General features: G+C 36.2%; 2 protein-coding genes, 1 long non-coding RNA gene and 1 pseudogene across 5 annotated transcripts in view; 2 read left to right on the top strand and 2 right to left on the bottom strand.

The window, feature by feature from the left end:
• Nucleotides 1-25072: 25072 nt before the first annotated feature.
• LOC112871441 (transcription initiation factor TFIID subunit 10 pseudogene) lies at nt 25073-48544 on the bottom strand (annotated as a pseudogene).
• Nucleotides 48545-49742: 1198 nt separating this feature from the next.
• LOC147578093 (uncharacterized) lies at nt 49743-109027 on the bottom strand. Its single transcript, XR_015254783.1, has 4 exons — nt 108362-109027; nt 106303-106411; nt 95189-95310; nt 49743-51201 (listed from the first exon to the last, which is right to left on the bottom strand). It is a non-coding gene; the product is annotated as an uncharacterized LOC147578093 (long non-coding RNA).
• Nucleotides 94815-116667, top strand: DEPDC1 (DEP domain containing 1). Of its 2 annotated transcripts, XM_025931925.2 has the most exons (12): nt 94815-94983; nt 97281-97546; nt 101031-101187; nt 101639-101757; nt 102185-102315; nt 103688-103735; nt 107594-107731; nt 109022-109873; nt 110329-110501; nt 112451-112627; nt 114039-114224; nt 114911-116667. In XM_025931925.2, exons 1-12 carry the CDS (start codon nt 94936-94938, stop codon nt 115049-115051), a joined length of 2436 nt encoding a protein of 811 aa, XP_025787710.1. In that variant the 5' UTR covers nt 94815-94935; the 3' UTR covers nt 115052-116667. The 2 variants fall into 2 exon arrangements, with proteins under 2 accessions (XP_025787710.1, XP_086573385.1); XM_086717259.1 differs by lacking the exon at nt 109022-109873.
• Nucleotides 116668-142841: 26174 nt separating this feature from the next.
• The window catches only part of RPE65 (retinoid isomerohydrolase RPE65), a 21347-nt gene continuing 20009 nt past the window's right edge, over nt 142842-144179 (top strand). Inside the window, exons 1-2 of one of the 2 annotated variants that reach the window (XM_025931938.2) lie at nt 142842-142960; nt 144037-144119. In XM_025931938.2, the coding sequence (XP_025787723.1) occupies nt 142950-142960; nt 144037-144119 (94 nt within the window). In that variant the 5' untranslated portion in view covers nt 142842-142949. The remainder of the gene's footprint in view (nt 142961-144036; nt 144120-144179) is intronic. The other variant, XM_086717260.1, reaches the window with a different exon arrangement.

Here is a 144179-nt window from a genome sequence, read left to right as displayed (position 1 = left end):
TATTTACTGACATATAAAACTAATCAAGATATATTGCTAAATCATTAAAACCAACAGTATAATCCATGTTCGTTACTTGTTTTTAAATTCTGAACAACCTGTTTTGAGATATCCAAAAGTCTTAAGAGATTATCCTATTTTTGTAAACTTTATATACATATAGGTACACATTGAAAAAGACATATCAAAATGTAAATAGTTGTTACCTCTGGATAGAACAATTATAGTTTTTGTTTATTTTTCATAATTTTCTGTATTTTATAAATTTCCTTAATGCTTATGAACTATTCTAGTAATGAAAAAAAGTCATGTTTAAAACAAATAATTACAAATAATAGTTAAAACAGTTTGAAGGAAATAATTAAACAAATCTACATTTTTTTTTTAATTTTTTTTTTTTTAACGTTTACTTATTTTTTTGGGACAGAGAGAGACAGAGCATGAATGGGGGAGGGGCAGAGAAAGAGGGAGACACAGAATCAGAAACAGGCTCCAGGCTCTGAGCCATCAGCCCAGAGCCCGACGCGGGGCTCGAACTCCCAGACCGCGAGATCGTGACCTGGCTGAAGTCGGACGCTTAACCGACTGCGCCACCCAGGCGCCCCGGTTGGGTGCCTTTAATCTTTTTGAAAAGATTTAATGGGAACTGTGACTTTAAGAATGTGTTAGTGAAAAATTCCGGAAGTTCTCAACTGCAGGTTGAGAAAAAGCCCACATAAAAGCAGAGTTCTACAAATAAAATCTTTAAATAATCTGCATCTTATCCCTGAAGGAGCAACAGCATGAAGCCACCCTTTAGTTGTACAGCTTTAGCCCACCTGAGCTTAATGCTAAGCTTAATGCTGATTTTATCCATAATGACTCTTCTACCCTCTGGGGAAAAGCTTAGGATAAACAAAGAAATATAAAACCTCCCAAGAGGGCTTTCCAACTCCCTGATGAATCCTTTTTTGAGAACAGGCCCAAATATTCGTATTTATACATCAGTGCAAGTAAAGGCTAATGACCCAAAATTGCACTATATGTAGCTCCAAATGTACTATATGTAGCTTCAACTTTCATGTAATTGTTTCAGAGAGCAAATAATGTGGGTCTGGCCTATGTGAAAATATGTGTACACTAGGCTATAAGAATAATCATCTAAATTTAATGTGATCATTTTTAAAAGTCAGTTAAACTATAAATGTATTGACTTCATCTATTGATGTGTTATATAGGCACAGACCATAGAAGCTAAATATGCATCATCTCAAAGAGAGCTAGAAAGCTGAAAATACATAGTCCTGTATGATGTGAGAGGATTCAACGCATATATGCTATCTACACATTGCTGATCCTAACTCCATTGCTATAGAACGTACACTATGCTTCAGTCAACATACTACTACAAAAATAGACCAAAAACAAATCAGCAAGTAAAGGAGAGAAAAGAGCACAAGGTATCAAGGGAAAGTTTCCTTTTCTGATTTCTGATTTAAGAAAGCAAAGTTCAAGGCATTCATTCATTCAACATCCAATTAATGTTTGTACAGGATACAGAAGTGAATTAAGTGAACAAAAATCCCTGCTTCATGGAACATTCTACTTGATATATATTCTACATATGCTTCTTTTCCCTCTTGCCTTAATATTCAGAGAATGAAAATGAAATTGGGTATCCAAGAGAGGCTGGCAAGGATTGAAGGACAGGTACCTTTGGCTAAGAAGAAAGCTTGGAGAGCCCATCCTATCTGAATTCTGGAAAGAGGAAGATGGAAAAACAAGTCTGTTGTCAAAATCAGAACCAGAAATTTGTCTTTGGTGCCCCCTTCCACCTTTCTATCATAACCCTCCCCTATTTACTGGGTCTTCTCTTTCCTATTCCTCAATACCAACCATTTTTTTCAGATGCCCCAGTCAATAGTGGATGAGAAAAGAATGAGTAATGCTATATAGATTTTCTCCCTATGGATGCTTTTGTACCTATCAGTGTCTGATCCACATGGAGACTACTAAGGGAGGAAGGGATGGATGGATGCTTTCATGGATGCATAGATTAGTAAGTAAAAACATAAGTGATGAAAAAGTGAAAAAATAAGTGAAGGCATAAACAAAAGAATGATTAGATTCTATAGAGGAAAAGACTTAAAGGTGCTCATAGGAACCTCATGAAGTCAGAAATGGTAAAGATGCGAAAAAAATAAAAAGAGATCATACCCCAAAGATGTGACTGAGGTGACAGAATCCAGGAGGGGGGAAAAAAAACAAACAAAACAATAAATACAATTATAAAACTAAGCCCCAGTGAAAAAGAAAAAAATCAAAGCACCTCTTAACGATAAGCAAGGGAGCCAGAGGGGAGGTCAGAGGATCAGTTCTGACTGCAATCTTGAATCCTGATGCAGTAAGAATATCTCTGCTTCTGAAAACAGCAGGCTCTGAAAGCCTTCATTTAAAGTGGTATTAGGGATTTATGCATAGAAGTATGCACAGAACTCTTGAGAAGGGCTCAAACATTGTATACTCCAAACTGAGATTCTAACCATTTATAAAAGATCTCTATTATTTTTTATTTAAATTTAAAAACACAAATAAAAAGAAATTAAAAGCATCCATAATATTCTGATAATCAGAAGTATCTTTGAGAGTTTTATACCATTTTAGTGTGTATGCACATATACACATGTGCTTATATGTGTTTAGTATAATACATATTTAAGTTAAATATATTTAATACAATTTGATGTGTATTATTTAAGAGATTCATATTTTGTTTTGAAATACATACATACTAACACATGCATACATATGTATATGCTTTTAACCTGCTTTTTTTCATTTAAACATATTATAAATATTCCCATGAGAAGAAACTGCCTTTGGTATTATAATATTTTATCAGCATGCTTTTTTTTAATTGTTTTTCATGTTTATTTATATTTGAGAGAGAGAAACAGAGCACAAGCCAGGGAGGGGCAGAGAGAGAGGGAGATACAGAAATCAAAGCAGGCTCCAGGCTCTACACTGTCAGCGCAGAGCCCGACACAACAAGGCTCAAACCCATGAATCCTGAGATCATGACCTGAGCTGAAGTCTGGTGCTTAACAACTGAGCCACCCAGGCATCCCTTTTTTTTTTTTTTTTTTTTTTTAAGAGAGTGCACACAAGCGGGGTGGGGGGAGGGGGGTGGAGAGGGAGAGAGAGGGAGAAAGAGGGAAGGAGAGAGGGAGAGAAAATTTTAAGCAGGCTCCACACTCAGCACAAAGCCCTATTTGGGGCTCCATGCCACAATCCTGGGATCATGATCTGAGCCAAATTTAAGAGTTGGATGCTCACAGAACTGAGGCACCCAGGCGCCCCACCATGCTATTTTATTTTATAGATATACTATAATTTAATCAACCAATCCCCCGTGTTAGACATTTAGTTTTGTTTTCTCCCATGTTTTGTTATTTCAAAGTAATTTACGTTTTTAAAATACTGTTTTCTTTTTTAAAACAAAGTGCTATCTATATTCTCTGATTATATCATTATTATAAAATCCTTGTGTCAGAATTGCTTGGTTAAAACAAATTCAAAATGTCAAGGCTCTTAATAAGCATATTAATTATGACGACTTCAGTTGCTATTAACAATAAAAAAACAATCAAAATTAAAATTATTACTTACATAACTTTAACAAAGACTTATTTTTTTTTAACGTTTATTTATTTTTGAGACAGAGACAGAGCATAAACAGGGGAGGGGCAGAGAGAGAGGGAGACACAGAATCTGAAACAGGCTCCAGGCTCTGAGCTGTCAGCACAGAGCCTGATGCGGGGCTCGAACTCACGGACCGTGAGATCATGACCTGAGCCAAAGTCGGACGCTTAACCGATCAAGCCACCCAGGAGCCCCAAGACTTATTTTTTTTAATGCTTATTTATTTTTGAGAGAGAGAGACTGAGATGAGCAGGGGAGGGGCAGAGAGAGAGAGGGAGACACAGAATCTGAAATAGGCTCCAGGCTCCAAGCTGTCAGCACAGACCCTGACACAAAGCTTTACCTCAGGAATGGTGAGATCATGACCTGAGCCAAAGTGGGATTTTTTAACCTACTGAGACACCTAGGCACCCCTTAACAAAGACTTTTTAACTGGTCTTATAAATAGAGTCTAGAGATAATTCAGGTCACAGTATTGGTTTGCTCCAATAGGTCAACAGTGCCATAAGGACCATGCTTCCTTTTGTCTCTTGCTCTGACTACTGTTGATACCCTCAGAGATAACAAATGGCTACCAACAACACCTGTCAATACATTAAGCACATCTTCCCCAACTGTCAAACAAAAATTCTAAACTTCTAGTTAAGTTTGGATTCTTGAGCCAGCAGCTTTGGCAAGGAGGTTAGATATTGTCAATTTATAGTCCTACAAATAGTGTGAGTTCAGGTTTCCTCCAGCCTCCACTCATATTGAGAATTAACCTTTAAAATATCAAAAGCTACCAGCCCTTGGCTAGCTCAGTCGGTAGACCATGAGACTCTTAAAAAATCAAAAGCTACCAACTTGACCAAAGAAAAGAATATGCCATTTTTCTTTTTTTCTTTATTTTCTTATTAGTTTGGCCTTTTTAATAGTGAAAGCTTGGGGCGCCTGGGTGGCGCAGTCGGTTAAGCGTCCGACTTCAGCCAGGTCACGATCTCGCGGTCCAATCTCGCGGTCCGTGAGTTCGAGCCCCGCGTCGGGCTCTGGGCTGATGGCTCAGAGCCTGGAGCCTGTTTCCGATTCTGTCTCTCCCTCTCTCTCTGCCCCTCCCCCGTTCATGCTCTGTCTCTCTCTGTCCCAAAAATAAATAAACGTTGAAAAAAAAAAAAAATAGTGAAAGCTTGAGCTCTAAATTCAGATGGTCTATATTTACATTTTGTCTCCTTGACCATGTAGAGTTGTTTCCTCTTATGCAAATTAGAAAAATTCTCTGAAAAACAAGAGTAAAACAGAATCCCCTTAAGTTCCTATGAATATAAAATAAATTTTAGGGGCGCCTGGGTGGCGCAGTCGGTTAAGCGTCCGACTTCAGCCAGGTCACGATCTCGCGGTCTGGGAGTTCGAGCCCCGCGTCGGGCTCTGGGCTGATGGCTCAGAGCCTGGAGCCTGTTTCCGATTCTGTGTCTCCCTCTCTCTCTGCCCCTCCCCCGTTCATGCTCTGTCTCTCTCTGTCCGAAAGGTGAATAAACGTTGAAAAAAAAAAAAATTTAAAAAAAAAAATAAATAAAATAAATTTTAAAAACCTGGTAAAAGTTAGGTTTTGTTTATAATTATCATATTATTTGTATTACTAAGTTGTTGTGATTACCTATTTATTTCATGAGCTCATTTTTAATAGCCATTTTTAAAACTTTTTAATTCCAGCACAGTTAACATGCAATGTCATAATAGTTTCAAGTGTATAATTTAGTGATTCAACAATTCTATGCATTCCTCAGTGCTCATGAAGATAAGTGTACTATTAATCCCCTTCACCTGTTTTACCCATCCTTCACCTACTACCTTCTGGTAACCATCGGTTTGTTCTGTACACTTAAGAGTCTGTTTTTTGCTTTGTCTCTTTTTTTCTGTCTTCATTTATTTCTTAGATTCCACATATGAGTGAAATAATATGGTATTTGTCTTTCTCTGACTTATTTCACTTAGCATTATACTCTCTAGCTCCATCCATGTTGTTGCAAATGGCAAGATTTCATTTTTTTTAAGGAATTTTATTCTTTTTAAGCTATTTATTTTGAGCAAGAGAGGGATGGAGAAAGAGAGAGAGGGCAAGTAGGGGAAAGGGGCAGAGGGAGAGAGAGAATCCCAAGCAGGCCCCATGCTCAGCACAGAACCCAATGCAGAGCTCAGTCCCACAACCATGGGATTACAATCTGAGCTGAAATCAAGAGTCAGAGACTTAACTGACTAAGCCACCCAGGCACCCCAAGATTTCATTCTTCTTTATTACTGAGTAGTATTCCACTGTGTAGCACATTTTCTTTATCCATTTATCTATCCATGGATACTTGGGCTGCTTCCATATTTTCACTATTGTAAATGATCCTGCAATAAACATAGAGGTCCATACATGTATCTTTCAAAATGAGTGTTTTCATATTCTTTGATTAAATACCCAGAAACGGAATTACTGGACCATGTAGTAGTTCTACTTCTAATTTTTCTGAGGAACCACCATATGGTTTTCCACATGGGCTGCACCTGTTTGCATTCCCACCAATAGTGCAAGCGGGTTCCCTTTATTCCACATCCTTGCCAACACTTGTTGTTTCTTATGAGGTGATATTTCATTTTGGTTTGGTTTTGCATTTCCCTGATGATTAGTGATGTTGAGGCTTTTTTCAAGTGTCTGTTGGCCATCTACATATCTTCCTTGGAGAAATGTCTCTTCATGTCTTCCACCCATTTTTAATTGAATTAATTGGGTTTGGGTATTGAGTTATTTAAGTACTTTATATATTTTGGATACTAACCCTTTATTGGATATGTCATTTGCAAATATCTTTTCCCATTCAGTAAGTTGTCTTTTTTTTTTTTTTTAAACGTTTATTTATTTTTGGGACAGAGAGAGACAGAGCATGAACGGGGCAGGGGCAGAGAGAGAGGGAGACACAGAATCAGAAACAGGCTCCAGGCTCCGAACCATCAGCCCAGAGCCCGACGCGGGGCTCCAACTCGCGGACCGCGAGATCGTGACCTGGCTGAAGTCGGACGCTTAACCGACTGCGCCACCCAGGCGCCCCAGTAAGTTGTCTTTTAGTTATGTTGATTGTTTCTTTTGCTGTGTCTAAGTTTTTTATTTTGATGTAGTCCCAATTGTTTATTTTTGCTTTTGTTTCCCTTGCCTCAGGAGACTTATCTAGAAAAGTGTTGCTATGGCCAATGTCAAAGAAATTACTACCTGGGCTCTCTTTCGAGAATTTTTATGGTTTCAGGCCTCACATCTAGATACTTAATCCATTTTGGATTTATTTTTGTGTACGGTGTAAGAAAATGGTCCAGTTTCATTCTTTTGCATATAGCTGTCCAGCTTTCCCAACACCATTTGTTAAGAGACTGTCTTTTTCTCATTGCTTATTCTCATCTCCTTTGTTGAAGATTAACTCATTGTATAATTCTGGGTTTATTTCTGGGTTCTCTATTCTGTTCCACTGATTGATGCATCCATTTCTGTGCAGTACCATACTGTTTTGATTACTACAGCTTTGTAGTAAAACGTCAAATCTGGGATTTTGATACTCCAGCTTTGTTTTTCTTTTTCAAGATTGCTTTGGATATTTGGAGTCTTTTGTGGTTCCATACAAATTTAAGGACTGTATGTCCTAATTCTTAAAATATTTTGTTGAATGGGGTGCCTGGATGGTTCATTTGGTTAGGTGTCCAAATCTTGGTTTGGGCTCAGGTCATAATCTCATGGTTTCATGGGTTTGAGCCCCACACTGGGCTCTGTGCTGGTGGCATGGAGGTAGGAATACTCTTGTCCTAATATAGGAATAGCTTAATTTACAAAAACACCTCCATCCCTCTGCCACTCACACTGTCTCTGTCTCTCTCAAAAATAAATAAACTTAAAATTTTTTTTAAATGCTGTTGGTATTTTGATAGGGATTACATTAAGATTGCTTTGAGTAGTATGGACATTTTAATAATATTTGTTCTTCAAATCCATGAGCACAGAATGTCTTTCCATTTGTTTGTGTCATCTTCAATTTCTTTCATCAGTATTTTACAGTTTTCAGAGTAAGTTCTTTCATTTGCTGTTAAGTTTGTTCCTATGTATTTTATTATTTTTTGGAATAATAATAATAAATGGAATTGTTTCCTTTTTAAAAAAATGTTTTTAAGTTTATTCATTTATTTTGAGAGAGAGAGAGAACATGAGCAGGGGAGGAACAAAGAGAGGGAGAGAGAGAGGATCCCAAGCAGGCTCCACACTGTCAGCACAGAGCCCGATGTGGGGCTTGAACTCACAAACTGTGAGATCATGAACTGAGCCAAAACCAAGAGTCAGAATGCTCAACCGACTGAGCCACCCAGGCTCCCCATAAATGGAATTGTTTTCCTAATTTCTCTTTCTACTGCTTTTTTAGTGTATAGAAATACAATGGATTGCTGTATATTGATTTTGTATCCTGTGACCTTACTGAATCAATTTATCAGTTCTAGTAGGCTTTTTTGGTGGAGTCTTTAGGGTTTTCTATTTATAGTATCATGTCAACTGTAAATAATGAAAATTTTACTTCTTCCTTACCAATATGAATGCCTTTTATTCCTTTTTTTAAAAACAATCTGATTGTTGTGGCTAGGACTTCCAGGACTCTGTTGAATAAAAGTGGTGAGAGTAGACATCCTTGTCTACTTAGACCTTAGGGGAAAAGCTCTGTTTTTTACCATTAAGTATGATATTAGCTGTGGGTTTTGGGAATAGCCATTTTTAATCTTAAAAGGGAGGTTTATTTTACTGTCTGAAATGTGTATTTCCTCATTTAAGGTATATGTTTAGGTAACAATATTGTCTTCCCTAGTTAAATGGCAATTCCTACAGACAGTGGCCATGAGTATCTGAAAACTTGAAAAAGTAGTCTTGTTACAGAGAATGAAAAATCAATCACTGATGAGACGGTGAGAATATTTGGGCTTACCCTCCTCCACCACCAAGATACTGCATATAAGGTACTTGTGTTATAGCTCCCTGGAATCTACAGAACACTAGACTTCCTTCACTATAGCATTTCATACAAAAATGCTAGCAATATTATTTAATGACATGACTGATATCAAAATGAGTCACCCCAAAGACACAACCAGAATCATATATGATAAACATTATGTTAGACTTTTTATAAAGTCCACAAATAACTGTAAAACTCAGCCTCTTCTTATGATAATATCTCTAAAAACAAAGAGAAGTCTCTCATTCACAAGTTATGAATACTCTTGTCCTAATATAGGAATAGCTTAATTTACAAAAAAAAAAAAAAAAAAAAAAAAAAAAAAAACCTTATATGAAGCCATTCCTCTAACTGGGAATAGAAATGACATTTTTAGTTTGTTCAATGTGCAGTGTGATTCCTATCTGAGTAGTGTTATTTCTGGCTCCCCGATGAGCCACTGTTAGGATTGGTCAAAAAGGATCCGGGCTCCCTTCTTCCCTTTTGGATATTTTCTTCCTCTGAAATTGGTTAGAACAGAGACAGCTTTTTGCTTCCACCTCAGAATTCAGCAGTTCTGATTCCTCAACATATGAGTTCTAAGGAAATTAAACGTATTTCGGTTATGCCCCCAAAGCTCTCTCCCTGCCCTATACATGCAGTATGCCAAAGCTACATTACTAATGAGTGTTGCTCAATCTCATGGTTATTTATCTTTCTTTATATATAAATGGTGCTTGTGGAGCGCTCTCTATCATGCAAATGGTCCTTATTATCTCAAGCTAAAAAAAACACCCTTTAAGAAAGTTATGCCCTGTTCTGCAATATTTGGCAGTGTTCATTTTAACTGAATCACTTGTTAAGGCAAAAGTACTGTAACCTGTAATAAACGCTAAGATTGTCAGATGCATACTTGTACTGAATTAATATTTTATAGCTTCTTGGCCTTGTGTGGGCTGACTGTTCTACTGGAATGCTCTAGTACCATGGAAACGCTTGGAGATATTTTCTCTTAATTGTAAGAATGTTTGACAGATAACAGTACAGTACCATGAAATTAAATTCCATTGCTGATGAATTCTGATCAGCTTATAACTTGCTTTATCCTATTATTTGAGGGTTTCTTTTTTATTTTGAAGCATTACAACATCTGTCCTTGTCCATAATCACTTCTTAAAAGCCTTATTGTCAGCATTATATATACATAATTATCAGATAAAGATACCCAGTTTTTTAATTAAAAATTTTCTCTATTTTTAAAAAAAATCCAACCTGTGAACTATGATTAAATTTTTTTAAAGAATTACTTCTTTAAAGAAGAAATAATTCTGCTAACATCTTTCTATTACTAAACTGTGACTTTTTTAGGCACAGTTATATTGACCTTAAATTCTAATGTGAAAAAATATTGGCATTTAGCTAGGAAAAAAATATTTGTAACCTTAAAAACAAAATATAAAGAATGTGCATTATATATTCTTATGTCTAAGGAATGTGCTATTCTTCCACCTTTCCAGTCCAATGAGATGCAACAGAAAATATTTATTATTTTTCTACTTAAGACTTCTGATCCAGTTGACTCAAGTTTTACTCTAAAACTCCCATGACCCTCATGAATCAGATTCATAATGGAAGCCAAGCATCTAAATCTCTAGACAGAGTTTCCCAGAGAAACAGATAGCTACTAATGACATTCTTTCTTGCTTGTCCCTTTTCTCAAACACATTTAAGAGGGTTCAAGTCGTTGTCTGTGGCCAACTCATTAAAATGCTTTTTTTTCTCCTATGATAGCACGGCCATGAACACTAGCAGGCTCTGACTCTTAACTCTAAAAGAAAGAAGTCTTTCACTCCAGTATTTGGGTTCTACCAGGTTGGCCCTCACTCAGATTCGTCATTAGCACTGGTCCTCAGGAATGTTCTGACACAGCATTTCCAGTCCTAAATATAAGCAGAACCCTGGGAAGTATAGCTCATCATTTAATTCAACTGTCTTTTCTTACAAACATGCCCATGTAGACTTTACCTTTTCTTTCTTCACAGAGTTGAAAACTGAGGAGTAGCTAAGAAAGCAGTACTCAAAATAATGAGTTAAACATTGGTGGATAAAAGCTGGGAATACATTAAATGTTTCTCCTATCACAGGAAGTTTACTGAGGGAAGAGATTGCTTCTGGTTAGGAGTATCTGGGAAAGGTTTTATGGCAGAAAGGACACTTAAACATATTATGTGTATGTGTTAGAAAGAATAGCAATCCAAGGTGGAAAGAGGGACTAATAAGCAAATTGTAGGCAGAAAATGGTCCCCCAAAGCTGCCCACATTTTAATCCCTAGAATCTGTGACTATATTGCCTTAACATGGCAAAAGGGACTCTGTAGGTGTGATTAAATTAAGAAGGTTTTTTTTTTTAACTATTTATTTATTTATTTGTCTGTGTGTGAGAGAGAGAGAGCAGCACAAGTAGGGGAGGAGCAGAGAGAGGGAGAGAGAATCTGAAGCAGGGCTCTATGCAAAGCCCCAATACAAGTCTTGTCTCACAAACCATAAGATCATGACCTGAGCCAAAATCAAGAGTTGGATACCTAACTGACTGAGCCACCCAGGTGCCCCAAGTTAAGAAGTTTTGACATGGGAGGTTAACCTGAATTATTCATATAGACCATAAATATCCAAAGTGTTCTTATAAGAAGAGGGAGGCAGAAATGTGAGTTCGAGAAGAAGATTTGAGGACAGAAGCACAGGTCAGAATGATATAGCCTCCAAAAGGCTACATATCAAAAGGAAAAGGAAAAAGAAAAGGAAAAGGAAAAGGAAAAGGAAAAGGAAATGGAAAAGGAAAAGGAAAAGGAAAAGGAAAAGGAAAAGGAAAAGGAAAAGGAAATAGATTCCCCATAGTATCTCCAGAAGGAATGCAGCTCTGCAACACCTAGATTTTAGCCTACTGAGACCCATTTCAGACTTCTGACCTCTAGAATTATAAAACAGTAAATTTGTGTTAAGGCACCCGTTTGTGATTCTTTGTTATAGTAGCAATAGGAAATGTACACAAAGGCAAATGGAAAAATGTGTAGTATTTGCAAGGAATATTAAAGACCTCATAGTGGGTGGTGCATAGGAATAATCAATAAAGGAAAAGATGGAAAGAATAGTAACAATAATGAGAAGATTTTAGTTTCTGCTTTAACGTGCTTTCATATTCGTTTTAAAAACCAGATTCCCATAGCAACACTCAATCTAGGCATTATGATACTCTCCAGCGTAAAAATGAAGTTGCTATGGCCCATGGAAGCTAATTGCTTTGCCCAAATTCACAGTTCTGTAAGTGTTAGAACTGACTAGGAGCCAAGGTCCACCAACTCTTCACCTCTTTCCACTGTACCACATCTCTTGTTCATACCAGGCCACCTAATTTCCGAGGGGTTTGAATGTCAAGCCAAAGGGTATAAAATTTATTCTCCAGCTATAACTTAAAGGCTTTTAAGCAAGGAGTGGAATAATCAATTAATATAACAGCATAACATAAAGTAGATAGAGAGGGAAGAAAAAAAATATCTAGAAACTGATTAGGTTAACAGAATAGTGGAGGAGACAGGAAACAAAGGCCTGAACCAAGGCCAATCGTGGGAATAGAGACAGGCATATTGGTTATACAGGGAAGGGGGTAAGGACAGGTAAAAAAAAGAAGCAGGAAATTAATCTTTCTCATTTATTACCAAAAGAAAACTTAAAGTTTTCATATATATATACATACATATATATATATCCCTTAGAAAATAAGTTAATGTACATTTAAGTATGATATATAGATATAAACCATAAATTTCAAATAAAAATTACATTTTTAAGCCACATCAGACTAACCTTAACTCTTTAAATTCCCATTTCAAAAGTTTTTAAAAATTTCTTAAAAAATAAATGAATCTCACTACTATATTTTTTACAATAATACCGGAGTTCTTCTTATCTCATTGAGGTCAACTATCTGGCAACCAGTGGAAATTGAGAATAGAAAAGTACCGCTCTGTTCTTCTCACAGTAACAGCAACATACTCTCTAAATCGTCACCTTTCTGACAGGTGTTTCTTGACCCCATCCATCTCTCACTCTATTATCTGTTTTCTATTCCCTTCATACGATGTTGGTAAACTACAAAAATATCTTTGGGTGATCATCTTTGTTATACATCTGAAACATTTGCTCCTGCATTATGACATGTTATTTATTGTTCCTATTCAACTGTCAATTTTCATCATGCCCATTTTTCAATCTTGATTGCCTTTCCTTTTGTGACCTTGATTCTTGGAAGTTTTCACCAACTTTACCACAGTTCATAATTCTGATAATGACCTTGATAGGCTGAATAATAGTCCACCCAAGATGTCTATGCCCTAACCCCCAGAACCTGTGAATATGTTATCTTACATTGTAAACTGGACTTGGCAAATTTGACTGAGAATTTTGAGATGGGGAGACCATCCTAGATTGTCCAGGTGGGCCTAATATAATCACAAGGATCCTTATGAGGGAATGAGAGGCAGAAGAGAAAGTGAAGACAAACTGAAAATCAAGATACGGATTTTGAAAATCAAAATACAGATAAGTAGGTGAAGAGAGATGAGTAGAGGCATTAATGATCACACTTTGGTTCTGAGAAATAACCTAATCTAAAAATAACATCAACTTTTACTTACTCCTAAACTCAACCAATGAGACAGAGAGGGTGGAATAAATGTCCTCACACAGACCAGGGGGAAAGATGAGGCAGATCTACATAATACTCAGCCCTACAGACATCATGTCTAGCTTGGACATGTGGGGGATGTCGGATGAAGGGTAGGGAGGGTTATTTAACAGTTTCCAGAGGTAAAGAATTTTTTTTAGTGAAACATCCTTACTGTCACTTTTATCCCATATTCTGCCAACCTTAACCCCACGTCTCCTACATCTCCCCACCACCCACAATAAGGGAACAAGGGGAAAGAAATTAACATTTTTGAGTACCTATTAATGTCAGACAAGATGTATGATGTTTTTAATTTATTACATTTCATCTTCTCAAAAGAGCTAAAATTTCTGAGTCTAATGTGGGCCAAGCACTGTGTATCATACATTACATAACTTATTTCATGCTAACAACTATTCTTTGACGTAAATGGTATTGGTATTCCCATTTTGTACATGAGAATCTGAACCCTACAGAGGTTAAATAATTTGCCCAAATCAAGCAGCTGGCAAGCTTGCAAGGCTAGGATTCCAATGCAGGTCTCTCTCTCTCTCATGCCAGAGCCGAAGTTATTAACCATTGCCCTAAGAGGTAGATACTAGTTTTCTTTCTTCATAGATGAAAAAAAAAAAAATTAGTCACAGGGATATCAAGTAACTTATATTACTGTCTCCAAATGAAAAGTAGCTAATATGGACCTTAAGATATTAGTTATACAATGATAATGAGCTTTATATTTGGAAAGCAGATAAAGTTCAGTTTTTTGGTGGCTTTATAAATTGTGATTTTGTAAAAATCATCCCCAAAGTTACATGAGACAACCATTCTCTTACTCAGGCTCACTTGGTATCCACAAATTGGCATTAGGGTAAATCCGGGCACTCAGGAGCTACAAAGTAAAACCTACTGATTCATCAGAGGGCAGAATTAGGGTGTGAAACAATGGTGTGTCAAAATCTGAATTTGGAATAATTAAATCTCTCAAGCACAGCTGCACTTTTAATTTTCAAACATGTTCTTAAGGGAAATTTTGTGTTCCATAATTCCAAGGGCTTATTTCTCTCAGATCCAACTTGTTGATGAGATTTGTGTAGAGAGAAGCCACTTGACAAAATCTCACACAAACCTTCTCTAACCAGAGTCTCAACATGAGTTCCATGTTTCGTGGAGTGCCCCTCCATCCACCACGGCCACATATGCAAGCCATATGACTCCCAAGCAAAACATGACACATACTTCTACCTCCTAGATCAATTCACTTCAGATAACCAAGCCCAAATAACAAAATTGAGGTTTCTTTTGTACTTCTTTCTTTTGGTTCAGACATACGTTCATGTACAAAATACACAAAAGACTATTTTGTTTTTGATTAAAGCTTCTATTTTGAGCAAGGCAAGAGCTAAACTTGGATACTGCAGTACTCATCCATTTCATTCCTACCACTCTGAAAATGTGTGTTAATTTATCCAGAGCCTGTGCCACAGTAAAAATAACTTCACATGTACCTGCAATACCTCACAGCTCAAGGAATATGAAAACAAAAAGTTCATGAGAGTCTCATGTGTTCTGGTGAGAATACAAAAGAAGCTACTAATTAGGAAAAACAAAACAACCATCGATGGAGCAGCTGCAGTAATTTGCTGTGCCTTTCTGGCATTATGGGAAACTGCATGCATTATCACAGTCACTTTTCACAGCATAAAGAGACTTCATTAGCTTATTTTTCCCCAAAAACTCCATCCATTTTAGTCTACAGAAAAGAGTTCACAAACCTAAGGTTGAAATGCTGAATCTCAGAAAATGTTCAAAAAATGTCCTTCAACAGATTTTGAAAACGATGTTTTTGAATAATTTTCAATTATAGTCACAAAGTGTTTAGTTGCAACATTCCCTTTCCCTTGATGAGAATTCAGGAAAACTACTATTTTACTTGCTGAACCATGGTAGGAATATAGTCTTCGTTGGCAATAAATAAAACAATAAGATGGGGAGTTGGGTGGGGCAAAAAGAAAAAAGTAAAGTTGCCAGTAAACAGAACGAATGTGTTTAAAATACATTCTGAGGAATAAACAAACCCAATCAAAATTCAGCAGAACTTAAAAGCACATTTCCTTGAGATGAGGGCTCCAGATCCAGCAGTGCTGCTGAGTTCTGCCATGCTCTCAAAATAAAGGATTGCATGACCTGAGCCAAAGGTGGACAACTCTGCATTCAGAGGACAAATTTTGACAAGCCTCACCCAAATCTGGACATATAGAGCTTCTCTAAGCACACCAAACTGAGAGTGCCTATAAACATGAAGTCATTCTGGTTTTAAAAGTCAATAGATACATTCAAAGGAAAAACAAGAGTTCATCATTTCCATCATACAGAACTGTGCTCCCTATGTGCCTGCTAGTTTCCCATGTAAAATGAAGGTTTTTATTAAATTATAGGGTGTCGCATGCATAATTTTAAATACTAATATTATTTAACACTAAACTGTGATCTCAGGATTGAGTTTAGCCATGTTCCCTCCTCCCATAACAGGGAGGCCATGTGGGAAGCAGGCCTGGCCAGTCCATCTCGCACAGTTGGCATGGAGAAGAAGCAGCACACCTTTCAATAATTGTTTTCAACAAATAGTAACTGAGCATCTGCTGTGGCCCCACCCATAGATAATGAGCCTGGAGGCTGTCTATGGAAAATGGTGTGGGAAGCTGATTTCCAAGGCTGAACCAAATAAGCTTATCCAAAATAGAGTCAAACAAGGGCAGCCTGAGGACAATATTGGGAATAGAGATGCTAGGGAAGCAGCAGATAGAGGAGTCCATGAACAAAAGCTGTTCTCAAAACATTTGGCAGATAGTTGTTAATGTCCATTGAAGGGTTTTTACCTGCTCTTGGAACATTCATGTAAGTGTATCAGTATCATTTGAAGGAGCTGGAATGTGAAAATAAATTACACTCTTTTTAAAAATAACAGGTTCAAATAAGCAGCTTACGGTATAGGGTAATCATTTGAGACTGTATTTAACACCTGCATTCCTGCATACTCTATGAAAGAATCAAAGAAACATAAAAACTAGGGAAATATCATCTGTACCAATATAGGATTGAGCAGCAGTGCCAAGAAATAAACCTTTTTTGTTGTAAGCCAATGAAATTTTAGGGATTTGTTTGTTCCAGTGCATATTTATATGCTATTTTTTCTAATTATAAAATAAATACAATAAAACAATTTATACAAAATTGTAGAAATTAATTGGCAGCTTATATATACATCAAATTAATCACTGTGATTAGTTCCAGAAAAGTGGAGGAAATGGTGCTGAGAATGGTGGATAAAAGGGATTATTTCTTCTATTAAAGAAAAAGACTTGAAGCAAATATAACAGTGTAATAATTACTAATTTAGGTTTTGGGTACATAAGTATTTTTCATACTATTCTTTGTAGTGTACTATATTTTTACTATTTCAAAATTAAAATTAAAAACAACCCCAATTATATACATTCACTGAAGAAAACTGGGGTTTGTATAAAAGCATAAAGAAAATTAAAACCACCTATAATCCTATCATCAGGAGACAAAATTGTACTAACACTGTGAATATATATATATATATATATATATATACACACACACACACACTAACACTGTGTATATATATATATACACACACATACTATTTTTACAATTTTATAAAAATGGGCAGTCTATGGCCTACTTTCTTTCATATAACAATTAAAGTTTTCCCATTATATTAAGTAATGGTTCATAGCATAATTATTTTCTTGAGAAAAAATACACATAAACAGAAGATCAAAAAGTTCTAGGGAAACAAAAGCAAAAATAAACTACTGGGACCTCATCAAGGTAAAAAGCTTCTGCACAGCAAAAGAGAAAAAAAAACCAACAAAACTAAAAAGCAGTTGGCAGAATGGGAAAAGATATTTGCAAATGACAATATCAGATAAAGGGTTAGTATCAAAAATCTATAAAGAACTTACCAAACTCAACACCCCAAAAACAAATAATCCAGTGAAAAAATGGGCACAAGACATGAACAGACACTTTCCCAAAGAATATATCCAGATGGCTAACAGACACATTAAAGATGCTCAATATCGTCACCAGGGAAATAACAAATCAAAACCGCAATGAGATACCACCTCATACCTGTCAGAACGGCTAAAATTAATAACTCAGAAACAACATATGTTGGTGAGGACGTGAAGAAAGGGGAACCCTCCTGCACTGTTGGGGGGAATGCAAACTGGTGCAGCCACTCTGGAAAACAGTATGGAAGGTCCTCAAAAAATTAAAAATAGAACTACCCTATGACCCAGCAATTGCACTAGTAGGTATTTATTCAAAGGATACAAAAATACTGTTTCAAAGGGCACATGCACCCCAATGTTAACAGCAACAATATTAACAATAGCCCAATTATGGAAAAAGCCCAACTGTCCATCAACTGATGAATGGATAAAGATGTGGTATATATACACAATGGAATATCACTCAGTGATGAAAAGAATGCAATCTTGCCATTTGCAGCAACATGGATGGAACTAGTGTATATTATATTAAGCAAAATAAGTCCATCAAAGAAAAACAAATATCATCTGATTTCACTCATGTGTGGAATTTAAGAAACAAAACAGATGAACATAGGGAAAGGGAAGGAAAAATAAGATAAAAACAGAGAGGGAGGCAAGCCATAAGAGACAAACTGAGAGTTGCTGGAGGCGAGGTGGGTGGGGGAATGGGCTAAATGGATGATGGGCATTAAGAAGAGCACTTGTTGGGATGAGCACTGGGTGTTATATGTAACTGATGAATTACTAGATTCTATTCCTGAAACCAAAACTACACTATATGTTAACTTACTTGGATTTAAATAAATGAGTAAATACATACATACACACATACATAATCAAAATGTCTTATTTCCCTCCATCATCTCGTGTTCTTATTGCTCCATTATTTGTCAACTTGATGAGCAAAAAATATTCCATCTTCTTTTTTTTTTTTTGCATTTGTTTGATTGCCAGTTAGACTGTACATTTTTGCATGTATATATAACATTGTAATGCTGTATACCTATAGTGGCTACCTGTTCTATTTGCCTGGCCTGTCTCTCCATTTCTGAGCAAGAACTGATCCTCTCCTTTCTTACATTGTTCTAAAGGAAATGGCACACAAAATGCCTTTGCCCATACCTAATTGCAGGGATCATCATATAACCCAATCATCCTCCAGGTGAGATTCTATTCCCTGACTACAGTGATTAGAGGGGTGGGTCATTGCCCCAACCAACACCACCCAGAAGATCTCCCTGAGATTTAATTTTTGGATGCTGGAAGGCGGCAGGGGGCAGGAAGCTCTCATATTTTCCTCAGAGTTCATGATACACAATATAAAGAGATGAAATTTGTGACATGAAAAACAAAATGTGGATGGGAAAAAAGGATAGAGAGAGTTTTTATATGCAATCATATATCTGCTTGAAATAGATTATTAGATCTATAAGAGGTTTTTATGCAAGTCTCTGGATAACCACAAAGCAAAAACTTACAGTTTTTACAAGTATAATAGGCGCACACAAGATAAACAGAAGGAATCAAAGCACACAACTATGGCGGATCACCAAATCACAAAGGAAGCCAACACGAAAGGAAAAAAGGAACTAAAAAATCCAGAAAATAATTAATAAGATGGCATTCATTAGTTCTTATCAATAATTAAATGTAAATGGATATATTCTCTAATCAAAAGGCACAGAGTATATGAACAGATTAAAAAAAAAAAGGACCCAACTATATGCTTCCTCTGAGACTTACTTCAACTTTAAGGATGCACATAGGCTCAAAGTGAAGGGATGGAAAGGTAACCTGTACAAATGGAAATGAAAAGAGAGTAGGGGGAACTATATTTATAGGAGATAAAATAAACTTTAATTCAAACACTGTCAAAAGAGACAAAAAAAAAGGTCAGTACATAATGATAAAGGAGTAAATTTATCAAGGGAAATAAGAATTGTGAATATATATGCACCCATCATACCTAAATATATTAAACAAATACAGATCTGAAGGGAGAAATAGACAATACAATAATAGTAGGGAATTTTAATACCCCACTTTCAACAATGGAAAGATCATCCACACGACTATCAATAAGGAGACAATGGACTTGAACCTTACTTTAGAAATGGACCTAACAGTCATATACAGAACACTGTACCTAAAAGCAACAGGACACAAAAATTCTTCTTAAACACAGATGTGATATTCTCCATGATCGATCATATGTTAGAATACACACACACACCCACAAAGTATTAGTAAATTTTAATTTTTTTAATGTTTTGTTCTTTTTTTGAGAGAGAGGGACAGAGTGTGAGTGGGGAAGGGGCAGGCAGAGAGAGGGAGACACAGAATCTGAAGTAGGCTCCAAGCTCTCAGCTGTCAGCACAGAGCCCGATATGGGGCTCAAACTCACTAACCCACAAGATCATGATGAGCCAAAGTTGGATGCTTAACCAACTGAACCACCTAGGTGCCCCAAGTCTTAATGAATTTAAAAAGACTGAAATCATACCAAGTATCTTTTCCAACAATGGTATGAAACTAGAAATAACAAGGGTAAAACTGAAAAATTCACAAATAAGTGGATATTAAACAATAAGCTCTTGAACAACTAATGGGTCAAAGAAGAAATCAAAAACAAAAGTGAAAACACAATATATCAAAACTTCTGAGATGCAGCAAAAATAGTTCTAAGAGGGAAGATTATAGTGATAAATGCCTACCTGAAAGGAAAAGAAAGATCCCAAACAACCTAACTTCACACCTCAAGCAACTAGGAAAAGAACAAACAAAGCTCAAAGTTAGCAGTAGAACAGAGTTTAAAAAAAAATCAGAACAGAAATAAATGAAATTGAGAAAGGAAACAGTAAAAAAAAAAAAAAATCAATAAAACAACTTAGAATTTTGAAAAGATAAAATTGACAAACCTTTAGCTAGACTTATCAAAAAATAATAAAACAAAGGAGGACTCAAACAAAATTATAAATAAAAGAAATATTACAACTGATACCACAGAAATACAAAGGATCATAAGAGACTACTGTCAACATCTGTATGCCAACAAACTGGATAACCTAAAAGAAATGAATAAATCTTGGAAACATACAACCTACCAACAACGAATCATAAAGAAATAGAAAATATGAACCAACAATAATGAATAAGGAGATTGAGTCAGTAATCAAAAGCCTCCCAAAAAATAAAAGCCCAGGACCTGATGCCTTCCCTGGTGTATTCTACCAAACTTCTAAAGAATTCATGCCAATCCATTTCAAACTGTCCCAAAAAAATTGAAGAGAAAATAGTCCAAACCTCATTTTACAAAGCCAGCATTACCCTCATGCCAAAGCCAGATAAGGACACTACAGGAAAATACAACTTCAGGCCAATATCCCTGATGAATACAGATGCAAAATTCTCAAGAAAATACTAGCAAACTAAATTCAACAGCACATTTAAAGGATCACAATCAAGTGAGATTTATCCCTGGGATGCAAGGATGGTTCAACATACACAAATTAACAATGTAATACACTACATTAATAAAATAAATGGTAAAAATCATATGGTTTTCTAAATAAATGAAGAAAAAGATTTGAAAAAAAATCAACACCCATTCATGATAAAAGATTCTCAAAAAATTGGATATAGAAGTAAAGAACCTCAACATAATAAAGCTCATATATGAAAAGCTTATAGCTAACATCATACTCAATTATGAAAAACCAAACACTTTTCCTCCAACATGAGGAACAAGACAAGGGTGCCCACTTCCACCAGTTAGATTCGACATAGTACTGGAAGTCAAGCCAGAGCAATTAGGCAAGAAAAAGAAATAGAGACATCCAAATTATAAAGGAAGACATAAATCTGCCTCTCCTTGCAGGTGTTATGATCTTAAATAGAGAAAATCCTGAAGACTCCACACATAAGGTGTTAGAACTAACATATTCAGTAAAGTTACAGGATACAAAACCAATATGTACATATCAATTGGATTTCTATATACAAACAATACAATGTCTGAAAAGGAAATTAAGAAAACAGGGCAACTGGATGCCACAATCGGTTAAGCACCTGACTCTTGATTTTGGCTCAGGTCATGATCTCACATTTCATGAGTTCAAGCCCTACACTGGGCTCCATGTTGACAGTGCAGAGCCTGCCTAGGATTCTCTTTCTCCTTCTCTCTGTCATTCCCCTCATCTGCTCACATACTTGCTCTCTCACTCTCTCACTCTCAAAATAAATAAACTTAAAAAAAAGGAAAGAAATTAAGAAAGCAATTCCATTTATAATAGCACAAAAAAGTATATCTAAAACTAAATTTAACCAAAGCGGTGAAAAATCTATCTGTACAGTAAGTCCTAAAATTGGTACAGAACCACAAAAGACCTCAAATAGACTGAGCATTCCTAAATGATAATAAAGCTAGAGCCCAAAAATAAACCATATAGGTTTATTTATATATTTATATAAGGTCAACTAATCCTAGACATGATTGCCAAATACACACAACGGAAAAAGGACAATCTCTTCAATAAATGTGTTGGGAAAACTGGATAATCATATACAAAAGAATGAAACTCGACCTCTTACACCACTTACAAAAATTAACTAGAAATGGATTAAGAACTTAAATGTAGGGGACCTGGGTGGCTCAGTCAGTTAAGTGTCTGATTTAGGCTCAAGTCATGATCTCATGGTTTGTGAGTTCGAGCCCCACGTCAGGCTCCGTACTGACAGCTCAGAGCCTGGAGCCTGTTTTGGATTCTGTGCCTCCCTCTCTCTCTGCCCCTACCCAACTCATGCTCTCTTTCTGTCTCTTTCTCTCTCAAAAATAAACAATAATTAATTAAAAAAAAAAAAAACTTAAAAGTAAAACCCCAAACTGCAAAACTCCTAGAAAAAAATATAGGGAAAAAGCTCCTTGATGTTGGTCTTGACAATGATTTTTTTTTTTTAATTTTTTTTTTTTCAACGTTTATTTATTTTTGGGACAGAGAGAGACAGAGCATGAACGGGGGAGGGGCAGAGAGAGAGGGAGACGCAGAATCGGAAACAGGCTCCAGGCTCTGAGCCATCAGCCCAGAGCCCGACGCGGGGCTCGAACTCACAGACCGCGAGATCGTGACCTGGCTGAAGTCGGACGCTTAACCGACTGCGCCACCCGGGCGCCCCGACAATGATTTTTTTTTAATGTGATAGCAAAAGCACAGCAACAAAAACAAAAATAAAAAAGTGAGACTTCATCAAATTAAACTGCTTCTGCATAGCAAAGCAACCAACAAAATGAAAAAGCAACCTAGGGAATGAAAGAAAATATTTGCAAACCATGTATCTGAAAAAATTCAAACCATACAAGTAAATCATATAACCAAATGGCAAAACAAAACAAAACAAGCAAAAATAAAACAAAACAAAACAAGAGGAACAAAGAAACCAGCCCAATTAAAAAAGAGGCAAAAGAATGTGAACAGACCTATTTCCAATGAGAGAAAATATTTGTAAACCATATATCTGATAAGGGGTTAATATCCAAAATATATAAATAAGTCATACAACTCAATAGCAAAATAACAAACAATTTAAAAATGGGCAAAAAACAAGAATAGATAGATTTCCAAAGACATAAAATAGCCAGAAGATACAGAAAGTGCTCAACATCACTAATCAGGGAAATGCAAGTGAAAACCACAATGAGATATCACCTCACACTTGTTAAAATGGCTCTTATCCAAAAGATAAGAGACAAGTGTTAGCGAGGATATGGAGAAAAGGGGATCTTTGTGCACTGTTGATGATAAGGTAAGTTGATACAGCACTACGGAAAATACAGAGGTTCCTCAAGAAATTAAAAGTAGAACTACCATAGCATACATCAATCTCACTTCTTGGCATATACCCAAAGGGAATGATATCATTATCTAGAAGATATATCTGTACCTTCCCCTGTTCGTCACAGCATTATTCATAATAACCAACATATGGTAATAACCTAATTATCCATCAATGGTAAGCGGATAAAGAAGATACAAATGGATGAATGCACACACACACACACACACACACGTACATATATATGCATATACACCTACACATACATATATACCATGGAATATTATTTGGCCATAAAAAGGAAATCCTGCATTTGCAACAACATGGATGAACCTGGAGGATTAAACAAGACAGAGAAAGACAAATAGTGCAATCTCATTTATATGTATAATCTTAAAAAAGCAAACTCAAAAAAAAAAAAAGAGTAGAGCTGTGGTTCCCAAAGACTGGATAGTGAGTTTAGCCAAAGGATACAAACTTCCCATTAGAAGATGGATGAGTTCTGGGGATCCAATGTACAACAAGGTACTAAAATTAACAATACTCTATTGCATACTTAAAAGTTACTAAAAAAGTAGATCTTAAATGTTCTCACTTCAATATACAGGTAACTATGTGAAGTGATGGGTGTAATAATTAACTTTATTGTGATAATAATTTCACAATACGTATGTGTTAACAAATCACCACATTGTACACCTTAAAATTATACAATGTTATATGTCAATTATATCTCAATAAACCTGTACAGGGTTGGGGTGGGGGGAGAAAGTAAATATTCTATGCTCTCTTTCTGACCTTCCTATCTCACTACATTGTCTTCCTCACCTCTACATGCTCTCTGTAAATTAGTGACTTAACACATACTTTTTTCTAATAAAACTTAATACATATAAGAAGTTCTGGCTATCCAAAGTCTTTTATCTGGTTTTCTATTATGATACTACTTTATTCATACTGATTTCTAAACATTCTTTATTCATTGATGACATTTGTCTTCCATATATGTAGTAAATATCTTTTATTTTTTGTTGACTTATATTTTGCTTATTTTTTAACAGAGGATTTTAATTTTACATTGTCAGTGTGCTTTTATTTTATTGCTTCTTTCTGAGTTGCCACACTTAGAGAAAACTTTCTTAACCTGAAATCTCACATATATTTACTAGTGTTCTCTTCTAATCACATCAATCGGTGCTTTTTTTTCTCGTTTTAATACATCTAGAATGTGAAGTTTCTTTTTTAAGTATATGTATGTATCCTATGGACCTAGTAATTGTTGAAGAAGTTAATATGTTGTGAGTAAAGGAAGTTCCAGCTTGATTTTGCATTAACTGGTCCATATCCTGAAGTGTGATCAAGACTGTGATGGTTAATTTTATATATCAACTTGACTGGGCTAAGAGATCCCCAAATAGCTAGTAAAACATTATTTCTGGGTGTGTCTATAAGGGTATTTCTGGAAAAGATAAATGCATTTATATCAGTGGACTAAGTAAAGAAGACTACCTTCACCAGTGGGGGTAGGATTTAGCCAATCTGTTGAGAGCTTGAATAGAACAAAAAAGACAGAAAAGGGCAAATTTGTTTTCTGCTTGAGCTCAGACATCCATTTCTTCTTTCTGCCTTTGGATGCTGGCACTCCTGGTTCCCAGGCTTTCAGGCTGGGACCTGGTTCCATCAAACTGGTATACCGTGAGGCCCATAATGCACAGGCCATCAGACTCAGCCTAATTTATACCATCAACTTTTTTTTTTTTTTTTTTTTTTTTTTTTTTGCCTGTCACAATAAAGTTTATTATGAAAACAGGCTGGTGTGGGGACAAGGGGACAGACAAGTACATTTAGGTTGGGTGGCTCAGGTGAAGTAGTGCGGCTTCTTCACATTGATGCCATACTCGCTGAGGGCAGGGGTCAAGTCCTCCATGGTTAGAGTGTACTTGCGGTCCTTGCTCTTGCTTCGGGAGCTGCCAGAAGCTGTGCCCTTCATTTTGCAGTGCTGTAGGGCATCGTTGGCAATATCTGAGATGAATTTCTGGGCAGCTAGGGAGATGAGCCGAATTATGCGTGGGTCCGAGGCCTCAAAGCCAGCGCGGTTCAGGTAGTAACCAGTCACTGCATCTGGGATCGTAGGCGTGTAATCCTCCAGCTGCATCAGGAAGTCCACCAGAGGCGTGCTGGACACCACCGGCTTCACGTCTCCGTTGGCCGCACTCGGCAGCACGTAAACCCCGTTAGACATGGCCCCCTCCGGGGGCGCCGCGCCGCCCGCCGACACCGGAGCCGCCCCGCGCCGCTCGGCCGGCTCCCCGGCCCGCGCCTCCACGGGTCCCGTGCCCCCTGCCGCAGCTCCAGCCCCAGGTCCCCCTGCCGTCCCCGCAGGGCTGGCCTTGTTCTCCGCAGCGGTGCCGGCGGGCAGCGCTGCGGAGGCTGAGACCGTGGGCGTCGGGCCCGGGGCCGAGGCGGCGGAGCCCGGCGCCGCCTCGGGGTCCGCGCCGGAGCCGCTGCAGCTCCTGTAGGTAGTTCTCCCACCTACAGATGGGAGATTTAGGACTTCTCAGTCTTCACGACAGCATAAGCCAAATGAACATCTATATTTTATTTATATAAAATATATATAAATATATTTAAAATATTTAAAAATTTAAATTATTTAAAATTAAATAATTTAAAAAATACATTAATTAACAAAATTTTGTACTTAGGATTCTCCAGAGAAACAATACAAATATATATCTATATCTATATCTATATCTATATCTATATCTATATCTATATCTATATTGATATATATTTGTATTGTTTCTGGTCCAAAGGATCTGAAGATGTCAGACTTAGGTCAGTCATCCTAATTCAAGAAAAATTAGGTCAGGGGGAGCCTAAGTGGCCTAGTCAGTTAAGCATTTGACTCTTGATTTTGGCTCAGGTAATGATCTCACAGTTTGTGAGATCAAGCCCCACATCAGGCTCAATGCAGGCTCTCTCCCTCTCTCTCTGGCCCTCCCCTGCTCTCTCTCTCAAAATAAATAAATAAACTTTAAAAAAATTAGGTCAGTTTTATATCCATTTCCACTGCTGCATCTAGACATTTTCACTATTCTCACACTAGCAGCCTCAGCCATCAAAGTGAGGAGAGCAACTTTATCCCTGATGTCATTTAGGCAATTATTATTTTTCATAGATTAGGATTATGGTATTATGGCAGAGAATGCTGCTTCTAATTGCAAAATGCCTTATTACTTTTAGTATACCTTAGCTGTAAAGCGGCTTGATTATTTGTTCTCAGAAGTAGAAAAAAAAAATGGACTGTCCAGACATATAAGCCCAGGTATGGTCATATTAATAGTGGTGGTGGAGGCTATGTGCATGTGTGTGTTTATATACATGTATATGTATATGTATATGTATATGTATATGTATATATGTGTATGTATATATATGTTTATATACATATATATATACTTGAAAGTATTTATATAAACATACAATTTAAATACCTACACATTAAGATGCTTATTCATAGTGTCTTATAAACTTTACTCTCACAGCTATGGTTCTGGAAAACCCTACTTTGTCAATCAATCAGCAAATCCTCCTGCCCTGGGCAAGACACTGAGGACAGGTACATAAAGTAAAAGTGACAACTGCTATCCTAGGTGAACTTCTAGTAGAATAGAATAATCAGGACCAAGAAACAAACAGAAAAAGTAACAGATCCAAGTAACAATTTTTTTTTTAAATATACAAATATCAGCTATAAACTAGTAAGACACAGATAGAATAGTTTTAACAGCCCATTTCAACTCTAAGTCTAAGGACAGAGACCCAATGACTTGGCTAGGAGTTGGGGCTTTGTGGCTATGTATAGGGTCATGATCATCAGCTAGTCTAGAGGAACAGACCATCCAATTCACCAAAGACTCTATGTTAATATAAAAGTAGGTGTGGGGTGCCTGGGTGGCTCAGTCGGTTAGGCATCTAACTTCAGTTCAGGTCATGATCTCACAGTCCATGAGTTCGAGCCCCACGTCAGGCTCTGTGCTGACAGCTCAGAGCCTGGAGGCTGCTTCAGATTCTGGGTCTCCCTCTCTCTCTGCCCCTTCCCCACTCATGCCCTGTCTCTCTCTCTCTCTCTCTCTCGTAAATAAAATAAAAACATAAAAATTTCTTTTAAAAAAAGTAGGTGCAAGTTCTCAAAACATGATAAATTGTAAAAGGTCTCTGTCCCTTCTTCCACTTCAGCACTTTTTTCACTGACATTTATTTATTAAAAAATATTTTTATATTCTCACAAAATATAAAATTCATTTATAATATCTACAATGAAATAGGTTCTATGTGAAGCACCAGAAATACAAAAACGAAAAATTCAGCCCCTTCTCTTATAGAATTCACAATTTAATGAGATCCCTGGGTTGGAGACAAACAATTATAGTGTGAAAAATGCCACCAGTCTGGGGAGAAAAGGAGTAAAAAGAAAAGACATGGGAGGCTTCCTGGAGGAGGTGTTACACTGAAACTTGAAAGATAAATAAGAATCTGGAGGGAGGGAGGGAAAGTGTGTGTGTGTGTGTGTGTGTGTGTGTGTGTGTGTGTGTGTGTGTGTGTAGGATGGGTTTATGTGGTTGGAAGGAAAGATCATAAGCATTGTGCATCATCACTGAAAGAAGCGCTATCAAAATAAACCCATTGTGTTCTTGAAGCTCTTTGCACGTTTACAAAGCACTTCTTTGTTGGCCACAACCACAGAAAAATAGAATTGAAGTGATAGGATCTCAATCTACAAATCTACAGCCAGCTACCTGCTGTGGCTTTAGCCACTCCAGCAGGGTTCTTAGAAATATAGATCATGCAGAAATACAGATCTTACATATCATTATAGCTGGCAAGTACATGGTGTTTACTAAAAGCCAGGGCTATGGTCACAGATCAATGAGTACTGGACAAAGCCTCAAAAATGCCTTTGGTATAGAACAGTAGTTTTCATATTGTGTGCATTGGGGCCCCAGTGTTTTCAAAAGGAGACACAGAGTAGCACACCAAGCTAGTAGAAGTCCAGAATCCCACTCCCGATTGCCATTTTATTGGTTTATGTATTAGAATGTTGCCTAAGGGTTTTCTTGAAAAGAGTTCTGCTGTTAACAAAAAAAAAAAGAAAAAGAAAACAAAAAAGGTTAAAACCATTGTCCCACTAACCTATACATTGATTGCTTCTATTTTTTTCATAATTATATCTGGAATACCCTTAACCTCTAATAAAATTTATAAAGATATAATAACAGATTCTCTGGTCCTAAGGTCTTTCCAAAGACATTCTTCTTCCTATATTCAACCTCCCTAGTTCCCCATTTCCATATCTTTTTGATTCCTAATGTTCCAATCCTCCATTCAATATGGTTTCTTCCCAGGAAAAGAGATGCTATTCTTTCTTTAGAATTCCATCAGCCCATAATTCTTGAGGCTAGGAAAGTTACACTTTTTCCTCCTACATTTGCCCTGGTTATAGACTTTCATCAAAATATGTTTTAATTAGAATTGCTATTACTGATACTTTACAAGTCAGTACATTCATAATCCCAGAGAAAAATGATATGTACTCAACCATGGATGGACTCTCCTCCCAAACTCTTTTCTCTACTTTAGAATTACTCAGGACTATATACTTTAAACAGTAGAGAACATCCTTTTCTGTCATTCCTCTTTCTGTTGCTAAATGTACTTCCTCTGTGCTCACCCCATTCCTTTTATTCATGTTCAGCTGGGTTTTAAAAATTCTAATCTGTTTCATAATTTGCTTCTCCATTTTCTCTGAGCCTTTTATCTTTGCAAGCAACAAAAATTGAATTCAAACCCATAAATAAAAACAACCTATGCAATTGGAAAGCCCAAGGGATGCTAACTTCAGGCATAGCTTAGTCTAGGAGTTAAAAAGATGTCATCAAGGGGCACCTGCGTGGCTAAGTCAGTTAAACGTCCTACTCTTGAATTCAGCTTAAGTCATGACCTCACAGTTCGTTAGTTCAAGCCACGCATCAGGCTCTGTGCTGACAGCACAGAGTCTGCTTGAGACTCTCTCTCTCCCCTTCTTTCTTGCCCCTCTCCCACTCATTCTCTCTCTCTCAAAAATAAACATTAAAAAAAATGGAAAAAAAGATGTTATCAATTCATGCTTATCTCTCCCCTCACCCTTCTCTTTCCACCCCTTCTCTCTCTCTCCCTGCCTGCCTCTTTTCCCTATCTCTATCATCATTTTTCAGTTATTGTTTCTCCTATATTGGCCTGTACTAAGGTAAACTCTTTCCATGTGTCAACAAATATGGTCCTTAGCCCCTATGTTTTTAAAAGCAGAGGGACTTTTGCTCAGTATGTCTATCAGAGAAGAATACCAGTTGCCTTTGTCTAAGGCATGTGTCCAACCATGGGCCAATCACAGTAACTGCAGAGGAGAAGATGATCTACTGACAAAACCTAGATCTCCTGCACCCCCCCTCCAACTCTCTCCGCCATCCCCAGCCTCACCACAGAGAAGGTATGGATATGATCTAATGTTGAGGCAGTTCCCAAAAAGAAACAAAACTAAGAAACATATAAGAATTAGCATTATTGATTTCATTTGAGTATCTTCCTTCCTTTTTTAATTCTCTCAAAGTCTCTCATTCTATTGCAAAATTAAAAACTAGTCTAAGTGAATGCACTTCCATTCTGGGTTTTTGATACTCTCCCTCCAAAGCTTAAGCAGTAGCTTTTATTCTCATACCAATGTTGCATCTTTTATTTACTGACTGTGTTTTCATTTTGTCTGGAACCAAACAGCTCTGAGATCCAAAGTGTCCTAGGTAAAACTTTCTAAAATTTCTTGCTTCAACTTTGGGTTTGCAATAAATCTGCTAATTTTTTTCTCCACTCAGCCCAAGAGAATATATGCCTGATATATGAACCCCTATACTTCTCTATTTCTTATTTCTGCTAGATTTTTACCACTCCCTTATTTATGATTAAACTCACATTCTAATTTCCCTGACATATATAATCATAGACATCATTTTCTATTCTGTCCATCCTGGCATAGAAACAAGATTGATTAAATGACAAAGGATGGAAAATGGTAGATGACAGACGGACAGACAGATGGAGAGACAGGTAAACAGATAAAGAAAATCTATTTACTTAGAAATAGAGCTAAAGCCATCCCATGTACCAATAATTGCAATTCCAATTCAAACAAAGAGAACTGTTAGGCTCTGCCTAAAGCAATACATTCCTACTCCCTAGAAACACCCACCAAGATGCCTTCCCTGTGCTAGACACTTTGCCTCTAGCCAATGTTCTTTGAAGCTCTTTGAGCAGGCCTTCCCTGAAAGAAGAAATGGAGAAATGACTCCCCATACCTGCCAAGGTCAGATTGCTCCAAATGGGTTGTGGTTCTCCAGGTGATCTTATAAGGCTCATGAATGAGCTCCAAAAAATAATCTCCTTTCCTACCAGTGTCATATATCCCACTAGTCAAGGCCCTAATCAAGATAATCTCCCAAATCAGGAAATCTTTTTCTGTTCACATAAGATAACACCCATAAGAAAATGTTTTAAATCTTGACATCCCTCAATGAACCTGGATCCCTAAATTTAGTTCCTGATATATATCATAACTCCCATCTGCAAATGATAGTCATGTATCTGAGAGATGAAACCAGACTCAGTCTCATTATATCCTCCCATGGCCATAGGAGGACAAGAGAAAGCCTTCTTTTCATCCTACCATTTCTCCCTTAAACCATCCCTTCAATGTTTCCATTTCTACCCTGATCTACTTGATCTTTCAAAGGTCAAGAGATATAAACCAATAAGAGATATCACATGGGAATCAGAAAAGAAAAATTCAATAGAAATCCAAAAAGAAAGTCATCAAAGTGAACACATCACCCAGAAAACGGAGTCCTGCAGAAAACATACCGAGGGATATCTCAGGAAGAACATTTGTCCTAGTTATGAAAAGGTTTATTTCAGCAAAACCCACTGAGTAATGTAAAGACACTTCTCAGCCACCTTTGTTTTTCTACACACACACACGCACACACACACACACACACACACACACACACACACACACACAAAGCCCAATGTATAGCAGTAATAAATATATTGCATAGAGACCTACAGTAATGAGGTACAACTTTAAATATTTAATTGATAAAAACATATACTTTATGACTTTAGCTAAAAAAATTTTTTTCAGTAACACAGTCATTAGAGTTCTTAAGAGGAGAATTTTGGAAAGACAGATGTCCATGTTCAAAGAACATTATTAATGTTCATAGAATGGACATAAGGTGAGTATATTCAGTTAGATCTTGGTTCAAATCCCAGCTTCACATCCCAGGTAAATTATTTGATCTCTTTGAGCCTCAATTTTATCTCCAGGAAAATGTAAACTCCCCCCCCCATAAGATTCTTGGGAGAATAAATTAGAAATCTGACATAGCATACCCAATAAATGATAATAAATTATAGAATTTTATTGTTAAGTCTATTGTAGCTAAAAATTAGAGAACTAGTAACTCTTCCCTTTCTTCCTAGATTTAGAAGAAAATCTTAACTGTTCACTTGTAGTGATTATTACAGAATCCAATGTCTAAACAAAAAGTCAAATTTAGCCAGGCAAGAGTTTACTTGAACCAACTCTACCATGAAACTTTATATAGTATTATTTCACAATTGTGATATAATATATTTACTCAGGTCTCATCAACCAATAACTCTTCACTTTTTCTAGCCCCAATCTGAAGTATTTCAACAAATGCATCTTCTTATATCTGTATGCATCAGCATTGTCTCTTCACCAGATTACAAAATGATAGCAATAAACAGATCATTGTTTCTGAGTCACTCTAGCATTGTACCCTCTTAGTATAGCACTATAGGAACCAAAAACAGGCTTGATCTTAAAAGTTCTTCTCCAGGAAAATAATAAGAGCATCCAATTACTAAAATATAATCAATGTTCCTATAAAGCAAATTCTCAGATATTTTTCAGCCTTTCATGGTCTGCCTTTCAAATTAAAAAATATAAAAAGATAAAGAAATAATAAGTTTTGTGACGTAGAACTTCTTAAAGATACTGAGAACATGCTTCAGAGTGTGAAGAAAAACTGAATCAGAGTCAAAAGACCTAGGATTCAATCTCACCTTTGCCATTCATAAGCTTTAGCCATTTAAGCTAAGCTTCAGTTTTCTCATCTGTAAAATAAGAATAATAATATCTACTTCACAGAGTAATGTGAAAATTATGTGAAAAATGCCAACTCCAATGCTTTCATGTAGTAGGTCCTCAAAAAAAAAATGTAAAAGAATGCCTAAATACTCTTGTAGTTATCTCTCCTTCCTTAATCTTAGGAAAGAAAATTAATTCAGTTAATCAGGACTTTCCCTAATACAGCACTGGTTTCCCAGTATCAACACTCTTGTTTCAAGAAAAATTTTATGTACAAACATAAAATGTTTTACATTATAATATGGTCAGAGCAGAGCTCCTTCTTTCAACCACCCATCCATCCATCCATCCATTCACCCATTAAATATCACTGGTGTCCAGTGTTGTACTAGACACTGGGAGTACAAAGAATAAGATATGGCTCCTGCTGTCAAGTAAATTGGCATATAGTACTGTCTAATCTGTTCTGGATGAGTCTTAGAAATTGGTTGTTTCAAAGTGGAAGATCCTGGGTGGACATGCAGAAACTCAGGTCAGAAATAGGGGTACATGAAATGGGCTATTTGCTGCAGACCTAGCAGAATATAAGCTGAAGCCAGTCTTAATAAGTGAGGCTGCTAGAAAACAAGAAATAGTCTGAAACATCAAGTACAACATCAAGCTCCAACAGGAAGGCTCAACACTTAAGCAAGACAAAGTAAGGATTCCAAGGGCAGATAGATCTCATATGGTGACCGCTTACTGGAGAGGAGTTTTCATTCAAAGGGCATAGCTACTTAAGAATTGGATAGGAGTAAGTAGTAAATGACTTAGAGCAAGTTTGAAGAAGGAAAAAGTTATGGATATACAGGAAAACATACTCAATAAAGTAATAACATATAAAATTTTAGAAGTATAAAGTTCAGTGAGGCACCACATCCTATGGCAAACATTGATGTTTTATAGTTCATTCAAAGGAAGGAACTGCATGGGGAAAATGGTCCAGATAGGATTTCACACTAGGAATGCTTGAGGCAACTAGGTTTATTTAGCCTGGAGAAGAGAAAGCTGTGCCATAATAACTGATACTAAATATCTAAATGGCTATGAGAGAGGAAGGATATAACATTCTGAGCTCTTGAAAAGCCATTTTCAGAGTTTTTACTATGATTTCTGGTCCCTTCTAAGATATAAACAAATCTAACTGTAGCCTAAATAGTTACTCTAGGCTGTCCACTTAAGACAATTGTGTTTAAAGTTCAATTGTATTATTTCCTTTCCAAACTTTTCATCCTATATACTGTATCCTTTTTTACTGGCATCCCCTCTTAGCCACCAAGAAGGAAACTTGGAAATCATTCAAGGTACTTTCTCTAACACATCCACATCAATTTAGTTACTAAATTATCTTCATTCTATTCCTTTTTAAAAAAATTTTTTTTAATGTTAATTTATTTTTGACAGAGCGAGAGAGACAGAGCATGAGCGTGGGAGGGGCAGAGAGAGATGGAGACACAGAATCGGAAGCAGGCTCCAGGCTCTGAGCTGTCAGCACAGAGCCCGATGAGGTGCTCAAACTCATGGACCGCAAGAGCATGACCTGAGCTGAAGTCAGACACTCAACCAACTGAGCCACCCAGGCACCCCTTCATTCTATTCCTCTAACATGTAAAGGGAGTTTTCCAAAAAACAGCTATGACCATAGTTCAATTTCCTACCTAAAACTCTTAATGGATCTCTGTTGCCTAGAGTAGACTTTCTCAATGCACACAGTACCAAGCATAGTCCTAGGTACAGTGTTTGAGTGCATGGGTAGGTGTGTTCCAGGTACAGAAGTTTGGGAAACAGAGTTTAATTGAAGCCTCTTAGTCATCATAACATTAGCATACTAAAGTGTGAGAAGTCTTTAAAGAAAATTGTTTTGATTTGTGCAATCAGTATTTCTTAGAGGTTTTTTGGTTGATCTTTTAACACCTCTTATTTTTCCATAGTTAGTGTTCCATAGAATACATTTCAGTGAATGTTGGGCTATAAAACAAAATGGCCTATAAACCCATTTAGAAGAGGTTTACAACTTTATCTGCTATTGTATTTATCAATCAATCAATTCAGGAAATACTTATTGAACAGCTGTAATGTTGTGTGTTAGGGATACAATAGTGAGTTACTAGACATAGTTCCTGTTCTCACATATTTACTTACAGTTTCCAAAAATTCTGACATCTTTTATTTCTCTAAGCCATGCCTATTACCTGGAATATCCTTCTCCCATATTCAAATTTTTTTCTTAATGTTTATTTATTTTTGAGAGAGAGAGAGAGAGAGGAAGAGGCAGAGAGGGAAGGAGACACAGAATCGGAAACAGGCTCCAGGTTCTGAGCTGTCAACACAGAGCTCAAAGTGGGGCTTGAACCCATGAACCATGAGATCTTGACCTGAGCCAAAGTTGGATGTTTCATCAACTGAGCCACACAGGCACCCCATCTTCTCCCATCTTTAGCTGACAAATTTCCCATTCTTTAACTGCTTATACCCTAAATTCTAAGCTCCTTGACCAAAGAATATCTTATTTTTATTTTTCAATGCCTAGCATACAGTTCTACTCAATAAATGCATATTACATTAATAAATGGATAAATGACTAATATCGAGTGTCTTTATTCTAATATTGAGAATTCAGTTTAAATTTTCCAATTAAAACATATTTTTGTAATAGTGATTTCAAATGAAAAGACATTAATAACTTCTTACTTTAAGGAGATGCTTACAAATCTCTCTCTCTCTTTTTTAATGATTTTTTTTTTGAGGTGGGAGGGGCAGAAAGAGAAGGAGAGAGAGAATCCCAAGCAATCCGTGCTCAAAGCACGGATCCCAATGCAGGGCTCAATCTCATGAACTGGGAGATCATGATGTGAGCCAAAATCAAGAGTCAGAGATTCAACCAACTGAGCCACCCAGGTGCCTCTCTTTTTAAATTTTATCTTCTGACTCCTTATCTCAGTTGTTTAGCATAAATTACAGGTATACCTGTCATACTCTTAATTGTACATGAAGTACTAATTTGCAATTTTAAAAATTTATGTTACATGTAAATTGAAGTAAAATAGCAATTTAAAATTGAACTTAAGTTTTAAATGATCTGATCTCCGAAAAACACAAATACACAGTAAAATTGCTTTGTCCTATCATTAACATAAACTCAAGTATCACAAATATTAACATTTTAGCATTCCAAATGCTGGGTGAGCCTACCTTAAACCAGCATGGTTTGTCAATGGGTTCAGAAATCAAAGAGCTAAGCTCATTTTTTACACTAACAACAGTGAATATGCTAGGTTTTATAGATCATATATGGTTAGAATTTACCTAAATCTATTACAGTCAAGTGTCCACAAGTAGGTTATTCTGGTGAATGGGGCCAAAAGAAGGGAGATTTAGAGGGAAATATTTATATACTAGTGATAAAGAAAAAGCACATGATACAAATGGGAGGACATAAACTTGAAGGAAAGAGGTTAGAGATTGGCAAAAGACTGGCATGTGGAAGCTACATGGTAAATACAGGGGGAGTCATTATGCCATTCTACCTACTTTTATGTATAAGTTCTCCAGGTAGAATGATTATGATGTCACACTGAATATGGGATTTACACAAAGAAATGAAGACTAGAACACTGGTAATAAAATAGAAGCAAAATATTTTTCTTACTTTTAATTATCCAAAAAAATGTGATTGTCTAAAGCAAAAATAGCTGCAACATATTTTGTGTTTATGGCATATGTAGAAGTAAAATGTATGACAACAAAACACAAAGAATGGAAGGAATACATCAAAGGGTATAATATTTGAAAGTAGGATGTCAAGGGAAAGATGGAACCCAGACTGCAATGAATCTAACTGTATTACAGACAAATCTCATAACCTCAAAGAGAATTGGAAAAAAAAGGTGCTAAACTAAATTATTTTTACAGGATACTGTAAAGCTAAAGGCAAAAGAAACTATTCTCAAACACCATTTGGAATAGTAAATTTGTTTATAAGGTTATGTGTTACCAATTCTCAAAATACTTTATCTGTATACAAGAGTTGAACAAATAAGCAAATATATATAATGAGAGGCATGTTTCTAACTGTTGAACTAAAGACATTTAAAATAAGGAGTGAAAGAAGGCTAAAATTAGCTGTGGGATAGGACTGAAATCAGACCTATCAATATGGAGTTGCAGTTTTACAAAAGCATAAACATTCAGAGAGATGTCCAAATGTAGAAACAAACGTAAATGTGTGTCATGAATTAGCCAGTATAAATGAGGCAACCTGAAAGAGCTCTCAAAAACCAAATTAGGAACAATTTAAACAATAAAATGTATTATTCAGTGTATTGGATTATAACCCAATGATTTTTTAAAAATCCAACAGTTCATACTGATGTAACTAAATAACTGAATAAACAAATGGCAGATAAAGAACAATTCTTCTTACAGAATGATTTCAGTTAAGAAATATACAAAGAACAGGGGCACCTGTGTGGCTCAGTCAGTTGAGCGTCTGAACCTTGGTTTCAGTTCAGGTCATGATCTCGTGGTTCGAGCCCTGTAACAGGCTCTGCACTGACAGTATGGAGCCTGTTTAGGATTCTCTCTCTCTCTCTCTCTCTCTCTCTCTCTCTCTCTCTCTCTCTCTCTCCCCAAATAAATAAATAGACATTTTTTTTAATGTAGAAAGAATGAAGGAAATAGAAAATCACCATTAGAACACCACAATGTTTTGTTTTTAGGCAAGATCCACTGACAGTAATTAGTGAGCAAAATTTAAGAGAAATGGAGTATCTGCATGGCTTCAAAATAACTCTCCCACAATATTTACAAATTACAAAGGGAAATATAGTAATGTTTAGAATATCCCAGCAGATGGCACTTAACCAAGGTTAATACCACTGCTAATACATGTTAACATTGTGAAACCGCCATTAAAATGCACTGAGAGGGGCACATTACCTCTATGGCATCCTTCCCAATAATGCATAACCCAATAACCCAACCTACTCATGAGAAATCATCAGACAAACCCAAATTGAGAGACATTCTGAAAAGTAACTGACCAGTAGTCTTCAAAAGTGCCAAAGTCATGAAAGACAAGGAAAGATTGAAGAACTGTCACAATTGAAACAATAAGGAAACATGATAACTAAATACTGGATTGGATCCTAGAAGACAAAAAAGAACATTGGTGAAACACTAGATGAAATTCAAATTATGTAGTTAATAACATTTTACCAAGATTAATTTCTTAGTTTTAGAATATTTTATGGTTTTGTAAGATGTTAGTATAAAGAAGAACCTGGGTAAAACTGCAACTCTTCTGTAACTCTTAATTATATCTCAAAATTTAAAAGATGAAAAAATGGATTACTGATTAACCCTGATCTCAACGAACTCAATCCCTTAGGGAAAAAACACATAAAATAATACATTATAATGTGATAAGTGCGAACAGAGATATAAAGTGTTATGAAAACCAAGGACTAACTGCTGAGCAAATCAACAACTGTGTCTAGGAGAAAGCGTAAACTTTGAGGTAAGCCTTATAATATGCTGGTTATAGAAGAAAGCTAGAATTTCCAGAAAGAATTTTAAAACATAAATGAAAGACTGTGGAATATTCCAGAAACTACAAGTAGACTGATATTTGAAGCAAAGGTGAAGTGATAAAACTGGAAATACAAGTAAACATTAGACCCTGAAAATGTTATCTTCTATTCTAGGTAATTATGAGTAACAGAAATGCTTTACATCAAGGACATGATAGAGGTAGTTTTATGTTTTAGAAACATCACTTTGATAATATTATGGAAAATAAAATAAAAGAGCACAAAGTGTTCTTTCAATGTTTATTCTTCCAATTTAACTTTTATCTAGAATGATATATTAACACAATGTACACCAATTTCATAAACTCTTAGTAATGGAAATATTGGGAATTTTCAAATGCCAATACATTAATCTTCACTCCTCATATGAAACAACCTAGAAATATCTATCGCTCACCAGAGAAAATATATTTAAAGTTCAAATACTATGTTTAATTAATTCATCAAAAATATTCTTGGGGTGCCTGGGTAGCTCAGTCAGTTGAGCTTCTGACTCTTGATTTTGGCTCAAGTCATGATCTCACGTTTCATGGAATCAAGCCCTGCATCAGGCTCTGCCCTGGTAGTGCAAGGTCTGCTTGGGATTCTCTCTCTCACTTTCTCTATGTCCCTTCCTTCTCTCAGAATAAACAAACAAACCTTAAAAAATAAAAAAATTAAAAAATGTATTATTTGTACTTCTTTGGATAACATAAAAATAATAATACCACTAATGCTATTGTTTGTATACATAATATTTACTGAGCATCTATGGGTGTGAAGCACACCATTATAGGTGTTAAAGATTTAATATTAAAAACACAGACCGAAATAAAACCCCATTCATGAAGTCCATGTTCTAAGGCTCAGTGGTGATATAGAAAAACATGATTAACTAAATTACATATAACTGTATATTGGAAGGTGATAAGATTTTTGGAGAAAAATAAGAGGTAATAGAAAAACCAAGAAAATGTGGTACTGTAATCAAGAAATGAAGAAAGCAATTTAAGGGAAAAAATGATCCAAGTCTATCAAAAGCAGCTGATGGTTTAAGTCAAATAGAGACTGAGGATTGTCAATAATTTGAAGGTTATTTGGACCTTGGCAAGAACAGTTTTGGTAGAGTGACTGGGGGCAAAAGCCAACTGACTTGAATTTAAGAATGAGAATAAACAACAAAAGGAAAATAAACTCTTGCTGGGAGATTTGCTACAGAAGAAAGAAAAGGTGAGGTCAAAGGTTTCTCATTAAAATGGGACAAAAACAACATGTTTATGTTGATAGGAATGATCAGATAAAGAGGAGGAAATTGTTCATATGGGAGAAGGAGGAGAAAATTGTTGGGAACATGTCCTTGTGTACGAAGAAATGATGGAATCTAGCCCACAGATAAAGATGCCATCCTTAGATATAAGTGGGACAGTTAATCTATAATGGCAAGAGTCAGGCAAAGTAAAGGTAAAGAAATGGTGGTTAAGCAGGCAAGTGGTTAAATCTGATTGTGGGAAATTTTTCAAACCATCTTCTGAAAGTCAACAACTGAGAATAAAGATGGTTAAAAGGTTTAGAGATTGGAGGAAAAAGATGATAGAAGATAGTTAACTAAGGAAGTGGGAAAGTGACTGCATCAGAAAGTACAGTGATTGACAGGGAGCATTAGAGGTTTGTATCATAAATTTCAAATGAAAGCTGTCACCCATGCTCTCTTGTTTTTTTCCTGCCCTGTTCATCTACATTGGAGCAAACAACCCTATGTCAGATATAACCAGTATTAAGAGTTTCACAAAAACATATGACAGAGAAAAGAGTAAGACAACTATATATTAGAGGGAAGGCTATTAATGAATGAAAATAGCAATTAACTGGGTAAAAAGATAAGTGACATCATGAAGGAGTAAGGGACAGTGAAAAAATGTTAAGATCAAAGGACTGTCTTCCAAATGGGCTGAAAGATCGTTAAATTCAAATATTTGATAGAATGACCCCAAAAGAGGGCAGAGAGTAGGATGCATGAAACTGAGATTATAGGTGTCTACAAAACTCCAGTAATGACAAGGTCATGCATGTTTACAAAGTCACAGACCTTATTCCCAGTGCTTGACATGTATTCACCCATTTAACTGACATAAAATACTGATGATCTACTTAACATCAAGAAGCATAATAAACCACTGCAATACCAAGTAAAGTAGTAATAATTACAGACTTAATCTTCTCTTTGGCAATCCATAGTTTATGTCAGAAGCAGATCATCACAATCCCTCCTCATTTAACCATGGCTAGGTAAGGACATCTTTCTAGAAGATTCCTATGCATCTCTAAGAAAGATACTAATCACTTCACAGCTTGTATTGAAATATCTGTCTGTTCTTTGAGGCTTCTGTTGTTATCAAGGACGTTATTTATATAAGTTATAAACAAAGGTAAATTCTGTAGCAAGAGAACATTGACTACATGTTAATTTAATAAATCATCTTCCCTAAGGAAGAAGGAAATATATTTTTAAACTTAGAGGAAAATACAAAATTCAACAAATAATCAAAGGGGTTAATTATGTATATGTAAATTATATAATCAATGAGTTAACCCTCTTAGAATGCACTGAAGTTTTTCTCTAAATCTACCAAATTCCAGAATAATGTTTATTTCTCAAGACAGTGTCCCGTATTTAGTTGGAGTTCAGTAAGTATTAGTCGAATGAGTGAATAGAAAGTGAGACTGTCCTTTCTTGAAAACTAGTGACCTCCATCCACACTTAGTTTTTTTCTTTTTTTTTATAATATAAAATCTCTGAGTTAAGCCTGTTTTTTTTTCCTTTTTCCCTGGACTAGACTTACACAAGTTCTTTCCCAATTCACATTAGGTAACAACATTGCTTCATAAATACAACACTGCCAGAAGTGTACTATTTATAGCCCCTTGGCTTCAAAAGACATCCCCCCCCTCATTAATTTGTTTCCTTTTGGTCCCAGTCCTCAGCCTTTATAGGACAATATGGAACAGGAACAAATCTTCTTCTGCTTTGCTCATGCTCAGAGGAAGCTGAGAGCCTGGAAAGCTATACTTCATATACAAAGATGATGCCAGCCAAGCCCTGGCAAGAGAATGACTGAGCATTCTCAGATTAATTTCATGGCTATTTGTTCCATCCCAGAATCACATCAAGCACAGGCCTCCAAGTTGAAATTGCATCACTCTGTCCTTGCTGCTCAGGTAAGGGCAGTGAAAAATGAGCATATTCCCTACCCTCTAATGATAAATAATGACTTTTCCCTTTACAACTGGGATGTATTTTACAGCATCATCAGAATAGTCTAATTACCAAACAAAATGATAAGATATATCAGGACAGAAGGAGCTTAGATTAAACTCACAAGAAATAGGCATTTGCATCTTTACCATCCTTCAGTGTCACTGCAGTAATAGAAAAATGGCAACTGGAAGGTGCATAATAAATATTCCATTAAATATTCATTGGATTATAAATAACTTAAAATTTTAAACTACCCAGTAAAATATTATAAGAGAAGGGTGCAAACATGTATGGCTGCTAAGGGAAAACTGACAAGCAGAGTTGGAGGGAAAAATAATAGAGGAACGATTGAGTATTAACTGGGTAAAGAAATACTGTGGGCACAAAGAGACAAGATGGGGAGCATTAGCTTGTAGGGATTGGACAGGGCAATTCTAGCTTTCACAATTTTGATCTGTAATTGTCCAGGTGGACCAATATTATGCTTCCTACAATAGGGTCATTCTTACAATCATATTTAACACTATTAGTCCCTTAGTCATAAGCATGGCTCTTAACATTTTAGAGGTTTTCCTGGCCGTGAACTTATTCTTTGTTTCAAGTTTATGTGACCCATTGATCTGGGTACTGAATCAAGACTTTGAGTATTCTAGATTCTTATTTATTAAGCTTGACCTGTGATTCCAGTATCAATAAAATAAGAATAGCAATAATAACTTGTTGGGAACACTAGGCAAAAAGAGGATTGAAAAAGAAGGTTGAGGGAATTAACACTGAAGGTTGAAAGGTTAATGGGAATTAACATTCACTGAGTACCTACCAAGAATGAGGTACCATCTAAATACTTAGCAGTTACACATATAATCTTACTTTATCCAACAACAACCCTGCCTGGTTAGTATTAGTGTAACCAGTTTTTTAAATGAAGGAAGTGAAGTTCAGAAAAGGTGAGTGATTTGTCAAAAATCAGAGTAGGAAGGAGGTAGAACCCAAATTTAAATCAAAGTCTATTTTAAACCCATAGGTCTTATTCTTTTATTATCTCATATGGTCTTATTTGTCCCGCATTTTAGATCATAATAAAAAGTAAAAGTTACAGGCAAATTGGGGTTGGATTCTTCATACCCAGTGCTTCTTAAGATTCCTGGCACAGAGTATGCACCCAATAAATTCTTACTAAAGGAAAGAAAGAAGAAACAGAGAGAGGATATGGGAGAAGGAATGAGACAGAGGAAGAGAACCACATTACCACTCAATATTAAACTATTTTTAGGAATATCATAAGTATAACCAGTTAAAGATAATTTTTAAGAAGATAAAATACATACAAATATAAAAAGAACACATGTGGCAAAGATTTTAACTAGTTAAATGAGGGAACCAATAAGATATTACAAATGATACAAAAGGGAAATTGAAAGAACCACATTTAGATATAAACCATAAGGAATGCTGAAATGAATTTGCTTCATAGATGCAAAACTGGTTAATACCTACAGAGCAATAATCAACCACCTTTCCAGGGGACATAATCTGCACTTCTATGGACAAGAATCATTTGCATTACTATTTTAATTGTACAACTTTATAAAGTCATAAAATAGCCCAAAGACCATGAAAGGCAGAAATAACCTAGAAGAAAACACTAGACAAAAGATCCAATAATTTTGGTTTTTGCCCATTTCAGTCTTTCACAGTTTTTTCTGACAAACTATTTTAAAAAACTTACTATAGAAACAAGAGTAACTTCAGTTTTACATAGTATCCTAAAAATTTAACTCAATCAGTGGACAGCATGTGTTTCTGATCATTATCATTAGAGGTTTTCCTGGTTGTGACCTTATTGTTTTGGGTTTACATGGCTTGTTAGAAACCACTGGCAATCTATGAAACACAAATGATTAAAGCTATTGTATATATTTCTTCATGAGGGTAAAAGATTTTCAAAGAATCATAAAAGGGAATATATTTTCCCTAAAAATTTGAACTTGCAGAATTCAAACAGCGGAGAATTATAATGCCAAGAGTTAAAACCAGAACTCTGCCAGCTGCCATTGGACAGCCATTCTCCCACTGCCATTTTGTGCTTTCTTCCACCATTGCCAAATTGAGCAAATAAAGTTTATGTCCACCTTCAGGTTTGCTGGTTGGAGTCTGTCACCCTTAAAATTTTTGTTTGTGTTTTTGTTTTGCTAGATCTCTCTGATCTCTCTTTTTTTCTTATCATCTCTTTCCCTTTCTTCCTGCAGAGCTTATATGCCCTTCAGGTCTATATTTCTAAAACTGGAACACTGTACAAACATATGAATCACATAGAAATGTGTTTTATGAGTGACTTTTCAGATATCTACATTATCCAAAGATTTAATTACACCTGTATCATTACCTTACAGCTTGAAGTTAACGACAAAGATTTATTTAAAGTTCATTTACTACTGGTTTACAGGTTGTTTTCATATAGTTTATTTTGTGGATAGTACACTAATCTCCCTGTTCATAGATATTTCCTTATCCAACAGTAAACATTATATACTGTATATGGTACAGTATATCACTCAAAACTACTTGGCAATTTGTTGCCTAAAAATGATTAACAAACATCAGAAAATATCTCCCTTGGGCTCAGGACATATTTGATAGAGAACCTGATTAAGTATAGCATGGCATTCACCTACTTAACATGAATGTTCATGCTATTGTTGGTCTAATCCTGCCTATTCAAGATGTGGAAATTGTGTAAGTGGTAGAGTATTCCAGAATAATAGAAAGACATTCTGTTCATCTCCAAATTACTACACAGTCTACAAAGAGGCAAACCATAGCCAGCACATGTCAGCACAACATTGAAAGTTATGTATGAGTGGCAATTTAGGGGCTTTTATAGTAGCTCCTGGAGTGCTGCCCATCCAGGCTTTTGCTATACCGGTTTTGAAAAGACACTACCAAACTTTAAGCCAGCAATCACATTAGGCTATTGGCAGCCAAAGGATTATTCTGTCCTGGAAAATAATAGGAGGACAATAGAAAGATGCTCTTCTCCCTATTTTACCATAGTGCTCTCCTCAGCATAATAGAAGACTCCAGCTTTGTTTGTTGAAGTGTGTCCAGATCTTTGAGAGAAAGATACTTTAGGAATATTTTAATTATGCATGGTAAATAAAAACAATGGTACTTTAAATAATTGAAAACCTGGATGATAAGGAGTAACAGTTACTATAATCTTGTTTTTATTACCACACAATTTATACCCAGGATATGTACAGAAAGAATTTAAGATTCAAAAATCATTTAACTAGGACAACTGGGTGGCTCAATCAGTTAAGCATCTGACTTCAGCTCAGGTCATGATCTCGCAGTTTGTGGGTTCAAGACCTGCACTGGGCTTTGTGCCTAGAGCCTGGAACCTGATTCGGATTCTGTGTCTCCCTCTCTTTCTGCCCCTCCCCCATCCTCTCGCTCCTTCTCTCTCTCTCTCTCTCTCTTTCAAAAATAAATAAACTTTTCAAAAGATTCATTTAATTAACATTGTGCTACATGTCAATATGATATGGTCTTCCTTTGAAGAATCTATTTGTCAGAGAGTCATAAACTAACTAGATAAAGTACCAAGGAAAGGCAGAGAAGGGAGATTAATTCTGCTCAGAGAAAATCCTGGAGGGTTTCACACAATTGATATGAACCTTGAAGAATAAGAAAAGGAAAAAATGTTTTTCTGGATGTCTCTAAGTAAAGGTATACCAAAGGAATTACAAGTAATTAGTTGTATCAAAAACCAAAGTTATCGGATGGCAGTATAAGGAGCTGGAAGGGAAAGGGGAATGTAATACTCAAAATCCAAAGGATATCATTATAAAGAACAATGAATGCCATGTTAAATATTTTACCTAACCTATTGGTAATAGGAAGACTCCAAGATTAGAAAAACAGGAGAGGTATGTAAAAGTCAAGTGAAGAAAAAGTGTCAAGAAGGGAGTGGATAATGGTACAAAGGCGACAGAGTGATCATGACGGGTGAAGGGACAGGACATTTTTATTTTTCTGCTCAACATCTAAAGCACTTGGCTTTTTTGTTTGTTTGTTTTTGTTTTGTTTTAGGGGAAATCCTGCTTTATATGAAGGGCAAAGGGTCATGTTTTCACTAAAGAAGAGCAACCAGGGTTTATTGAGATAAGTGGTCCAGTTCAGGCGATTAGATATTCCACCCAGAACCTTCAGTCTCAAGTGAGAATGAAAATGTATAAAGATAGCTCAGAATTCATATTCAGAGCTGTGGAAGTATTCAGCATTCCCCACCACTTAACTGAAGTATGACTTGGCCATGGGACCTATTACTCAGGAGTTTTTTGCTTCTTATGCATTATCTAAAATGAAGAAAGGTAAACGGGAAAAGCCAAAGTTGAAATTCTTTTCCTCTTGTTTGCCAATGAAAAGACTTAAGCATCTTCATAGGCTAAATGGCACTGGTTAGAAAGATAGAGATTTTAGGAGAGACGCAATATTTGATCACATGAAATATCAAAAATGAGTTGGAAAATAAGTGGTTAGAAGGCTCTTTTGGAAAAGTTAGTCTTTGAAAAGTGGGAAGGATAAATGAAGATAAAGAAAACTTAGTAGTTCAAGGAGAGGGATTTTGAGAGTTTCCACATGTGATAGGATCTCTTTTATCTGTGAAAAAGGGAGATTAAAGAGGAAGTACATGTATCTTAATTAAGAAAGATGATAAGGGTTAGAACAGTTTAACACCAACAAAAGATAATTACTTATGGAGAGGGTGAAGAAAATGTTTGCTAAACACTGCTCACATTGAAAAGTCAGTATGTGCTACCAATCAAAAACATCTTACAAGTAGTGCAGCCATATTCTTTATATAGCAATTTCTTGGGGAAATCTGTAACCACCATATTAAACCAATCCAGTGGAGGTATTTCTGCAGAAAGCTAAGGTGGTACAGTCCAAGCATAGAAATTTCTAGTCATCTGAATTTCTAAAAGATAGAACTTAAACAATAGATGAATCATATGTAATTTACCTCATAATATTTTCTCAATGTCTTCACTCTAACCACCTAGAAAATTCTTATTCATTCTTCAAGAAACAATACAAATGTGGCCTCTGATCTGTAGTCTTTCTCCACCTGTAATAGACAATATTTCTCCTGCCTCTCTTAGTCATTGTGTCACTGTGTTCAAGAAATAATTATAATACTTATCACATGATAGATCAGTAGTAAATCTACTTCCCATGATAAAATGAGAACTCCCTGGAGATAAGTATTACATGTTATTCATTCATGAAAACCCAATATCTGCAACAGCACCTAGAACATAATAGAAGCTCAACAAATGCCATTTGGGTAGGTTAATGAATGGATGAAATTTTATTGACTACCATTTATACTAGTTAAGTGATTGATAGGAACAGAGTAGTTCATATAACTATACCCTATGATGCAGATTGAGAGCACAGATTCTCTGCAGCTTAATTAAGAAGGATCCATACTGGCCCAAGGTTTTGTTCTCTGAAGTTCTAGAAAGTGCAATAGAGTATGTTCTGTTAGTTCATATTAAGGATATTAAAATACTGCTGTCTAAATAAGGCATGTAATAATTGTGACTCTAATATCTTGGACAATAACTTTATATATCACATAGACATAGCATATATTCTGCTTTTGCTACAGTGACTCTTACTTTATATCATACAAACACTTCCATACAGTAGTAGATTCTGAATTTCTTAATAGGAAGGGCTTTGAGGCAGCACTCTGGTTGGATGAGTTCCTATGTGCGTGTGGTAAGCAAAAATCAGGTTCTAACAAACTTGCCTGAAGCTGTGCCTGCATTCTAAGCATCCAGTTTTTATATAGGCTGTATGTTTAATGTGGAATGGTTTGGGGGAAATACTGAAAATTTGGGAGAATATTATTACAACACCAATTCCCAATAGTAAAAATATAAAAAAATAGGTGTACACACACACACACACACACACACACACACACACACACACACACACACACCCCACTCTCTGGGGACCATTACTTCCATAATCAAGACCTTAATTATACCAATATGTTAACACACACAATAAGTGCATCTCATCTTTATGGATAATCATCTATCTTATCTTAATCTTATAGAACAAAAGGAAGACTATGGAAAAGTATGAAAACATATTTACTGAAATGTGCTTTCCCTGAATTAATGATGAATGTAATAGCTGGTTAAGAACACTCTCACGAGTACCAGTAGCACTGTGTGTTTCTTTACATCCTACTTAATTAGAATTGCCTGTTTACTTGTTAGTCTTTCCCACTATGTTATAAATATCTTATTTATTTTTGTCTCTTCCATGCCTAACACAGTCCTTGGTATTTGTTAAGCATTAATGAATTTTTCTGAGTGAACAAATATATACAGAGAGATAGATGTATAGATACAGATAGATGCCCTTCATCAAGTAAAAAAAAGGCAACATTGATATTTTAAAGATGGACATTATATGAATATTTGACCTTTCCTCTTAAAGACTAAATTGTTATCTAATTCTGTGTGCTCACATTAGTACTCCATTTTTTTCACTCTTTATATCTTATTTAATCAATGTCTGCCATGTCTAACCAAAATATGAGGAAATTCAATTTTTTTTCCTTACCTTTCTAGTCAAAATGCTATGTAATCACAGAAAATCATTATTAATGGCATGCACTTGAAAAACACGATTCATATTTAATTTTTAGATTTGGACATCATAAAATTTACAATCATAACAATCTATGCAGTTGTCATGCATAAGTAGCTTCAGGAGGTCAGAGTCAGAAATATCACCCTCTGAAATTATAACCAACAAAATGAATACAAAATGGAAGTAATTAGCCATCTGCAGAAGTAGCATGTCGTATAAGGTCTGATTCATCTCTATACCTTGGCATAGTGTCCCTCAGGGAGCTGATACTGTAATATCCACCAAAATGCTATGGCATGGACAATGACCACTGTGAATTATCTTCCAGGTGAACTTCTCATCAGAAATGTAATAAAGAAGCATTCAGGTTTATATCACCTTCTCTTCTGCTATCAGTTAATGTGGTGGGTTCCCCCAGAGCATAATCAGCCCCTTGCTGAACCATTAAGAGGACATTTCTAAATCGACAAAGCTGAGAAATGCATTCTGGACCCATGGTGACCCCATTGCCATTCAGACTCCTGTAAGTTCAGTTTACTCAGTCTTAATCTTTGCACAAACCTCTCTCCTACCATCTTACCTTCAACAGGTTATAGAGCAGTGAACAAGTAGGTGATAGAAAATGCATCCTCTGAGAAAATAACCAAGGCCCTGCTGAGACATGTGTCCCTTCTCAACACACCATGCCCCCCAATTAACAAGGTGACAAATAAATTTATTTTCCTCTACTACACCTCCTTATTGTAAAATTTAATGTTAATGTATACTGCCCTTCTGGGAAAAGGACAACCAAAAGTCCTAGTTGTTTCAATACTTCAGTAAATCCATGATGGTCATGAAGAAAATAAATTTCTGACATATTAAACCCAGATCTCTCAGAGTATGAAATGTAGCTTGTTATATTTCTTCAATATTTTTTGATTTGTGGGACAGATTGTGACTGACGACGGTATGCAGCAAACTGCATTTCATAATTTTATCCGATGACTCATTCTCTCAACAAGATGGTTGCCTCCAGACAAAAGAAATGGTTTTGAATTCAAGCAAACAGAAGCTTCACAGCTTCCAAGCAACACCACATTATGTTGAGCACAACAACAAGCAAGTTCTTTTACTAGGGGTCCTACAAAGAATAGAGGCTGCCTTGAAGGGCATCTTTAGAGGCAGCTGAGAAACTGCATGGCCATCTGTTCTGGATGATACAGAAAAAATTATTGCATGCAAAGAGGGTCACACTAGACAACTTCTAAGTTAGCTTCTAATTCTAAATCTGATATAAAAGATTATGTAAAATACAACCAATATAAGTGCCATTTAAAATTTCTCTTCTTCAAGATAAATATCTACATCAGCTAACAAGGAAATAAATTATCTTGGTCAACCCAATTAAAAGGGGCAGCAATTTGAAAGACAATGCCTAAAACAAAATTCTGGCAAGAAGAGAAAGGATGAGAACGTTCCTGACATGCAAAGATCTGTTTCCTAAAGAAGAAATGGCAATTCTCCTTAGGAAACACTGACATTGATGTTTCCTGCTCTTTAAAAATAACATAAATGTGTAGGAGTCCTTATTTCTTTATGAAACTAATTTTTTATTGTTAGGTCTCCTTGGAGAAATATAATTTTTTATGATTTCAACTGGCATTTGAAATCTATTTTTGTGGCTTAACAAGAAAAGCAATACTACCATCATGTGGCAAAAGAGATTAAATTTATTTTTTAAAAAATAAAAAAAATTCCAGAGATGAAATTTAAATCCAAGAATAGAAGTTCTAACCAAATGTACACCCATTCTTGTATCGTTTAGATAATGTTCCTATCTCTCAATAAATAATTTTCAACTTTTCCAAATTCTTGTAATAAAGGCAAAGTTTATATGACAAAGGAAAACTGTAATTAATTCTTCTCATTTAAGTTAGACTGTGAATAGCGGCTTCCATCCTGTTTCCTTGTGTATTACCAGTAAAACAAAAGAAAAAATCTGAAAGCCTATGAAAGTATCACTTATTTTACTACAACAGTGCAGTCATAAATACTTAAACAAGCAAGCAAAGAATTCTAGAAAGATAATCAAGCAAAGAACAAAAGCTAGAACTTTGAATATTACTTTAAATTATAAGATAATTTCCCATGTGTTATCTTAATTAACCCTAACAACCATCATCTGATATCATTATTAATATCTACATTTTACTAATAGGGAAACTAAAATGCAAAGATAATAAATAATTTACTCACAACCAGAAGGTAATTTCACTTACTTTGTCAAGATTCTCATGATGCACTAAGGAAAAATTAGCCATTTTCTTCTCAAACCCTGCTAACACTTTGCACTAACTTCTTACAGCACTTATCACATTGCACTGTAATCATGTTTTTTCTCCCTCAGTTGTAAGGAGGATTCTTGAACTTGGTGATACTTATTCGGTAAATATTATCAAAACTTTACTTACTCACAATGAACAACCTGAAGTGGATTTCAAATACAGCTTTCTCTACATCAGTGGCTCTTAAAGTGTGGATCCTAAGCCAGCATCATCAGCGTCACTGGAACTTGTTAGATATGAAAATTTGGGGCCCCTCTCCTAATCTACTAAATCAGAAAACCTGAGGATGGGGCCTACCAATCTATGTTTTAAAATGCCCTCCAGGCGGCACTTGGAATGAGCACTGGGTGTCACACATAAGTGATGCACCCCTGGGATCTACTAACTTGAGAATAAACAAACAAACAAACAAACAAACAAACAAACAAACAAACAAATAAATAAATAAATAAATAAATAAATAAAATTTTAAAGAATAAAAATAAAAAGCCCTCCAGATAATTCCAATGTACCCTCCAGCTTAAGAACCTCTGTTCTCACCAAATCACCAAGGTGGATACTGCTGTGTGCAGCCCAAATGCGTGCATAATGAAAGCACTCAATCCACCTGCTACTAGAAGCAAAGCAGCTGACAGTTCTCAGCTGGGTCCTTCTCAGAGAACCGATCCCAAAGAAAGAGAGTCCCCTCACCTAAGGACACACTTGAACATCACCTCCTATGGGAAGCCTTCATTAAACAATATATTCTTCTCCATGTGGGCTGAGGGTCTCTGCTGTGTGCTCCCAGAGCACTTTGTTGATTATTTCATCATAAACAGCACTGCACCTGGAATATAAATGGCACATCCATTAAATAAATCCGTATTTATTTAATGACTATCACTTGTCACGATGTGTCTAAATCATCTATTTAAGTGTCTATTAATAATCTTCCTCTCTGGACAGTAAGCTCCTGGAAAGCAGAGACAATACTTCATTTATATACTAATGTCCAGTGCCTGGCAAACTATCTGACTAATTAGTGCTACATAAATATTTAGTAAATTAGTAAACATTCTACTTTCTGTGGATTCAAAGATGAATAATATGGACCCATCAATGAGAAATTCACACTCCAGTTGAAAAAAGAGGACTGTGAACTATATAAATCATGGTGCCACCTGATACATGTTATCAAAGAGTATGAACAAACTGCCTTACACCATACCAGGAATAATACTATCTCCTTTTACTTCAATCCTGCTTATCTTTCACAGCTCAAGAAGACAGATCTCTCCCTTCCCTGACTTCCTATAATATATACTCTCTTTTTCACACATTTGGCTCACAGTGTATATATATTGTTTAGCAGTGTTTTATATATATGCCCTGCCTACCCATATAAATTGAAAATTTAGATTAGGAAATATGTCTTTGTATCTCAAATGCCTAAACCAATAACTCAACAATTATCATATAGTTGTCAATTTAGTAAATATTTTTATGGAAATAAAAAATAAATTAGCCCTGCCTTAGGTAGGGTTACCTAGGAAACAGATTTTGAACAGAGATTTGCATATAGAAGATCAACTGGGGAATGTCTGCTCTGGAACACCCAGAACAGGGTGACACTATTGCAACAAAGGCCTCAGCCTGTCCTACAGGAGCTCTGGAGCCATGATGGCTCTTCTCGCTGTCCCACGTTGAAATCTGAGACTTTATGTCCCCACATCAACCGCTGAATGGAGGCTGTCCCTAGGAAGGGGCATAACCTTGGAAAAGACAACTCCTTTCAGCAAGAAGTAATTACTAGAGGGACTGACTACCTGTGAATGAATCATCATCACACAACACTCATAACACCTGCAGAAAGGAAAGTTTTGGGCCAGCAGAGGGGATCTGGCTGTGCACCTCTGTATCACTGTAGTACCAGTGTTTTAGTTGTGAGAACTAATCATACATGTGAAGAGACATATTTGCTGTTATTTGTACTTGGCTTAATATTTGATGTATTGATGTTACATCTCCATTAAATAAATTCTGAAAGCCAATTTGTCTCAAGAATTTAAACAGTAACTACTACATATTTTACTCAATACCTTCTTTAAAAAATTTAAACTATTATTATGGCTGAGTCTCCAAATACTCTCCTTTAAATAGCAGACAAACCTGCACAGGTACAAAGATTATAAACTCAGCTTTGCACAGTGTGCCTAACTTGATCTAAAGCATCAACACCATAGATATAAATTATTTATTATTATTATTATAACTTCCAAGGTTATTGCTTTATTTATATTGATAGTTTCCTATGATTTCTGAATAATTTTCATTCCTTCACAGGAATCCAGGTTGCAGAATTTGGTTGGGACTAATAAGACCTGGTGGCTTACATATAAATGATTCAACAGCCACCAGTTATTAGAATGAGACCATTACTAATGTGAAGATTTACTTGATACAACATGAATTTTTTAAACTTCTGTCATGTGATTTTAATTTTTGAGACTTGATATCTTCCCCAAAATGATGTGTTCTTTTCATTTTGCATGGCTGATAGTCCCTAACTCATAGCTCTTTTATTAAGATATATCAACACATTTTGTATATTTTAATACCTGAATTTACTATTAGTATTTTATTATAACTACCAGAGACATTTAGAGGTTTCATATTACAGAACATAAGAAACTGAGTCTGTATAACTTGTCATTTTGGAACATCATACTAAACTTTCTTTATAATATTGACTTCAACCCATGACTATGATATATCATTTTACATATTTAGGTCTTATTTAATAATGTCTTTCAATAAGGGTTGTGTTTGTCTCCACAGGAATCTTAAACATTTTGTTATATTCAAAAAACATTATGTTGCTATTGCAAATATCTTCTTAAATCACATTTTCTAATTAGTTGTGATGGGAAAGAAAAATAAAATTGATTTAAATATCAATATTATATATTATAGCCTTGTAAAACTCTCATTAGTTTTAATAACTTCTCTATAAATTTCTTTTGGTTCTTCAAGTAGACAATTATATTGGCTGAAAATAATCATTTAGGTTTTTTTCTAAACATGTATTCCAAATGTTATTCTTTTAATTAACTTATTAAAAAACTGATAACTACAAAAATGTTGACTTAAAGTGGTGATATCAGGTAGACAAGTCTTGTTTCTAATTTTTAAAGAAATTCTCTTTGGAGTGATGTTTGGTATGAATTTTTATGGATAGCTCTAGCAGGCTAAAGTTCTCTTCAAGAATTTTCTTTCTAAGAAGTTGTTTTTTTTAAATATTGAATTAGTGTTACATTTTTTCAATTATATTTTATATCTTTATATGATTATATCATTCTTGTCCTTTAAATTATTAAAGATACATTGATTTTTCTAATTCTAATGCTGCATTCCTATAATTCCAATTTCATAATAATGTGTTAGCCTTTGATGAATTCTATTCCTTAATATTTACTTAATTGTTTTGTGTGTTTTTGGTGAAATACCTCTATAAAATCTTTGTTTCTTATCAGTTTTTGTTATCAAGGCCTTACTAGCCTCATAAAATGAGTTAGAAAGTTTAGTATTTCCAAATAAGATGGTATATTTGTCAGTTGTCTTACAAATGTGTCAGTGGTTTTCATAGATATTTAAAACTAAATACTAGGTGCATGCAACTTTAGAATTTTGAATTTTCATAGTGAAAAGAACTTTTTACCAAGGCATGCTATTTTTCCCTAGTAATTCTTTGTCTTAAATTCTTTCTTGTCTGATATTTAAGTAATAGGCAGCTTGTATGAAAGTTTTCTCGTGTGGCATCAAAATGCAACAGGTAGGAAATTCCAAAGTAAAGGGTGCAGCAAGACTATATTTTCAAATGATGGATCTGAGAACTGGTTTCACATATTTAAAAATCATTTGCTCACACAGAGCATCAAAACATAGCAAAAGGGATAGAAAGGATTAAATAAGAATAGTTATTCATTGTACTACTAGGAGTCAACACTTCCACTATCACCACAGACAGAAATATAAAATGTTAGAAACAATTCCCTATGTATCTTTCATATTTATACATGTTTAGGCATTAACAGCCCTTTTGCTCCATGACTCTTTCATCAGGAATGGTTCTCAGATGGCCCTGGCAGGATAGAAACAGACTCACTCTGGAGAAAGTTTATTTACATTTATGTATAATAAAGATAGAGACATCTTTTCTCCTGAAAACATTACAAGGTAATAATGATAGAGATGTCTCCCTTTCTCCCCAGAGGTACTTGTTTATAGACCAGGTAATAAAGATAAGGTCTCTCTCCAGAGAAGATGGGTAGGTTTGCCAGCAGTCTCTCATGAGATTGGAGGTTTCCTGGGGCACCTGGGTGGCTCAGTGGGTTAAGCGTTCAACTTCGGCTCAGGTCATGATCTCATTGCTCGTATAAATTGGAGCCCCGTGTCAGGCTCTGTGCTGACAGCTCAGAGGCTAGAGCCTGCTTTGGATTCTGTCTCTGTCTCTCTCTGCCCCTCCCCTGCACCCCCCCCCCTCAAATATAAATAAACATTTAAAAATTAAAAAAAAAAAAGATTGGAGGTTTTCTAAGATCAGTGTTCCTCAGCTTTGACACTGACCTACTCGGCACAGAATCCACCTGGATCCACTTCCAGATCACTTCTTGTAAAACTTTCAGGAAAAGGAAAACTGACGTGAACCTGCAGCTCATGCCGCCTGCTGTGCTGTAAATAATAAACTCTAAATCCATTTGGGATCATTGTCTTCTGATCAGCCAAAACTATGGAAGACAAGCTACTGGCATCTGTCACCATGCTACTATTTCCAAACTGCTTGAGAACTTCAGGTCTGATAAAGTTAAAAAAAGTCTGCAGAAGTTCTAATAACTTGTTTCTTACAAAGGTTCTTGAATCCCAAAATCAGATGTGAAATTCATAGTTGGAATGTCAGTATGGGATCATTTTTTAAAAGTCACTACTTAAGACAACTTATTACTAGGATAAGATGATCATAACAAAAAGACAATGTGAAAAGTACTGCTGGGGCACCTGATAAAAGAGCATCATCTGAAGAAGAGCCATTGCCCACTAAGAAAGTTGTAGTCTGATGGGCGTATGTTTTCAGAGAAGCCATGAGAGGACCCCACAGGAGAAAAATCAGTCAAATAAAAATTTGGATATACCCTTTACTTCTTTTCCAACTACAATATAGCTCCTTTCCCAAAGATACCCAATTACAGCTAAATCCTTCAATGAATGTAGAAGTGTTCAATAATGTTTGGAAAGGAATCTGTTTTGCAAGATAATGTAATATTGGAATTCTTTTCTAAGAGTAAACATAAAAGTCATGGGATCTAGAATTGTCACTGAATAGCAAGGAAAGTAGTAATCACCTTTAAAGCATTGAGTAGGTATTAAAAAATAGTAGGTAACAAAGGTAAAGTCGGTTTCATAGTTATACTCCATAAACACTGATGGCTCAATATAGCCTCTACATTAAAGGAGTTAAACTAGCTTTCTTTTAGTTACATTTGCCTACTATAACTTTTTCTAGTATTTGTTTCACTGTAGTTTGAAAATTTGTCTTTACATGGATAATTGAGTCTAACATTTACATTTACTGTGTTATATTTGTTTTTACTTTTTCTATATGATTCTATATGATTCTCTATTTTTCATTTTCTTCTTCCTGCATTCTTTTGAATGCATGTAGTTTCTTCAATTTTTCTTTTATTCATTCTGCTTTTTCCTTGTATAGTTTTAAAGTTAATTTAATCATGCCACTTTATTTTAATAACTTTAGAAATTTTCCATCAAAATCTAGACTTGAAAGAAAAAGTATAAAAGCTTAAAATACTTTAAAATCAATATCTTTTAACTTCTATTGTCCAGAAGCTCAGGGCTTTTTTTTTAATTTATAGTAGTTTCATCTTTTTATTATCTCACAAATTGGGACATAATATATTTACTCAAATGTTTACCATTTTCTTCTCTCATTTCAGACCTTCTGTCATTATTTTTCAAATGAAACATTTATTTTTTTAATTTTTTCCCAGGAAGTATTAACCTTTTATATTTCTTTTTTATAACACAAACTATTTTTATTTATTTTTAAGTTTTTATTTTAATTTGTTAGTTAAAATATAGTGTTATATTAGTTTCAGGTATACAATATAATTCAACAGTTCCATGTATCACCCTGTTGCTCATCACAAGTGCACACCTTAATCCCCAACACCCATTCTTTCAAGTTTTTATCTAAATTCTAGTTAGTTAACATACAGTTTTATGTTAGTTTCAGGTGTACAATACAGTGATTTAACACTTCCATACAACACCCAGTGCTCATCACAAGTGCACTCCTTAATCTCCATCACTTATTTAACCCATTTCTCCCAACCCCTCCTCTGATAACCACCAACTCTCTATGGTTAAAAGTCTATTTTCATTAGGATATAAAATATATAAAGAACTTAATAAAACCCTAAAATGAATAATCTAGTTAAGAAACAGGAGACATGAATAGACATTTTTCCAAAGGCATACAGATGGCCAACAGACACATGAAAAGATGCTCAACATCATCAGTGAAATACAAATCAAAACTACAATGAGATATCACCTCACACCTGTCAGAATGGCTAAAATCAACAACACACGAAACAGGTGTTGACAAGGATATGAAGAAAAGAGAATACTTCTACCCTGTTGGTGGGAATGCAAGCAAACTGGTGCAGCCACTTCGGAAAACAGTATGGAGGTTCCTCAAAAAGTTAAAAGTAAAACCACCCTATGACCCAGCAATTGCACCACTAGGTATCTACACAAAGAACAGAAAAATACTAATTCAAAAGGATGCATGCACCGTAGTGTTCATAGCAGCCTATCTACAATAGCCAAATTGTGGAAACTGCCCAAGTGTTCACAAACTGATGGATAGAGAACACGTGGTACATATATACACAATGGAATTTTAGCCATTAAAAAGAACAAAATCTTGCCATATGCAATGGCATGGATAGAGCTGGAGAGTATTAATGCTAAGCAAAATAAGTCAGAGAAATACAAATACCAAATAAAATGTATCTTTTAAAGGTTCTTTAGTGAGAAGTTAATAGAAAGTTTTCTTTCTCTCTTTTTATATACCTTAAAATGCCGTGATGACAATTATTTTCTCTCCAGTCTCTGAAGATTTTATCCCACTGCCTTATGGCTTTCCTTGATGCAGCTACAAGTCACTTGTCAGAATAGTTATATTTCTTTGTAAATAATCATTTTATTTTTCTCTCTGGCTGCTTTAAAGATTTTTCTTTTGGTTTAAAAATTAGAACTCTAATTAGATATAGTTAGATGTTCTCATTTTTCCACATCTCTTAGTTTCTCTTTACTATTTCTCATTACTTATTTACTTTTTGTTTTACTGTCTTTAATTTCTTCAGATCTTTCAGTCTCCTAAGTAACCCATCCATTTTATATCCAACTGTCCATTTAAAGAAATTTTCTGGATTTTTTTCAAATATCAGATAATTTTTATAGTTTCTTTTTTAGGTAAATTCAAAAATATTTGTTCCATTTACATTTAAATAATATTTGGACTGATATATAAGTCTCAGATCACAATCTTCCAGTATTATATGTTACTGGAAAGTCTGTGGCCAGCTTGATATATTTTGTTGTTGGATAACTTAACCTCTTTGCCTGTATGCACAAAGTATTTTGTCTTTATTGCTGGCATACAGTAAATGTCAAAATACAAAAAACTTTTTCTTCATTAAAAAATTGTAAGATAATTGAATATTGCCAGCAAAAATAATATCAACATATTGTGGGGATTATGACCCATATTGACATAAAACGCATGACAAAAATGGCACAAATGAGGGTGATTGAGTGTAAAATTGTACAGTTTTTACACTATTTATGCAGTGGTCTAATATTACTTGAAGGTGAATGGTGATAAATATATCTTAAATATTTTAAACTTTAGAGCTGCTGCAAAAAAAGTAGAGCCAATAGGCAATAATGAAGATAAGATAGAATATTAAAACACACAATCTAAATAAAGGCACAGGGGTGCCTGGGTGGCTCAGTCAGTTAGGCATCCAGCTTTGGCCCAGGTCATGATCCTGCACTTCATGAGTTCAAGCCCCACATCAGGCTCTGTGTTGACAGCTCAGAGCCTGGAGCCTGCTTCAGATTCTGTGTCTCCCTCTCTCTCTCTCTGCCCCTCCCCTGCTTACACTCTGTCTCTCTGTCTCCCAAAAATAAATAAACATTAAAAAAAAGTGTTTTTAATAAATTAAGGCAGAACATCAGGAAAAAGAATATACGCCACAAATAAGAAATAAACAGCAGATACTAGACTTAAATCCAAATACACTTAAAATTACGTTAAATATAAAGAGTCTAAACATGCCAATTAAAATGTAGAGATTGTCGGGGTGCCTGGGTGGTTCAGTTGGTTAAGTGTCTGACTTCAGCTCAGGTCATGATCTCACAGTCCGTGAGGTCAAACCCTGCATTGGGTTCTGTGATGATAGCTCTCAGAACCTGGAGCCTGCTTCAGTTTCTGTGTCTCCCTCTCTCTCTCCCTGTGTGTGCTAGCACTCTGTCTGTCTGTCTGTCTCTCTCTCTCTCTCAAAAATAAACATTAAAGGGGCGCCTGGGTGGCGCAGTCGGTTAAGCGTCCGACTTCAGCCAGGTCACAATCTCGCACTCCGTGAGTTCGAGCCCCGCGTCGGGCTCTGGGCTGATGGCTCAGAGCCTGGAGCCTGTTTCCGATTCTGTGCCTCCCTCTCTCTCTGCCCCTCCCCCGTTCATGCTTTGTCTCTCTCTGTCCCAAAAATAAATAAACGTTGAAAAAAAAAATTAAAAAAAATAAAATAAAATAAACATTAAAAAAAAAATTTAGAGATTGTCATGAGGTGCCTGGGTGGCTCAGTCAGTTAAGCATCTGACTTCAGCTCAGGTCATGGTCTCACAGTTTGTGGGTTCGAGCCCCACGTCGGGCTCTGGGCTGACAGCTCAGAGCCTGGAGCCTGCTTCAGATTCTGTGTTACCCTCTCTCTCTCTGCCCCTCCCCTGCTCATGCTCTGTCTCTCTCTCAAAGACAGATAATAAACATTAAAAAAAAAGTGTTTAAAAATGTAGAGATTATCAGAATGACTATGGATTTTTCTGTGATAATTTTTTTAGGATATAGTATTGCTTTTCAATTTTTGATTCAAATATTTTGGTTCTAAAACATTTCTTGAACTATAGCTTTCAATCTTTCTATTATATTTTTCAATCAAAATAATTATGGGTACTTGAAATTCTCCTTAGTCTCTCTTCCATACAAATTTCTCTCCAACCTTTTTTATCTTCCTATAGACACTGTAACAAATTACCACAAACATAGTGGCTTAAAACAATAAACACTCTCTTACAGCTCTAGAGGTCAGGAATGTGAAGTGGGTTTCACTGGGCAAAAACCAAGGTGTGGGTGGTGCTATGCTCCCTCTGGAAGTTCTAGAGGATAATCTGTTTTCCTGCCTTTTCCAGCTTCTAGACCGGCATTCCTTGCATCCCTTGGACCATAGCCCCTTCCTGCATCTTCAAAGTCAACAACATTCCATCTTTAAATACATCTCTGCTTTATTAAATCACTTTCTCCTTTTCTGTCACCATGGTCAAATATCTCTTTACCTACTTCCCGTAAGGACAGTTGTGATTACATTAGGGGCCAGCAGGATAATCTCTCCATCTCCAGATACTTAATCACATCTGCAAAGTCACCCTTGCCATATAGATAACATTCATAAATTCCAGGGATTAGGATATGGGTATCTTTGGGGGCATTATTTAATTTACCACAAATCCTTTTTAATTAGTTGTTCATTTCCAATTCATTTTGCCTGCTTCTCCCACTCCTACTGGGTTTTCAATCACTTCCATTATCTGTTGTTATATTAATCACATGATCTTCATTTCCGGGGGTCATTTTTTTTCATTAATTTCTTCTTAATCTGAGCTCATGTATTTTTTAAATTGTAAGAAGTATTTAAAATCTTCAAAAAACAATATGATGATTTTAAAATAAATTTGAAAATTCTTTGATGCTTATCCCATCAAAAACTGGAGTTTAATTTTCCTTCTTTTAAACATGGGTAACTCTTGTTGACTCACTTGTAACAAACAGAATATGACAGAAGAGTCAATATGTAGCTTTTGAGGCTAGGTTATAAAAGGCATTGTTGCTTTTGCCCTATGATCTTAAAATCGCTCACCAGGGGGTAAGCCAACAACCATGTTGTAAGAACAATAAAGCAGCCTGTGAAGAGGTTCATATGGAGAGACACTGAGGCCTCCCACCAATAAACAGTAACAATTTGCTAGCCATTTGACACAGAAGAAAGATGGTTGTCTATGAACCAGGAAGCTGGCTCTTACCAGAAATCTCTCAATGCTTTGATCTCAGATTTCCCAGCCTCCAGAACAGTGAGACATACATGTTTGTTGCTTCAGCCACCTAGTTTATGGTATTCTGTTATAGAAGCCCAAACAGATCAAGACATTCTTGTTCTGTAAAAGACCATTAAGCCATGAAACATTCTGAAATTATTTTTATGCTTAATGCATGAGTTCTTCATCTATAAAGTCAAAATATAAACTGATAGCTACTACATCTCACAAAGCTATACTAAGAGTTAATACAGGGGCACCTGGGTGGCTCAGTCGGTTGAGTGTCCGACTTCAGCTTGGGTCATGATCTCATGGTTCGTGGGTTGGAGCCCCATGTCGGGCTCTGTGCTGACAGCTCAGAGCCTGGAGCCTGCTTCGGATTCTGTGTCTCCCTCTTTCGCTGACTCACTCTCTGTCTCTGTCTCTGTCTCTCTCTCTCTAAAAAATAAAAATAAACATAAAAAAAAGAGTTGATACAGTATTTTATTACTATATTGGAGATTTAGGAAAAGTTAATATTCAGATGGTAACATTATTATTGTGTTATGACCTCCCTTTATGGTTTGGGTAATGAGTTATTTAATTCCCATAATATTAAACAATTTAAATAAAACTTCTAGAGATGGACAAATTAAATGGTTTGATGGCATAGTGTTTAGAGTGAAGCAATTGAATAAAACTGTAGGGATATTTGTAATCAAGCTAGATTTAAGTAACATCTGATGTACTTTTATGGAATAATAGCTTTGATGATAAGCTAATTTGAGAAAAGTAAGTCCAGCTGTATATTCATTAGAAATAAGGAAAATGCTCTCCCTAAAACATAAAGCAACATATAAGAGGCAATCTAGTAAAGCATCCATTAGCTTAAGAATATGTATATAATTCCAATGGCAGTCTTAGCTCCACCAGTGACTAAGCAAGTTTATTTCAGCTCCTTCTTTTATGTTTCAGTGCCTCAGAAAAACAGTGTAAAACAATAGTTTCATATTTATCTTGAATATTTAATGAATAGATTGTGATTTTAAGTGTACTGATATGGAGAAAGGGAACAGATATATGCACATTTTAGGGAATAAATCATTTCAATTTATTAGGAAAAAAACTTTGGAACTTTCAGACTATATGTATTATGAAAAAACAATATATTATCATTAAAGACAATGTTATTTCTCTCCCTCTCTTTTTTTTTTTAAGTAGACTTCACACCCAATGCAGAGCCCAATGTGGAGCCCACCACAGCGCTTGAACTCACAACCCTGAGATCAAGACCTGAGCTGAGATCAAGAGTCAGATGCTTAAACAACTGAGCCACCCAGGCACCCCACAGATAATGTTATTTCTAAATAGTTTGAATTTATTTGCACTTACTGACTCTAATAAGCACTTGTAAAATTATTTTAACATCTTAGCAATTTTATAAGATGCTTTTAGAAAGCAGTTTTTTTAATGTTTACAAATTTGTGGTAAGGTGTATAGTATTCCTCACTCTATCCTATGAAAGATCACAATGTGGTATATCACAAAGAAGATGGGTTTTATGTGCCATACAAACCTGAGAGGGAACCTTGACAAATAGTTTAAGTTACTTAGTAATGTTACCTCTTCACATCTGTTTTCTAATCTATACAGTGGGTATTGTAAAACCTACCAGTGTGGTTTGGAAGATTAAGTGAACAACATATATTTATTTAGTATCTGAAATGACATAGATGCTTATAAATATCTTCTCTATTACTAATTCTGAAGTAATTTATCAATTTGTTCTCCCTTCCCTTGCTCTATGTGTTTCGCCCTCTTTCTACGCCATAATCTGATCATATAATTTGATCACAAAAGGATGATTGATAATTCATGAGTTTGAAGAGAGAAAATTCAATCACTTTCGAGTTCCTTTTTGGATTATAATCATGGGTAAGAAAACTACAGCTCACAGGCCAAACTCAGCCTGCAGCCTGTTTTTACATGACCGACCCATGAGCTAAGAGTAAGTTACAAAGAAGGAAGAGGAAGAGGGGAAGGAGCAAAAGAAAGAGTAAGGAGATAGGGAAGAGGAGGAAGAAGAGACTATGTGACAGACTATATGTGGCCCAGAACACCAAAAATATTTATATTCAGACCCATAAATGAAAACATTTCTGGATTATACCCTGAAGGCATTGTGATCTGAAACTTCATCTTACTGCATGGAATTGAGAATTCACCATAATTAGCTATAAGGAAATAATAAATAAAAACCTAGACTTGGAAATAACTGTGTTTATTAACAATAAAGAAACCAAATAAAGATTAAAGGTATAACAAATCTGTGATTATTTTTAGATATTAGTAAAAATAATTCTTAGTTACCTAGAGTCTGAGTTAAAATTAAATTCATTTGAAATGTTGCTTAAATTACTAGAAAGCTTCCAGTTTTGCAACCAAGCAGGCTCACTGCACCATACACTACTTGAATATTACAGTAGTGGAAGTTAAAGATGTTTAATTAAAATGCTTGAACTGCAATATTAGTAGTTATTTATTGAGCTGTTATTTCAGAATTTTGGAGGAAATACAATTTATGTGTTAAGCAAGCAATAAAAACCCCAGCATAAAAGTCAGACTTCCAACTACCTCTTACTTCAGCAGAAATTTAACTTTCTTGCCAAACCTGATTTATTTTCATATGCCCAAGCATATGGAAATGAGCACAGGACTTAGTCAAGGTACAAAAGAATCAAACTGCAGGCAAGAAATTTAATAAAAATTAGAAATGTAACCCATAATGTTAGTGGTCTTCAGTCTTAGGAATTCTGTTGTTCACTATATAGATAAGATACATGAACCCCTTTTCTCGGAACTGACTTACTACACACAAGCTGAGCCCCCCACAGCATTATTTGTCCCATATGATCATGTTAGCCCAGCCATAATCCTTCCAAATGGACACAATCAAATCTTTCTCCTAAAATGGGGTTTCAGATTCATAGTCAATCTCTGTTAACTGCTTGAGCGTTTGTGGAACAAAAGTGGGGGGGGGGGGGGGTCTTAAGCCATATTTATAGAGAAGCAGGAAAAAAAATCTTTAAACAAGGAAATGTTCAGATTCACAGAGCAAGGCCAGAATAGACTATGCTATTCTGTATCTAGAAAAAAATCTGTGTCATTACCTTGTCTCCTGATGGGCTTCCTGTTTCTGTTTCCCATCCTGTGAGGCCCAGCTGACCTTCCTATTCCCCACTTGTGTGAAATACCATTAATCCATATATAATACATATTTATTTTCTCTACAGCACTGCTCCCTAGAGCTTCTGATCAGTAGGCCTGAGAATCTGTATTTCCAAAATGTTTACAGGCGATTCTGAAATGTGGAAAGGAGACCACACTTTGAGAATTACTACTTTAAGGTCATTATGTATACAAAAAAGTGTTTGGTTTGAGTGATGGGATGGGGTGGTTGAGCGATGATATGGTATCATTACACAGGTCAGCAAATTGGAAAAAAGAAACTATGGTCTTCAATCTAGATGACCCTGCTGCGATATGAACCATCCAATCATCCAAGCACCCCTTAATACACTAGTGTTTCTACCCACTGTGTGATAAATCAGGACTTCAGAAACTGCTAACAAGTGTCTCAAGCCATGACTTCTAGTGTCATGACCTAGACCTCTAAGCCTTGTTGAAGAACCATCACTTCCATGAACCGTGAGTTTTGGGGGAACAAGACGCTGATCCTTATTAGTCCCAACAGCCTTCCATCATCTATGATACCCAAACTCAAGGACTCGAACATCTCTAACATCTTTCCCAGAATGAACCACTTCTATTGGAATCCTTCCCAATCTATAATAATCCATTTGCATCACTTTGATGAGCCTAAGTTTTCAAAACTAAAGGTTCTGTTTGACATATTGTGAGGGCAAGAGGCTAAGTTACTGGGAAAGAAGAGAAAATCTCTGAATATAGAATGCAAGTCATTAGCTTTGGGTAGGTACTAGAGTTGAAATATAATAAATCTATACATTACACAAGATTCATACAGTACAGGGCTATCTCCCAGTCTGGAAGACAGAATCCACCCACAATTTCTTAAGGTCAGAACTTCAGTATATCAAATCACCTTCGTGTCAAAACCAATTCCTGTAGATTTTTATTCATTCAACAAATACTTTTTGGGCACACATACTTCAGTGGAAGACCCAGGCTTCATAGGCTTTAATCTAGCACAATCTAGCACAAAATTTTATATAATTTTAAGAAAAATTATATAAAATTATACACATAAAATCATCCATAAAAATAATGAAAAAGTAAACCACAATAAATTACAAATTGTATTAAGTTGCAGTACCAAAAATATAAAATCAGAAAGTGACATATGTCCGTTAATTAACTTCCTTTACTAAATTAACTTTCAGCTTCACAATTTGTCATTAGTAATGACATGAAAAATTTTAGAATTATTGTCATATTTGGGAAAAACTATCAAGAAGAGGACTGTTTTGACTAGGTGTTGATAAGTGAAAAATCTATTTATCTACTTATATTTTACTCATCTGATATTTGGAAGACTTTTCCACAAATTAGCTTCTGGCTCTGAACTATTCTGTTTGTTCCCCTCTTCCCACATACTTTAGGTCCTGAAGCTGTAGTGAGTTCATATTATAATAACTGCCTATGCTGTACTTTTATGCTTCAATCTTGATTGAGTCAACACAGCAGGCTATAGTAATATTCCTAGAAAACATCTCTGCATCAGCATGGCTAGCAATGATTTAACTCTATGGGGGAATGAATACAAATAACATAAATAAATCTCATTAAACAAAGTATATTGGCAAATCAATTTCCTCTAAGCCAGATTCCGAAACTATCTATCGCTACTTGAGTGCCAAGCCAAAGATGCAGTAGAAGGATTTATTACAGACTGAAAAAAAATCTTATTTTTAAAAAAATCTTACAAAATCTTATAAAAATATATGAACACTGATAGGGCCTCTCCCAAGACTTTGGAATGAACCCATGCAAGTAAGAGGCCCTAAAACTATGCTGCCTTTAATTCATGCTAAACCTACCTCTATATCCTCCCACTAGACAGACCAGGAGTTGGCTTTATTTTAGAAAAATGGGTGACATTTAAAAGGTAAATGCTCTGGACTCAAGAAGACTGGGTACAACTTTGAGGCTCCTACTTAATGCCCTGTTTGTCATGGGCCATGCACTTGACTTTAGTTTCCTCACATCAAAGATGAGGCTGGTGGGTAATAATGTCTCCACAAAACACATATTTAAGTGAATGCAGGGTTGTTGTTCTTTTGTTTGTTTGTTTGTTTGTTTGTTTGCTTTTAGAGAGTGAGAGTATGAGTGGGGGAGAGGGACAGAGGAAGAAAGAGAGACTGCTAAGCAGGCTTCACGCCAGCACAGAGCCTGATTCCATGTCCCTGGTATCACAACCTGAGCAGAAATCAAGAGTCAGATGCTCAACCAACTGAGCCACCCAGGCACCCCTAAGTGAGTGCAATTTTTATTTTTTTATTTTTTTTTAAATTTTTTTTTCAACGTTTATTTATTTTTTTGGGGACAGAGAGAGACAGAGCATGAACAGGGGAGGGGCAGAGAGAGAGGGAGACACAGAATCGGAAACAGGCTCCAGGCTCTGAGCCATCAGCCCAGAGCCTGACGCGGGGCTCGAACTCACGGACCGCGAGATCGTGACCTGGCTGAAGTCGGACGCTTAACCGACTGCGCCACCCAGGCGCCCCAGTGAGTGCAATTTTTAAACTATAGAGTGATTTATAAATGCTTATAATTATTTTTATTAATAATATCAGTACTACTATACACACTACTAGTTTGAATAATCAACTTAAGGTTATAAAAATTGCTTTTACCCTTCTGCATTCTTAGCATCTAGTCTCTACAATGTTTGTTCCTCTGTGACTAACCTAGATGAAATAAAAGCATAGGAAGATTACAGACTTGCTATGCATGGACTCCTAGTGCACAATTATCCTTTTCTGGAAAAGGTTTCCCTGGTAACTTGCCTTACTAAGCCTTATACCCATAAGTACCTGAAATAGCCAAGCAACCACTGAGTGTGTGAGTTATTTTTTTAAACAATCTCTGTAAAGTCCAAGAAATTTTTGAACAGGACTTCTTAAAACAGTTATATCTTTTTTTCCTATTCTAAGCATTATTGCAATGTATTGGAACAGAACCTTATGATTATTTTTGTTTGTGTTTTTAACAAAGATAGATAGGAGTTCGCTCATATCAAGGGATCAAGCTAATGTACCTTAAGATGGCTCATGGCTAATCTCTCAGGTAAATCTACTTGGGAACCCAGCAAAATTCCCAAACTTTTAAAGGAAATTTTATAAAAAGACGGCATTCAGAACTTTTCACAAAACTTTATTCATATTTATCTGACAGACTAAATTTAGATTTAGATTTTCTCTTGAATACTTTGCTTGGAAATCAAGTTTCCAGAAAAGAAATTTTAAAGATTAGAAAAAGAATCTGGCATTCTAAAGTGGGCATAAAACTCTTAACAAAATTACTTAAGTGCAAAGGGGATCATTTTAATGTGACGTGGCAAAGAACGAAGAAAAATCAAAACAGTTCTTGGACCATGCCTGTTAATAATCCTGAGCATATTTGAAATAATTTTATGGTATTTACATTATAGCAGAACACTGTAGAAACACAGTAAAATTTTAAATATATCCCCACAATTCTTATAAATTAATTATTTAACTAGTAAGTAGAAAGTGAAACCAAAGCATAAAAGAACAGAAATGCACAAAATACAGGGTTCCTGGGTGGCTCATTCAGTTAAGCATCCAACTTCAGCTCAGGTCATGATCTCATGGCTCATGGGTTCGAGCCTTGCATCAGCCTGTCTGTGCTGACAGCTCAGAGCCTGGAGCCTGCTTTGGATTCTGTGTCTCCCTCTGTCTCTACTCCTCCCCCACTTATTCTCTATCTTTCTCTCTGTCTCTCTCTCAAAACTAAACAATAAAAAAAAAAAAAATGCACATAATAAACACAAGGTATCAAAGGCACTGATTTAAGAAATTTAGGTGTTTTAAAGTATTAAAATGTTGATAGCACTTTCTCTGGGTGTTTATTTCCAGAATAGGGTCTTCTCTCCCTATTGTGTACCATAGAGTTTAGGATCAGCTTTTCTATGTATCATGTTTGGCTTTTCATCCATTCAACAAATATTTACTGAATACCTACAATTTTGCAGATACTATGTGAGACACTGGAGGTATAAAAGGAGAACAACAAAAAATGAAAACACTAATTTGAAAAAATAAATGCACCCCTACGTTTATTGCAACATTATTCACAATAGCCAAGATATGGAAGCAACCTAAGTGTCCATCAATAGATGAGTAGATAAAAAAGATGTACTACATATACATAATGGCATAGTACTCAGCCATAAAAAAGAATGAAATCTTGCCATTTGTGACAACATGGATGAACTAGAGAGTATTAAGTGAAATAAGTCAGAGAAAAATACCATATGATTTCACTTATATTTGGAATCTAAAAACAAAACAAATGAACAAACAACATTAACAAAAGAGAAACAGACTCATAGAGAACTAGTAGTTGCCAGAGGGGAGGGAGTCAGGGGATGGGCAAAATAGGTGAAGGGGATTAAGAGGTGCAAACTTCAAGTTATGAAATAACTAAGACACAGGGACAAAAAGTATATCATAGGGAATGTAGACAATAATACTGTAATAATTTTGTCTGGTTAACACATGGTAACTACACTTCTCATGGTGAGCATTTCATAATGTATATAATTGTTGATGGGGCGCCTGGGTGGCTCAGTCAGTTGAGCATCTGACTTCCACTCAGGTCATGATCTCACGGTCTGTGAGTTCAAGCCCCACGTCAGGCTCTGTGCTGACAGCTCAGAGCCTGGAGCCTGCTTCCGATTCTGTGTTTCCCTCTCTCTCTGCCCCTCCCCCACTCATGCTCTGTCTCTCTCTTTCTCTGTCAAAAATAAATAAACATTTAAAAAAATTATATAATTGTTGAATTACTATGTTGTACACCTGAAACTAATATATTATATGTCAACTAAGCTGCAATTAAAAATACACACACACAGGGGCGCCTGGGTGGCTCAGTCGGTTAAGTGTCTGACTTCGGCTCAGGTCATGATCTCGCGGTCTGTGAGTTCGAGCCCCACGTCGGGCTCTGGGCTGATGGCTCAGAGCCTGGAGCCTGCTTCCGATTCTGTGTTTCCCTCTCTCTCTGCCCCTCCCCCATTCATGCTGTGTCTCTCTCTGTCTCAAAAATAAATAAACATTAACAAAAAATTTAAAAAAATACACACACACACACACACACACACACACACACACACACACACATAAACTGAGAACAGAAGAATAATGGTCCCAAATCTCTGGTATTGAAATTTTAGTGGAATATAACAGAAGGACCATATGAGATTTGGTCCTGCATTCTAGGAATTACTGCAAAGGCTCGATATTATATGCAAAACATGTAAAGTTCCTACATTCTAAGCTCAGAAATTCATCAACAGTTGGGCTCACATTTATCTTCAAGGCCAAATGAGGGGCAAGAATCCAAAATCTTTTCTACTACACTCAATGCTCATCATTTCTGACAGTCACAACACATAGAAGACTGAGGAAAAGAGAGTGAATTGCCTTTTCAGAAGTGCAGTATCCAAGGAAAAAGACAAATTTCTTCTTTTCTCAATACAGCTAAATGAATGCTTCTCCTTCCAAAATCCACTGGAAATGGGGAGCTTCATGAAAATCACTTATACAATAGTAGGATTTCTACAAGAAAAGGAGAAAAATGTTTTGTTCCCAATTGAATATTTGTGGAACCAACAGACTCATTAATCTACCCCTGGGAAACCATCAGCTGGAAAGAGAGAAAGAAGATAGGGCTAAAACAGAGGGAACAGTAAAACTGCACTTATACTGTTAAGGCTGAGGCAAGTGGACAGTAAGATGCTATGGGGCAAGCAAAGAGCTAAGGGTACAGGTAGCTCTAAGACAGAGCTAGATTTCCCATATGAGGAAGTCATCAGGGAATCTGAACAGATTCTGACTCACGACAGAAATGACCAATGGCAGCCAGAGACCTCTCATCAATTAACAAATAATTGCATCCATTCTCAGTTCAATAAGCAGAGGTTTGGTGTTGTTTTTTTTTTTTTTTTTCTATCTCCTTCCTCTCCACCAGAACCTGAGAGAGGAGCTAGACCCTAGAAGAGGAAGTCAGATGGGGAAATTGTGTTCAAAGCTACTGAAGACCAGACAGTACTAGTTATGCTCTGAAGGCAGAGTTTTGAGTAGAGTTTGAGACAGAAGTCTTAAAATATACAAGACTGGGATGTTAAAGGCTGAATAGGACTGTTCTAATAACTGAAAGTGCCTGGAATATTAAAGAGTCTATTTACAATTCCATTAGGCAAAGTGAATAGCATTGGTCTCCCAAGAGTCTGGCTCAAGTCATGAGGAAAGCTAACAGCGATACAAATGGAACCAAGCAGATGTGTCACTGAAAGCTAGATGTGGGATTTAGGCAGGCCCAAATCCCAGAAAAGATATCTGAACTAAGATACAGATTTGAAAGCTCTCAGCACCTAAAATATCACCAATAAATAATAATATTAACAAAAATATAATAAAATAATATTAACAATAACAAGTAACATTTATTGACCTAATTGCCAGGCACCATACTATGAGTCTTATAGGGGTTAGATAATTTAATCCTTAGGACATCCTAATATACCAAAGGTTCCATTTTGTACCCATTTTTCAGAGAAGGAAAATGATATTTATAGAATTTAAGGGACTTGCTCCTGTCTCCTAGTTGGTAAATAACAGAACAGGTATCTAAACAAAAGTAGTTCTGACTCCTCCAATGGCCACTTGCTTTATTGAATTCAATAAACTGCCTTCCGAAGATTTTCAACAGTATGAAAGTAGATATTATCATTTAGAGATAAAGTAAGAAGGAAGAAAAGATAGATAAAAAAATAGGAAAGGTTAATTTAGATATTTTGTAAGATGAGGACAGTGAGGTCATTACAGAAATATAAAAGGTTGATTTGTTTCCCAAAACAGTGTTGAGAGCCAACTTAGAATGAAGAACATAACTTTATAATAGCACCTACTTTGCTGGTGGTGGATATGCCTTTACAAGCAAAATGCTTGTTTTCTCTGAGACATCACATTTCACCTATCAGTTCCATTCTCTATTCCTTAATAACAGCAGCACAGAATAAAGTACATAATTAATAAGTTTCTTATATGTATATACTTATACAAAAAAGGTACAGATAGTGAATGAGTATATATATATATCTTTTTAACAACAGTGGTATATTTTGTGGATTACATTCTTTTAATGTGATTCATTTCGTAAGTTATAGAACATTCTATATTTCCGGTAAGATGCAGAAAACTGCACTAAAATTGCTGAGGTCCATTTGTAGCAAAACATCCAAAGCTATTGCATTCACTATCCTTCTTTCTTTACACAGCCACACCTCATTTAACTGACACAGCACAGGAAGGAGAGGTGCAACATAAATTCTCCAGGGTAGCTGAACCTTACTTACTGTAGTATCAAATTGATTCTACTTTAATTAATTTGATGGAAACATTTAAAAATATGTTACATACTTCCAGTCCTTTATTCAGAAGGTACATTATATAAAATGTATCCTTTTCTTGTGGTCTAGACTCATAAATATCATTAGAGTATCTGTGGTACACTCTAAACTAGCAATACTTCCAGGAGGTATTCAGGTCATTTTCCTTTAGACTAAGACCACTTCAGAATGGGCATAATTACTTGAATAAAACAAAGCACAACAAAGAACACCATGTGCCTTGGATTCGGCTACACATGGATTAAAATCTTGGCTCTCCTATTCAGGAGCTAAGTCACTCTTTAGGTAAGCTACTACCCACTTCATAGGCTTTGTTTTCCCATTAGCAAAATGGAGGTAAAATAAGAGTTAATAATGAGTAGGTACTAAGTGCTGGCTACTATGCTATGGTCTTGACTGCAGAATGAGCAGTATAGTGCAAGTGTTAAAAAAAAAAAATGTGGAGTTGGATCATTTCCTAGCACTGTTACCTTAGGCAAATTACTTAACCTCTCCATGCCATACTTTCATCATTAGTAAAAATGAGATCATAAAGATACCTTCTTCACAAAGTTATTGTGAAAGTTAATATCCAAAACACTTAGAGGAGTGCCTAGATCCTAGTAAGCATTGAGTGATAGTGATAAAGCTGAGGAAGAGGATCTCATGTAATCCCTCTAGCAATCTTGAGTTACTTAATTTTACAATTACTTATTTTGGAGATGAGGAAATTAAAGCTCAGACACCTTAAATAACTTGCCAAGGTCACACCACTAGTAAGGAAGTGTTGACATCATATGCAAGGATGTAACCACTAAACACTGCCGCTATGTGCGCACTCCCACGTGTGCTGCTCACACTGTTGGTGAAGACCCTAGAGTTATGCAGGGCACAACCTCATAAAGTAAAGCAGCCCTGCCACCTAAGGTTGCCTCCTTATTTCATGCAATATCTTTTGAAGGTTAAGTGAAAGTATGGGGCACTCGACACAGTTTCTTGCACACAGCCTTTCAATAAATGATAAGTGTCTATTACCCTGTCATGCTTCAGTTTCTTTTAGCTCTTTTGGCTATATCTAATCTAGTACATGCCAAACCTAAAGAGAAATGGCCTGAGGGATATGCTCTTACCTCCTACTAGGCAAACTTTGTGGATTTCTTGACAAATGTTTTATTCTGGGTGTGGTGGAAATTTTCTAAAATGGCCCTCAATGATCATCACCTCCTGGTATTTATGCCCTTGGATAATCTCTTTCCCTGAGTGTGGGCTGAACCTAGAGATTTGCTTCTAACCAACAGATTAGGGCAAAAGTGATAGATGTCACTTCCAAGATTGGGTTATAAAAGACTATAACTCTTATCTTGCTTACACTCTCTTGCCCTCTCACTTGCCCACTCTGATGAAGCCAGCTGCCATACTGTGGGCTGCCCTCTGGAGAGGTTTCGTAAGAAACGAAAAGATAGCCTCCAGGCAATAGCAGCCAAGTACTGAGCCCCTCAATCCAACAACTGATAAGAAACTAAACCCTGACAACAAACAAGAGTATACTGGAAGCAGACCCACCTGAGACAAACCTTATGATGACTACAGCCCAACCATGATGGCAGCCTTGTGAGACCCAGCGTCAGAGGACCTGCTAAGCTAGACCCAGGCATCTGACTCACAGAAGCTTCCAGATAATGTTGTTTTAAGCCAGTAAGTTCTGAGGTAATTTGTTACATAGCAATATACACTAGGGCTTGTACTATTTAGCCTCAAAACCCTGCTTATGTTTCATATGGTTAACCAAGACCACACTACTAAAAATAGATAACAATCTCTGATAAAACTTTTGCCACATGGTATTGCTGTTTTGTGATTTCTTTTTTGCCTATCGTAGTAGACTGTGTGAGCTCTTTGAGAGTTAAAACTGCTGCCTTCATTTTCTAAAAGCAGGAACCCTTGTTATCCACCAATGTTGGAGGATTTTTTTACAATACCTGGGATTCCTTGTCTCGCCACTTGCAGAATTAAGAGGTGGATACAAAATGAGCAGCGGGCAAAAGTTTATTAGAGTATAAGGTTAGAAAGGAAGAATAGTAGGAAAGCTCTCTTTACAGAGAGGGGACATTGGAAAGTGAATGCCTGTGACAATAGGCAAGGGTCTTTGTTTTGTAAGGTTTTGGTTAGCCTTCCCCCTTCCCTTCCTCCTTGTTCTTTCTCAGGTTCTACCCTTATTGGCTTGATAACTCTAGGTGCTGGGTTGTCCATTCCTGATTGGCTCATTTTCATTGTATGAGGGGTGGTCTATGGCCATATTTATGTCTTTTCTCAAATTCCTGAGGGAAAACTGCAGGGGAGTAGGTGGTGTCTATTACATTCTTAACAGGAACCTTACACCTGAGGGTGTGTGCTGTGGTCAGACACTCCTAGCATTGTTCCAAAATATGTGTTTTGCCCCGCCCAGAGACCTCAGGTCCTACCCTTTCCCTCTCTGCCCATTGAATCCTATCTTCTCCTATCATAGTAATACCAGAAAGAAACAAAATATTGGAGGGTATATGAATGAGGCAAGGAGGCTATGATCAAAGAAATGATTTCTGACTTCAAAGACCTACAAACAAAACAATCAGAATGATGATAATATATGAAATGTGGGTACTCAAGCCATTTGTAATTAGCCCATGACCAGTAGCTTATCAGAGACAATAACCACATGTTGAAGAATCAGTGGCAAAGCTCCCTCCTCGCTTTTGAGAAAGGAATCAGAGCTAATGCTGACAACCCAACCCTCTATAATACTTCTTGGCCTCAGGAATGAGAACCCAAGACCAGAACATCACACCCAGTTCCATTCCCAGACACAGCATGGAAAAAGAATAGGGGGTAAAAATCTTGACACCTCACTTAGAGCAAGCAGTTAATAATAATAAAAAAAAAACCTATATGTATTGAATTTTAAAAGATTAATATTACATCGCACTTAAAAAAATCAACTGTTTAGTGTACTTTATCTCTTCAAGTTGACCTAATCCTTGATGGCAATTCATTTTTTCTAACTTTGGAGGAATATTTCAGAAATGTCATAACCATTTTTTGTTTAATAATTTACTTTTAAAAGCTTAACTATTTGTTTAGTTTTATTGTGCTAGCATTTTTGCACTTTTAACTTGATAGCAAAATATTAAAATATCTGTGTTTTTCTTTTATTATGCATTTCTTACATAATGATGGACAAAGTTGAAAAGAGATTATAGCCAAAAATATAACACAGATCACAACACAGGGGATTTGGGTTCAAGTTTCAGATATTTAGCTAACAAAATGTGTCCTTAGATAATATTTGATCTCTTGATGACTTAGTTTCCTTATTAATCCAATTAGTATGATAACTGCTATAGAATTTCTATCTGGATAAAGTGAGATGATAAATGTGAAAATCCTTTGATAAGGTTAAATGAGCTGTTCTATGCAGATTATAACATAGATGTCAATCTGCATCTATGACCTCCTTCAAGAAGGAACTAACTCACCTTCTCTAAAAAACTTTCTCTAATTCCAATTTTGCCAAGCAATTTCCTTGCCACTAGAGTTCTTCTGTCCTTCTTGTGTGGTTTATGTTATCACATGCTTATTTATAATGATAATTTTCACTCAAGTTAAAGGCACAAAAGTAGAAAAGGTTTTAAGATAAATATCAAAGTGAACTTTCACCTTCCAAATTAGCACCAACCAAATGTGTGCCCCAAGTAATTTGTTAACCTCTCTAATAACGTGATTGAATGTTATACATCTAGAATATTGCACATCATCTCTCACCACTAGCAACAACTGAGCAACACTTTCAGAATCATATTTTCCAGGATGCACAATGGCATTATTTCCAGGAAGTTTGAATTTGTTTACAGGGTACTAAAACCTCCCGGTTCCAGGAAAATCCTTGCCACAGACAAGGTCCCATGAAAAGAAGAAATGGGAAGGAATACCTCCACTCAGGTCCTAAGAAGCGTAGGTTCTTCTATCAAACATTACCTAACACCTGATTGGAGCTGAGCCATCAAATGACCTTTCAACACACAAGCCCATCATGCCTAGAATTCCAGACCAACTGCAAGTACATCATGCTGGACACTTGACTACCATCCCCACATATGCCTCACAGCAAAGTGAGGTAAACTTTGAAGGTTAGAGAGTCCAATATCAGCAGGTCTTGTTCTGCTGCTGTGGCAGAAGCAACTTTCATTTTCTCCAAAACTCTTCCACTTTATATCTACAACCTCTTCATCAAGCATAGATAAAACTGAGTATAAACATTTCAAAGTGTATGCAACACTTAGTTGTGCTTAAGTGCTTAAGTCTCTAGTCTTTCCTAGGGTTTCTACTCCCATTATTTCATTGTTCCAAATTCACTTTCCTTTGTTTTTTTGTGACTGGTGTGGTAAGAGAAAAGGTGAAGAAGAAAAACTCATATATAGCCCACCATTTCCACAAGGATCCTATCTGTGTGGAGTTGAGGATCCTACCTCAACAGGTACAGAGATGCTAAATCACTAAGTGGTTAGCATTGCAATCACTCAATTGTAATCATGGTGCCTTATCCTTGAGTTATTTCTCTGACACAAAGGCATCTCTGCCAGAGTGCTTTCCAAGTCATCCAAACTTCCAGTGCAGGCACTCTTATCCCAGGGTACACCAATCATCCCTAATTATTATTCCAGCTTCTAGAGAATATATGGCCAAGACACCACAAACTGTACTCTCTTTCACAATGCAGGAAGCTATTCCTAGAGAAAACAGCACATTTTAGCTGAGATTAAATATCTCTTATATGCACCTACAGCACACTTATGTGCATGCCCTTATTAAAGCATCTATCACGGCATTATTTTGAAATCATCAATTTTATCATTGAATAAGAAAATTATAAAAACATTGTTTTGAAATTTTCCCAGTCAGACTGTAAACTCTTTGAAGACAGGTACCAGACCTTAGCATTCTTTTTTCAGAGCTATATATCTGTTCATGTCTTTTGTATTAAACTAAGTAAGAACAATGTTCTGGGAAGTTGTAAATCCTCAGGATATCCCTGCCATATTTCATATGATCAAAATACAAAAATACTCCTAAAATCTTTGAAATGGAAATATTAAGCACTTTTTAAAAATGAATGTTCTATGATCTTAAATTTCTTTGGTATTGCTGTAATTAAATCTTCCAAAAATATGTGCACGTCTTAGCATCAACATGTATTTAGATTCTAACTCTTTGACTTAACTTTGCTTTATTCAAGTGCCATAGTAAGATTCTCTCACTAAAACAGAAAACTTAATACTTCTCATTTATAAAATATGATGATAATACAAAATAGAATTATAAAAGATTGTAGGTGCTTGGATAAGCAGTGAATAGGAGACAGAAATGCATCATATTTTCTATATTAATTAGGATTTAAAGAGATAATAAAGTCTTAAAACTAAACAACTGAGTAACTAGATAGCATATTAGAAACTACTTTAAGTGAAAAGCTTTAAGTGAAAAGCTATCCATCTCATTTTTTTGTTTTAGACCATTAATCACAGATTATTCTTACTAACTCCTTTGTATTAATAATAGAAACTTTCTTAGTAATAAAGGCAACATAAATTTGGCTCTGTGTAGTTATTCCTGAAGGCCCCTTGATTTCAGAATAAATAAATCTCTTTAGATTATAATGTTCTATAAAATTGGCCACGTTCATAGGGAACAAATGCTATCCTATCCAAGTGTATTTATCTCTCCAACACTACCCCAAACCACCCACCCAACCACAAATGCGCATTAAATACCGCCAGAGTACAACTTTTGTTTTATTTCATGTGAGAGTATAACCTAGATCTCTCCAAAGAGACAGACAGGTTGCCTTTTCGGAAGAGCTCAGTATTGCAGTTTATGCCATATTTTTTGATTCAGTCAACAGCACTTACTGAATAGCTACAATCTCAGCCGACCCCTTCATGCAATTTACAGTCCAATAAGCATATAACACTTGAGCTCACCACATCCTTGAGAACACGGACATTCAAGCACAACCTAAGCAAATTCAGTTATTTTTCTCTATGCACTAAACTTAGTACAAGCCTATCTATGCATACATTTTGTAATACCGAAATTCTCCATCAGAGTACCTAGGTCCCCATATGCTGTCACTCTCCTTGAGGTCTGGAGTCCACCCGCAAATAACTTAAAAATAAATTATCATGATGTCCCAAAGCTCTCTTGTCCATGAAGACAGAAATATTCATTTCCACCATCACCTTTCAGTCATGCTCTCTCTCTCTCTCTCTCTCTCTCTCCTGAAGGCTTTAGATTTATAGCCTATTCCCTCCTTTTACTCATTCTTTCATGCTATCCAGCCAAACAAGATTGTTTTTCTCTCACTATGCTTTGGGAAAATATTGAGAAACTAACTTGAAGGAATAAACTCAGAAATGAAACTTCCAGTGACAAGAGGAGAAATGAAAACAAAAGGTATCAAAAAACAAGCTAGTAGAGATATTAAATTGATATATCCTATACTTGAAAGCCATGGTGATCTATCTGTAAAATTGAGGATAAAATAGGTAATGAATCGAACAAAAATGGGATTGAAGTTTCAAAGGGACATTTCAAAATTGACACGTTTTTCCCTTATTCATAACAGATAAGAAAAATAGAAGGGATCCGAAAATAAAACTTCAAGACAAGCAAATAGATACATGGACCCACTGTCAGATAAGAAAACAGTTAAGGAAGAAAGCTGCTATGGATGCCATCAAGAATAATTATAATAAGCCTTACTTATGAGTCCGTATACATATAAAATTATTTATTAGTAATTGTAAATTATGCATGAAAACATTTATGACAAATAATTATTTCATTAACATATATCTGATCAAAATCATGTAGTAATTAGGTTCTTAGTGTCATTTAGCGTAGGAAAAAGTGTGTAAACTTTTCCAGGAACTCACTCTTTAAAAGATAAAATAACACTGAAGCATCACTAATTTTACAGACCACAGTCCTCAGGGAGATCTATTTGTGAAGTTACTCATAAGTCAGAAAGGGCCTCTACGATCTTTATATTTGGCTAATTTGTTTTTGGCCTTGAGTATTATCTTAGATCTTCTTTGAGTTAGATGTCCATCTTATGTACCATCATAATATCTTATACTTCTATCACAAAACCAATTAAGCCTTATTTTATTGGCTTGTATTTCCTGCAAAATTGCAAGTAATTTTGAGTGAAACTTTGTTTTACTGTCTAATATAGCCACAGATCTAGCAAAGTCTCCAAAACATAGTAGGTAGTTAATAAATATCTACTGAAGCAATGAATGAATGCTTAGATAGAAGTGATAACTTACCAAAGAGTCAAGAATATATAGTCTAAAAAAATCTGTCACTTCCTGATAAGTATTCCTGGAAAATCTTAGAGAGGATCAATGTTAACATTAAGGTGACAATTAAAAGCATTATGGTGCCTAAGAAATGTATGCCTATTAGAAGCTTAGGACTCTAGGAAGTAAGCATCCAACCTGCAATAGCCTGATTCTCAAAAGTCCAATTTTACAGTGTGCATGATACCATGTCCTATATTTAGAATTCCTTGTAACGACCGAAGCCCAATGAGACTATAAAGTCTCTGAGGTACAATTAAGTTAGAATAACTAAATGTTCATGAATTTTAAAGTAACAGCTACAATATAATCCCCCTACAATTGCTTGTAACTGCACAAGATCTATATTTTATAAAGGGACAAACTCAGAAACAAATTAGAGTTTAGGTTATTTTGGTATATATGAACACTTTCTTTCCCCACCCACCAATTCCTTAATAGTTAACATGTATACTGAATAGAGGTTTTCTACTTATAAGTTCTTTCATTTAATATAAGATTAAAGAATGATCTCCATTGTTCATGTTCAATTACATAGGAATTTCAATTTGGTTTTCAAGTTATAAGAATGAACCTATCCATTTTAAGAAAAAAGGCAGCAAGTATAGTAACAGACAAACTAGACTAAAGAGATACATAAAGAGAGATTTTTTAAAAATCAATCACCTACTACACCTGCAGCAAATACTTTGAGGAGTAAACAATTATAATTACATGAAGAACATTATTTCTTTCAGGATAACAAAGAACAATGACTCGCTTAATATCTAGAAGAGGACTTGTACATGAGAGAAACAAATTTCCTCTCATAAAAAACAATAAATTATTTCCAAAGAATATTTTATTCAAAAATTCCTAAATTGAAATGCTAGGATAATCTCTCACCATAACCAATCAACCAGTTATTTGTTTTTTTAACCAGTTATTTATTAATAATTCATTACTACACCAAATATAGCTATAAAACCCTAGAATACATGGGGCAGCTACTTGAGGACTCTGAAAAGTAAACAGCAGTAAGAATACCAAGAAAGAAAAACCAGAAATCAAAGCACCACTGAACTGACAGTGAGTTTTAACTGTTATTTTACTCTGGAATCCTTTGGGCTGTACTCTAAATTGAGTAATTAGATTAGATAACTTAGAAATAGAATTTGGTCAGAGAAAGCGCTAAGAGAATCCCTCTACTTCTGGATCAAGGACTTCAGGGCAAGTAAAGCGGTCCCCTAACACTCACAGAGAGAACAAGAAATCCTTTTTTATTCTTTTTCCCATTTGTTCATGCCCCAGCCCCCAAGCAATCCATTGGTGCCTCAGTGACCATAACAGACGTGACAATGGAAGAACAGGAGCCTAAAACTTTATGTGAGGGGAATCTTCATCTTCACTCATATGAGTTGTGTTCCAAAGAGAATAAGGAAACTGCTCCCCTTCCCACCACTATCCTCCTGCTCTTTTGCACCAGATATGGAGAGAATCACAGGAAGTGTATGAGTGGAGTAAAGACCCATGGTTCTGGCCAGAGGACCAGAAAGGGAAGCCCAAGGAAGCAGCAAAGTACAGACAAAATTGCAGAATGAACAGTGTGGGAAAGTAATACCATAAATTGTTTATAAACTTCTGTGCTCACCCACCAGCTGCATATGTGTATATTTGAACTTAAACAGCAGACCAACAACTCTAAGAAGTGAACCATGATGTAAACCACTGCCCAGATCTCACACTGGCTGCTGAGAGTGATACATACACAAAAAAGACGCTTTATACTATAAAAGCTTTAGAAACAAAACTGATATTGAAACCACAACCTGCAGAAGGCTGGTTGCAGTTTATGGCTTGAACCCAAGTAAGGCTAATTGCCAACTAAAACAAAAACATCAATTTTTTTTTCATAAAATTGAAATAAGACTCAGAGTCTGATAACATAATATTCAAAATGCCCAGGATATAATTCAAAGTTACTTGACATATGATGGATGAACCAGAAAAATCTCACCTCACATTGGGAAAGAAAATCAACAGAGGCCAATGCTGAGTGACATGGATTTTGTAATTTTCTGACGGAGATTTAAAGCAGCTATTATAAAAATGCTCCAACAAGTAAGAGGAAATAATCTTGAAATAAATGGAAAAGTAGAAAAATCTTGAAATAGAATATATAAAGAATCCAATGGAAATTCTAAAACTAAAAAAATACAATAACAAACTTAGAAACTGAATAGATGGGCTCCATAGCAGAATAGAGATTACAAAGGAAATTAGTGAATTTGAAGATAGAGTAATAGAGATTGTACAATCTGAAAAATGGAGAGAAAATGACTGAAAAAATTAAATTACATTAAACAGAACCACAGGAATCTGTAGTACAGTAACAAAAGGTCTAATATCGGTATCACCCAAGTTTCACACAAAGTCAAGAAAAAGTATATTTATAAAAAAATTTTTTTAAGAAATAATGGTTGAAAAGTATCCAAATTTGTAGAAAAGACATAAAACTACAGGTTCAAGACATTTAGTAAACCCAAGTAGAATAAACCCAAAGAAATCCATGCCCTGAATGATCATTATCAAACTGCTAAAAACTAGACAAAGGAAATAACATAAAAGTAGCAGAGGAAAACTAATGTATTATATACAGAGAAAAATTATTCCAATTACTCTGTCTCATGTAGGCCAGAAAGAAATGGGACATTTCATAACATATACAAAATGTGGAAAGAAAATTATTGTCAATCCAGAATTCCATATCCAGAGAAAATATCTTTTAGGAATGAGGGTAAAATAGGGATATTCTCAGATTAAGGAAGATAAACCAACAGAATTTCTTGCCAGTCAATCTATCTCAAAAGAAATGTTAAAGGAATTTCTTCAAACAGAACAGAAATAATACCCAAAAGATGCCTACAGCATTGAGAATGAAAGAAGAGCAGCAGAAAAGGTAAATATCTAGGAAAATATAATAGACTATTCTTATCCTCTACAGTCTATAGTTCTTGAAAATATGTTTGATATTTTAAAGTATACATTTTAACATTTTAACATTGTCTTGGTAGGATTTTCAATGTATGTAAATGTAATACACAAAGGAATTACAATACAAAGGGTTAATAAAGGGAACTCTAAGGTGGAAAGGTAACTGAGTGTTTTATAGAAAATAAATTCTAGGGAAACAAAAGTAGATGTAAGAATTCCAATTGCAGTGTGACTTTAGGAAAATGACTTTTAAAGTCAGAAGCAAGATCAATAAGGAATAGACTGGGGAGAGGTGGAATATGAAATCCTGACATGGCATATAAGAATCCGCGTGATTTAACTCATGCTTCATCTCAATCTTTCTTTCCTGTACTACCATATAAAAATTACTTGCAATTTCCCAAATATTCCATATTCACATGCTTCTATAACTCAGTAAAAACTATTCTTTCTTATTAGATTTCCTTCTTTCCTTTCTTTACCTGGCTAACTCTGATTTATTTATCAAAATAAGCTGAGGTATTTTCTTCTCACAAAGGCCCTCCCAAAGTTCATTTTCATGACTTTCCTATGCATCCCACAGAATTTATTATGGTTGTCATGGTACTTAATAAAATATATTATCTGTTTATTTAGTTAGGTATTTAAATAGTACACTAATATTATATCCAAAATAAAAATTTCAAACAGAAAATAAATAAATATATATATTTATAAATATAAAAATTTATAAATATATATATTTATAAATATATATATATTATATATATATATATATATATATATATAAACCTCATAGATAAGAATAAAAATTTTACGTGAAGTAACATTACATACTCTTTTGCTACTCCTAGACTGATGTGTGTTCTCCTGGGTTTTTTTGTTTTTGTTTTTGTTTTTTTACTAATTTATATAACTGCACACATACAAATTGGATAAGACTATTTGTATTGTTCTATAACTTCTTTTTCACTTAAAAGTATGCCCTAGGGAAAAAAAAAAAGTATGCCCTTTCCAGGGCATCTATCCATGACAGTAAACATGTATTCTACTTCAAGGCATGGATGTGGCACACTTTATGTAAACTATTTCCCTTCTGATAAAAATTTAGTTTATTTTTGGGGGTGTCTGGGTGGCTCAGTTGGTTGAGCGTACAACTTCAGTTCAGGTCATGATCTCATAGTTCGTGGGTTCGGGCCCTGCATCGGGCCCTGACAGTGCAAGACTGACTTGGGATCCTCTCTCTCTCCCTCTCTCTGACTCCACCCCTCAAAATAAATAAACATTTTAAAAAATTTAGTTCATTTTCAATTTTTTCACTACTTAAAGAATGTTCCAATGAACATTTTTGTGAATAAAAATAATTTACATTTATAAGTTACATCCTTAAAAAGTGGAATTTCTAAGTCATAACACAGGTAATTTCAGTTTTGCTTGAATTCTAATATACTGTGTAACAAAAATCCATGCCATTCATTTATTTGGCAAGTATTTATTGAATGCCTACTGTGTGCCAGGCACTACTATATGTACTAAGAATTTAGCAGTGGACAAAAACATTCTAAATCCATTCTTCCATGGAGTTCACATTCTAATTCACAAAAGCAGATGACATACATATAAGCATATACCATGTTGATGCTGATAAGGTCTAACAAGAAAAATAAAGCAGGATAAGGGGATAAAGACAGCATCCAAAACAGCATCACTTTGCCACACTCTGGCAAAGGGTACATGTGATACTATCAACCATCTCATCTACAAAAACTGTAATAAATTATTTAGCATTCCCATGATTATTAGTGAATGTATATCTTTTCATATGTTAACTGGCCATGCAACTGTCATTTTACCTGATTATTTTACTCAGAGACCATAAGCTCCTTGCAACCAACAGCCGTGCATTTTTTACCCCTAGATCCTATCAGAGTACCTGGCATAAAGTAGGCTAAAAGACTGACAATATAAGTAGTATTCATTAAATGTATGTAACATTAATCACATTATTATATACATATCTAATGTTAATTACATGCAAAAACTCTTTGTCTTTAAAATTTCTAATGAATACTATTAAATGAGTAACATAATAAAATTATAAATCAGTAATAATTATTTTGGGAAATAAAAGTCCTCTCAAATCAATATATCACAGGAATAACTGGAAAATAAATGAACAGACTTAAACTCATTTAGAACCAGTAAAAAACTGCATTTAAAATTATGTCTAATACATTATCCCATCAAGATGTATCTTGACCATTATTATAATGATCCTAACTAATGTGGTTAAATGCTCAAAACCTTCCAAGAGGTGCTGGAAGGACTTTTATAAAATATGGAAAATCAATCAATGTGATACATCATATTAATAAAATAAAAGATAAGAATTATATGATCCTATCAATCGATGCAGAAAAAGCATCTGACAAAATTCAGCATCCTTTCTTGATAAAAACCCTCGAGAAAGTCGGGATAGAAGGAACATACCTAAAGATCATAAAAGCCATCTATGAAAAGCCCACAGCTAATATCATCCTCAATGGGGAAAAACTGAGAGCTTTCCCCCTGAGATCAGGAACACGACAGGGATGTCCACTCTCACCGCTGTTGTTTAACATAGTGTTGGAAGTGCTAGCATCAGCAATCAGACAACAATGGGAAATCAAAGCCATCAAAATTGGCAAAGATGAAGTCAAGCTTTCACTTTTTGTAAATGACATGATATTATACATGGAAAACCCAACAGACTCCACCAAAACTCTGCTAGAACTGATACATGAATTCAGCAAAGTCGCAGGATACAAAAGTAATGTACAGAAATCAGGTGCATTCTTATACACTAATAGTGAAGCAACAGAAAGACAAATAAAGAAACTGATCCCATTCACAACTGCACCAAGAAGCATAAAATACCTAGGAATAAACCTAACCAAAGATGTAAAAGATCTGTATGCTGAAAACTATAGAAAGCGTATGAAGGAAATTGAAGAAGATACAAAGAAATGGAAAAACATTCTGTGCTCATGGATTGGAAGAATAAATATTGTTAAAATGTCAATACTACCCAAAGCATTCTATACATTCAATGCAATCCCAATCAAAATTGCACCAGCATTCTTCTCAAAGCTAGAGCAAGCAATCCTAAAATTTGTATGAAACCACAAAAGACCCCGAATAGCCAAGGTAATGTTGAAGAAGAAGACCAAAGAGGGAAGCATCACAATCCCAGACTTTAGCCTCTACTACAAAGCTGTAATCATCAAGATAGCATAGTATTGGCACAAAAACAGACACAGAGACCAATGGAATAGAATAGAGACTCCAGAATTGGACCCACAACAGTATGGCCAAATAATCTTTGACAAAACAGGAAAGAATATCCAATGGAAAAAAGACAGTCTCTTTAACAAATGGTGTGGGGAGAACTGGACAGCAACATGCAGAAGATTGAAACTAGACCACTTTCTTACACCATTCACAAAAATAATCTCAAAATGGATAAAGGACCTGAATGTGAGACAGGAAACCATCAAAACCCTAGAGGAGAAAGCAGGAAAAAATCTCTCTGACCTCAGCCGCAGCAATTTCTTACTTGACACATCCCCAAAGGCAAGGGAATTAAAAGCAAAAATGAACTATTGGGACCTCATGAAGATAAAAAGCTTCTGCACTGCAAAGGATACAGTCAACAAAACTAAAAGGCAATGGACGGAATGGGAAAATATATTTGCAAATGACATATCGGACAAAGGGCTAGTATCCAAAATCTAGAAGAACTCACCAAATTCCATCCCCAAAAAACAAATAATCCAGTGGATAAATGGGCAGAAGACATGAATAGACACTTCTCTAAAGAAGACATCCAGATGGCAAACAGGCACATGAAAAGATGTTCAACGTCACTCCTCATCAGGGAAACACAAATCAAAACCACACTGAGATATCACCTCACGCCAGTCAGAGTGGCTAAAATGAACAAATCAGGAGACTATAGATGCTGGCGAGGATGTGGAGAAACGGGAACCCTCTTGCACTGTTGGGAATGCAAACTGGTGCAGCCGCTCTGGAAAACAGTGTGGAGATTCCTCAAAAAATTAAAAATAGACCTACCCTATGACCCAGCAATAGCACTCCTAGGAATTTACCCAAGGGACATAGGAGTGCTAATGCATAGGGGCACTTGTACCCCAATATTTATAGCAGCACTTTCAAACAATAGCCAAATTATGGAAAGAGCCTAAATGTCCATCAACTGATGAATGGCTAAAGAAATTGTGGTTTATATACACAATGGAATACTACTTGGCAATGAGAAAGAATGAAATATGGCCTTTTGTAGCAATGTGGATGGAACTGGAAAGTGTTATGCTAAAGGAAATAAGTCATACAGTATGTTTTCACTCTTATGTGGATCCTGAGAAACTTAACAGAAGACCATGGGGGAGAGGAAGGGGAAAAAAAAAGCTAGAGAGAGGGAGGCAAACCATATGAGATTCTTATAAACTAAGAATAAACTGAGAGTTGATGGGGGCTGGGAGGGAAGGGAAAGTGGGTGAGGAGGGCACCTGTTGGGATGAGCACTGGGTGTTGTATGGAAACCAATTTGACAATAAATTTCATATTTAAAAAAATTATGTCTAATACATTATCCCATCAAGATGTATCTTGGTACCATTATTATAATGACCCTAACTAATGTGGTTAAATGCCCAAAACCTTCCTAGAGGTGCTGGAAGGACTTTTATAAAATATGGCAGATTCAACATAGTCAATGGCTTAAACCCAATCAACATTAATTGCATCCAAGGCAACTTAATATCCTTATTAGCTTAAGGCAATCCAGGGCTATACCTACAGCTGAACTTACGCACCATGTATCAAAGGAATGGAAAGTGTAAGAACAATCTGGGATATAAGAAAGATGAATAAGGGAAAGCAATGCTGTTTAATCAATCAGTAAATGTCCACTATACTAGGAGAGAATGTTCCTTCATCCTGCAAGGCAAGAGTCATTTACAGACTTCATGCAGTCTTTTCTCACCAAAAAGTTCCCCAACCGCCCCATCTTCTCTATAAATCCCCTTCTACCAATGTTATTGTCATACCCTGAGTTCACCGAATTTCTCATGTACATACTGTAGTTACAGAGCAGTCCACCAAAGGATTTTTTTCTGATTTGAGAACACGTATGTATTATACTTACATACCAAGATATGTCTTAGACATGTATAACTGTACATCTACAGACCAATTAATTTTTAATGGATCACTTTTAATTGAAAAACATAGAATTCATATTAAACAAGGGCAAACATCAAATAGCATTTGATGATGCTATTACATTAGCATTTTCTATGTATACTTACTAAAATTCATTAATGAATTTTACTCCCTCCAGGATAGTATAAGTCCTGACTAAGCAGAGTTTAGAGAAGAAGATAGGATTGGTGTTAAAGTTCAAAGAAATGTAGAAGTCTATAAAATGACATATCAAATGAAGACCAGAATTCCCTACAGCCTCCTCCCTTACTACTATCTCTCTACCAGGAGAGACAAAAGAGTAAGAAAAAAAAAGAGAGAATGAAGGAAAATGTAAATGGAAACTACTTCATATGGATGACTTTAGGGAAAAAACTAAAGTTCTATATTAATGGCAGAATATAATTTATAAAATTTTATTACTGTTACTATCATGCCCTAAACACACACAAACACAAATCAGAATTATTCAAAGAGAAGAAATCCAAGGGGAGGGACCTAAACAATAATATTCAAGTATACAAAAATCTTAACCAAAATGAAATTGAAAATTACTTAATTAAAACTTTTTCCACATAATTTCTAATACACATTTTTAAGGATCAACAAGACATAAAAGAAAAGTGATTTTAGAAAAAATTTCAACAATGATGTTAAACAAAAAATTATTCTAGTTAAACAAAAAATTCTGATTGGCCAGAATACCCCATATAAATCAAGTTTTTTTTTTTTTTTTTACCTGAATTTCAATTTTATGTACACACAAGATATACTTAGTCTGTTTTCACAGAGATTAGTTTACACTCTAAAATGTAGTATTTCCAGTTGAAAAGATACTAAATATTGCTATTAGTTTTTAAGGAAATGTTCAATTCCCTGTCTCTGAAGACTTCTAAATCTGTATGGCCTAGAAGTAATCAACCTTATATCAGTATCCTGATGTGCTACTAAACAGAGAACTCCAAAGATAATCCACTCAGGACCTAATGTGCAATTATGTGAGAGCATTTACATAAACCACAGGGAGGAAGGGAGGAAAGGATTCACTCTTTTATTGTGTTCCCTAGTACATGAATGAAGGGTCTCAGAATGATCACTGCTATTTTTATTATCATGGTTGTTTATTAACCAGCTGAACTGTAAATTCCCGCTTCTCCTTCCAGTTTCCATTAAGCCTCAGCCACAAAGGCTTCCTTGTCGTCCCTGAACAGGGATGGACCTTCTTTCTCCTATGCTCCCACAGTATTTTAAACATACCTCCATTATTGCCATTAAATTCTTGTATTTTAATTCCTTATTTGCATGACCATTTCCAATGCAAGTTTTAACCTCCTAGAGAAAGACATTCTATTATTTTTTCCAAAGCAACTTTTGCTTTTGTTGGAGTTCAATATATACTTGTTAAATGAAGGAATGATCAATCAACATTGTATCAGAGATTCATTCCTCCAGTTCATTATATAGAATAAGACTTGAGATGGCAAGACAGTTTCTCTGACATATTTTCCATTCCCAAACTCCCTGTATTACTAAAGAAAAGGCGTATAACTGCCTTCTTAATACAAAGAAAGAAGTATTTCCTGCTTACATCAAAGACTAACCTCTCCAATTCTATTTCATCCCTTCTGGTTTTTCATGGGATTTGCTCTCACAATTATCTCCTCTCTCCTGCATCATCAATTATTCTCTTCAGTTTAATTATTCCCATCAGCTTACATAGTCTGGTATCCTGTCTCTTAAAATTTTTAAATACAAATAAAGCAAACAAAAATAAACCCTGTCTTGCCTTCATATCCTCTTCCAGTTACTATTTCTTTAAGAAGCTGTTTCTCATCTCCCCTTCACTGTAAAACTTCTTGAATGTGTTAGTGGTATTTGTCTTAACTTCCTCATTCCCATTCTCTTGTAAGTTCTCTCCATTTGGGCTTCATTTTTTTATCACCACTACACTAAGACTGCTATCAGGAAGGTGCTACTGATCTCCATGTTGTCAACGCCCATAGACACTTCTCTGTTATCCAGCTCAACCTCTCAGGTCATTTGACAAGGTGGGTCACTCCCTTCTTCTAAAGACATTTTATTCCCTTAGCTCCCTTAACACACAGTTAGTTTCTTGTCCTGTTAATTCAATGACTGTTTCTTAAACTTCTTTGCTGACTCATCTTCTTCCCCTCAACCTTAGGAGTGACCCAATGGTGAGCTCCATTCTCTTTTCTACATCTTCTCCTACAGTATTAAATACAATCTATATACATTTGCCTTTCAAATTTCATTCTGTAACTCTGACCTCTCTTATAGTGACCTGTGAACTTGACATCTGCACTTGAATTTCTACTAGGCATCTCATAATTAACAAGTCCAAAGCTGAACTCTTGATTCTAATTTGTTCTTCCCCCAATCTTCTTTATCAAAATGAACTTCACGATTTATCAGGTTGATTCCTTTTTTTTTTTTTAATTTTTTTTTTCAACATTTATTTATTTTTGGGACAGAGAGAGACAGAGCATGAACGGGGGAGGGGCAGAGAGAGCGGGAGACACAGAATCGGAAACAGGCTCCAGGCTCTGAGCCACCAGCCCAGAGCCTGACACGGGGCTCGAACTCCCAGACCGCGAGATCGTGACCTGGCTGAAGTCGGACGCTCAACCGACTGCGCCACCCAGGCGCCCCTATCAGGTTGATTTCTTAAGAACAATGAGGGTCTTTATATGATGTATTGTTCTGTAACAATTCTCCCAAAGAACAGCTTAAGACAATAATCATTTATTAATCTTAGACTCTGCAGGTCAGGAAACCAGGTACAGCTTACTGGTTCTAGCCCAAGGTCTCTCGTAAGATTGCAGTCAGGATATTGTCGAAGATTGGTCATCCAAAACTTTGAGTGGGGCTGGAAGTATCCACTCTAAGGTGGCACACTTAATCAGTGCTGACTATTAACAGAAAGCTTCAATTCCTCTCCACATGGTCATCTTCAAAAGACTTTCCAATTAGCCTCATGATATGGCAGCTTACCTCCCTCAGAGCAAAAGATCCAAGAGTTAGCAAGGCAAGAACAGGAATTCCTTTTATGACCTAGTGTCAAGATTCATACTGTCATTTCTGCAACATCCAATTGGTTACTCAGGTTGGCCCTACTTGGTTTGTGATGGGATGACACAACACCAAAAGCATGGATCACTGGCGGCCGGCTAATACAATCTCACATAGAGAAAAAGAAATCACATAATTGAATTCTTCATAGTCTTTTCAACCCCAAATGTTTCTTTACTATAAAATGTCCCACCACACAAAAACACAACACAGAAAAATATGGAATATGGCAACGTGACTACTGGTTCCTGTCACTCTCCTCTTCCCAAGCCTCAGTATATTTGTATAGTGTGTTTGAGACTATAGGATTTACTAGAAGCTTTGGAAAAGTAAGTTAGGGACTTTCATAAACTGTGTACTAAGTAGGAGACTAGAAGTCTCAGGAGGTAAGAGTCCCTACTAAAGAAAAAAGTCATAGGTCCCAAAATTAGCTTAGCTGTCAAACATGTGAGAAGCTCCTCAGGAAGGCCAGAACCTAATTGTGAGCAATCCTGATAATCTCCCCAATGGAGTTATATGACTTCTCTGTTTTCTATATACAGCACTGTAACATACTGAAATGATATAAAACCTTACCAAGAAATTGAAAGGCATTCTCACTGAGAAATATCATCATTAGCACTCTAAAAAAATTCTTTTACTGGAGATCATTGAATTATAAGTGACAAAAATCTAAACAAACAAAAAAAAAATGTTGTACCATACAATCAAATTCTAGGGATGTAAGCTAGCCTCAGAAACACTAAAACTACTATTCTCTAGCTTTCGTTTCTGTTTCTCTTTAGGCATTAATGTATTTTACAGACTAGACGTTTCATTCAGTTGTAACTATAGCCAGCATTGGCCCCTGGTTCATATTTTCTCAGTTTAGTTACCAGAAAGAGAAGGCTCTTCCCCCTGGACCCAATTTGAAATAAAAAAAATCTCAAAGGACTCTCCTTGATCCAGCGTGTTAACCACCTCACTGAATCAGGGGAACTGAATGCTATAACTCAGTTGGATACAGTGTTCATTCCTGAGAGCAAGGAACATGGAAAAATCCATTCAGAACGCATGTTATAGTGGAAGAAGTAGTTGTCCAAAGGAGGAGGAATGCTATTCCCAAAAGAAATGAGAGCCAATTGCCAGACAAAACAATAAGTGTCAACTTTACTTCTAACCTTAAACTATAACAGCTGTCAACATACTTGAGAGTGCAGGATCTGGGAAATTAATGGTTACAAAATAAAAAGTAGTTATTTTAATATTTTCATGGACTTAGCCAGTCTTTGCTAGGACTCACCTCATTTACTGGTGGCAAATTTTAAAAATATATATCTTAGAAGATTATGTAAATGAAAGCAAATCAATGCACACAATAAAAAAATCAGTTCAGAGAAGGTCATTTTTGAGAATTTCATAGTGAGTTACTATAAAACATAAAGGTGTAAAGGAAATTGGACCAGTGAATTCAAAGCTCACTCATCTCGAAACTTACAGAAAAAAAAGACAATAAAAGAAAAATCACAGAAGGAAGGACATTAGAAAAATAAGATATACCCAAGATATCAAATAGCCAATAACAGTTTCAAAAGCAGGAAGAAAAATAGACTGGAGCGACTCAAAAGAAAAAGAGGAAATTTTCTCAGACCAGACCAAATACTAGTCAAGATTTATGAAATCAGACCCATAACTAGACATAGCATGGTGGAAAGACTAAGAAATAAATAAACAAATAAATCTTACAAATATGGAGAAATATTTTATAAAAAGTTTCCTAGTGGGTGCGCCTGGGTGGATCAGTCAGTTAAACGTCTGACTTTAGTTCAGGTTATTATCTCGCGATTTGTGAGTTCAGCCCCTCATCGGGTTCTGTGCTGGCAGCTCAGAGCCTGGAGCCTGCTTCGGATTCTGTGTCTCCCTCTCTGACTGCTCCTCCCCTGTTCACACTCTGTCTCTCTCTCTCTCTTTCAAAAATAAACAAAACAATAAAAAAAAAAAGAAATTTTTTTAAGTTTCCTAGGAAGAAAAGATTGGATTATATTATCCATATACAAGCTTTCTTTTTAGTGATAAGAAAAACTCATCCTTTCACCAAATGTTTATTAAATTCCTATGAACTGTTTGGCAGCTGGAGATACAACAGTGAACAAATGAGATAAAGTTTCTGCTATGGAACTTATATTCTAGTAGGACCAAATGAAACTGCAGGCAAAGTGGAAAAAGCTTGCTGAGATAAATAATCTCTATGTAGGTAGGAAACTTTGCATTTCACTGTATTTTGTTTCATCATATTTAAGAGGTGATACTACATTTATTTTGTGATATTTGTTCTATCAATTAGGATTATGTTCAGCTCTAAAATTAAATTAACAGAGGTTCATATTTCTCTTATATATAAATCCACAGGTAGGTGGCCTGTGGGCATTCTAATAGTTCAATTCCATGAAGTCTTTAAAGACCTAGGCTCCTCCATCCCTAAGAATGTATCCTGTACCTACCTGGCCACACCACACACACACACACATATACACACACATACACACACCCGATCTCCCAAAATTATTTGGGGAATCCAAGGAATTAGCATTTTAAGAGGTATCCCAGGTGATCCTAATGAGGTGGTTTGTTCCCCACCTAAGAAATCCTGAGGTAGGGGTATGAGGAAAAAAATAGTGAAATAAAATTACTTGCAAGAATCAAACTATGAAATCAATAAATAGTTGCTAAGAGCAGAAATACACAAAGCTAACTAAAGGAATATAAACGACTCACATTTGACAAAATCCTAACTTTTAGATATTTTCTTGTCTACAGAAACAGTCAATGTGAAGCTGAATGATGCAAATCAAGTCCTCAGACATAATAAAAGCACCTAAAAAAGAGTCTCAGAGGCTTTCTCAAGATGTGACACCTACATCTTGTTGCACGCCCTTTTAGAACTTCTCCAACCGTTCTCTTATGAAAAGTTTGGATTTACTTGTTACCTTTTAAAACATGCCAGATGATACTTTATAAATTTTTTTTAATATTTATTTATTTATTTATTTATTTTTGAAGAAGAAAGAACACAGGCCAGGCAGGGGCTGTTGCTACTCATATCAAAGGCTGTAATGAGATCATTTTCAGCTAAGGAGTTAGGCAAAAATGCAAAATGAATTTGGCTTTCACATTCTCATCTCCCTTTCATTCTGAAGAGAAATAGGAGGCAAAAGAAAAGAGAAAAGAAAGGACAATATATCATAAAGCCAGATAAACAATAGTTAGCACTATGTTATAACATCTATCACTCTACTTTTCCTTAAAACAAAAGCAAGATGGAGTTGTTTCTGTTCACCAAGTGGTTTTTGAAAATTCCTATCCACTGGTCCTGTTCACAAAACAGATGCATATCCATCTAAATTATCTTAAGTTCAATAGCTAAAGTAAACTTCAGACCATTATACTACTCCTTAGAACACTTCCCCTTACCTGGTCTTTTTGCTAAGTCCTATCCTCTAAAATTGCTGTTTAATTTCCAATTAATTATTCTACAGTTACCAATCACTCAACCTCTCAGTATGCGTGCAAGGCATTCCTATGATCAAACAGTTTCAAATTGGTGATAGAGCGTTTATTTTCTGACCTCCGCCAAGGAGATCCGGGACTTTGGGTAAGTCTCTTCAACGTTCAGAACTTAGTTTATATCATTTGAAAAAATAATGTTTGGGGGCACTTGGGTGGCTCAGGCGGTTAATCCCACTCTTGATTTCGACTCAGGTCATGATGTCACTGCTTGTGGGTTCAAGTGCCAGTGCAGAGCCTGCTTGGGATTCTTTCTCCCTCTCTCCCTTCCCCTCCCCTGCTCTCTCTCTTTCAAAATAAATAAACTTTTAAAAAGAAGAAGAAAAAGAACGTTTGTTACAGATTTTCTAAAATCCCAGCGAATTTTTAAGCGTATGATTGTGATTTAAACATAACCAGCATTCCTATAAAGACATGGTAGATTTTCTTCAGGGGAGCTACTTGGCAAGTTTTACACAACCTTTCCCAAGCCCTTCATGGTGTGTGTACTTAACGGAAATCTACTTATGCTCCATTTTACCTCCAAATTAAAGGGGGTGTGGATAACCTACATTTTTGCACTGAGAACAGAATCATGGCCCCTGCTAAGCTGTATCAGAACGACAGCACAGCAACATACACCCAGGAAGCTTTTTAGAAGCAAAACCAAGGGATTTGTCAGGTGAAAGCTACGCCCCAGAGATGCTTTGTTTTACATGCCAACCACTGCTGGAGATCCTGTAGGGCCAGGCTAAAAGGGCTTAGGGTTTTGTTTTCCTTTTTCTTTTCAAATTTCAAATTCCCTTAAGCCAAAGCCTGGTCTCCAAACCATCCAGTCCGTGACTAAACTGCCTCACCGGTTCTTAGTGTGGAAACAAGACTCCGCCTCGCCTGCAACCGCAAGAGGGAGAAGCAGCTCCAGGACAGCCGGGTGAAGCCCAGAGCCCGTCCCACGGGCCCGGCCCCCGCGCTGACTAAAGGGTGCCAGCCATGCACCGCCAGCGCCCCAGCCCTGAGAGGCTCCACTGTGCAAGCCAACCGCAGCCGGATCCCGGCGGCGCGCCACGTGACTCAGGGCCGCGACCAATCAGCGCAGCCCTCTGCGCTATTCAAATCCGCGGCGCGGCGGACGGTTGTTCCCAGCCAGCCGCCGTCGGGGCCCCCAGAGCCCTAGAGTCGCCTAAGGCCGCCATGCACCGCGCTGAGCGCTGACAGACCTCCGGGCCCGGCGGGCAGAATGGAGAGTCGGAGTGTGCCTCCCGGACCTTATCGGGCCACCAAGCTGGTAAGACAGCGCAGAACGACTAGACCGGCCAACCGCAGCCGTGGCCGCCACCGACTTTACTTGAGAGCGTTCGGAGTTTTGCCTGCGGCGGACAGACGGGTCCCAGAACCTGGTTTGGGTTTGGTTTTCTGAGACGTCGGGGGAGGGGGGCGGGGGAATAAACCGGTATCAGGAAAGCCTTGCGGGACACGCCTCACCCCCTTACCTGGAGGTCGGGGCTGTACCCCTCCCTGTGAGCCGTTTGTCCAAAGGGTCTCGTCCCCGGGATGGCGCATCATACTCTGGCCTTGTTTGGGCGACAACTGTGCCTGCAGTTGTCAGCTTGCCCTGGAACATCAGAGAATATTATGATTTTAGCCGTTCCCCACGTCTGATTTTCTACCCCCATCTGGATACAAAAAAAAATTCAGAGTTCCATTACTCTGGAGTGTCAGAATGGGGACAGTCCGAATGTGACAGCTTCGTTTTGCGGGGCCTGTAGAATTCAGTGCAGGATCTACCGACTGAATAGCACTAGGTAACAGCTGCCCATTTAAAAACTAAACCCAGAGTGTTTAAGATACTCGTCAGGAACCACTGTTGGTAGTCACTGGATTTGTACAGAGTCTTTGTGCACTTAAATTTTCAAACCAAGAGAATGCGGCGCCACGGGGTAGGAGACATTAAGCGAGTGACTTAACAACTGCTGTGAGCCTCAGTTTCCACATTGGGAAAGTAGGGCTAATGATGCATATCTACCTTAAGGATATCCTGAGAGGACTGCGTGTGAACGTGTGTTGTGATGTATAGATCCTATGGATAGGCTACAGCTCGGTGTTTCTTGAGTAAATAAATGTGTGAAATGGGGAGGTGTGGTGGGAAGAATACAGTTATTGTGTTTTCAACTCTTAGGTTTTGTGTTGTGGTGCCACACAGTTGGGGTTACAAGTCAGATTTCTTGGCCTCTAATGGAGGATTTTTCAATTAAAAAGTGATGTGTTCATTTTGCACCACCACCACCACCTTAGTTCTCCGCTGTTCTAGCCGCCACAAACCTTGAAAGCTCGGGTTGAGGACAATTTAGAAAATATGAGTATCTTTTTAAAACATAGGTTGGGGCGCCTGGGTGGCGCAGTCGGTTAAGCGTCCGACTTCAGCCAGGTCACGATCTCGCGGTCCGTGAGTTCGAGCCCCGCGTCAGGCTCTGGGCTGATGGCTCAGAGCCTGGAGCCTGTTTCCGATTCTGTGTCTCCCGCTCTCTCTGCCCCTCCCCCGTTCATGCTCTGTCTCTCTCTGTCCCAAAAATAAATAAACGTTGAAAAAAAAAAAATTTAAACATAGGTATATCAGTGTTATTAAATATATAGTGGACTTAAAGCTTACTTAATTTGCCTCATCTGTTCTGTGTTCACTATTGGAATCTTTACATAAGAAACACTATAGTAAATATTGGAGCGCCTGGGTGGCTCAGTGGGTTAAGCGTTGGACTCTTGATTTCTGCTCAGGTCGGAATCTCCCAGTTGCTGAGTTTGAGTCCTTCCTCAGGCTCTGCACGACAGCTGGAGGCCTGCTTGGGATTCTGTGTCTCCCTCTCTTTCTGCCCCTCCCCTGCACTCCAACGCACGTTCTCTCTCTCTCTCTGTGTGTGTCTCTCTCTCTCAAAAATAAACGTTTAAAAAATACTATAATAAATATATAAGATATTGCAACATTAAAGGTATTTTACCAGTAAAACTACTGCCTGCCATCAATTTTGTTTGGCCAGCTTGGTAGTTATTACTGCAGGTTCTAGAATATTCAAACCTGGGTTTCAATGCCTGAGTTCATCACTTAGTTCTGTAACCTTGGTCAAATTATCAGTCTCTCTGTGCTTCATATTCCTTATATGAAAATGGGATAATAATAGTACCTATTCATAGAATTGTGAGAATGAAAGTGAAGTAATGAATGTAGAGCAGTGTCTGACACAAATGTTACCAACATTTTACTAATATTAGTTAAAATTTAAAAAAAAAAAAAGGGTACTTTCTCTGTTGAAGGTTAAGAAGCAAGTTCATTACAGTTCTTCATTATTTCTAGGTTTCCTAAATAAGCCAACCAGCCAATAAGTGCCTTTACACTATTACAAAGACATATTATTACAATGCCAGAATTAATAAAGAGAAATCAGTATGATATATAAAATTTTCTATAGTAAATAAGATCAATGATTTCACGAATTATGATGTAATCAGATATGAATAAAATAATGTTCTTTGTCTAATTAGTTTTGAGTCAGCACAATGTTTAATTTCTTTTTTAATATTTTCTTTTTGCAGTGGAATGAAATTACAACATCTTTTCGAGCAGGAATGCCTCTAAGAAAACACAGGCAACACTTTAAAAAATATGGCAATTGTTTTACAGCAGGAGAAGCAGTGGACTGGCTTTATGACCTATTAAGAAATAATAATAATTTTGGTCCTGAAGTTACAAGGCAACAGACAATCCAATTGTTAAGAAAATTTCTTAAAAATCATGTAATTGAAGATATCAAAGGCAGATGGGGATCAGAAAATCTTGATGACAACAGTCAGCTATTCAGGTACTGAACAGATAAATAACTACAAAACTGAATTACTTAACAATATAATTTAACTCCACTTCTATAATACTTTTACTAAAATTGCAGCTTTTTCAGAAAAAAAACATGTTTTCTTTATAAAACTGTTACTGCTCTTAGTGCAATTAAAACCACTAAGAATTTAGGGGCGCCTGAGTGGCGCAGTCGGTTAAGCGTCCGACTTCAGCCAGGTCACCATCTCGCGATCCGTGAGTTCGAGCCCCGCGTCGGGCTCTGGGCTGATGGCTCAGAGCCTGGAGCCTGTTTCCGATTCTGTGTCTCCCTCTCTCTCTGCCCCTCCCCCGTTCATGCTCTGTCTCTCTCTGTCCCAAAAATAAATAAACGTTGAAAAAAAAAAATTAAAAAAAAAAAAAAAAAAAAACACTTAGAATTTAAAGTTAATTGCTACACAATTAAAACTTTTAAAATGTTAGATAGTATATATAATAAAATAAGTATTGGGAGGAAAGAATGTGATATCACTTCTGCATATTCTGAAATCTAACATTTCAAGGATAGGTCATTATTAACCTTTAGTTTCATAGATTCAAGAAGTATAAGACAAATTCTCACAGGTCCTTGCCTCCAAGTAACATAATCTCATATAACCTAAGAATACATGTGATAAAAGAAATAATAGCAAAATTTATATAATAAATAACAGAAGAAATATACTATAGGTTAAAGAGAATATTTTTTAAGGATTTACCATATATCAGAAGACCTGCTTTATGATTTACATGTTTTCGTACTTAATCCCTGGACTAGCTAAGCAGGTTAGGTATTAACTTCTTTTTACAGATGAGGAAGCTGAGACCATGCTTTAGTAAATCTTGTTATATCTGTCTGAAATATGTTCTTCTACCTTGAAACACTGTAGACATTGTCAGATTAGTAAATACATTTGCTCTCCTGTCAATTCTATTGCAGCCTCCTCTGTGGAGCCTTTCTGACTCCCTTAGGCCAGCACCATTGCTTTTTCTCTCATGTGCAGGGTTCTATGTTATATATCATTAAACTAGGTCTTTGGATTCTAATATCCATGTTTTTTCTCTCTAAAAAATTAGTACTTTTCAAATGAAGTGCCTTAGTAGTTGATTCTTGTGTATCAAAGATGATTTATGTTGTACAAGTAAATTGCAGTAACAAACATGTGAGTAGTTCCTTTTGTATAGCACTCTACAAATCCTGCCTGTCTTAACTACTGCTTAGGCACTTTGTGAGCTCCTTTGCTGTTATTCATCCTTTAGCTGTTACTGGTTCTAAAGGTCCTAGACTTGTCTTTACTTCACTGTCTCCCTGGGCAATTTCTTGCCATGTCTTCACCTACTTTCCTTATAACTTTCAAACTTCCAACCCAAATATATCCCTGAGCTTCAGACCTATTTTTGCCCATTAGGCACTTCAGATATAACATATAGAAAAATCACTATCATGTCTTAACCCAAATTTTATCTTCTTACTCCATACTTAACTGAATAGCACTGTCATCCCTATAGCTGTTTTGATTCTTTTCCTTTTTCTCCCCTTTAAATATGATTTAATTAACAGACCATCTCTGTTATATCACTTTAGCAGTTCTCTGGTCTACTCCTCCCTTCACTCTGATAGTTCATTTTGTTAAACCATTTTTCTCTCTTACCCAGAATTCTGCATAACTCTTCAACTAGTCTCTCTGCCTCTAAGTGTTTTATAATGTTAGCAAATTTATAAAGTATACTTAAAAATAAACTTTACCAAAAATGTGTGAGACTTTACTGGAGAAAATTATATAATTGTTTTAAAGGTAATAAGTGAAGAAGGATATCCTGTTGATGAATCAGAAGACTTAGTATCCAGAGCGCCTGGGTGGCTCAGTTGGTTAAGCGTTGGATTCTTGATTTCACCTAAGGTCATGATCTCACAGTTTGTGAGTTCCAGTCATGTTGGGCTCTGTGCTAAGGGCACAGATGGCACAGAGCCTGCTTGGGGTTCTCTGTCTGCCTCTCTCTCTGCCCCTCCTCACTCATGTGTATGAGCTCTCTCTCTCAGAGATAAATAAACATTTTTAAAGAAAGAAGACTTAGTATCATAAATAAGTCATTTCTCCCCAATTGATATATATATAAATTAAATGCAATTTCATTCAAAACCCCTATATAATTTTTTATAGAATTTGACAAGCAGGTTCTAAAGTATTTTTAGTAATATAAAAGTCCAAGGCAATTTTGAAGAACAAGGAGGAGAGAATTTCCCTACCCAATATCTGGGCTTAAATTTAAATAATTAAGTACTGAAAAAACAAAACTATACATACAGTTGATCCTTGAATAACGCAGCTTAGGGGCAGCAACCCCCTCCCCTGCATGGTCAAAAATCCACGTACAACTTTTGACTCGCCAAAAACTTTAGTGATAGCCTACTGTTGACCAGAAGCCCTATCAATAAAATAAATAATTAACACACATTTTGTATGTTAAATGTATTATATACTGTATTGTTACATTAAAGTAAGCTAGAGAAAAGTAAATGTTATTAAGAAAATCATAAGAGAGAATGCATTTATAATACCGTACTGTATATACAAAAAATGTGTATAAGTGTGCTGCACAGTTCAAACCCATGTTCAAAGGTCAACTGTACATGGGAACTTGGTATAAGAAAATATTTTTAGGATCATGGAATAAGAATTTCTGAGGTCACTAAAAACTTATGCATATTTTATTTTATACATTATACATATATCTTATATATTAATATATAAATACCATAGAGAAAAAAAACCAAGCCATATGTTGTTTATGTATACTTATTAAAAGTATAAAAACATGAATAAGAAAGAAACACACTAACTGCAAGTTAATGGCTTCCCTCAGAAAGAGAAAGAAATAGAATAAGCAAAGAATAATCATGATTAACAAAAAAATAATCATGAAGTCTTTTTTTTTTTTTTTTAATAATGAAGTCTTGAGTAAAATGTTAAATATTGTATTGTTTGATGGTTGATGATTACATATCTGGATGTTGTTTACATTATTTTCCATACTTTCTTGTATCTTTGAAATATTTTTTATTATACTGGAGGGGGGAAAAAGCAATATAGTCAAAAGGAATAACAGAGACCAAGCTCTGGAAATCAGAACAAGAACAGTCAGACAAAGATCAGAAAATATATATAAATTAGATAGCTTGTCAAAGAAATTTAGAAAATGGAACTATTTTTTTCTTCAACAGAATTGATCCCAATAATAACTCTTACTTATCCAGATATAAAGTTAAAATACATACAATATACTAAAAAAGTAGGAAACCATTAAAATGTTTTTAAAGGTTTAATGGGAAAATCAACTTATGTAGAATCTTCCTTCCTTGGTAATATAAATAATATAAATAAATTCAGTTCCTTTGTGATTTTTAAAAGATAAACAGACACTAAAACTTTGTTTCTGATCTTACATTATTTAATTGCATATTATTCTTAAACCAGATTTCCTGCAAATTCTCCGCTTAAAAGTTTTCCACGAAGGCATCCAGAATTGAGAAAAAACAGCATAGAGAACTTTTCCAAAGATAAAGATAGCATTTTTAAATTACGAAATTTATCTCGTAGAACTCCTAAAAAACCTGGATTACATTTCTCTCAGGTAAAACATCCTTTTTACTAATCACTAGTTTAAATTTTATTACCATGTACTTAATTATAAAACATTAAAAGTAGATAGTTCTTTAATATTTGAAGCCAATACTAAAGTGTCTGGACCTACATTATATTCTAAAAATATGTGTATATGTTTTACTGTAGAACAATAGAACCCATAGGAACAATAATAAAAATGGTAATAAGACACACCTGAAACAGTATTTGTATAACTTAAACATGTTTTGTTTTAAATTGATTTGAGAGTGGTAGGGGCAGCTACAAAACCAAAAAGCTTTATTGCCATATGTTAACCTTATTCCTTCAGGTGACACTTAAACTTACAGCTTCACAGTGGACTGTTTACTAGTAGAATTACTAAATATTAGGAATTGTGTCAGTTCAATATTTCCTTAATTTGAGCATAGCATGTTAAACCAAAGTAATTTTTTTTCCAGGAAAATATAGAGAAAATGAACCATGTAATAATCAATGAAGATCAAGAAAACTCAGTTGATAATAGAGAAATAAGCCCAGAAGATATTGAAGAAGTTTGGAGATATATTATTCTGATCTAGTAAGCTAAAACTAAGCTCTAACCAAGTTCCACAGGTGTTCTAGAATGTTAATTTGACATTTTTATCAAGATCTACAAATGCAAAAAAACAGATTAGTTCTTAAAGCTTAGAATTTAACCTGTATTTGTATTTCTTAATAAGTGCTCTTGAACTTCTAGTACAGTTGAAATAGAATGTTTTCAGTATGATTTGTTTTTTCTTTGAGTCAAAGTTATATATAGCTATAGTTCGGGGTCTGTATTGGAATCATTACAAGGTTACTAAGGTAAGTATATTTGAAAGTGGATACTAACTATAACCTTTATCAGTTTGGCTTAAGAAAAATATTCTGATGGCTTTGTTTGCCATTCGTACTCTTTAATATTTATATCCCATTCCACTTATTTTATGTAGAAAAAAGAAGTTTGTATTTTTTCTTCTGTTTAGCCTGCAAACCATTTTAGGTGTGTCATCCCTAGAAGAAGTCATAAATCCAAATCAAGTAGTTCCTCAATACATAATGTACAACATGACCAATACAAGTAAACATGGAATAGTTATACTACAAGACAAATCAGGTTGGTATCAATAAAAGAAGTTGGACTCTTTTAAACTTGCTAACATATGTTGCAGCTATTGTGGGGGTGTAGAGAGACTAAAAATGTAGAAAGTAGAATACTTTAACTGAAAAAGTATTAAGGGGAGATTATCATCATTAAGTGCTTTAGTAATCATTTAAGTGAATATTATTGGTACTATTATTTTAGCCTCTCATGGTATTTATGCATGATTTTTTTTAAATGGCAAGGTTAAACATCCAAAAGGTATGAAAATATAATTAAAACTATTGATTAACTACATTTTATTGAGGGCCTACAATGTACCAGGCATTATACTAAAGATTTAGTGATGAACAAGAGAAAAATGGTCCATGGCTTCTTGGAGCTTACATGAGCAGTTATATATAAATTTACACAAGTCAAGACATATGCAAAACCCTCAGGACCAAAGTCTCAAGACCAGTATTTTAAAGATCACTGGTTTATTATATATATTTATATATATATAATGTATTGATTTTAGATATAAGATGGAAAAATCAATGATATATTCAACCCAGCGGCATTACATTTAAAACTTAACATTTTAAGAAATGTATCAATAAATCTCAAAATGTTGACTCATTTTTTATAATGAATTGTTGCCTGTAGAATTAACTGGTATGTATTACTTGAGTTTCTTTGTGTTGGCAAGAACTTTAAAGTTTGAATTGTAGGAACAAAAAGCAAAAACTTAAGTTATGTTGCACATGCATATGGCTTTGTACTACTCCCATCTTAAATTACCTAAAATCACATACTTAACAGTATATTCTCTTATTCAAACTTTCTATTCTTTATAACCATAAACTCTTCAAGTTAAGTGTATGTGTGGTTTTTGTGCTGGTGTCAAAAAACAGTTCAGTTTCATGCAGCATACTTCAGTTAGTAGCAAATGAAAGATTTTAAACAAGCCTCACTAAAAGCACCCTAATATTCAGATATATCATTTCAATCATAGGTCTCACTCAAATCAGTAATATTCAAATAGCATACCTATAATCAGAATGGAAATTAAGATAAAGAAAACATGGTGGCAGTGGACAAGTATGAACATTAACTATTTATGAACCCTGCACCAAAATATCCTCAATTTGGGGGTAATTGTTTTATGTATTCTGGAAAGAATCAAACTCAAGATCTCTATGACTTTTAAACTTGTATTTTAAAATATTGTCTTCACCTTATGTCTTATTAAACATATAATAATTTTTAACCCTGGTAATATACATACATATACATACATACATATATATGTGTGTATGTAATTATATATAAGCGTAAAGTTTTAAATATAGTATCATGGAAATTAGGTGATATTATTGAACAATATAAATTTTTTTTTGTATAGATGACCTTCCTCACTGGGTATTATCTGCCATGAAGTGCCTGGCAAATTGTAAGTTAAACAAACAAAATGTGTATGTATATATATATATTTATAAAATATATTTATATAAAATATATATTTATACTATTTAATAAGAGCTAAGGAAATTTTGAAAACAATTTATAGAAATCCTGATAAAGTATGCTATTTCTTTTGATGTTTGAATGACAATCTAGTAGATCTGATTGCATTTCCTTGCATGTGGAATGCATTATAAAGTCCATAACTTTTTCTATGCAGATGGTGATTTCATAATTTAAGTTCATCATTTGTAGCTCAGTTTTCATAAATCATAAAATCACAGGCTAGTGGATATCAAAGGATTTTTAGGTATAACTTACACCAGTTGCCTTAGTGAGGCCTATAGAGTTCAAATAGCAACTTTTAAGTAATAGCTCTTATAAAGTGGAAAAGTTCAATCAGAAATGAAGTCACATTAAATCTACTTCATTCCCCTTGCCATTGTACACAGCATCAACACTGAGCTGCTTCATGACATGCTTGTACTCCATAAGATACATTAATGGAACTTTTATGTTTATAAAAAAAAAATGTTCTGTCACTAATCAGTAAATGGAAAAAAAGCTTTTTCAATAGTGAGCAGTGATAATTAATTTTTATAATTTGAGACACTGGCTCAAGTACAAAGCCCTAATTGCTTTAAAAATCAATTTTTTTATTTAAAAAAAAAGTTTTTTTTAATGTTTATTCATTTTTGGAAGAGAGAGCGAGCGCAAGCAGGGGTTGGGGGGGACACAATCCAAAGCAGGCTCCAGGCTCTGAGCTGTCAGCACAGAGCCCAATGCAGGGCTCAAACTCACAAACCGTGAGATCATGACCTAAGCTGAAGTCGGATGTTTAACCGACTGAGCCACCCAGGTGCCCCTAAAAATCAGTTTTAAAAATATGCAGAAATATGTGCTTCTAAATCATTAAAAGTTAAATTATATTTTAATAATTTTTTTATAAAAGGATTTTTTTCTAGTTCTTATGAAATGAGTATTTTATTAATAATGTTCAAGATAGGTACATATTCCCTTGTTGTCCACTGGGTGTCAATATGACAAAATAACAGAATAAATAGCAATAAAGTAAATAATGTAAGTTATAGAAAGATTTTATTTATCAAACTGAGGTGTAAAGATCTTAATCATAAGCTTGATTTGTGAGTTTCTCCTTCTGCCTTCCCCCACCTAACTGCCCTTCTGTCTTATACTTTGGCTCATGGTTAGCAACCCAATGCTTATATTTTCAGGAATTTCTCAAATATCCCATGTTTAGAGGTTTTTTTTTCCCCCTTTCTTACCAGTCCATGTTATACCTAAATGATAGCAAAGATATAACTTACTGGATTCCAGTTTACCAATATATCTAGCTAGAGGTAGCATTTAAACTTTTAGTTATTATTCAATCCCCTACAGTAATCCTGTGACATATAGGAATGAGTGATTAATATACTGTCCCCAGTTTTTTTCTAGAAGAGAAAGTAAGGCTTTTGAAAGTCTTCTACTGATACATAAAGATATATGTATTCAAACCTAGATACACTAACTATAAATTTTGTATTTTTAACTCTAATAAGAGTATGTTCTTAGAAAATTTTCTAATGATTTTCACATTTTTTTATTCTACATATTAAGAATATATCTTATATCCTCCTTAAGCATCTGACTCTTGATTTCAGTTCAAGTCATGATCTCACAGTCATGAGATCGAGCCCCATGTCAGGCTCCACGCTGAGTGTGGAGCCTGCATGGGATTCTCTCTGTCCCTCCCCTGCTCACGTTCTCTCTCAAAAACAAATAAATAAACTTAAAACTTTAACAATAATTTTTAAAAAGATTTTTACTTTGCTCTACATAAAACCCATATTAGCCTTTAAGCCGTTAAATGTGTGTGATTGTTTTCTTCAATCCTTTTTCAGTGTGTGCTCACATTATGACCATACAAAAATTTGCTGTCAGAAAAGTAAAATTATTTGGGTTTGGGAAGAGAAAAATTTTAACTTGAAAGATAAAATAGTGACTCTCAAACCTGAGTGCATATTACAGTCACTAGGGAGACTAGCCAAAGATTCTGATTTAGATGATTCATTAGGTAGGTTCATTCCAGTTGGACTAAACATGCCTCAAAAGCTTCTTATTAGTGAAGATTCCCACACCCAGCATTTGGAAACTACTAAATTAGTGAGCCAGCAGCAAACGTTTCTAAGTCAGTAATTCTTAGCTTCACCTCCATAAATTCTGGTTTGTACAGAGGAACTTACATATTTTTAATAGGCACATTGAATGAGTCTGATTATGTAGTCCATGGAGCACACTTGAAATGTTGTTAGACCTCAAAGCTCTGAGTCTTGCTTTAAATGCTCTAAGTTCTAATTCTAGCTTTGCCACCAATGGTTTTTTTCATCTTAGGCAAGTTACTCTAACCTTCAGTTTCCTCATCTGTAATATGAAGTCAGATCTTATTTCTGAGTAAAAAACTAGTGAGCAAGCATGATTCTTTGAAGAACATTAAGCTAGGGGCGCCTAGGTGGCTCAGGTCAGTTGAGTGTCCAACCCTTGATTTTGGCTCACCTCAGGATCCCAGGGTTGTGGGATCAGCTCTGCATCGGGCTCTGCACTGAGCATGGATCCTGCTTAAGATTCTCTCTCTCTTCCCCTCTGCCACTCTCCCCTGCTCTCTCTAAAAAAATAAAAAATAAAAATTTAAAAAAAGAATATTAAGCTAATGAAATGGCAATGTAAAGATATTATTTAAACTCATTAAGGGTATGCTTCATGTCAGACAAAATTTATTCATGAAAATGTAAATTTACAAAAGATAATTTGGAAGAATTATTTTCATTATCTACATATTCTTTGTTTTGTAAAATGAATTGCAATAAAATCTCATTAAATAACCTTACTGCTTTAAAATATATTTCAAATGTTGCCTTATATACAGTTTTTAGGTAAATAAGTATTAAGACAAAATGCTAGTAGTTACTTGTAGTGATTTTTTTTTTTTTTAGAGTTTATTTATTTATTTTGAGAGAGAGAGCACATGGGTGCAGCAGAGGAGCAGAGAGAGAGAGAATCCCAAGCAGGCTCTACCCTGTCAGCACAGAGCCACACAAGGAGGCTCAATCCGAGCCGAAATCCAGACTTGGATGAATGCCCAACCAACTGAGCCACCCAGGTGCCCCTATTCGCAGTGATTTGTAATGAAAACATAGAAAGAATGAGATGTGATGTGCACAATTGTTTGAAATGTTTGAACTGTGACAGAATTTGTTAAACTTTACTCCATCATGGAGAACTTTTTGACACTTTTTTTTTATAAGTATATCTAAATTTTTATTTAAAATAAAATATATTGGGGTGCCTGGGTGGTTCAGTCAGTTGAGTGTCCAACTTCAGCTCAGGTCATGATCTTGCAGTCCATGAGTTCAAGCCCCGCATCGGGCCCTGTGCTGACAGCTCAGAGCCTGGAGCTTGTTTTGGATTCCGTGTCTCCCTCTCTCTCTGTCCCTCTCCCACTCATGCTCTGTCTCTCTCACTCTCAAAAAAGAAAAAAAGGGGCGCCTGGGTGGCACAGTCGGTTAAGCATCCGACTTCAGCCAGGTCACGATCTCACGGTCCGTGGGTTCGAGCCCCGCATCAGGCTCTGGGCTGATGGCTCAGAGCCTGGAGCCTGTTTCCGATTCTGTGTCTCCCTCTCTCTCTGCCCCTCCCCCGTTCATGCTCTGTCTCTCTCTGTCCCAAAAATAAATTTAAAAAAGTTGAAAAAAAAAAAAATTTTTTTTTTAAAAAAAAGAATAAATGTTAAAAAAATTTTTTTTAATAAAATATATTTTACCAATTTTTTTTGCCTTCTATCTTTTAGGGCCAAGAAGTAATATGAATAATCCAACTTATGTTGGATTTGAACGAGATGTATTCAGAACAATAGCAGATTATTTTCTAGATCTCCCTGAACCTCTGCTTACCTTTGAATATTATGAATTATTTGTAAGCATTTTGGGTATGTATGAGTTTTTACTTATTATGTAAATTTATTAACATTTTCAAGTTTCCCATAATTTAAAAGATCTCAAAGTGTAGGTAAATATGAAGATGGCAAGCTATAAATTATTTTACAGTTTGGGAATACTATGGTTCCCGTTATGTTGTCTTCCAGTAATTCAAATATATCATTCTCACACCAGTTGTGAATTCACATCAATCGGGTGTACTACAATTCAATTCATTTCTGACACTGACTACCCAGAGTTAGACCAGACCCTACAAGTGAAGGACAAATTCCTTAAATTCTGATACTTAACCACCCAAAGTTATGCAGACTCCACAGATTAAGGGCTCAGTTCCACAAGACTGCCCTCACACTTCAGGTACCACCTGCAGATGAGGTCCTCAGGCTTACTCACTCGCATTTCTGCCCTAACTACCAGTTTGGGTGTCCCTACAACCTTCCTTGGGTTTAATAATTGACTACAACTCACAGAACTCTGGAAACTGCTTTATTTAATGAGTACCAGTTTTTATAAAAGATACAAATCAGAAACAGCTATGTGGAAGAAGTAAGGGTTGTACACAGCTTTCATGCCCTCTCCAGGGATTCCACCCTCCCAATCATGTCAATGTGTTCACCAACCTGTATGCTCCGTTGGCCTTGTTACTTCATAGTTTTAACTGAGGGTTAGTTACATAGGCATGATTGAATCATCAGTTATTGGTGATTTTGCTGAGTCTTCAGTCCGCATCCTTCTGTTGTTCAGGGAGGTCTGAGGTAGGTTGAAAGCTCCAACCTTCTAAGCAAGTTCAGCCCTAAGTCACCTCATTACCATAAACTCAGATGTTCTCCAGTAGATGTACTATGGATAACAAAAGACACCCTGTCTGGAAATTCCAAACATTTTAGGAGCACTATACCAGTTACTAGAGACAAAGACCAAATGTGTAAGTTTTATTGTAGTACAGTTAGTTGTCTTATAATTAAGAGCTTTCTAATACTTGTAGATGAAGCCAGTGATTTTTTAATGTATTTGACTCAATTCCTTTAATTAGATTGTTGAAAAGATTTTTAAGTGATTTATATCACAAGTTGGAAAACCTCTACTCAGTCTTGCACTTTGTAACTGAATGTTGCATGTGTCCTATTTAAGTGGCTTCTGAATTAAGCAACTGCTGTTGTACTATACTAACAATATATACTATAGTAATGCTTTATTTTTTTAACTTTACTATTGTTTTTGTTTTATTTTTGTCCACTGTCACACAGTTGCATCTTAATTTTTGTTTCATTTCCTGGTAGTTGTTTGTGGCTACGTCACAGTTTCAGATAGACCCAGTGGGATACATAAAATCCAAGATGATCCACAGTCTTCAAAAATCCTTCGCTTAAACAATTTGAATTCCTTCAAATCAACTGAGTGTCTTCTTCTCAGTCTGCTTCATAAAGACAAAAACAAAGAAGAATCAGATACTACTAAGAGACTGCAGATAAGTGATCAAGGATTTCAAGAAAAATGTGCTAAGAAAATGCAGCTAGTTAATTTCAAAAATAGAAGAGCCAGTGCTAATGACATAATGGGAGGAAGTTGTCATAATTTAATAGGCTTAAGTAGTATGCATGTTCTATCCTCTAACGTCAAATCAAGATGCTATTCTTTAGAAGGAATTGTAGACTTACCAGGGAGTTCAAGTAAAGAGGTCTCCAATGTCTTCCATCAATCTGTTGTGAATAGAGAAGGACAACATAATAAGCAGTTTTTAGAGTCTAAGACCAAACAGGAATCCCTAATGAATCTTCATTCAGAGGAAAGTACTCAAAAACCACTCTGTGTTGGTTTTAAGAGAACCTCTACTTTGACTGTTCAAGACCAAGAGGAGTTATGTATTGGGAAATGCAAGTCAAAACAGCCTTGTAGATCTCAGAGTTTACTTTTAAGAAGTAGTACAAGAAGTAATAGTTATATCAATATGCCAGTGGCTGAAATTATCATGAAACCAAATCTTGGACATCTCAGCACAAGTATACAAACAGCTATGGAAAATGAACTCGGAGAGTCTAGTACCACAATCAATAAAAGACTCTGCAAAAGTACAATAGAACTTTCAGAAAATTCTTTACCTCCAGCTTCTTCTGTATTGACTGGCACACAAAGTAAGGTTGATGCTTTCAATGCATGTAATATTAACTTTTAGTGCTTACTAACTGTTTTGCTTACCTGTCTTTTCTTCTCTGAAACTGCTTTATATTTTTCCTCCAAAAGGAGTTTTTATCGTAAAAGACTCTTGTCATGGCATAACCAAGATTTATTCTACTTATATAAAGCACTTATTTTCTTTTACTTCATTTTAACTTATTCTGAATCACTTTATTTGTAGTAAGTGAAGGATATTAGTACTCAAATAGGTTATGAAGAAAATGAGCATCTTACCATGCTTTTGAGGAATGTGGAAATTTCTAGGGACAGTTATAAGAAATTAGATACTAAAATATTATTTTAATATTTATATAACTGTATTCTTTACGTAACTGTATATGTGCATAGTATGAAAGCAACTAGTGTCATTGATGATTTTTTTTCGGGGGTGGGGTATAATTTTGCCTTCCAGGTTTGCTGCAACCTCATTTAGAGAGGGTTGCCATCGATGCACTACAGTTATGTTGTTTGTTACTTCCCCCACCAAATCGTAGAAAGCTTCAACTTTTAATGCGCATGATTTCTCGAATGAGTCAAAACGTTGATATGCCCCAACTTCATGATGCAATGGGTACAAGATCACTGGTAAGTTGATTTCTTTTAAAAATTTTTTTTTTTTCAATGTTTATTTATTTTTGGGACAGAGAGAGACAGAGCATGAACGGGGGAGGGGCAGAGAGAGAGGGAGACACAGAATCGGAAACAGGCTCCAGGCTCTGAGCCATCAGCCCAGAGCCTGACACAGGGCTCGAACTCACGGACCGCGAGATCGTGACCTGGCTGAAGTCGGACGCTTAACCGACTGCGCCACCCAGGCGCCCCGGTAAGTTGATTTCTTAAGGAAAGAATAAGCCTTGGTTCATAAACTATAAAAAGAAAAGCAAATCACCTAAAAGTTCTACTTGAATGATGTCCTAGTCTCAAAATCCTAGATTCTTGGGGTAGAAAGGCTCTTAAAAATATCTTTCCTAGTAGCAGAATGTTGGTGCATTAATCCTTTGTGCCCAGTATGTTGTACTTTCATATCCTGACCTTTATCTTGTCTGAGCACTTTACCTCTTCATTCATATCACTTTGTAGTGATTGACCTAGACCATCAGACCACATTCCATTGCCTTATGCCAATGCTGTTTGGTGGGGAAGGAAGAGGAGATAGTAGGCACAGTTAAAAGCATAAGGGCACTATAACTCTAGAGAATTATGGGAATATTATGGTAGTGGGAAAGTTGTATTTGATGAATTATGTGAATCAGGATAGATGTCACTGTGGGTAAGAAATTGGGACAAACTACTGTGAAGCAGTCTCAGACTCCATAAGAGGATGAGGGTAGAGGCATTTTATACAGCTATTGATTGGAAATGAACTCTTAAAATAGTATCTTCTCTCTCTTTCTCTCTTCAAGAGCTGCCACTTCCTCAGTGCAACTTCAAATGATTTTCTTATAGCAAGGAATCTAGAGTTGAGCTCTATTCTTCTACTCATTAAGGACAGTTCTTTAACAATGATAGACCCAAACTACAGAAGAAGAATTATTCTTGCATAATTGTGACACCATTAAAAAGTATAGAGAAGTTTGTAGAGGAATATATTTTGAGAGACATGAGTAGAAAAGAGATAATTTCAGTTTTATGCTTTTTGAGTTTGAGTGTATATAGGACATTCAAGTGAAATTTATCCAACAGACTGTTAGAAATGTGAGCCTGGTGAAGATCAGGGCAGAAGGCAGATTGTTTGGAGGGAGGTGGTAATTGAAGCTTTGAGGGTAAATGAACTCTACAAAACTAAGAAAGAAGACTAAAAAGCTAAGGACTGACTCTTGGAAGGAGAAAGAAAAACATGACTGGCATGTAGGAATAAAACCAAAAATATTTCAATTCAATAAATATGTTCATTGTCTATTATGTACAAAATTCTTAAAATAGAATTCTTTTAACTGTAATTATTTTAGAATGAGGTATCTGTTTATGTGTGTCTAATACTTAGTGGGTAATATGGATATGATTGAGAGTAAATGAGTTATGAAACACAAAACTTATCCCAGAATTTGAAGACTCCTTGTGATGGAATTGAACAATACATGTATTGTCTTTAAAGTGTGACAAAATAATTAAAGACTATTTTCCAGAATTTCAAAAGCTAAATGGTACCAACTTTATAACCACTAAGTTTATATATTATGTATTCTCCTGGCTTGTGTTTTATGAGATTAATTTAATGTAATAAGTCATTATTCTTTAACATTCTTTAAGTAACATATCTATATGATACCAATAGAACCCATGATATTTACTGATACAATTGTGACAAGATTAAAGAAAAAACTAAGCGTTTTATAATCCTTTGGAATTATATTAAGGAAATACTTAACAAGTACTTTAAATGCTTACCTTTCTAATGTAATTAATTGTCCTCATTTGTAATCTGAAGTCTGCTTATCACTTTATCTCAGTACTTTAGCATGATACCCAGAAACTACTGATACTCTTATTTATATAATACCTTAAATTTTTAAATTCACATCTTTTGTTTCTAGATGATACACACTTTTTCTCGGTGTGTGCTATGCTGTGCTGAAGAGGTGGATCTTGATGAGCTTCTTGCTGCAAGATTAGTTTCTTTCTTAATGGATCATCACCAGGAAATTCTCCAAGTACCCTCTTACTTACAGACTGCAGTGGATAAACATCTTGACTACTTAAAAAAGGGCTATGTATGTATTGTAAATCTTAAAATTGTCTGCATTAGTCAGTTCCAAGTGGCAAATTCATCTCAAACTAGCTTAATGAAAAGGGAAGGCTTTATCAGCTCACGTAAATAACCTCTAAAAGTCAGGAATGTAGACAGAATTTGGAGAGTCAAATAGCAATAAAACTGTTTCCTTCATCTCTGATTTCCATTTTGGTCCTGTATTTGACAAAAGGCTCCTTCACATGATGGGGGATCCATAAGTGTGATTAAAGTTCTTAAATCACAGACTTAACATTTTTAATCCAAAGGAAAAAAGAACTATCCCTTCACCTACCAGTTTGAAAAGTTCTTCACATGGACTCTGATTGGCCCCATCCAGGCTAAACACACATCTTTTAGGTGGTTGAGGGTGAGTGCGTTGGAGACAGGGCCATGCTCTGATTGGCTCTCCATAGATTAGAGGAGAATCTGTTCTTCAAAAAAGGTGAGGATAGTGGAGGTGGAATGGGAAGAAACTATTAAAAGAAGGAGAGAAGGAATACTGAGTAACCAAAACAACAGATGTCTATTATATTCACTCTTTGGCAGCCCAGCACATATATTTATGTTTCTTCCCATACATACCATTCTAATATTGCCCTGGCTTAACATAATTATCCCTATAATTTCCTTCCTTTATGAGCAGATGTTATAGTATCTTCCCATGCTCCTACACCTCAAAAACAGTATATGAATACTCTTACTACGTCAAAACATTAATATTTTAAAGTGAATTAAAACATCACTTTGGGGCACCTGGGTGGCTCGGTCAGTTAAGCGTCTATTGATTTCAGCTCAGGTCATGATCTCGTGGTTCATGAGTTCAAGCCCCGTGTCGGGCTCTCCGCTGACAGTATAGAGCCTGCTTGGAATTCTCTCTCTCTCACTCTCTCTCTCTCTCCCCGCCCCCACCTCTCTCCCTCTCTCCATCTCTCTCTGCACCTCCCTGCCCACACACACTCTCTCTCCCTCCCTCCCTGTCTCACAAAATAAATAAAACTTTTCAAATATTACTTTGATTTTTATTGTTTTGTAGTTAAAAGAATAAAATACATGGTTAATAGCAATGATGATGGATGGCTGCCTTATTTAATACTTATTCTGTTCTAAGCCCTCTATATACATTATCTCATGTAATCCCCATTTTACAGGTGAGGAAACAGACCAAGAGAAGTTAAATAACTTGCTGAAGGTTACAAAGGTAGTAGGTTGTGGGTCTGGGATGTAGATCCTGGGATTTATCACTACTCTATTGCATAACACAGTTTTTTTTTTTAAATGTTGAATGTTTGGTGGCGAATGAATACATGCTAAATCCCATCAAAAGAACACTTAGCAAACAGGAACATGAACAGAATTAATAGACTTGGACTATATCATTTTGTTCAAAACAGATTAAAAATCCTGGAGATGGACTGATTGTTCCTTTGCCAACATATTCATACTGTAAGCAGATTAGTGCTCAGGAGTTTGATGAACAAAAAGTGTCTACCTCACAAGCTGCAATTGCAGAACTTTTAGAGAATATTATTAAAAACAAGAGTTTGCCTCTAAAGGAGAAAAGGAAAAAACTAAAACAGGTAAGAGAATGCATAAGTTCTCAATCACATAAATCTTTTTAAATATGCTGTTGCTGATTGTTATTTAGTAACATTTAGAATCTAATTTCTCATTATTTTGGATTTTAGATATTGTATATATAGGTGTGTATGTAAATGTAACCTACATTCCTGGTTTTACTCTTTATAAATATACTCTTACTAAATTTAAATAACAGATAACTCTTCCTTTACTTCCAATGATTATAACTTAGATTGCCCTGAAAAAACAATTATAAAATTTGATTGTAATACATAGCTTTTGGTGACTCATTATTACCATTTACAATTTTTATCTCTACCAAAATCCAGTAGTAACATGATTCTGGCAAGTTTAATTCCAGGTCTGAGATACTCAAGTATGAAATATACTAGATCATTCTGGCCTTCATAGGTTTTACCAATGGAAAGGAAGAACATCTAGAATGTAGGAGGAAAACACATCAGAAGAGAATCCTAGTATATTAATGTTAACTGGGATCTAAGAAATTTTACCTTATACCTTTCATATATGAGAAAGCAGAGGGAGAGGCAAGGATAAATTGAAAAGATAGTCATTTCTGAAATACATCTTTGAGAGAGTCACTGAATTCTTATAAAATGTTGAACTTGGCTTCAGCTAGGATAATAATGTTAAATACTCTCTAATTCCTCACCTCATTTTTAAGTTTCAGAAGGAATATCCCTTGATATATCAGAAAAGATTTCCAACCACGGAGAGCGAAGCAGTACTTTTTGGTGACAAACCTACAATCAAACAACCAATGCTAATTTTAAAAAAAACAAAGTTTCGTAGTCTAAGATACTAACTGTATTAAAAATTATGTAATACTTGTAGAACTTTGGTGAATGAAGCCATACTTAAGAATTTAGCTACTAAAAAAGGAAGTCTATTTATTAATAAGGTTTTTCTAAATAAAACACATGTATGGAGGTACCAAAGTAATTTTTTATCAGTGTAAGACTGCTAAGAAAGTAGTGAGTCTTAACTGTGAGCAAATAACAAAAGCAATACCAGATACTTTAACCAGAAACATTTTTTTTTTGACACAACATCTGGAAAAGCTATTACAGTGTGTGCTAAAATTTTATTTACTTGAATTTTGAAACCTGACATGTTTATCAAGATTAAGCTATAATTCTGTTTTTAAAAGAAATTAACTTATCTGCACATGTGCTTATGAATATTAGTTAAAATACAAGTTATTTAGGGATACTCTTATTTCTAAGAATAAGAATGTGAAGAATATTGGAAAACTCAGTGAATTCTCTACTGTTAAATGCTGCACTCTTTTGTATACTCTTTTTCTACTTTTGATCTATTTATATATGTGTGTTTTTAAAATATGTACATGTAAGTCTTCAGTTGGCTTTAAACATTTATCCCGAGTGCTTCGGTCATTCAATTTTTCAATAAGTATCTCTTGCATTCTTATGTTCATGTATCTACTGGAAGATAGTGGTGTAAAAGAAGTATAAAGCAATCATGTATTCATTCAAAATATATTTATTTAGCAACTACTATGTGCCTTTTATTATTCCAGTTATGGAGAGACTAAGATGAATAAAACAAAATGTCTTTCTTGAAAGTATTTATTTTCTAATCAAGGGTACACCTATCAGATACTTAAAATAACAATACACACTCTGAAGGAGTCCTTCAGCTGAATACTGAGCTCTTTAGTTATGTAACAGTTCTCTCAGCTAGTGTTTTTCAAACTGTTACATATTAGAATCACCTGGAAAGTTTTAAAATAATACATGCTCAGGCTCTACCTTATATCAGTTACATCCAAATTTTAAGGGATGATATATAGGCATCAGTATTTTCAAACTCTCTAGATGATACCAATATTTACCCAACTTTGAGAATCAGTCCCTAAACACTTTTTATAAACAAGTAAATACCAGGCTGGTGGCACATTGGCTTTATTATTTCACTGGAAGAAAATGCAGATTATAAATGCTTTTCATCTTAATACAGGGTTATCCATATTTCTGCTTTAGTGACTTAACACAAACTTGAGGCAGTTTTTCTTCCACATTTTACAATAAGATTATTTAATATCCATTCAAGTGTAAAAATGTACAGAGTATCTGGGATGTCATAAACACTTATTGTTCAATCACTTTTGATTTATCAATGTAATGTTGTACTCTAAAATGACAGTGTTTCATTTGAGATTTTTTATTAAAAACTTGAATAGAAAATGGCAACTACATATCTTTTGCCCAGAAACCTTAGCTATAAGATTATAGGACCAAATTAGAGCTTTTTCTAAGGTGTTTATATGCTAAAACTTCCTGTTTAAAGATGTATAATAATGTGAATTCTATGCATATTGAGATAAAAATTATTGTGGGTTTTGTAACAATTTAATTTTGTTTTTGTATTTATTGATATTAAATATATAAATACTATAAAGACAGAGTAATTTTTCATCTGAGCTAGTGTGCATGCAATTGAGATTATAAAATTGGTGTAACAATTTAGTAACATGGGGTGCCTGGGTGGCTCATTCGGTTAAGTGTCTCACTCTTGATTTTGGCTCAGGTCATGATCTCACTATTCCTGAGTTCAACCCCTGCATCTGACTCTGCACTGACAGTATGGAGCCTGCCTGGAATTCTCTCTCATTCCCTCTCCCTCTTTCTCTGCCCCTACCCCACTCATGTTCTTGCTTGCTCTTGCTTGCTATAAATAAGTAAATAAACAAACAAACAAACAAACTTAAAAAAATTTAATGACATGAATTTGAAGTCAGGTTTGAATTTTACCATGCTATTTACTATGTAACCTCAAATTACCTAACTGCTCTAAGTTCTACTTTCCTTATCCATATGATAAAGATTATAATAGTATCTCTCTTTTAGGATTATTGTGAGAATTAAACTGAATAATGCATATGTAGTGCTTAGCAGTATCTAGCCTAGAAGAAGCATTCTATAAATATTAACAATTATTATTAGAATTACCTAGAATTATAGCACTTAGAAGAGATCTTAGCAAAAACATAGTCCTGTATTCTTTCAGTTGCTTTGGGCACACATGAACCAAACAAAATTGTGAACAATTGGTGAGTCTTATTAAACTATTGTTTAGTTACGAGATTAGGGTTCTGATTGTACACACTGGCTAAAAAATTTTAACCTAATATAAAGGGGAAATTTGATAAGGAAGGAAAGTGCAAATACCTTCGGAACCAATATTCTTGAGTATGTGAAAACATGGGATGCAGTTTTCACCATATGTTTCTATTCTATCATTGGCAATAATTTGACCTCATATTTGGTGGAATTAGAGATAGTTCTGAAATTTTATATCCTGGCAACCTGTGTACTTCTCCAACAGATATACCTGCCTTTGATTTTGAAGGTAAAGAGAGTGTGTGTGTGTGTGTGTGTGTGTGTGTGTGTGGCGTTGAAGCCTTTCTAGGAGAGAAAGCTAGTTTTAATATTAAACTCTTAACTGAAAGAAATAAAGTCAGTTTCACTAAAATAAACTTAACAGTTCTAAATACAATAAAGTACAGCAACTAACAATCTTTTATTACTCAAAAATAGCTCTTTTATTGACTCAGAATCTTATTTCTTATTTTCTAAGAACTAGGGGTGGGGGATGTACAGATTAGCTGTTATCTCCTGAAAACTTCAGAATGTGCATGGAGGAAATGCAGAATGTATAAGACAAATGAAAGTAGTGATGATTTTTTCCTCATTATAAAAACAATTTTTGAATCAAAGCATAGATTCATATACACTGGTTGATCTCTGAATTGTTCTTCCATAAGCAACTAGGAGACCAAATTATATGAAACAACTGTTTTTAGACAATGGGCTGTAGGTAATATGGGACTGTGATAACGGAGAAAAGGGGAAACAAAGGTGGTGAGACTTATGATTACCCCTAGATTACTACCTGGAGGCAACTGCCAGGCCACAGTGCAGGGAGAGAGAACCAAAACAAAGCCCAGTGTCTCACTACATTTAGTAGCTGGAGGCCAGAGTTCAGGATGACTGAAGAGCTGCAAAACAACAAAAAGCTCTAGAGATCTGCAGAATAGTCTAAAGGTTTTTTCTGAGTAATAATTGGGGCTGTGTGAAGGAAATCATTTGAGTACTATTCAACAAGACCAACAAAAGAATAACATAAGCAGTAAATCAAATAATCCCTGGACCTCACTGAGCTGGGAATAGTTCATGTTACCAGCCAGAATAGAGCTTCTAATACATGGGGCATTGGATAGCATCTTCAGGAGAGTTATGCTTTACTAGTGGGACCAAATTAGCCCTAGAATAAAAACTGGTTTGGATTAACCCTAACAAATCTTAAAAACAAGCCTCAAAATGTTCAAATTGATCAAGTAACTTCCTGTGTGCCACCATAAGTTCTACACTTTTAAAAATAAAACAAAACCCAGCATTCAACAATGTAAAAATCACAATGTCCAGCATCTAATAAAAAATTACCAGACATGACTTACTATGTGATCATTTCATAATATATACAATGTTATATCATTAGGTTGTACACCCAAAACTAATATGTTGTATGCCAACATACTTCAATAGAAAAATAATAGTAGTAATAAAAAGAAAAAAATTATTAGACATGCAAAGAAACAGAAAAAATATACATAACCCATAACCGGGGGGGGAAAAATCAGTCAATAGACACTTACCTTGGAATGACAGATATACTGGAATTAACAGACACTTTAACAATTATTATAAGTATATTGTAGGATATGAATGAAATAGGGAACACAGTGATAGAAGATATTTAAAAAGATCCAAATAGAAATTGTAAATATTAAAAATACAATACCCAAAATGAAAGATATATATAATGAAATTAAGAGCAAATTAGACACAGCAGAAAAAAAGATCTGTGAACTTGAAAACAGCAATAGGCACTACCCAAGATAAAGAGAAAACAAAATGAGAAAAAAGCACAGAGCCTCAGTGAAGTGTGTGAAACTATGAAATTGAGTATGTGTACAACAGGAGCCTAGGAATGAGAGAAGAAGAAAGGAAGACATAAAAATTATTGGTCAAAAGTAATGGCATTTCCTCTAAATGTGATGAAGACCACAAATCCACAGAAACTCAGGTAACCCCCAGCAAAAGAAAGAAACCACACCAAGGCACATACTACAATCAGGTTGCTGAGAACTACTGATAGAGAAATCTTAAAAGTATCCAGAGAGGATCATCTGGGTGGCTCAGTCGGTTAAGCTTCTGACTCTTGATTTCAGCTCAGGTCGTGAAAGCCCTGTGTAGGGCTCCACACTGACATCTCAGAGCCTGCTTGGGATTCGCTCTCTCCTCCTCTCTGCCCCTCCCCTGCATGCACACGCACACTCTTTCTCTCAAATAAACATTTTTTTAAAAATCCAGAGAAAAACATAATTTATACAGGAAAATAAAAATAACAGTAGACTTGTAAAAAAGCAATCCCAGAGAACAATTGAATGATACTATTTTAGATTTGCTATTCTGGCTGGGAGCTGTTGGCAGTTCACCAATAAAAGTCTGGGCAGGGACTATTAGTACCTTACCAGCCACCAGTGATAGTCCCCTCATTATGAGCCAGCCATTGGCTGATCTGACTCTAAAACTCAATTTTAGTCATCTTCCTGGAACTAGTCTTAGTTCTATTATAGGTCATGTTCCCCATATTTTGAGACAAATATTTGCATAGAATATTACTGGAAAGTACTCTCGGGAACACTTGTAAGAAAGTGATGGAGTTGGGATAGGGCAAAAGAAAAAGTTGAACTACAGTGCAATTGCAACAGAGGCCTCAGCTGATCCCATGAGGGGCTCTGAAGCTGAGATGGCTCTTCAGAATTGTCCCAAACAGAGAAAGTGCTAGGCCTTTGTACCTTTATGTAAACCAGTCACTGAATATGGGTTGATTCTGAAGAGGAGGTGTAACCTTGAGTGAGACAACTCCCTTCTGCCAAGCATACAGTTCCTAAAGAGGACTGCAGCCAATAGTCCTGGCAGCTGGGGGAATTCATGACCTAGCAGTGAATGGAGGTCTGCGTGGAACACCTCATCCTCACCACAGAGGATCCCTAGCATTAAAAAGAACAAAAAGTGGCAAGGGGTTGGTGGGGAGGATTTCTGTTAATATGAGACCAGAGAGAAAGGGGGAAGGAGAGAGGAGAGGTTGTGAAAATCAGTTTTCATTTAGTTTTTACTTTAGCATTTACTAATTTTAATTTCTCTTGTTAAAAAGTTATTTCCATTTATTGTAGATGATTTGGAAACAAAAGTTTAAATCACCCATAATCTTACCAACCAGATACAGCCCTATGAAAATCTTGAAGTTCTTTCTCCAGGACTTTATGTCTTTTAATGATTCAAGAGAAAGTAGCCCTTTTTTTTGTCTTCTAAAACTTCTATGGCTGGTTAGGATTTAAGATTGGTAATAAATTTCCCAAAACTTCATGCCGAAGCTAAAAATACAATGATCAAGACCTGCCATTCTTGTTCATTATGTACAATGTCTCAGATTTTTACATTTGTGGGCTTTCATCAGCTTTCAGGTTACTTGGAAGTTCTGAAGACTGCATTCTGTCTCATGATTCTCACGATCTGATTTGTCAGGCAGCACCTTATGCTCAAGCAAAGAATCCAAATTTCTTTCTCTTCCCCAGCTTAATTGATACTCTTGTGTCCCCTCCACTAAGACTCATGCCACCTATTGCTAGGCTAGAAATTATCAAGCACGATACTCATTGTTCATTAAACTGAAAATCAAATTTTAACATCAAACAATAGGTTGGAAGGAATCACCCAAATGTTGGTTGAATTTAACTTTTGGAATCATTGTTGGATAATTTCTACAATGACTATCTTTTGTTTATTTAAACTATTAGGAAGTTTGATTTTGGTGACTCATGGGCAGCAGGGCCATCTGCAGGTCTCCTCTGATGCAGCTCTGATTAGTCCTGAATTGTCTTCTTAAAAGGGATTCGACTCTACTGAATATTTATGGCTTTATAATGTCAAATACAAAGTGATATGAAGCACAAATTTAAGAAGCATAAATTTACAGTTACAAATCCCGGTTAGGGATTTTTTAACCCACTGAGCTAATATCAATTGTCGTATGTATAATTATAGCCAAAATAATAAACATAATGTATCGGACCTTCAATATATATGGAATGAGCATAAATATTGGGATCATGCAGGACTGGGTTCTAATTGTGGCTCCATTACATTAACATTTTTAATCTTTCTGACATGCAGTTTCCATATTTATAAAATGAGAATGATACTTCCTTCTTGACATCTTTGAGAGCCCAAATGAGATAACATGTATAAAGTGCCTGGCATAGAATATGCATACAATGTGTCCCAATGAACAATAGTTCCCTTTCCCTTAAAATTAAAACAAACACGTAAGAAAATCTAAAGACTATTTATTGCCTTTGTACCCAGTCTGTTTAAGAGTTGTAAAATATACCATTACCTTTTGGGGGAAAATGGAGTTTGAAGGAACTGTCTTCTCAGGATACTTATTATCCACTGTGCCCTCTGTTTTCATTTTTATGCCTTTTACATTTTAAATATATGTAGATAACTGCAAAGAACTTTTCCTCAAGATAATTACAAGCAATTGATAAACAGTACATGCTGAATTGGGGGGATATGAAGGCTTATTTTTTAATGTGTATATCCTTGTAACTGTTCTAATCTATCATTTTTTTCCAAGTGAAAACAAATAAATATAAATATCTGGAAAAGGAAAATATATGAGATTATCCTTATATAAAATATAAATGAGGGGTGTCTGGGTGGCTCAGTCGGCTAAGCATCCCACTTCAGCTCAGGTCATGAACTGTTTGAGTTCGAGCCCCATGTTGGCTTGTGTTGACAGCTCAGAGCCTGGAGCCTGCTTCGGATTCTGTGTCTCCCTCTCTCGCTGTCCTCCCTCCCTTGCTTGTGCTCTCTCTCTCTCAAAAATAAACATTAAAAGGGGCGCCCGGGTGGCTCAGTCGGTTAAGCGTTCAACTTCGGCTCAGGTCGTGATCTCACAGTCTGTGAGTTCAAGCCCCCCCCCACCCCCACCCCGTCCGGCTCTGAGCTGTCAGCGGATTCTGTGTCTCCCTCTCTCTCTCTCTGCCCCTCCCCCGCTCACACTCTATCAAAAAATGAATAAACATTAAAAAAAAATTTTTTTAAACATTAAAAAAATGATAATTCCTTCTCTCCACCCTTCAAGTCTTTGCTTCTACATGGAACAAGACAGAAAAGGAGAAGGCTTAACTGAACAATTCAGATTTGGGATAAACTTTCTAAATTCTTAATATATACTCTGAAGGGAACCCGAATTATGTAGTAGACAATTATTTCTCTTTGCAGACTTTTCTACCAAGAACTCAGAAAAATCTTTGCCTTGGGGGATTTTATCATCTATGTAGAAAGCTGACACAAATACAGTTACCTTGGTAAATACTACACCAAGACAAGATCCTTTGCTTATCCAGCATTTAAGACATGTTGGAAGCATGAATTATGCTATGATGATCCATAAAGTCCAGGCTGAGCTAAAAGAAATATAGTAAAACCTGTGCTATCTGGAAAACACAGGCCAGAATAATTAGTAATTAATCATTTTACTACTGGTTTCCAAAGACTTCCGAATCACATTAATTGGCCTTTGTTAACATCTACTATGTTATTGTGTGTTATTTGCAGTAACAGTCACCAGTCCCTCTCATCTTCACCTGACTGAATCAGACTGTGTCCTTAGTACTTAGCTGAGGCAACCCCTCCTCTATGAAGTGGCTCTCTTGTGTGTGTTCCCAAAAGACCCCATGCCTATGTCCAGTACTGAGCTTACTACAATTTGTTAAAATAATTTGCTTACCTGTCTGTCTCCTTCCATCAAACCATGAGCTTCTAGAGGCTAGGAACTGTCTTGTTCATTATTATCTCCAATACCTATCAGTGCCTAGCATACACTTAGGAGAGATTCAAGAGATGTTAAATGAAATAAATAGCTAGCTGCATGGATCTGTCTTGGGCATGGGGCACCAAAGTCTCTAAATGAGATTTTATAGAATAAATGTTTCTGAAAAGCTCTCTTGTACAGTGTCTATGATTTTCACAGAACCAATCAGTTTTTGATCCTCATTATTCACAACTCCATATTTGTGAACTCATCTGCTTTAACCCTCAAACTGACACTTGCAGCACCTTCACGGTCATCCCTGGACATACCCAGAGCAGCATAATATTTGAATCACCAACTCGCATGTTTCCAACTAAGGTTGAACAAGGTGACATTCTGCCTTCTTGTTTCAGCTCTCATACTCTAAGTAATCGTCCTTTTTTGCAGTCTATGTGGTGCTATGTTTTTTTGCATTATTGTGCTTTTGGTCTGTGGCTTCACTGTTTAAAATTAACCCCAAGCATAGAGCTAAAGTACTATCTAATGTCCCTAGGCATACCAAAACTGGAATGTGTCTTACAGAGAAAATGCACGTGTTAGATAAGCTTCATTCAGGCATGAGTTATAGCACTGTCGGCTATGAGTTAACGTTAATGCATCAACAACATATATTAAATAATATATGGATACTCAGTACCCATGGTGACTTTATAGAACATTATTGCAAATAATGAGAATCAGTTATTTGCATTGCCATATGTTTACAAAGCAGTGGAGGTGTCATTACTGATTTTTCCCCTATACATTTCTATATTTCCTGTATTTATTACAAACATGTACTAATTTTATTACAAGGATAATATTTTTCGGAATATATATATTGTTGGAGATAGTGTGGTATGATGAGTACAAAACACTGATTTAGCAGTCAGATCTGGGTTTGAGTTACTGTTCTGTCATTCACTAGCCATGTAACTTTGGAAAAGTTATTTAACTTTTCACAGCTGTTTCCCCGTGTGTAAAACAGGGATGATACTATGTACCTTGGGGAGTTGAGAGTTAGAAACAATATATCTAAAATATCCAGCTCACAATGTAGTACACAAAGCACCCTCAATTAAAACACAGCTGTTAATATTATTAGCTTTCTGCCGGGACCAAATTGCGGAGGCCCAAGCAAGCCTCAGAGGCTCACAGGACTTGGGGCATTCATGTTTCATCCCAATTACTAACCCCATTCACAAGCACAAGTTTTATAGATTCGGTGCTTCAGCTTCTTTCCACTTGTGTTCGTTCTGTCAACTATTTTTTTAGTGTCCAAATGTGCAAGAACTTTTCCAGTTCTCTTTTCTGATGTGTTAAATCATGTGATTTAGACCTTTGTGGAACTACAGTGACTTTGACCTCGGCTTATATACCCCATCAAATACCAGGATATGGGAGCTGGGACAATTAACTCTAAAAAGTAGCCTATTTTAGAAAGAGCTTCTTTTTAATCAAGTCCCATCAGATATTTGCTTAGGTACAGTCCCAGCTGTTTGCCTTTTAAACTGTTTAATATGTGTGGCATGATAGTGCTTGATTTTCCCACAATGACCTCCCAAAAGTGTTCTACGTATTTCTTCCTTTTAAAAATTCATATTCTGCTCTCTCTCTACCAAGCTGGGAAGATTAAACTACCAGTACATTTATGAGAGTCTAGCCTGAGATGGTCAATAGGATCTGACTGTTGTACAGATTTAGCATACTTCTAAATTGGAAGCTCTATTTCAAAAAGGAATTTTTGAGAATAATTGAATCCGCACCTCAGATAAATTTAATAAGAATGACTTGGACATAATTCATGACAGAATTCATGCTTCTAAAAATAAACTCACAGTGGGAGTTCCACTTGGTCTCCCATACAGGGAGGGGCAGCAGTGTATTTCTGTGTGCCCCCCCCCCATCATGATCTCAACTGTGTTGTCCTGTTCCTTAGTATAAGAGCACTTGAGATGTCACTATCTGTGTACCCATGTGTTGTCCAAGAGGCTGACAAAATCCCTCCACACATGGCTCAGTGTGCCACTGCTGCCATTACCAACACAGCTTTGCTGACCTCACCCTTCAGTGTTTTCCTCTTGTCTCTGCTTTTATGCTGCATTCTGCTTTTCTCCTGCACACTGAAATGGCCTCTCTGTACATCCTCTTTGCTTTTGCTTCAGCTCTGAAGCCATGTTGGAGAGACTATTTACCTTTGGGAAATGATATTCTTTTGCCACCAACCCCCTCACCATGTGTTTCTTCTGTAACACACCCTGGATCTTGGGAACAGGAAACAGTAAGTAGTTTTTTTTCATTCCAGAACATCCTGGGCCATAGCTACACAGCAGGGATCAACGCAGGCACACATCAAAAACACCCCAACCGAGAGGAGCAGCCCTCAAGCTTCAGCGCCTCTGGCTCTTGTTATCATCACTGCCTGTGAGTCATGTGTATCTCATCTCATCTTTCCCCTGTCTGCTGTTCCTTCTCCAGGCTCTGCGAGAAATCTGTTCTTTACCAAAAACTTTCTTAACAATTCAAGATAAAAACTCCTTCAACTTTTCCCATCTTTCTTCCTCATATAATTAGTAATAGATAAATAATTTCAGTGATATTCATTTGGCATTTCTTAAGCCCTTATTGTGTGCCAGATACCATGCTAAGTGATGAGCCTTAAAAAATGAATGACACACTCCCTACTCTCAAGGAGCTTTTGAGTAATGGAGCAAGACAGCCAACACATAAACAGTTCTAATATAGTATAATACAGTCAGTGGTGGAGGCAGGCAAAGGGGCCTTTGGGAGTAAATAAGAGGGATGCTATTTCTCAGATAAGGCGAAGCCCCTAGCTGAGTATTTTTCCAGGCAGTGGGTGCTGGGATGTTGAGGAGGGGTATGCAGGAAAAGGGCGAATCATAGGGATGAGATACAGATCTGTTCTGTTAGGGAGGAATAATAGAAGCAGAAGTGCTGAACTACGTATTTGAGGCAGGGAGTTACTGGAGACACAGCTGGGAAGAAAGAACATAAAAATTTATCTGACTCATATTCAAAAATTTGGGCTTTATCCTATAAAGATGAGCTTTACTAAAATGCATCCTCCTGTGTCTGCTTGAATAACAGGCCCCCAAACAAGTTCATGTCCTCATGCCAAAACCCCCTGATTATCAACCTTATAAAACTTAAAAAAAACAATAACAAAAACCAACCAAACAAAAAACCATTTCTTTTTAAAATATTTTTTTTCAACGTTTTTTATTTATTTTTGGGACAGAGAGAGACAGAGCATGAACAGGGGAGGGGCAGAGAGAGAGGGAGACACAGATTCGGAAACAGGCTCCAGGCTCCGAGCCATCAGCCCAGAGCCCGACGCGGGGCTCGAACTCACGGACCGCGAGATCGTGACCTGGCTGAAGTCGGACGCTTAACCGACTGCGCCACCCAGGCGCCCCCAAAAAACCATTTCAAATGTGATGAAAATAAAGATCCTGAGATAGAGCGATCATCCCAGATTATCTGGGTAGACCCAATATAATCACAAGGGTCCTTATAGAAGAAAGACAGGAGGAATACGGAAGACAGATGTGAAGAGATGGAAGCAAAAAACAGAAGAGAAAATGCTGCACAGCTGGCTTCAAAACAGGAAGGGGCCACAAGTCAAAGAATAGAAGCAGCCTCTAGAAGCCGGAAAAGTCAAGGAAATAGATTCTCCCCTAGAGGCTCCAGAAGGAAAGTGACCTTGTCCAGCCAATTTAGACTCTAGAACCATAAGATAATAAATTTGTGTTGTTTTGGTCACTAAGTGTGTGGTAATAATAGGAAATTAATACAACTCCTGAAGACCAGAAATTTTGGGGTTTTTTTTCTTCTGTATCTTAAACAGTACCAGAATACACCACCCCAAAATATGCCTCTTTGGCATGTGGGTTATTTTGAGCTAAAGGCTACTGAGAACCAGAACACCCAGAAAAAGATCTAAAATCAGGGCACACGTTTCCCTTTTGTAAAAGAAATTCACATTTATGGAGGAAATTTCCATTTGTAAAGATGTCCCCCTTTCCTATAACAGGAAAAGGAGAACTCAACAACTCACCAATGGAGAAGGCACTGACAAATCTGGTTAACAAACCTTATTAAACCTTATTACACTGTTTCTTACTATACGTTTTCTGGCCACCTTCCCACAACTTACCTTTCTTCCCAAAAGCCCTCTACCCCTTTATCAACCACCCCCAAAATGTAAAAGCTTACCATGACTATTTATGTAACTCACACTTCTGCAGTTAAGCAATTTCAGCTGGGCTCAGGATAGTTTTTCTGGTCTTGCCTGACCTGGAATGTCCTCAGCTGAGATGAATCGTCTTCATTTCATGTGGTCTCTCACCTTCTAAGCAGGCTAGCCTAAGCTTTTTTTCATGGCAGAGTCAAAAGTCCTAAGACACAGAGTGGACTTGGGCAATACCTCTAGAGGATTAGGCCTGGAACTGGCACAGCATCTCTTCTACCACATTCCATTGGTCTAAGGAAGTCACAGACCAGCCCAGTTTCGAGGAGTGGGAAAACAGATTCCATCTCTTGATAGAAAGAGTTATAAAGACAGATTGCAGAGGGCATGAATAAGGGCCACCATTTGTCATCAATCTTCCACATGACCCAATGATTCTTTTCTGTCTTACCTCAGCATCATAACTACTCTCCTTCTGAAGTGACAGAAATAATAATAGCTGACATTTATTGAGCACTTGTTGCCAGGCAGTATTCTAAGTACTTTGCATTAATAATTTATTTTATTCTCAGAAGAACTCTTTGAGGTAGGTATAATTATTACTGGCATATTAAAAGAGGAAACAAAGGCACAAGGAGGTAAAATAATTTAAGAGATCCTCTCCACCAGGAAAAAAAAAAGATCTCAGAGGAGCCATGTGATGCTGCTGAGAATTAAGACAGAATTGAACAGCTCTCCAGATCATCTGAAGGCATGAACACTTTTCCATAGCCTCCGGTCACAACAAAAGGCATTCCTTTTCCACAAGATTCAGACGCTAAAGCACTCAAGAGAATGAAGCTATCCCACCATTGTTAAAGAGAGAGTTGTACATTTACAGTCTCAGGCAATGATTTTTAAAAGGCAAAATTTTAAATCATCTTTAACGGGAAGAATTCCTCTGTGTAAGTTTTCTTCACCATCCCTATAGAATCCGTTTTGTTTTAATTCCAGCAATCTGAATCAAGTGACAATGATGCCGGACACTGGGAACATCAGGAATTATAGGAACTTACAATTTGACATAGCAAAGTAAACTGGAATTAATGAGACAATACTAGAAGAAGAACCAAAGAGGTAGTTTCAGAGAATTGAGTCTTTCCTTAGAGCCAAAAATGACCCTGACTGGCCTCAACTTTGAAGCATGCTCTAACCAATAAGAACAAGGTCCCTTGCCTCTCTGTCTGATCTACCTCTGATCTTGCCTTTTAAGCTTTTCCTACCCTGATAACAGGCATCTAAGTTCTATTGTGCCTGCCTTGCTTTAGCCAGCCTGCATGCCCTATTGTAGTGTTTCTCCATCTTGTCTTAACTACCAACTTAGATCTAATGAGCCTGAATCTTCAGAGAGAGAATCTGTATTTCTAAAAAGTATCCCAGGTGATTCTTATGACAATGTAGATTTGGTAAATGCTGCTTTATCTCTCATGTAGCATGATTTTAACTAACATGACTGTTTGAATCTAGAAAGATCACAGCTTAATTCTTATTGGCTTGACAGACTCCTACAAGCTGGGTTCATGAAAATTGGTTTCCATGGTGGGAAGTAAATTCTGCCAGGGAACTCAGTCTGGACATTCATACTGGGTATAGCCCAATTGAGAGACAAGACCTAGAGCCCCACCCCTGATAATCAAAAGTGACATAGAAAAATGCTCTCTTGGGGCGCCTGGGTGGCGCAGTCGGTTAAGCGTCCGACTTCAGCCAGGTCACGATCTCGCGGCCCGTGAGTTCGAGCCCCGCGTCGGGCTCTGGGCTGATGGCTCAGAGCCTGGAGCCTGTTTCCGATTCTGTGTCTCCCTCTCTCTCTGCCCCTCCCCCGTTCATGCTCTGTCTCTCTCTGTCCCAAAATAAATAAACGTTGAAAAAAAAAATTAAAAAAAAAAAAAAATGCTCTCTGGGGGCACCTGGGTGGCTCAGTCAGTTAGGTGTCTGACTTCGGCTCATGTCATGATCTCACTGCTCGTGGGTTCGAGCCCCGCGTTGGGCTCTGTGCTGACAGCTCAGAGCCTAGGGCTTACTTCAGATTCTGTGTCTCCCCCTCTCTCTGCCCCTCCCATGTTTGTGCTCTGTCTCTCTCTGTCTCTCAATAATGAATAAATGTTAGAAAAAGAAAAAGAAAAAGAAAAGTGCTCTCTGGCATCCATATGGGCCACACATGGGCTGTCAGAAGTAAATGTTCTCTGGTGGAGAGAAAAGATTAAAATTGACAAATATGAAAATATGCTTTGACATACCCCAAATCTAGTTGCTATACTCCACACCAAGGCCATTTTAATTCTTTTTTTTATTCTATTTTTTTTCAATATATGAAATTCATTGTCAAATTGGTTTCCATACAACACCCAGTGCTCATCCCAAAAGATGCCCTCTTCAATACCCATCACCCACCCTCCCCTCCCTCCCACCCCCCATCAACCCTCAGTTTGTTCTCAGTTTTTAAGAGTCTCTTATGCTTTGGCTCTCTCCCACACTAACCTCTTTTTTTTTTTCCTTCCCCTCCCCCATGGGTTCCTGTTAAGTTTCTCAGGATCCACATAAGAGTGAATACATATGGTATCTGTCTTTCTCTATATGGCTTATTTCACTTAGCATCACACTCTCCAGTTCCATCCACGTTGCTACAAAGGGCCATATTTCATTCTTTCTCATTGCTACATAGTACTCCATTGAAGGCCATTTCAATTCTAAGTTGAGAGTAAAAGCAATGAGACTTTTACTAATAAGTTAGATACACTTTTCAAACTTTAATATCCTAACATGTAAATGGGAGGTTTGTACTAGATAATCTCTAAGCTCCTTTATACTAATCTTGGATTCTGCGTTGGTCTAGTCAAAGAAAATATAACTAGTCATTGGTATGACTGAAATGTTTATTGAATTGCTGGTAGTTTTACTATATTAATCTGACTGTTAATTCAATAAAGACCAACAAATCTATTTATTTCTGTAAACCCAGCTAATGTTTCCAACTTAATCCAAGTTTGGACATTGGGCAGGGAGGAAGAAGGAACTCCTTGTCACTTCCTTTTCTCTTCGCCTCTTACATTCCCACAAGCTCTGAAAGAATCCAGTGGCCCAATGATTGATTAAATAGTTTTCCTCCATTCCATAGTAGAGAAATTCATTTAATGCCCTTCATAGAAGAGATGGCACCACTGTCTCTTCTACCCTATTCAAATGTGAACTTTATACTGATTCTTTCAAATCTATGTTCTACTAGTTAGAAGCTTCACAGCCATATCAATCTAAAATAGATCTTCTCAATGTAACAGTTAAAATGTAATTTCAGTGCAATTGGAGCCTTTCTAAATCAGTTGTTAAAAGAAATTCCTAATTAATGAATATAAATAATCACACATTACCCACTCAGAAATGTGTCCTCATACAAAAATATATAAAAAAGCAATTTAGCTCAACAGTAGATGATTCAAACAAAAAAATCTATAGTGTCCACTCAGAAGTGTGAACACTAAAAATGAAAGTGATTTTTAAGATGTAGTTTCTTCGAATAATTGCCTCAACTGTATATGACCAGGCAGTTATGATGAACTTAGCTAAAGAAAGATCCTGAGAGATTTATAGTGGGAAAAAAAAAAAGCTAGCAAATCGGATTGAATGTGAATTTCTGCATTTATGATTGATGCCAGAAAAAGTCATTGTAGCAGTTTCACAGAATATCTCACAGCTCGAATGCACATTTTTGTGCCATTATCAGCAGTTGCAAACTAATCCTCAAAGCTTGCATGGTAAAAACAAAACAAAACAACAACAAAAAACAAAACAAAACAAAGCTTGCATGGTAAGCTATTAGAATCTAATTTAATTTCCGCCCCCCCTTGACCTTTTTTTTTTTTATACGTAACATAAGCAGAGTTTGGAAATAAGTCAATTTGACAAGTCTGACTTGAACATCTTTAATGAATTCTTTTCTGATATTTCACTTCTTCATAATTATATTTGATGTCCTATCAAATATCTGGCCAGATGTTGAATTATAAAATATCATTAAAGCCCCATAACTTATGCACAACTTTACCATGTTTTCTTTTATGTGTGGCTTCTCTCCTTCTCTTCCCCTGTGTGCCCTTGTACTATTCTGACCTTCTGAGAAGCAACTTAATTCTGGCAGAGGTTTTCAATGTGACACCTCATTTTACAAACTTGATTGGAATTCAGGGTATTGAATCATGGCTTGAATAGTTTGAGCTAAGCTACAGCATTATATTTCACAAATATCCTAAAAAACAATCTTCCTGCCCATTTTCTACAGTGGCCCGAGGCCATTTGATTATAAAATATATGCTTTATTGAATATACATTTTTTAAAAAAATGGGTATTCTCTTCATAAACCATAATAATAGCATCCTCATCAAATATAGATATTACCTTGCTAAATGGGTTTACCTTTTCCTTTTTTTGAGTTATGCTCCCGGAGTCATTTTGAGATAGTGAATTAACCTATAGAAGGATGAAGTGTTGTTCATTCACCTCTTCATTCATTTTTAGGCATTGTTCTTTTTTAAAAAAATTTTTTTAATGTTTATTTTCGATAGAACACAAAGCGAGAAAGAGAAGAGAGAGATACAGCATCTGAAGTATACTCCAGTCTCTGAGCTGTCAGCACAGAGCCCAACACAGGGCTAGAACCCACAGACCATGAGATCATGACCTGAGCTGAGGTCGGTCGTCCAACAGAATGAGCCGCCCAGGCACCCCTTCTAGGCATTGTTCTTGGTCCTAGAAACCCATACATGGATCCTGCTGCCAAGGCCATGATCCACAATTAACTGCTGCCTTTTAAAAATTTTATCTATCAATTTATTGCTTCATATTGGAAGAATATAGAGCTGCCTTTGCCATATCATGAAGTAAATACTGGATATTGCTCAAGTGGACATATAATTAGCTTCTCACTTGTTTGAGTTTAGGAAGTACTGCTGTTTATTTGTTTAAATTTGAAGGCAATAAAAAGCTTGATGTTGTCACAAAGATTAGTATTAAAACTTTAAAAAAACATATACTGAGGGGCACCTGGGTAGCTCAGTTGGTTAAGAATCTGAATCTTGATCTCAGCTCAGGTTTTGATCTTAGGGTCATGACTTCAAGCCCCACACTGGGCTCCACACTGGGTGTGAAGCTGACTCACAAAACAAAACAAAACAAAACAAAAAACATATACTGAGCACATAACCCTATTATTATTACACACCAACCTCATTTGGGCTTGAGAATAAATGTGTTGGCTATTTTGACTGTTAGGTGTCAGACCTAACCTGACCTTTTGGTTAAAAGTAACCAAAAGACCCATTTATCCAAAATAACTTCCTTGACAGTCAACCCTAATACTGAAAATTTATACCATTCATTCATCTAATCATCCATTCATTTCTTCACTCACTTATACCGGCTGTGTTCTGCATTGTGCTAGACAATGGGGATAAAAGACTAAATAAAAACACCCTAATCTTGATGTAGAGAAGCTGACAGATTGGTTGGGGAAGCAAATAAATTGCCAATTATAATACAATACAGGTGTTACAATGGGGAAATACAAAGCTGTGAGGTAATGCATGTCATATGTTGTATATTCTTGGGGTTATATTGTCTATCCTAATTAAATAAAACATCTCAATGAGTGAAAAAAATAATAAATTAGGCAAACACTTGTGCTCATGCAAACTCTAATGAAGTCTGATGAAGAAAGGGACTTTGGGGCACCGGGTTGGCTCAGTAGGAAGAGCACACAACTCTTGATCTTGGAGTTTGAGCTCCATATCGGGTGTAGATTAAAAAACTTTAGAATAGGGAGTTTCTCTTTTGATTCACTACCATATACATAGTGTACACACTATTTGTAAGTCTTAACAGTCTTTTTAAAATTTCTTGCCTCCTGCATTATCCAGTCTGCATTAGCATATTATGCCTAATGCCTTTAGTCATAAAATACTATAATCTCACTTTCCCACTTCCAAAGATATGTAACACACACCCCCCAAGTTGTTCTATATGAAGTTTAAGCAGGTCTCTGAAATTTATGTCAAAAATTTTATCAATTGGTGAACTTCAGCTCCCAACCAAAATTAAGCTCTTAAAGACCAGATTTATCCTCTCGCCTGAAATAATAAAAATTAAAACAACAGTGTCTGAGATACTCAACATCATACGATAAAAAATGATGATCACTAAACAAGGTAAGTCATTCAAATGTACCAGCTTAGTGCTATGAAATGTTTCTGTGCTGTGATGCCCAGAAAGTGAACCTAGATAGAACCTAGAAGATTCTAGTTGCGGAGATGAAGCTGAGAATCTGAGGAGAATGCAGTGACTTAAAATTCACAAGGAGTCCCACAGAGGGGAAAACCTACAGAGAGAGTTCTGAAGCTCTGCATAATTTCCCCCTTAAGTATTCTGCTGAAATATTTATCAGTGCTTTTATGTAAGCAAATTACCCAAGGCCAAGAGGAATCTGTCTGGATTAGAGGAAATTATAGTCACCTGCATTGAACTGAGAGTAGGACCTATCTATTACCACCATCCAGACTAGAATCTCATGATTCATGGAGAATTTAGTAGAACATACAGAAAAATTCTGCCTTAGTATTTGGACAGTACTGGAAAATTGGCCTTACGCTGCGCATTTCAATCCCACTTGAGAAATCTTAATAACAAAACTCAAAAGGACCTGTTTCCAAAAACAATGAGTCCCAGAACAAAGCACAAAAATGTTTAAAGAAATATAAATAAGCCTAGCAACCAATGAAGTAAAAATGTAAATGCCTGGTATCCAATAAAAATTACCAGGCATGCAAAGAAGCAGAAAAATATAACCCATAATTAAGACAAAAATCAGTCAATTGACACTGACACATATGTTATAGGTACCAGACAGGTATATTAAAATATTCAAAAATTTAAGTAGAGATACAGGAAATATTAAAAAAAAACCCAAATAGAAATTCTAGAGATGAAAACTACAATGTCTGATATGAAAATACACTAGATGGTATTAACAACAACAGAATTGATTAATCCAAAAGAAGGCAGAAAAGAGGGGAGGGACAAAGAATGGAAGAAATGAACAGAAAAATATAAGATGGTAGGCTCAAATTTAACCATATCAATAGTCACATTAAATATGAATGGTCTATATATCCCAACTAAAAGACACATATTATCAAATTGATAAAAAAGACCAAACTATATTCAGCCAACAAGAAATTCAGTTTTAAACACAAACACACACATATATATATGTTTAAAGAGATGGGTCTTTGGAGCACCTGATTGACTCAGTCAGTTTAGAGTCTGACTCTTGATTTCAGCTCAAGTCATGATCTCATGGTTTATGGGATCAAGCCCTGTGTTGGGTTCTGCACTGACAGCACAGAGCCTGCTTGGGATTTTCTCTCTCTCTCTCTCTTTCTCTCTGCCGTACCCTGCTTGCATACTCTGTCTCTCAAAATAAATAAACGTGAAACAAAATTAATAAAAAAATTAAATTAAAAAAGATGGTTCTTTGAGATCAATAACACTGATAAACCCCTAGCCAGATTTATCAGTGAAAAAAAAGGAAAAAGGTATAGTTACCAATATCAGGAATGAGAAATGCAACATAACTACAGATTCTACAGATATTAAAAAAATAATATGGAATTATTATAGACAACATTATACCAATATATTCACTAGCTTAGGTGAAATGGATAAATTCTTTGAAAGACACAAACTAACAAATCTTATGAAATAGATATCTTAAATGAAATAGATAATCTAGAGTCCCGTCTCTACTAAAGAAATAGAATTTGTCATCAAAACCCTGTCAAAAAACAAAAGTTTCAGGCTTAAACGGCTTCACTGATGAAGTCCATCAAACACTGAAGGGAGAAATAATAGTAATCTGTACAGAGTCTTCCAGACAAGTTAAGAGCTGATAACAATTTCCAACTCATTCTTTAAAGCCATCATAAACTAACCAAAAACATTACAAGAAACAATACACTATAGACTAATATCCTACATGAACATAGATGTAAAAGTCTTAAACAGAATCTAAAAGTTGATTAAAATGATAATATATGTTTCTGGTTTATCCCAGAAATGCAAAGTTGGTTTAATATTCTAAGAAAATAAATATAATTCACCATATTAACAAACTAATAAATAATATTCATATGATAATCTTAATGAAAACAACAACAACAAAAAGCATTTGACATAATCTAACATCCATTCCTGATTCAAAACCCTCAGTATGTAGAAAATTTCCCCAACCTGATAAAGGACATCTATGAAAAAAGCTATAGCTGACATCACACTTTATGGTGATAGACTCAGTATTTTCTACTTAAGATCAGGAATTAGACAAGGATGTCCTCTTTTACCACTTCTATTTAACACTGTCCTGGAGGTTCTAGTCAATAAAATAAGGTGAGAAAAGAAATAAAAACCATCTAGATTAGAATAGAAAAAGTAAAACTGTCTTTATTTACAGCAACATGATCTTCTATTAGAAAATATGATGGAATCTACTTAAAAAACTGCCAGAATAAATGAGTTTAGGAAGAATGCAGGATACAACATCAATTTACAAAAATATATTTCCATAAGCTAGCATCTAACAAGCAGAAATTCAAATTTAAATAAGTATGATTTACATTGGAATAAAATATTTAATAACTACTTACTAAGTGCTGGGCTTTACCACACAGTGACAAATAAACAAGGGCACTGTCTCAAGAAACTCTCTAAGTAGGGAAACAAGAACAAAAACAGATAACATACTCCAATAAGTAAAGGAATACAGATATATGTGGACATTCAGTCAATTGTTATTAACAAATTTCTTTTATTAGTAGACCTATTTTCCCATTGTCTGAGAATGACCCATAATTAATCTAAAATTTCATAAACTGGATTAGCACAACCAGGATTCCTAATGCTATTAGAATAGTTCTTTTTCTGATATTCATGTGCCTAAAGTTAAGAGGATAAGTTATTCCTAATCCACATTTGAGGTTCTTTTGTCTAATCAGTTCTCTGGTCCAGAGAGGGTGAAAAAAGTCTGTTCTGAAAGATTTCAGCTGCGCATTCTTCTTTGCATTTGTACCAACTTGCAGAACCAGAGAACTTGAAAGTGTACTAAGGCCTTAAATAGCTGAGGCACCATTAATCCACTAGGGCTGGCCCAGAATCCTCTTTTGTGCTTTGTGTGTCTGTGTGAAGCAAGAGCTAATTAATTAAAATAAGACTATAATCAACATTTTAAGTAAAATATTTTAAATTCTTCAGAGAAAACAAACCCAAATTCCACTCATTTTATAAACACAATTCTAAGATTATTCTCGTGCTCAATTCACTAAGGCAGTTATTTTAGTGACCTATATTAACTCGGTTGAACAAACAAATTTTATTGAGTTCTTATACTGATGCCCTGAACATAATGATGCATAGGCTCTACCTTTTTAAGGATATGTCAAAACATATCACACCCAAGCCAGAGACCACAAAGTAAACTATTACTCACATAGCCATGTGCAAAGCAAGGGGATTTCCTGAGGGGCAAGACCCACCAATAGGAGAGCACTCTGGGGGTGCTTGGGTGGCTCAGTCAGTTGAGCGTCTGACTTCAGCTCAGGTCATGATCTCAGAGCTCATGAGTTCGAGCCCCACATCGGGCTCTGTACTTCCAGCTCGGAGCCCGGAGCCTGCTTCGGATTCTGTGCCTCCCTCTCTCTCTGCCCCTAACCCACTTGCATTCTGTCTCTGTCTCTCTTAAAAATAAATAAGCAGTAAAAAAAAATTTTTTTAATGAAATAAAATTAAATTAAATTAAAAGAGAGAGAGCACTCTGGTATCTACTAGAGAAGACAGAAGATAGAGTGTGCATGGTCAGGGGACTATATATATATCTATCTCCTTCCCCATGACATTTTTCAATGATGCCAGGGCAGACTAATTTTGGCAGTGGTGGGGAGATAAGAGGGGCAGGATATTTGCCTTGCATGATTTATGGAGGTGCAGCAGAAGTGAGTGCAGAGATTTTGCTAGTCTATTGGTTTTCACCCTGGGGGAGCAGCTGGGGTGGCTGCCAGTTTCCATCCTGACAGGTGTTGAATGGTTTAGCCAAATGTCATTGTGCTGGGTGATTTAATTCTATCACTCAGCAATCATCAAGAAGCTCACAAACTAAAGTGGAAGATAGACATGCTAACAATAAAACAATGTAACGTGATACATATAAAAATGGACTTACATAAACGTTTCCAAAAAAAGTATAAAAGAGAGCATTCTGTCTGAGGCATCACAGGAAGGTGATGCTCTATCAGGTTGGTGATAGAAACTAGACATATACCAGATGGACAAGGGAAGGATGAGAAGAAAAAGAAAACTTTTTCCAAGAAAAGTTAGCTAGACTCTATGAACAAAGGGAAGCATGAAATGGTACACAACTAATGAGAAGCAATGAGCAGCTTGGTACTGCTGGAGCACAAATGAAAGAGAATGGCAGATGAGGACACAAAGACACAAATGACATAGGCAGGGATCAGGGTATGGGGGATCCTATAGTCATGCTAAAGTGCTTAGACTTTATCTAGTAAGTAATGCAGACCTCTTGAAAGCCTCTAAGAATAGAAGGGACATGGTCTAATTTTCCTTTAGGAAGAATCACTCTGACAGTATTATTGGGGAATGGTTGAAGACGCAGATTAGGGACAAGTTAACTGGGAGGCTTCCAGGAGCATCTGTCTACAAGGAGTACTAAAATCTTATTAAGCACATAATAAAATCGAGAAGATAATATTTATCAGAACTTAAGTGTGGGGTTAGAAATAGTACTTATAAGAATACAGACTGGAATCAGTCTGGAATCAGACTGCTTTGGTTTGAATCCCACCTCCACTGAAAAAGTTTCTTCAGGCTAAGGAGGATCCAAGGTGCTATAGGAGGGAAGAAGAGTGGACAAGTCCTACGGAGAAGATGAATATCTTGCAGAATCTCACATTTCATCAGGAACTCTTGATACATCCATTTCCACTCAACTATTCCTCCCCTAGTCTTAAAGAACAGTATGACATTCAGTTGCTAAAAATCGTACTTAGTTCTTCATGCACCTGGCTACAAAATGGCCCTAATTCTTCATCTCTCCCTGTATCCATGACCTTGCTGTGTGACACTGTAGTTCTCACTAAAGGCAGAGGCTATTTTCATACCCCTTGAGGTATGGGCTGGTCCCAGGACTTGTTTTGGCTAACAGAAAATTGTGGAGGTGGTTATCAGTTCTGAGCCTAGCCCTTAAGCGACTTTTTGTATTTCTACTTGCTCACTTTCATTTCTGCCACAGGCAGAATGTGCCCAGGTTATCCCGCTGGACAAATGTGTATGGTAAAGCCAGTTTACCCCACTCATCCCAGCTGAGACCTAGAGATTAACCAACAGCCAGGCAAATCCCATTATGACAGCAAGTCCAGCCAATATCAGCAAATCTACCTAGCTAGCCACTCCAGGCACTTACTGTTGTAGGGCACTCAGGTTTGATGATTAATTTTTATGCTACAAGAGATAAATGATAGTCCCCGTGACTGCATTTTCTTACATCCCAGGCATATCAGTTACATCACACAAAGCCCTAAACTTCTACCTACCAAACAGATCTCAAATCCATCTGCATTGCTCTACTCTAGACTAAAAATCGTTACCAGCTCACCTGAACTACTACAATTGCTTTCTCTGCTTCCACTCTAGATGCTTATAATCTGTTCTTCAAATATCCGGGAGACTGGTGTAAATCAGATCACCTCAGTCATTACCCTGTTCAAAACGCTTTAATTTCTTCTTACTGCTCTAAGAATACAATCTAATTCAAGTTCCTCACCATGACCTCTAAGCCCAGCATAGTCTGCCACATGGCTGGGATTATTCTCTCAAAAATGGTTTCTTCAAAGAAATGTGAAATCAGTTCCTATTAAGAAATCTCTGCATGTAGAGGTGCCTGGGTGGCTCAGTCGGTTAAGCTTCCGACTTCGGCTCAGGTCATGATCTCACGGCTCGTGAGTTTGAGCCCTGCATCGGCTCTGTGCTGACACCTCAGAGCCTGGAGCCTGCTTCAGATTCTGTGTCTCATTCTCTCTCTGCCCCTCCCCCACTTGTGCTCTGTCACTCTGTCTCTCAAAAATAACTAAATGTAAAGAAAGCTCTGCATGAAGAAAGGAATATTATTTTGGTAAATGTACCAAAATATATCAAAATGAAATAGTTTGTTTGGCAGACAGAAACTGAAGATCTGATTTTTCTAAACAACAAAAAATTAAGGTGGAGAATAAGAGGAGAGGAAGAAAGAAAAAGGAACAACACATTGGTGATCCAGTGTATAACACCGAAACAACAGAAGGGTACGGTCGGATGAAAAAGAGATCCACATTTGGGGCTTTAGAAGCCAAAAGGTCAAAACAATGCTTTGGGAAGGATAGAGCCTAGCTGTTTTCTGACTTCACCCAAGAGAGAATATGGAGAAATGGGTTATCTCTGAGGTAAAAGGTATTAGCTGGAAGATTAGACATGAACTCACACTCCCTAAGCATGAGCATTGCTGAATATCACTTAATATTTGTACAGAGTACCTTGAGCTAAAAAATGCTTTTGCATACTTCCTTTGTTTTATACCTGAAGAACTCCGGGTTCCGTGAGGTTCAGTGCACAGTAATTAGTTTTCATTTTGACTTTAATAAAGCATGCTAACTTGATGACTCACATGATCCATGAGTCTATAAGTCTTCCAGGAATGAACTTTGACTTATATTTTTTTAAATGACCCTCAAGCCACTGATTTCTAGGATTGAAACAAGTTGAGAAATAAAGGCTACCAAAGATGCAAAACTAAATTCAAAAATCACCAAAATTAATTCCTGTTCTTAAACAACATGGCTATGGTCCCAGAATACCAAAGTCAACACAGGAATACCTATGAAAGGCATTTGGTACAGTCATGGGCACTCATCAGATTGGTGTTCATCTCCCAGAAAATGCTCTTCAATAGAAAATGCAGTTTGTCAGTGCTTCATCATTCAGCTGGTATAGGTTTTCTAGCACCTGGCTGCCACAAAGCCTTCTACTTTGGCCCCTTGCAATAGGAGGTGAAAATGAAGAAAAGCAGCTGGGTTATAGCATTCCTGGAATTTCTCTTCAGTGGAATGACAGTGGATAGTGGACAGGTATCACAACATGGCCCATAACTCTACTCAAGAAGAGACACTTCTGAGCCAACAGAAGTGGTGCAAGAGATAGAAATTCCTTTTAACATTGCTTCCTACACTGCCTACTCTGCCTTCTCTCACTCTGCTCCCTTTACCAGATATTTTTTTTTTATCTTCTCTGTGCCCATACCCTGTGTGTCACTTAGATTCCAACTCACTCTACTTCCCTATGAAGTCTTCCAACTATTACAGCCCCCAGTGATCTCTTTCTTTAATAAATATATAAAAATCAGAATTCATTCTCTCTGCATTGCTAAAACATCTCTCTCTCTAACACACACACACACACAGTATGTACTTCAAGTATTTGTACCATATTTCAATCCAGAAATCTATCCTTATCCTTTTTTCTACCTTTTATTTCTCCAATGCATTTACCAATCATAAAATTTGATCAGTCCATCTCTGGAATATCTCTTGAATCTGATCATTCATCTCCAACCCCAACACATCCCCCTACATCAGTTACCTTTACTTGTTTGGTCTGTAATTTATCTTGCCCAAATCTCCCTTTCCAATATATAGAATGTAAGTAAAGTAGTCTTAGTAATGCAAATCAGGTTGTGTCACCCTTCTGAATAACACATTTTGGTGATTCCTTGTGTTCTCAAGATATGGGTCTCAATTTCTTTACATAGTGTACAAAGCTCTACATAATCTGGCCTATGGTTATCTCTAATCTAGCTTCATCTTTCACCATTTCCCCAAATCACGCTCACTTCTAGACTTTTGTAAATGCTACCAGCCACGCCTGAACACTCTTCTCCCTGCCCTTTGACTGGCTAACTTTTACATATTCTTCTTATCTCAGCTTAGAGACTTCCTCAAAAATCCTCTGGGACCTCCATATACCAATATAGATATTCATCCTATGTGATACCACAGTATCCTATATTATCAACATTTTACAGAGACAGAGCTCTTAGTTCTAAACAATGAAACCGACTTCAGTTAATCAAACAGCAAACAAATATTTTAAATATTAGGTAGCTAATAGAATCCCTGAGATGGCTAAAGGATGGGGCTTGGATAATACCAGGCCAGTGATAATACACCAAGCCCCACTGTCGAATGGCTCCATGGAGGCACTATGACTGCCTTGGATGAGCAGAGACACAGCTGGTGCTGGGCACTGGGTACTACCATGAGTACCCCTGCCCCTTCCTCTGATTGGTGGAGCCCAGGTCACAAGTCTGTGCCCTCACTGCAAGGAAAGCTGGAAAAATAAGCTCTTGCCTTCTGTCTCGGGATGCCCAGGTTAATCATTTTGTTTAAGAGCTCTGGGGTGAATAGCCATAACTACTTCTTAATTTCAAAATGGATAATGAGTTCCTCAAAAAATGTTAAAGTCATCAGCTTGTATAGTATATATTTTGTCCATTTCCAGTAGGCAGTATCATGTCTGTTCTGGCAAACTGAGGCTTATGGAAATGTGAAGGAAATAAGGCCATCTACTCTCTGAGGTCTCCCCACATACCAATGAACAGGAAGATGAGGTGGAGAGCAAGCAAGCATTAGTGACAGGCAAGGACATGAAAAGGGCTCATCCTTAGCAAACTGGAAGGACATAAAGTCCTCAGCCTCATTGTAACTGGGGTGCTGAATGGGGCCAATGAAGCAGCCAGAGAGGGTTGGAGGTGCTGCAATATGCTTCCATAACACTCCATATCATGATTATTCCAATCATGGCACTTAAAAATTTTTATTCAATAGTTTGTTAGTTTCTTGTTTTCCTTGCAGAATTACACCATCTGTGATGAGGGGGACAATGCCCATCCCTGTCTGACCCATAGACGATACGTAATAGATGTTTTAAAAAGATGTAAGTGAATGAATAAATGAGGGTGAAGATGAGGGCACAGAGGTGGTAGAGGGAGGTGAGTGCCAGAGAATAGTGCCAGTTTCCAGTGGGGTGACCCGGATCAGCTCAGGCCTGATGCTAGCCACTCCCACACAGCTTCTTTCTTTCCAATCCACTTGTCATTCTCTTTGGGAAGGATTGAGGTCTCTGGAAAACAGCCAAAAAACTGTTATGGGAACGGCAAGCCCAAATAATGCTCAAGCATCAGGAGGATCTAAGTGCTGAAAGCCACTTCTGTTCCCCTTCTCTCAGCTGAGGGGGTGGGAAAGGGTTTGGAAAGCCCTAACTCCTTTTAGAGAGACTTAGAAGGCATATAAAGGCCCCTGGTTGAGGACTTGCTTCCTCATTCTGCACTTCGTGCCAGAACTCTCAATCCTTCACTGAGAGAAAATGTCCATCCAGTAAGTATCTCTGAGAGATGTTTTTAAATGCCTTAGTGGGTCGATAGTAAATGGGCTATTTCAAGGGGTCCTGAAGAGGATTGATGGCCTGTTTATGGGAGGCCTCCAGTCTTGACAGGGAAAATTTCTTCCTATTTATATATTGAAGCATATATCTAGCACTTAGGTCTAAATTACTGTGGGATTTTTGTGACTGGGCCTTGAAAGCAGTGGTGAGCATGAAGGTTGTAATGAGGCAGGTCTAGGTTCCAGCCATTTCCTAGCTATGTGATTTTGGACAAATTACTTAACTTTGTGTAGTCTATGTTTTCCCACATATAGAATGAGCATACAAGTATTTACCCATTGTGGTGTTGTGACATAAATGAGCTAATAGCATACAAAGTTCTTTTTATGGTGTGCGGCACATAGTAAGTGCTTAATAAAAGATGGCTATCATAATTAGGGAGTCTGATCAGAGTTCCCACTCTAAGAAGTTCTAAAATGGAGCCAAAGTGAGGAGGCAGAAAATAAGCAAGAATATTACCTGAATCTCCTAGTCAGACTATTTTTAAAGGGCACCATAACTCTTGGAGACTGTTGAAGAAATGAGATGATAGGAAGAGATGATAGTATAATATAGGTGAGTAACAGAGAATGAGTTACTAACCCAAAAAGCTGTCATCTCCCTACTCTTGGAGATTCTTTATGAAGCAAGAGAATCAACAAAGCAGTGCAACAGGGCAGGGTAATTCTGTGGGAAGGACTCTGTCGGGAAGTCAAGAGATAGCAACAGGATTAGTTGATTTCAGAAATATGGGAAAACTGCAGAAGGCAGAATTAAGTCCACCATGACATTAAACGGGAGGTCATTTCCCTTCACATCAAAGGTGGAGGACTGACCCAGGGGCCCTGCCTTGCAAACCTGGTGACTTTTCCAGCCCCCAAATACCATGTGCTCCCAGCAAAGGCTAGACTGGCAGTGGTGCATTGTCATTGATCCAGAGACTGCCTTCTCTCCTGAAGCTGTGCCTCTGTCTCAGTGGACTTTTTTGAGTATCAACATGGGCTTCTTCCCCATTATTCCACCTTTTCAGAGTTGAACATCCTGCTGGTGGTTACAAGAAACTGTTTGAAACTGTGGAGGAACTGTCCTCACCACTCACAGCTCATGTTACAGGTTGGTCTCACCGGTCTTGAAACCATCTTCTCTTTTTTGTCGAGATCCCTCTTCACTGGC

This window comes from Puma concolor, chromosome C1 (assembly GCF_028749965.1).
Source record: "Puma concolor isolate L17-30 chromosome C1, mPumCon1.1.hap2, whole genome shotgun sequence".
Taxonomy (NCBI): Eukaryota; Metazoa; Chordata; class Mammalia; order Carnivora; family Felidae; genus Puma; species Puma concolor.
Note: the sequence above shows the minus strand (reverse complement) of the source record. Positions and strands in the feature narration are given on the sequence as shown.

Bases quoted from the DNA above. Each gene is read 5' to 3' on its own strand.
- DEPDC1 (XM_025931925.2), top strand. From the start codon at position 94,936: ATGGAGAGTCGGAGTGTGCCTCCCGGACCTTATCGGGCCACCAAGCTG. The intron at 94,984-97,280 runs GTAAGACAGCGC...TTCTTTTTGCAG, and splicing joins CTTATCGGGCCACCAAGCTG to TGGAATGAAATTACAACATC. The intron at 110,502-112,450 runs GTAAGTTGATTT...TTTTGTTTCTAG, and splicing joins CAATGGGTACAAGATCACTG to ATGATACACACTTTTTCTCG.